This window comes from Lepus europaeus, chromosome 20 (assembly GCF_033115175.1).
Source record: "Lepus europaeus isolate LE1 chromosome 20, mLepTim1.pri, whole genome shotgun sequence".
Lineage (NCBI taxonomy): Eukaryota > Metazoa > Chordata > Mammalia > Lagomorpha > Leporidae > Lepus > Lepus europaeus.
The window spans coordinates 11,252,709-11,386,455 of NC_084846.1; the positions used below are offsets into that span (position 1 = coordinate 11,252,709).

Here is a 133,747-nt window from a genome sequence, read left to right on the forward strand (position 1 = left end):
ACACCACACACACATGCCATACACATCACACACTATACACACACACCATACACACTATACACACCATACACCACACACACACTATACAAACCACACACCATACACACTAAACACACACCATACACACCGTATACCACACATACACTACACACCATACACCACACACACAATACACACACCATACATCACACACATGGTACACACACACCATACACATCATATACCACACATACATTACACACCATATACCACACACCACACATCATAAACATATCACACACACCATATAACATATACCATACACACACCACACACATACATACCATATACCATGCACATACCACACACACACACTACATATACCACACACCAGATGCCACACATACACCACACAGCAGGTACACCTACACATATCTACATGTATCCCATACACACACAACATACACACACCCCACCCATGTACCAGACACATCTATCACACACACAACACATTCACTATACACAGAGCTACCACATATACCCATACCTCCATCACACACATACCACTCCCCCATTATACACACACCACACCCCATATACACACAACATACACATACACACTACACACCATTATAGTACACAAGCACACACGTGTGCACTGCATGGTTCTTCGGGCCTCAGAACCCCTCTTACATATGTCACACTGCATCCTGGGCTGGGGGCCTCCATCCCCTCCCCCTGCCTGGCCAGGGGCTACCTCTGGCAGGCTCTCCGGCTGCCTGGCCTCCACCATGGATGTCGCCCAGGCATCCCACAGGCCCCAGTGGGCTCATCCTGTTGAGTACTTGCCATGAACCTCTTGGAATCCCAATTCTGGGATTCTAGGGCAGTCTCAGAGACTGGTCACTATGGGGTTGGGGCCAATGTCTCCCAGTCACATCCCTGCCTCATTTTGGACCCTGGTTTTCATCTTTCCTGCTAGGGAATGGGGATGGAGGAGGGCTCTGTCCTATCTCAGTTAGAGGGGCCAGCACCTGGTCAGCTACTCTCACTGGTGTATCCTCACTGCTCGGGAGTGGGGGGCCCTGCGTGGCTCCACCAGGACGCATCCTGGCCTCTACCCACTCCTAAGAGGGGCCTCAGCCACCTGCTATCCATTCCCATCTGCTGCATTGACAGCCTCCTCCCTCACTGCCCTCTGCCCTTGTAACACAGCATCAGAATGGGAACCCTAAGGCTCACACCATGGGCGTCCCACCCGGAGGCGTGCTAGTGATGCCTGTCTATCCCTTGGCCTCTCTCACCACCCCCGCCCTACCACCTGGGGCAGCCCTGCCCTCCCATCTTCCACCCCCAACAAGAAACAGCCCTTCAGCTCAGCATCAGCTCCCCGGAGACTCCCCCTACTCCTGGGTACCAGAATCGTCAACTCACTGCAATTGCAATCGATCTGGATGGCAAAGTCTAACCAAAGGCTTCTCGCTCAGTGAAGGCTGACTTGAGAAGTGAGGTGAGGACCTGTGGGGTCACACGGAACCCAAGGCGCCTCACAGAGCACATGACCTGGCAACCATAGCAATGCCCCCATGATGGGGGGGGGGGAATGGCTCTGACCTGGCTGGGTGGGGGCGGGGGAGGGGCTGTGGGGTGGATCTCCCAAGTCGCTCCTGAATCTGGTTCACAGCCCTGAGTTTTGGGTTTTATTTTTTAAGATTTATTTATTTTGAAAGTCAGAGTCACACAGAGAAAGAAGAGGCAGAGAGAAAAAGAGACAGAGACAGAGGGCTTCCAGCCGCTGGTTCACTCCCCAATTGGCCACAATGGCTGGAACTGTGCTAATTTGAAGCCAGGAGCCAGGAGCTTCTTCCAGGTCTCCCATGTGGGTGCAGGGGCCCAAGGATTTGGACCATCTCTACTGCTTTCCCAGATTATAGCAGAGAGCTGGATGGGAAGTGGAGCAGCCAGGTCTCAAACCACACTCAAATGGGATGCCGGCACTTCAGGCCAGGGTGTTAACCTGCTGCACCACAGCGCCAGCCCCAGCTCTGGGTTTTGATAGGAAACTCGAATGGTCCACGGGCACACTCACAGTATGCTGTCTCCTTTCCGGGCCTTTCCAGGGCCTCTGATATACAGTTCTACAAGTTTCCCAAGGGTTGGTGTTTGAGACCCGAGGTTATAATGCCCTGGCATCCCATGCTAGATGGTGGAGTGCTTGGTTTGAGTCTGGGGTCCACTTTTGATTCCACCCTCCTAGGAGTCCAGATCCCCTAAGTGAAGGTGGTTCTGGGCCACACACATCGGGGACCTGGATTGCATTGCCAGCTCCTGACTTCAGCCTGGCCCTGTCCTGGCTGTCACAGGCATCTGTGAAGTGAACTGGCAGATGGGACGTCTCTGTCTCTCTCGCTGCTCTCATATAAACCTGTCTATTTTAAAAGACTTGGTTCCCGTGTGTAGGTCTCTCAGCAGTGCCCCCCTGAAGCTGCCTGCAGCCAGGCGATGTGTCTGTGTCCGGCTCTGCTGCCCAGGGCCTGCAGTGGCTGGAGTCTGCTGTCTGCAGGGCTGGTGACTCTGAGAAGCCTGCATGCAGCTGTACACACCACAGCTGCCCGTGCCCGTCTGCACACTGCACACCATTCACACATGGGCACAAGTGCCGAACACACACAAATCTCCCTGCCCCTGTACGCGTGCCTGCGCACACACCCCTATCCGCCACACCACAGCATGGACCAGGGTGAACCCCGACAGGGCTTGGAGCCTGGCAGAGCTGTCTGTGGCTCGGTGAGGGCCCTGGATTGATGAGATTAGCAGCCACCTGAGGTCCCTGGCTCAGCCAAAGGGCCAGGGGCAGAAGCCGGCAATGGAGGACACACAGTAGTCTCCCCATCTGCAGCAAATCACTGGGGACCTGCAGACCGTGAGGTGGGTGGGGTGTTGGGGGAGGGGGGTTATGGACCCTGTCTCAGGCACCTGCCTGTTTCCTCATCTGTGACATAGGGGCCAATGGGTAGTGATCTAGGCCCCCCGGGAGGCACAGCTGTCAGCCTCGTGTCCTGCCTGTCACCCGACCTTTGGCCCCATGATGGCTGCTCCCTGCCCCAGCCTTGCCCAGTCCCACGGCTCCAGGTCCAGCCAGACCCTGTGCAGGCTGAGACAAAGCTCTGTGTACTGGTGGCCCCTTCTGGTCTCAATGTCTCATTGCTGCCATGACAGAAGCCACTTTTGGTGACCAGGGAGAGGGCCAGGTGTCAGAGGGCCAAGCTCAGCTCCACAGCAGGCTCAAGGGAACCTGGGGGAGGGGGCCACACCTACAGAAGCAGTGGAAGGTGCAAGCACCCCGTTCTGGACAGCACCACCCCCTCCCCACCAGGGCACTCAGATCACAGCCAGCCAGGGAGGCCCCTTCCCTGCAGAGCCAGCAGCTCAGGCTGCCCAGAGCTCCTACAGCAGATGAGCCAAGGGTCCCAGGCACCATCAGCATGAGGCAGGGCACTGGGTCGGAGCCCACCCTGTGCAGGTCCAAGATGCCCCCAACCCCCAAACAGGCCCAATGCAGACAAGCAGCAGGGCTGTTAAAAGGTTTTGCTGCAACCCATGACCAAGCCACTAGGCATCCAGGGGACAAGAGTGCCAGTGGTCAGGCAGCCCAGAGGTGCAGGGGTGGGGGCCGCACCAGAGCACCCCAAGCCCACAGGTGGTGGCAGAGCAGATGCTGGCTGTTCAAGCCTTCAGGCAATCGTCTTCCTTAGGGACATCTGTACTTCCTGGAGATGGTTCAGGACCTGCTCACCATGTAAACACCAGGACACAGCCACGAGGAAGACGGCCAGCAGGTGGGGACCCTGCCCCAGCAGGAAGCAGGAGCAGCAGCTTTAAAATGAGCAGCGCTGTCGCCCACGTCAGGGGTCAACCCATGCAGGTTCGGGCAGCCATGTGGCACTGCTCTGTGATGTCCTCCAGGGGGCGTCTGAAGCTTCTGAGCACCTGCTCAGTTCAGCTCCACACGCACACACACAGGCCTGAGAACCCAATGATGCTCTAACTCCTCTAACTCGCTGATGCCTCCACCGAGGGCGTGGAAGGAGGGGGCATGGTGCCAGCTTGCTGGGTTGCCCCACGGGAGTCCAGCTGTGGGGAGAAGTGGGGAGAAGGTGAGCACACAGCTGCCCGCACTTCACGGATCTTGTCTCTGACAGGAGAGAGCTCTGAGACCAGCTCTTATTGCACAGTCTCTCTGGGCAGCAGCCTGCAGTCTTCCCTCCCTGCGTTCTCAAGGCATGAGGACTTCCTGCTTTGTGGGTGCTGTGGACAGCACAGCCCAGGAGGGCCTCTCCCTCTACCCCTGCACCAGCCTGGCCAACCATTCATTTAACCAACAAGGGTACCTTGTAGGATTTTTTTTAAAGATTTATTTATTTATTTGAAAGTCAGAGTTACACACAGAGAAGGAGAGGCAGAGAGAGAGAGAGATCTTTCATCCATTGGTTCACTCTGCAACAGCCAGAGCTGCACCAATCTGAAGCCAGGAGTCAGGAGCTTCCTCCAGGTCTTCAACGTGGGTGCAGGGGCCCAAGGACTTGGGCCATCTTCCACTGCTTTCCCAGGCTATAGCAGAGAGCTGGATCAGAAGTGGAGCAGCCGAGACTCGAGCCGGCACCCATATGGGATGCTGGCACTACAGGCAGCGGCTTTACCCACTACGCCACAGCACTGACCCCCTTGTAGGTTTGGGCTGGGGGACCTGTGGCACCAGCCTGAGCCCAGGCCTTCCTTATTGCTGCCAGCACTCTGAGCAGTGGCCTCAACCACACATGGTTGAACCTCATGGTTGAACCACATGGATGAACCTCAAACATGTATTCAGCAGATATGAGACACAGAAGGGCACCTGTTCTGTGAGCCCACTGGTACACAGGGCCCAGGACAGCACAAGTCTACATGTAGAGGACGGGGCTTATGAGTGCCAGGAAGTTGTAAGGCTTGCAGGGGTGGAGGTAGGGGGATAAATGCCAATGGACATGGGGCTTCCTTTTAGGGCAGAACTTCTAGAACTTGGAAGAGATGGTGGCTGCACAGCACTGTGAAGGCACCAAATGGCAATGGATGTACAATGGTGGTTGGGGCCGGCACTGTGGCGTAGCGGGTGGAGCCACCACCTGCAGTGCCGGCATCCCATATGGTGCTGGTTCAAGTCCCAGCCATTCCACTTCCGATCCAGCCCTCTGCTATGGCCTGGGAAAGCAATGGAAGATGGCCCAAGTCCTTGAGCTCCTGTACTCACGTGGGGGACCTGGAAGAAGCTCCACGCTCCTGGCTTCAGATCAGCACAGCTCCAGCTATTGCGGCCATCTGAGGAGTGAACCAGTGGATGGAAGACCTCTCTCTCTTTCTCCCTCTCTCTGCCTCTTCCTCTAACTCTGCTTTTCAAATAAATAAATTTTAAAAAAAAAAACAGTGTTTGATTTTATGCCATGTGAAACTATCAAAATGGAATTTTTTTTATTAAGAAAAGGCAGGCATTAGGTCTGATGAGTTCTTTGCTTCCATCTTGAACAGCAGGGTGGGCTGGGGGGGGGATGGGCATAGTCTGTCCAGGGTTGTCAAATGCCCCATGTGGCCACTGGACTGCCAGGCCCTGGAGTAGGGTTCACCAAGTTACAGCATCTCCAAGGGAGATAAGGCCAACAGTTGCCACCTTCCGCTGTCTGGACCACCCATGACCCATCTGACCACATTTGATGGGGCCCCAAGGTGGAGCCCGAGCCGGACAGGAGGATCTGGGCTCAGGCCTGGTTCCATTCTACCAGGCTGTGTACAGGGAACCAGGCGCCCATGTGTTGAGTGCCCAGGACTCACAGCCATGTCACAGGCAGGCTCTGGGGAGGGCACTTCTGTCCTGCCTTCTGAGTCCTGTGGGACCACAGGCCGTGCTCCACTGTCCAGCCTTCTCAGTAGCTGGGGTGCTGGCCTGGGGGAAGCCTGGGGACCAGCCATGGGAGTGAGCAGGTGGCAGGGTCGGGGGCCAGAATTGTGGCTGCAGCTCCCCCAACCCCCTTATCTCCTAGGGGTAAGGGCCCCTTCCCCAGCCCCTGTAACAAACTCCTCTGCTGCTCCCCATGGCCACAGCTGCTTCATGATGTTTCCTTCACAGGCTAAACAGTTTTGTTGCCTTTTCTTCTGGCATCCATTGGGAACCTCTCTGAGGGCCCTTACACAGTCCAGTGCTGCAGCCAGGGTGCTGCCCACTGCCCAGCCCTCCACCCCACCCCAGGGAGCGGGGTGTCTTCTCACTGGCTCCCTGGCACTTCTGGAGTGCTCTCTCATCTCCAGCCACCCAGAACCTGCCTCCCATTGTCCCCATGCCCAGCTTGGCACCGTGTGGTTAAAACAACATGGTCCCAAGGATAATGCAATTAAAAGCATGGGGCTTGTGAACTCTGCCTGAAGAAGGATCCACACCTACACCAGGGCCCACAGGTGAGTGCATGGAAGGAGCAGAGGGCACACCTGGTGCCCTGCACTGTGGCTGAGGCCTCCCAGCCAGGCGCCCTCCAGTGCTGGGCCCACCCCTCCCCAGCACACAGCTCTGCCTGCCCAGGGCACAAGCATCTCCCAACAGCACCACCCGGACATCAGGGTTTACAAGAGGGGCACTGCACCACCAACAGTGAGGACCAGGAGACCCCATGCTCAGCCTGCGGGGGACCTCTGTTATCAAGGGGTAGCTCCCTCTTCACCCCTTTCCCTGTGGGATACGGAGCTGGTCAGCCCCAGGGCCCCTAGGATCAGCACACCAAGAGCTCTGTGAGCTGTGCTGGATGAAAAGTATCCGAGCTTGGAGGCCCGGGTGACAGAGTGGGAGTGGGCAGGGGGTAAGGGAGGCCTCCAGGGCAGGGGCGGCAAACACCCAGAGCCCTTTGCATAAGCCACGCCCCATGGTCAGACCTGACACATTCATGGCATTGTGAGCTTCGGCTGCAAAACCAGGGACCAGACTGGCGTGGACCTCCCGTCATAAGCAACAAGAAAATGCCCGGCACAGGCCCGGGGCAGGTTCTGGTCATGGCCAAGGCCACAAAGGGAACCCAGCAGAGAAGCAGAAAAGAAATTCAGGAACTGCACTCACTCCCGTGTCTCAGTCAAACCCCTCCAGCCTGTCCCCAGCCTGTGAGAAGGCACAAGCTGGCTATGACAAGCCAGGAGCTCCCACTCGGCTCATGACCCGCGTCCCATCCCCGGGGGGGCATCTGGCCAGGCCCTCAGGCTCTGCCTGCGCCCAACAGCAAAGAGCAGAGAGGGCTCTGGTGCAGCCGGACAAAGCCTGGGAAAGGGTCCCGGGGACGCCAAGCCACCCAACAGCCCTCAGGAAAGGGGGCTTCAATGCCTCAAACAGGCGGGAGCCCAGTCCAGTGCCTGGGATGCAGACCCCTGTGTGAGGTTCCGGCCTGCAGAGGAAGCAGGGCGTGGAAACCCAGTGAGGAGGTGAGTGTGGAGGGATGCTCCACGTGTTCCCAAAGGCAAAGGACCCCCAACCATGAGGAGTGGCAAGGCCACAGCCAGCAGAGGCGGCTCAGGGCTCACACGTGCATGTGGAATCCGAGGCCAGGAAAAGGGTGGTGCCGACGGCCGAAGACCTCAGAGCCCAGGCTTTCCCTATTCGATGAGAGCTTTTATAAAAACCCTGTCTTGGGGCTGGCGCTGTGGCATAGCAGGTAAAGCCTCCACCTGCAGTGCCCACATCCCTTATGTGCGCCAGTTCCAATCCCGGCTGCTCCACTTCCAATCCAGCTGTCTATATGTCCTGGGAAAGCAGTAGAAGATGGCCCAAGTCCTTGGACCCTTGCACTCAAGTGTTCCCACCCCAGCCTGAGGCTGAAGGCCCTGGGACACTTCTGGGGACTGGGGTCTCAGAAGAGGCCAGCACGGTGAATGGGGCCCCCTGCACCTTGGCTACACTGCACCAAAGCCTGGCTTTCTACCCAGAGTTTGGACTTGTGCATGTCCAGCCCTCAGGAGAAGTCCTGGATGCCATTTCAAATGTGGGGGTCACAGCTTGGGATGGGGAGGACCTGTGACCCTTTGGGAGGGGAGGGGAGGGGATGCCCCTGGATGCTGGGGCCTGTTGTCCTCAAGTCAACCCTTGCACTTCCCTCCCTGCCTATCTTGCTTGGCGCCTCCCACTGTGATACACCTTAGCCAGGAGTCCTCCTTAGCAAACTGCTGAGCCCGGATATGGGTTCAGCTGCGGAGATCTCCACCCACACGGCTGAGAAAAGGAAGCCAAGGGAAAGATGACACAGCGGTGATCGCACCAATACAAACGGCCTAGAAACATCCCAGCCAAAGGGAAGACAGCATGAGATGGCAAAGCAAGCCTCACTCTTTCATTTGTTTTAAACTTATTTGAGAGGCAGAGTTAGAGAGAGAGAAAGAGGAGTATCTTCCATCTGCTGGTTCACTCCCCAAATGTCCACAGCAGCTGGAGCTGTGCTTATCCAAAGCCAGGAGCTTCCTCCAGGTCTCCCACGTGGGTGCAGGGGCCTAAGCACTTGGGCCATCTTCTACTGCTTTCCCAGGCCATAGCAGAGAGCTGGATCAGAAGAGGAGCAGCCAGGACTCGAACCGGCACCCATATGGGATGCCAGCACTTCAGGCCAGAGCTTTAACCTGATGCACCACAGCACCTGCCCCATCTTTTGCTTTTTAAAAACAGCCTCACAGGCAGGCAATGTTTGACAATGGTTAAGTTGCCACCTCCCATATGGGAGTGCCTGGTCTGAGTCCCGGCTCCTCAGCTTCTGATCCTGCTTCCTGCTAATGCACACCCTGGGAGGCTCAAACGCTTGGGCCTCTGCCTACACAGAGGAGACAGACTGAGCTCCTGGCTCCCGGCTTTGCCCTGGTCCAGCCCTGGCTATTGCAGCCATCTGGGGAATGCACCAGTGGACGGCAGATCTCTGCCTTTCAAATAAAATGGACTAGCAAACGCAAAGCTTCACCGAACCCGTGTGAAGGTGCTGGGTGGCAGGGGGTGTGGTGGGGGTGGGGATTTCTCACCCTTAGCACAGCAGGATGGGGGGCAGGGTATCTAGAACCACGACCCCTCATGACGACCGAAACTCACTGCAGGCATTGCTATGTGTTCCCCAGGCAGCAACAGGACCAAGAAGACACTGCAAAACCCTAGCTCACGGGAATCTGAGATGGCTCCTAGGCATCAAAGCAATGCACGGGGGATCTGGAATGAAAAGACCTTTCCCAGGCCGGCACAGTGGCTCACCAGGCTAATCCTCCGCCTTGTGGCACTGGCACACCGGGTTCTAGTCCCGGTCGGGGTGCCGGATTCTGTCCTGATTGCCCCTCTTCCAGGCCAGCTCTCTGCTGTGGCCTGGGAGTGCAGTCAAGTGCTTGGGCCCTGCACCCCATGGGAGACCAGAAGCACCTGGCTCCTGGCTTTGGATCAGTGCAGTGCACTGGCCACAGTGCACTGGCCACGGTGGCCATTGGAGGGTGAACCAATGGCAAAGGAAGACCTTTCTGTCTCTCTCTGTCTACTCTGCCTGTCCAAAAAAAAAAAAAAAGACCTTTCCCAACAGTCGCCCTGGCAGTGAGTCCCCCTGGGCAAGTGGGCACTGACCGGCCACACAGCCAGCAGGGCCCACAGACCCCCTCCCCCCACTATACAGGTGCACCCCAAATCACAGTGCAGACGCAACCAAGCCACCTGCAGGTTCAACAGAGGGTTGTTCCGGCCTGCCTGGAAATTGCGTGACCCAAAAGGGGCCCCGTTCCCACACCTGGCACTGCTCCCAGGTGATTTTACCAGATGCTTCTGACAGACTGGCCTGGACCCAGTTCCTTCCCACATGCTGTGTATTTACCAGGGTGGCACCTGGGACGCGGAGAACCCACGCCATTTCTTTCTGGGGACATCCTGGCATCGCAGGTGCAGGGCAGGGCAAGTGTCTTGTGTGACTTGTGACTCACCTGGAGCACCCAGCAGGGAGATGACCTTGGGGCACGGGGTCTCCTGGAGGTGGAAGCCCAGAGTGCCCCCCAATCTGTGGACAAATGAGACAGACACGCGTGAAGCTTCTGTGAACACCGGGTGAGCAAGAGGCAGAGGAGGTGCCCTCAACGCTGGCTGCCGAAACCCCTGATGATTTATTTGCCAAGCTGGGTCCAGCCCTTGGCAAGGGACAAAGGGACCGTGCCCGGCTCACTGCTGAGGCCAAGGGAGCCTGGGGGTCCAAGCACACAAACTGCCCGAACCAACCACCCCCTCTTAATATCTCATGGGGTGACTGAGTGCCGAGTCACATGACAGTGCTTACGGAGGCATGAGGCAGAACCCCCAGCCCCAGCCCCCCCCCCCCTGGCAATCCATGTCTCCAGCCAGGCAAGCCCACAGCCACCCAAGGTGCCCTCTGGCTCAGTGCTCTGCTTTTGGGTCATGCCGCGGGGTGAGGTCTCCCAAAGTTCCCAGGGGCTCCAAGACTGAAAACCGCACCTGCTGACACCATTTATAGCCTGGAGCCTGCACACTGCCCTGGCCTGGGACAGCTCTGCTCCCTGTTGCCCCTGCATGAGCACAGGCACCTGTCACAGGGAAGGAGCAGGGTCACTGTTGTGAAATTCCTGTTGGGAGATTTGGAAGACTGTGGCGTGTATGTGTGTACGTGTTTGTGTGTGTGTATGTGTACACTACCAGTTCACCTCATCTATCAGAAATCTCTTTTTTTTTTTTTTGACAGGCAGAGTTAGACAGTGAGAGAGAGACAGAGAAAGGTCTGCCTTCTGTTGGTTAACCTCCCAAATGGCCGCCACGGCTGGCGCGCTGTGCCGACCTGAAGCCAGGAGTCAGATGCTTCGTCCTGGTCTCCCATGTGGGTGCAGGGCCCAAGGACTTGGGCCATCCTCCGCTGCCTTCCCGGGCCACAGCAGAGAGCTGGACTGGAAGAGGAGCAACCAGGACAGAATCTGGCGCCGCAACCAGGACTAGAACCCGGGGTACCGGCACCACAGGCGGAGGATTAGCCTAGTGAGCTGCGGTGCCAGCCCATCTGTCAGAAATCTGATCAGTTTCTCCATCAAATGACACAGGCAGTGTTTCTCAGCTCGTCCATCCCAAAGGTGGAATGCATCTGCCCCCAACAGCCCCCCATCAAGCTTCCCTCACAAGCTCACATCACTCACCTGCACGTCACCTCCAGGGTTAGTGCGGACATTCTGTCCTCCTCTGCAAAGACACGCACACCAGCATTTGCAAGGTGATCTCATGCAGAGGGACACACACACACACACCAGCAGGGTGCTACTTGGGGTCAAGGTGAGGGTCTGGCCATGGCCAGCACAACCAGCTGGCCCCACAGCCAGAGTTCTCTCCAGGTGGTGGTGCCGAAGCAACATAGGGATGGAGTTAGAGAGAGGGTGCCAGCACCAGTGCTGTGTCTCCAGTCAGAGGTTAAAGCCGGATCCCACAGACAGCTCAGGGAAGCACTCAGGCCTGGAGGTTTTAACCTGGGGCAAACAGACACCTGAGATCAGCTCAAGTCCTCTGAGGAGCCGGGTGTGTGTGGGAACAAGTGAATCGGACCCCTCCCAGAACCTGCTGCAGGTGCGCAGGGCTGCGTGTCCTTGGCTCAGCCCCAGCTGTGGGCTCAGGCAGTAGCAAGACCAGCAGATGCCCCAGCTTTGGGGGGGGGGGGGGGGACTTAAAAGCAAGCATGAGTGTGCCCTCGTGGGTCTGGGGTCTCTGTGCAGAATGACGTTTCTGGTAATCATTTACAATGGTCATTGATTTTTTTTAAAGATTTATTTATTCATTTGAAGGCAGAGTTACAAAGAGGCACAGGAGAAGGAGAGGGAGAGGAGGAGGGGGAGGAAAAAGGGGAGGGGGAGGGGAAGGGAGAGGGAGAGGGAGGGGGAGGGGGAGGGGGAGGGGGAGGGGGAGAGGGAGAGGGAGACTTCCATCTACTGGTTCACACAATGGCCAGAGCTGAGCCAGGTGGAAGCCAGGAACCAGGAGCTTCTTCCAGGTTTCCCATGTGTGTGCAGGGGCGCAGGGACTTGGACCATCTTCTGCTGCTTTTCCAAGTGCATTAGCAGGGAGCTGGATCAGAAGTGGAGCAGCTGCATCAGGAACCAGCACCAGTATGGCTGGTTGTACCCATACATCACAATGCCAGCTGCACCCCCAACTTTTAAACAAAAATATTGCCGTTATTTCAATGTCTGTTTTTTATACAAGCTTCATTTAATATTACAGATTTTAGCACTGAATATTAAATTTGACATCATTTATCTCTACCCGAAGTTCACGTTCAGAAATGTGATCAATGAGGCTGATGTGGTATAGTGGCCAAGCCTCTGTCTTCAGTGCTGGCATCCCATATGGGCACTGGTTCATGTCCCAGCTGCTCCACTTCCCATCCAGCTCTCTGAGGATGGCCTGGGAAAGCAGTGGAAGAGGGTCTACGTGGGAGACCTGGATGGAGCTTCTGGCTCCTGGCTTCAGCCTGGCCCAGCCCTGGCTATTGTGACTACCTGGGGAGTGAACCAGAGCATGGAAGATCTGTCTCTCTGTCTCTCCCTCCCTCTCTGTAACTCTTTCAAATAAACAAATAAATATATCTTTAAATAAATTTTAAATAACCCAGAGCAGAAGGCAGAGAGTAAACTGACAGCAGTGGCCATCCCAAGGCCACAGTGGAGTCATCTGTCCTCTGCATGTCATTGTGACCACCACACAAATGCCTAATTTTGTTCATTAAGAGTAATTTGGGGTAGGGAAGCCTTCAGATGGTAGTGTGGAACAGAACCAGGGCAGGGAGCCAAGACCACACGGCAGCCAGGCCAAGAGTTCCCCTGTGGGAACACACATGGAAACACCCTCAGAGCTCCCGTGGGGAGAGATGCAGCCAAATCCTACTGGGCCACATGGGGGACTCGGGCCATCCAGGAGACCCCAGAAGGATTGCTCCTTAGTCCTAAAATCAAGGCTCACTCACCCCAACAAGGCTCAACAGCAGGTGTCATGGGCCACTTGGCTTCCAGAACTCTCATTCTCTGCTGACATGACCATCATGAGTGTGACAGGATGATGGACACCAGACCAGCCCTGTTCAACAGAAACACAGTACAGCCACACACAAAGTACTTTGTCCTCAAAGATTTATTTATTTGAAAGGCAGAGTAACAGAGAGGGAAACTACACATACACTCTTCCATCCACTGGTTCAGCAGCTTCTTTCAGGTCTTCTCCCATGCAAGTGCAGAGGCCCAAGCACTTGAGCCATCTTCCACTGCCTTCCCAGACACATCAGCAGGGAGCTGGGTGGGAGGTGGAGCAGCTGGGACCCAGACAGGCACTCTGTTGGGGGATGTTGGTGTAGGAAGCTGTGGTTTAAACTCACTGCACCAAGACACTGGCCCCCAGGAGTTAACTATTTAAAACAAAAGTTAAAAGTCTGGGGGGGGGGGGGGGAGGGGTTGGCAGTGCTGCTGCATATTAGCCTAAGCATCCGCCTGTGACACCGGCATCCCATATGGGCACTGGTTTGAGTCCTGGCTGCTGCACTTCCAATCTAACTCTGCTATAGCCTGGGAAAGCAGTAGAACATGACCAAAGTTCTTAAGGCCCTACACCCATGTGGGAGACTTAGAAGAAGCTCCTGGCTCCCAGCTTCAGATCGGCCCAGCTCTGGTCATTGTGGCCATTTGGGGAGTGAACCAGTGGATGGAAGACCTCTCTCTCTCTCTCTCTCTCTCTCTCTCTCTCTCTCTCTACCTCTCAAGTAGGCATGGAACAAAAGTCCATTGCTGGAATTGAATTGTCATCCGCAGGGACCCCATCTTGGAAGACCTGCCCCAAAGAGCAAGAGAGGGAGGGCTGCTGGCTCAGAGCATGTGGCCACAGCATGAGCCCTCTGCACAGCAGCGAAACCCTTGCCAGCAAACACCCTGCCCAAGACCGCAGAGCAGCGGGGCACAGGAGGGCTCAGGGACACAGCTGAGGTGCCCCCAGGCCCATCCTAGGAGTGCGACCCACAAGCCTCACTGACCTCAGAGGCGAGCTAGGCACCATGTGGGGGAGCGGGCAGGTCTGGGGGCCACAAGGAGCTGACATGGGGTCACTGGCATCACTGAGGACCTGGGCCCCTTAGTGGGGAAGCAAACGAGGGCCTGGGTGCCCCAGGGTGAGGTCACAGCCCTTGGGTTTCTGCTTGGGCACCATACTGTTCTGCAGGAAGTGCTTTCCTTAGTTTCCCAGTTCTATTTCTCTCCCCCCCCCCCCCCGATCAGGTATTCATGTATTTTATTAGGGACTAAATTAATTCTTCATTGATTTCTGCGATCTTTCTGGACTAAAACAAAGACCTGAGGTGTGAAGATGTTAATTCTTAGCGGTTCCCCAAATAAACCTTCCCCACAGAAAACTACCAGATCCTACAAGAGGGGCCATTTCCATTCTGTCACAGAACACACACACACACACACACACGCACACACACACACAGAGTCCTATCCCAGTACAGTATCTATGAGTTTTTTTCTTTTTTGAAAAATTCATTTATTTACTTGAGAGGTAGAGTTAGAGTTAGAGAGAGAGAGAGAGACCTAGATCTTCCACCCACTGGTCCACTCCCCAAATGGCCTCAATGGCTGGAGGTGAGCCAATCTGAAGCCAGGAGCTTCTTCTGGGCCTCCCACGTGGGTGCAGGGGCCCAAGCACTTTGGCCATCTTCCACTGCCTTCCCAGGCACATTAGCGGGGAGCTGGATTGGAAGTGGAGCAGCTGGAACTCAAACATGCACCCATATGGGAAGTCAGCACTGCAGGTGGAGGCTTAACCTACTATGCCCCAGCACCGGCCCCGTACCCATGACCTTAACATTGCATCTGAGTCTGTGTCATAGGCTGAAATGTGTTCCCCTGAATTCTTTTTTTTTTAATTTTTAAATTTTTTTTCTTTTTATTTTTTTTCTTTCTTTTTTTTATTTAATAAATGTAAATTTACAAAGTGCAACTTTTGCATTGTTGTGGCTTTTTCCCCCATGATCTCCCTCCCACCCACAGCCTTCCCATCTCCCACTCCCTCTCCCATCCTGCTCTTCGTCAAGTTTCATTTTCAATTATCTTATATACAGATCAACTTAGTATATACTAAGCAAAGATTTCAACAGACTGCACCCATACAACCGCACAAGATATAGAGTACTGTTCGACTAGTAGTTTTATTGTTAACTCTCATAGTAAAACACATTAAGGACAGAGATCCTACATGGGGAGCATGTGCACAGTGACTCCTGTTGTTGATTTAATAATTGGCACTCTTATTTATGATGTCAGTAATCACCCGAGGCTCTTGCCATGAGCTGTTGAGGCTATGGAAGCCCCTCGAGTTTACCAACTCTGAACTTAGTCAAGGCCATATCACAGTAGAGGTTCCTTCCTCTCTTCAGAGAAATGTGCCTCCTTCTTTGATGGCCCATTCTTTCTGCTGGGATCTTGTTCACCAAGATCTTTCATTCAGGTTGTTTTTGCCACAGTGTCTTGGTTTTCCATGCCTGTGAGATGCTCATGGGCCTTTTAGCCAGATCCGAATGCCCCAAGGGTTGATTCTGAGGCTGGAGTGCTGTTTAGGGCATTTGCTATTCTAATTTTTTTTTTGACAGGCAGAGTGGACAGTGAGAGAGAGACAGAGAGGCCTTCCTTTGCCATTGGCTCACCCTCCAATGGCCGCCGCGCTGCAGCCGGCACACGGCACTGATCCGAAGGCAGGAGCCAGGTGCTTCTCCTGGTCTCCCATGGGGTGCAGGGCCCAAACACTTGGGCCATCCTCCACTGCACTGCACTCCCGGGCCACTGCAGAGAGCTGGCCTGGAAGAGGGCCAACCGGGATAGAAACCGGCGCCCCGACCAGGACTAGAACCCGGTGTGCTGGCACCGCAAGGCAGAGGATTAGCCTATTGAGCCACGGCGCTGGCCTGCTATTCTATGAGTCTGCTGTGTGTCCTGCTTCCCCTGCAGGATCATTCTCTCCCTTTTAATTCTATCCTTCATTATTTGCAGACACTGGTCTTATTTGTCAAATCTCTTCAACATTTACTCTATCTTTTTGATCAATTATGTACTTAAACTTATCACTTTAACAAGTGAGATGGCGTTGGCACAGGCCTCCTTGATAAGATTGAACTGGAATCCCCTGGTACATTTCTAGCTCTACCATTGGAGGTAAGTCCGAGTGAGCAGGGGCTGACCTGCATATCTCCTCCCTCTCTTATTCCCACTCTTATATTTAACAGAGATCACTTTTCTGTTAATTTTAAACGCCTAAGAATAATTGTGTATTAATTACAGAGTTCAACCCATGGTATTAAGTACAACAAAAAAACAACAAAAAAAATACTAAAAGGAATAAAATAGTAAGTTGTTCCTCAACAGTCAAGACAAGGGCTGATCAAGTCATTGTTTCTCATAGTGTCCATTTCACTTCAACAGGTTTCCTTTTAGGTGTGCAGTTAGTTGTCATCGATCAGGGAGAACATATTATATTTGTCCCTTTGGGACTGGCTTATTTCACTCAGCATGATGTTTACCAGATTCCTCCATTTTGTTGCAAATGACCGGATTTCATTGTTTTTGACTGCTGTATAGTATTCCATAGAGTACATGTCCCATAATTTCTTTATTCAGTCTTCTGTTGATGAGCATTTAGGTTGATTCCATGTCTTAGCTATTGTGAATTGAGCTGCAATAAACATTGAGGTGCAAACAACTTTTTTTTCTAGTTTAATTCCCTTTGGGTAAATTCCAAGGAGTGGAATGGCTGGGTCATGTGGTAGGGCTATATTCAGGTTTCTGAGGAATCTCCAAACTGTCTTCCATAGTGGCTTTACCAGTTTGCATTAACACCAACAGTGGATTAATGTCCCTTTTTCCCCACATTTCCCTAGCATCTGTTGTTAGTTGATTTCTGAATGTGAGCCATTCTAACCAGGGTGAGGTGAAACCTCATTGTGGTTTTGATTTGCATTTCCCTGATGGCTAGTGATCCTGAGCATTTTTTCAAGTGCCTGTTGGCCATTTGGATTTCCTCTATTGAAAAATGTCTGTTAAGCAAGGAAAGCCAAGACACTCTGTCAGAAAAAAAAAAAAACACCTAAATGAAAGGTCTCTGCGAGTGAGATCCCACTGGAAAGAACGGGCCATCAAAGAAGGAGGTACCTTTCTCTGAAGGGAAGAGAGAACTTCCACTTTGACTATGACCTTGTCGGAGTAAGATCGAAGTCGGCGAACTCAAAAGGCTTCCATAGCCTTGGCAACTCAGACTAGAGCCTAGGGAGATTACTGTCATCATAAACAAGAGTGTCAAATTGTTAAGTGAACTACAGGAGTCACTGTGTACTTACTCCTCATGTGGGATCTGCCCTTAATGTGTTGTCCAATGTGAAGTAATGCTATAACTAGTACTGAAACAGTATCTTACACTTTGTGTTTCTGTGTGGGTGCAAACTGATGAAATCTTTACTTAATATATACTAAATCAATCTTCTGTATATAAAGATAATTGAAAATAAATCTTGATGTGAATGGAATGGGAGAGGGAATGGGAGATGGGAGGGGTGCTGAAGGGTTAAAAAGTTTAGCTGCTGGCGGTAGACATCCCTTAAGATAACTGTGTCTCTACCCACCTACAGAATAGCCTTGGGAAACTGCTTTGTGTAACTGCCTTGTGTAAATGCTCTGTGTAACTGTCTCACACGATAACGCTTGCAGATGTCCGAAAAGAGCTGCAATAAGTTCCTGTAACTTAGTGACCACTGTATAAACTTACCCCCTCCCGTTTGTTTGTTGCACGGTATAAAAACCCTAGCCTTCTTTATCTCGGGGCTGCTCTGTTCCTGTGTGTTCAGATAGCCCCAGCATGCTGGAATAAATAAACCCTTTGCTGACTGCATGAGAGTGTCTCTTGGAGTCGTTCCTTGGCAGTAGGCCTTCCTCGAACCCAACAGTGCAAGTGGGAGGGAAGTTATGGAGGGGAAGCCATTGTAATCCATAAACTGTACTTTGGAAATTATATTTACTAAATAAAAGTTAAAACAAAGAAAAATGTCTGTTAAGGTCCTTGGCCCATCTTTTTATTGGGTTGTTTGTTTTGTTGCTGTGGAGTTTCTTGATCATTTTATAGATTCTAGTTGTTAATCCTTTATCAGTTGTGTAGTTTGTGAATAACATCTCCCATTCTGTCGGTTGCCTCTTCACTTTCCTGTTTCCTTTGCTGTAAAGAAACTTTTCAATTTGAGGTAATTCCATTTGTTTATTTTATCTTTGATTACCCGTGCCTCTGAGATCTTCTCCAGGAATTATTTGCCTGTTCTAATGTCTTGAAGGGTTTCCCCTATGCTCTCAATTAATTTCATGGTGTCGTGGTGTATCTTTAGTTCTTTGATCCATGTTGAGTGGATTTTTGTATAAGGTGTAAGGTAGAGGTCTTGCTTCATACTTTGACATGTGGACATCCAGTTTTCCCAGCACCATTTGTTGAAGAGGCTGTCCTTGTTCCAGGGGTTGGTTTTAGGTCCTTTGTCAAATATGAGTTGGCTGTAGATGTTTGGATTGATTTCTGGTGTTTCTATTCTGTTCCATTGGTCTATCCATCTGTTTTTATACCAGTATCAGGCTGTTTGGATTATAACTGCCCTGTAGTATGTCTTGAGGTCTGGAATTGTGATGCCTCTGGCTTTGTTTTTATTGTAAAGGCTTGCTTTAGCTATTCGTGGTCTCCTGTTTCTCCATCTGAATTTCAGCATCATTTCTTCTAGGTCTTTGAAGAATGACTTTGGTATTTTGATTGGTATTGCATTGAACTTGTAAATTGCTTTTGGGAGAATGAAAATTTTGATGATATTGATTATTGATTCTTCCAATCCATGAGCATGGCAGATTTTTCCATTTTTGTGTCTTCTATTTTTCTTTAATGTTTTACAATTTTCATCATAGAAGTCTTTGACATCCTTGGTTAAATTTATCCCAAGGTACTGATTGTTTTGGTGGCTATTGTGAATGGGATTGATCTTAGAAGTTCTTCCTCGGCCACGGCATTGTCTGTGTATACAAAGGCTGTTGATTTCTGAGCACTGACTTTGTATCCTGCTACTTTACCAGACTCTTTTATGAGTTCCAATAGTCTCTTATAGGAATTTATTGGATCCCCTATATATAGGATCATGTCATCTGCAAATAGGGATAGTTTAACTTTCTCCTTTCCCATTTGTATCCTTTTAATTTCTTTTTATTGCCTGATGGCTCTGGCTAAAACTTCTAGGACTATATTGAATAGCAATGGCGAGAATGGGCAACCCTGTCTGGTGCCAGTTTTCAATGGAAATGCCTCCAACATTTCCCCATTCAATATGATGCTGGCCATTGGTTTATCATAAATTGCCTTAATTGTGTTGAGGAATGTTCCTTCTAACCCCAATTTGCTTAGTTTTCATCATGAAAGGGTGTTGTATTTTGTCAAATGCTTTCTCTGCATCTATTGAGATAATCATTTGATTTTTGTTTCTCAATTTGTTAATGTGATGTATCACACTGATTGACTTTCAAATATTGAACCATCCCTGCATACCAGGGATAAATCCCACTTGGTCCGGGTGAATGATCTTTCTCATGTGCAGTTGGATTCGGTTAGCCAGAATTTTGTTGAGTATTTTTGCATCTATGTTCATCAGGGAGATAGGTCTGTAGTTTTCTTTCTCTGTTGTGTCTTTTCTGGGCTTAGGAATTAAGGTGATATTGGCTTCGTAGAAAGAATTTGGGAGGATCCTCTCCCTTTCAACAGTTTTGAATAATTTGAGAAGAACTGGAGTTAGTTGTTCTTTAAATGTCTGGTAGAATTCAGCGGTGAAGCCATCTGGTCTGGGCTCTTCTTTTTCGGTAGTGCATTTATTACTGATTCAATTTCTTTCATGGTTATGGGTCTGTTTAGGTTTTCTATGTCTTCAAGGCTCAGTTTAGGAAGGTTGCATGTGTCCAGGAATCTATCCATTTCTTCCAGGTTCCCCAATTTGTTAGCATACATCTCTTTGTAGTGGTTTCTGATGATTCTTTTTATTTCTGTTGTGTCTGTTGTTACATTTCCATTACTATCTTTGATTTTACAGATTTGGGTCTTCTCTCTCCTTTTTTTTGGTTAGTTGGGCCAATGATGTGTCTATTTTATTTTTTCAAAGAACCAGCTCTTGGTTTTGTTGATCTTTTGTATTTTTTTGTTGTTGTTTCAATTCTGTTTGTTTCTTCTCTAATCTTTAGTATTTCTTTCCTTCTGCTGGGTTTGGGCTTGATTTGTTATTGTTTTTCTAAATCCTTGAGGTGCATGGAGAGATCATTTGGTTCCTTTCCAGTTTCTTGATGTAGGCACCAATTGCTATAAGCTTTCCTCTTAGCGCTGCTTGTGCTGTATCCCACAGGTTTTGAAAGGTTGTGTTGTCATTTTCATTTATTTCTAGAAATATTTTGATTTCTCTTTTGATTTCTTCTATGACCCACTGTTCATTCATAATCATGTTGTCCATTCTCCATGTGTTTACATATGGTGTAGAGATTCTTGGGTTGTTGATTTCGAGTTTCACTGCACTATGGTCTGAGAAGATGCATGGTATAGTTTCATTTGTTTTGAATTTGTTGAGGCTCCCTTTATGGCCTAGCATACGGTAAATCCTAGAGTACGTTCCATGTACTGGGGAGAAATATGTGAACTCTCTGGCTGTGGGGTGGAAGGCTCTGAAGATATCTACTAGGTCTATTTGGTCTATAGCGTCAATTAGCTCTGTTGTTTCCTTGATTTTCTGTCTGGTTGATCTGTCCATTGGTGAGAGTCGGGTGTTGAAGTTCCCTGTTACTATTGTATTTGAATCTATACCTCCCTTTAAGTCCTTTAGTAATTCTTTCAAGTAGCCAGGCACCTTGTAATTAGGTGCATACACATTTATAATAGTAATGTCTTCATGTTGGATAGATTCCTTTAATCATCTTTGTCTCTTTTAATAGCTTTTATTTTAAAGTCTATTTTGTCTGATGTTAGGATGGCCACACCAGCTCTTTTTTAATTTCTGTTAGCTTGGAATATCTTTTTCCATCCTTTCACTTTTCAGTTTGTGTGCATCTTTGCTGATAAGGTGTGTTTCCTGAAGGCAACATATAGATGGATTCTCTTTTTTGATCCAATCAGCTAGTCTTTGTGTCTTGGTAGTAGAGTTAAGGCCATTCACATTCAGTGTGACTACTGTTAAGTACTGTCTTTTTCCAGTCATGTTTCCTGAAACAAGCTGTTTATGTATTTTGAGATCTATTTGTAGCTTATTCTACATTCACTTTTTTTTTGTAGTGAAGTTCTTGTTTTTGTATTTCTGTGTGCAGCACATCTTTGAGCCAGTGTTGTAGGGCTGGACGCAAGGATACAAATTCTTTGTTTCTGTTTGTCATGGAAGATCTTTATTTCCCCTTTATTCATAAACGATAGCTTTGCAGGGTACAGTATTCTAGGTTGGCATTGTTTGTCTTTTAAAACTTGGAATACATCATGCCATTGTCTCCTTGCCTGTAGTGTTTGCTATGGGAAGTCTGAGGTGAGTCTGATTAACTTACCTCTGAATGTAATTTGTTGTTTCTCTCTGGCACATTTTAGGATTTGTTCTTTGTGTTTCACTGAGCTGAGTGTTGCCACAATGTGTCGCAGTGAATTTCTCTTCTGGTCTAACTTGTTGGGGCTCCTATTTGTTGAATTTGGTTGTTATTATTAATTTGCCTCTGTTGGAAGTTTTCTGATATTATTTCCTTGAAAACACCTTCCAATCCATTCTCTTCCCACACCCTCAGGGACTCCTATTATCTGAACATTACAACGTTTGATTGAATCTTGTAGGTTTCCAACTGTATTTTTTAATTTTCTAATTTCTTCTTCCTGTGTTTGAAATTACTATTATTTTTGGAAGTTTGTCTTCGAATTCTGGTATTCGCTCTCCTATTTCATCCATTCAATTTCTGAGGAATTCCAGTGTTTTTTATATGGTCAACTGAGTTTTTCATTTCCAGTATTTCATTCTGGCTTCTCTTTAGGATCTCTAATCCTTGGGTGTGCTTTTCGTTCAGATCTTGAATCAGTTTCTCATTATTTCTAAGTAATCTGATTATTAATTTTCTAAATTCTTTTTCTGGCATGGTTTCAAATTCTTCTTCAGCCTCTATTATGGATGGTTTAGCCTGCTTCATTGGCTTGTTCATAGGTTCTTCTGTATTCTTATTCTGGATTTTTCCTTTGTTCTTCGGCATTTCTGTTTCGCTTAATTTTCAGGTTGATTTCCCTCTGCTATGGGCTGCTGTGGGTCTGTACCAATTTCCAGTGTAAGCAGGCAGCTCTACCTTCTAGAGTTTATTTATTTATTTTTAATTTTTTTTTTTTTGGTAACCTGAGTGGGCTAGTGTCAGGGCTTTGAGGTGCCAAGCTCCGCCCCTTGGGGCCGGTTTCCCTGTTCCTTTGTTTGCCCTAACGTGCCTGGTCCTCACTGGTCAACCACCCCCCCTCCGCTGTGCCCCCTGTGCGAGGAGTGACGAGTAGCTCCAAACCACCTTTCGTCTCTGCCACTGAAGTTTCCTCCTTCGCAGAGTGAAAGCAGAGGCTGCCCTACTTTACGCCTGAATGTAAACAAACAAGATGGCTGCTTTCCACCTGCTGCAGCTCTGATGGGGGGGTGGAGACACCAAGGGATCCTGGTGTGTTCAATCCCTCAGTTCGTTCCCCTGGATCACGCCCTCTTCCTGCAGGCACTATTCATTTTGTTTTGATTTCGATTGCCTCCCCCACTCAGTCGTGTGTATTTCACCTGTCCATCCCAGGGTGGGTTGGGGGTGGCAGCAGCGGTAGTGGCTGTGGTGGCTGCCTTGCCTTACCTCCATTTCCAGTGCTGGTGCATAGACTCGGCGGCTGGGATCCCGAGCCATGGGTGCCCATGCCCTCCTCATAGGTCCACCATGTCCCACTAGTTCCGGAAGAGTTTCCTCTGCAGGTTTTTCCCTAACTTTCTGGAACTACGGAATCTCCACTTTTATTAAACTATCTTTTCCTGGACTATCAGTGTGCTCCCTCCCTATTCCGCCATCTCCCCTGAATTCTTGTGCTGACATCCTGACCCCGCACCCTAGGATTTTAGAAGGTGACTGTAGTTGGATATTCAATGGGGTTGTTTGGATATCTTTACAACCACAGGAGAGTGGGACAAGGACGCATGCACAGAGGGATGGCTATGTGGAGACACAGGGAGAGCATGGTGCCCACAGGAGAGAGGCCTTGGGCAGGAACCAAGCCTGTGTACACCTTGACCTCAAACGCGAGCCTGCAGGCTCCACAGACCTCCAAGCTCTGTTTACACGGCCCAGGCTGTGGGATCTGTGACAGTCGCCCCACTGGATCCACATAGCCACCGAAAAACATGACTCTTACCAAGGAAGACACACACATTCATGCGAAGACTCACATAATACTCGTTCATTTGTGCTCTGTCTCTCCCCTCTAAAAGGCAGCCAGGATCACTGGATCACTTCCCCAAGGTGATGATGACTGAATCGCCTGAATTCCAAGACCAAGCTGCAGAAAACCAACAGATGCCAGCAAATGACCTGTGCACCTGCAGCCAGTGGTGTTCTTCTTGTGCTTTCCCAGAAGGCCCCCTGTCACTCATGGCACTGTGAATGGACGCTGCCCCCAAGGCTCTCCCCAGTGCACACTGCAAGGTCCCTGGCACCTCCACAGGTAGAATACAGCAGCTCTGCCTCACCCGAGTTCAAGTCCCCAGATGCCTGATTCTGCACGCAGAGAAACCCGATGGAGAGGGCAATGATGGCTGAGGGGTGATGTCAGCCTGTCACCTCGGTGCACTCACCCAGCTGTGGCCCTCCATCCCTGTCTTCCCTATGAATTCCTTGCTCCAGGTCTGACGGAGGTAGTGGACACTTTCCGTGTAAATCAGCAGAATCCACCTGACCCTGCTTTATCCCTCCACGAGCCCAAAGGCTGCAGGGAAAGGCTCTGCCTTTTAAATAAATAATTAATAAAAGAAAGTCACCTCTGTCATCATACCAGCAACACTTTAAACATGCTCATGTCCATTACTCAATACCTAGGACACCTGCGTGTCCTAACAGCCAACAGTTGAGCCTCGGCCTCCCGTGGTGCACGTTTGCTCTGCTCAGGCCCCTACTTCACACACTGCTCACGGGATCTGGGCCGAGACACCTTGCTTCCCAACGGAGACCTCCAGTCCTCTTTCTAAGCTAAGTATCCATCAGCCCATGTCCTCTCTTACAGAGGATGCTGTCAATCCGCTCCAGCTAACAGCTAAGGAAATCGGTTTATCTGCTGTGTATGGTGCCTGTGAACATTTTTCAACCACGTGGGCCCACTGTTTTGCTAAAAACACGCCTCGAGGGGGACGCAGAAGTGTTAACAGTATTTCATAAAGGCCACGACAATGCCTGCACCAGGGAACAGAGGCAGTGTCCACGCCCTCTTCCCAGGCCTCCCTTGGTGAGATGGACAGACAGGCCTTTCTTCCCAGAGCACACATGAGTGCCCACGAGAAGTGAGCATGCTAACTCAGGACAAGGGGGGTGCTCTGTGATGTCAGCACTGCCAGCGGCTTTTCAGGAGGGCAACGCCAAGGCCTCTGCTGCCCCAAGGAAGACTGGACCCAGGTCTGTCCATGTCCTGGCCCCACAGGTGGCTGCCCAGGGCCTCTGCCCTTCCCCACAGGTGGAGAGGTGTGTCCAGGAAGCAGGAAGATTCTCAAATTGCCGCTTGGGGGGGCACAGACATCCAAATGCATGACACCTGCTTTATGTCCCTGAGAGTGGATGGAACTCACAAAGGCATGAGAACCACACAGCCAGCCAGCCAGCCCTGCTGGGGCACTCCCGCCCCCCACATCAGCATCTGGCCTGGCTACACTGGTGATGCTGTAGGGAGGACCCCTGACCCAGGGCTTCTTCCAGCAGCCCAAGTGGAAGGTAGCAGCACCAAGTGTCAGCTTCTGGGGGCCCTGCAATCCCATGGAAGCACAGATGAAGGAAGTCCGACAAGAACCAACCAGCCAGGAAGGTCGCATTTCTGTGTGTCATGCTGAAGAGGCCCCCTTCGCAGTCCTTGGAACCTATGGCAGGTAAAGCAATGGTGCGGGTTCCTCCCGGTCCCTTGCCAAAGCAGTGCACACCTTTAAAGAGTTGTGTGTGAGCCTGAACAAGATGTGATAGCTGAGACAGCTGGCCAACAAACTGGGCACCAGCACTCGGCAGCCTGAGGCTGCTACTCTATCAGAAACCCACACACAGCCAATGCCAACCTCTACTCCCCCAGGGAAGAAGACAGGGTACCCATGTCGTGTGGGGGGCTGGGTGTGAGCATGAGGGAAACACCTTCATGGTGGGGGGGGACCCCAGCCTGCACGTGGGTGTAAGCACAGTACGCACAATGCTCAGCTGGGACAGGAAAGGCAGGGTGTTGGTGGACAGGTGGCAAACAATAGAGTCAGTGAGAGAGGGTGGCCCCAGGGTGGTGTGGGAGTGGAAGGTCTTGGTGCGGAGTGACAACCTGGTCTTGAGTGGGTGAAAACACAGCATTGTATGATTTTCCTTCTAGAATGAGTGTGTGTGCGTGCACATGTGTGCAAGTACATGTGTGTGCATGTGTCTGTGCATGCATGTGTGTGTGTGCACAGAATATGAATGAATACCCATAGTCTGCACAGCTCCACCTGCTGCAAGGGCCGAGTTGATCCTGCCTGGAGCCTAGTGTGCCACGGGCTCCACAGGTGCCAGCATCTGCTCCGCCCACAGTGCTGTCAGGCTGCAGCGGTCTCTCCAGGCTTAAACTTCAGCAGCTACGAGGTGTGGACACCAGGACGTCACAAGGCTCATCCCACCATAATACACCACTCCCACCACAGGCTCCTCCCACCACACAAACCATTCCCACCATAGGCTCCTCCCACCACAATCACCACTCCCACCACAGGGCAACAACACAGGGGTGTTGCGGGGCTCCCTGTGACAGAGTTCCCAACCCCAAGAGCTGACCCCAAGGCACAGGGCGCAGCACCCAAGGAAACACTCTAAAGCAGGTGCACCTCGGGACCAGCATCACGGAGCAGTGGGTGAAAGCCACTGCCTGTGATGCTGTCATCCCATTTGGGTGCGGGGTTCGTATCCCTGCCACTCCCCTTCCAGTCCAGCTTGCAAGCTGCCGGCTTTTTGGGAAGTGGCGGACGATGGCTCGGGTGTGTGGGGCCCCTGCCATCCACATAGGAGACCTGAGAGAAGCCCCTGGCTCTCGGCTCTGGCCTGGCCCAGCCTTAGCTGTTGTGGCCATCTGGGGAGTGAAGGCAGATGGAAGATCTCTCTCTCTGTCTCTTCCTCTCTCCCTGTACTCTGATTTCCAAATAAATAAATAATTTTTTTAAAAAAGAAATAAAAAGAAGCAGGCAGGCTGTATCAGCAGGTAAGGGACAGCCTTTCCTGCCAGCAAGACTGTGCAGCTGGTCTAAGTACTGCAGACCCAGTACTGCTCTGTGAAGGACCCAGGGATCTGGGAGCAGGAAGCAAACACACGCTCTGCCTCTCCATCCAGAGCCCTCAACACAGGTGAAGGCCAGAATCCCATCACCAAGGGCCACCGAACCCAGGCCACGGGACAGCACAACAGGGGCAGGAAGCACTGGCACAAACAAACCACTAGCTGCTTCCTACAAGGTGACCCCTCAGCTCAACTGCAAGTGACCCACAGGATCACCCACCACCAGTTACAGACCAAGCCCACCCTTCGTCACCTGCATGCTCACACTGAGTCCCACCTACACAGGTCACACAGGGGCAGCCGCTGACTGGATGCTTATTAAAGAAGGACACCAACAGGGGGAGGAACAGGAACCAGAATTCCCTCAAAACTCTTTTAAAAACCAACTGCTGGAGGCCCACACCGGTGCACAGCACACTAAGCCATCTACAACAATGACAGCATTGCATATTGGAGTGCAGGTTCGAGTCCCGGCTGCTCCGCTTCTGATCCAGCTCTCTGCTATGGCCTGGAAAAGCAACGGAAGATGGGCCAAGTGCTTGGGCCCCTGCACCCACGTGGGAGACCTGCATGGAGCTTCTGGTTCCTGGCTTAGACCTGATTCATACTTGGCTCTTGTGGTCATTTGAGGAAGGAACCAGTAGATGGAAGCTCTCTCTTTCCTCTGCCTTTCAAATAATAAATTAATGTTTAACAACATCAACTGCTAATGATGCAAACAGTGATTCAATCTCAATACTCAGCCACCACAAGGAAACAAATGGTATTGGGAGATTCTGCGTCTGGACAGAGAGGAGACAGGGCTCCATGGAGGATCACCTGCTGCTGACTGTGGGGAGAACACAAAGCCACAGGAGCCACTGCCTGCAGGACCTACTTGGTATCTGCAGCAGCCGTGCCCTTGGCCCCAGGGATGCCCTTTTTCCAGCCTAGTGTGTCCACAGCTGCAGGAAGAAGGCAAGGGAGCAGTGTCTGCCCCGTGGTGAGCAGGGAGCCCCCACGAGAGGCAGCTGTCTAGAGGCGGCCCAGCTGTCATCACCTGTGCTATGAGACAGGCAGAGCCTCGGTCACTGACAGGCACTGGGCATTAGGGGTAGGAGGGGGCATCAGAGCACAAGGGGCTACTGAATACTAAAGCTCAGCTGGGAAGAAGTCTGCCCGGGTGGAGGCAGATGAGCTGTGGGGCCAGCCATGTGGGCTGGCCAGGCCACAGCAGATAAGAGTGGGTGTGGCAGTGGGCAGGAGCCTGCCTCGGCCCTATGCCTACTCTGTCCACGGCGGCCATAAGGGCTGAAGGGTGGTGCCGCCAAGGAGACCAAATCACCCTTTGGAATGCCTCACAGGGTCCAGGGTCTGCTAATGCCATCAGGGGTGACTCCTATGACGTCACCTAGGCAACTCGGTCACCACCCTCTGGAGGGGCAGGGAAGGGACAGTTGGTTCCCTGTGTTGTACTGGGTCCAGCTGAATGTTGCCAGGGCCACACCTGCTGTCTCCCGACACCTGGGTCCAGGACACAGACCTGGAGCTTCCAAGGAACCAGGCTCCTCCCACTGAGACCAGCAGCTGTGAGTGTCTGTCCATGGGATGCCCACCCCTACCCCGTGTCACCTTATGACCTCTCTCCCCTGCTCTCTGGCTCTCCTGGTGGTTTCTACTGGGATGTGCACAGCTTCAGGAGCAAGTTCCCCAGCAGGGGCCCCATCACTGCCTGCTGAGACAAATCCACATCCCACACAACAACACAGCTAGCCGCCACTCCTGCAATCAGAAGACCCAGTGCAGGGTCTACCTCTCCTTCAGAGCCAGGCCACAGAGATGGCAGGGTGGAAAGGGACGGCTGCAGCCTCCTTGGCCACACAGCTAGCAACAACTCAGGGCCAGAGGAAGGGAGTAGCCCAGGTGTGTGGCAGGTGCTGTGCCCCGCCCACACATGACCTGGGCAGCCCTGGCTCCTGGCACGAATAAGGTTGCCATGCAGGATGGCTGAGGAGCACGAGGATGTGCCATCTGCCTTCAGCGAGGCCGCCTTGCAAACAAACCCACAGGGAGACTGACACCCGGGCTGCAACACAGCGGGTCTAGAACTTTCTGCCGAGGTGAGGTGAGATGGGCACAAGCAGCCGCAGAAAGGGAAGAAGCTGGCCAGGGGTGCGAACCCCAGAGCAGAGGGGTCAGCCCCATGATGGTGATCTCGGGTGGAGCATGCCACTCATTCGCTGTTCTTCCAGTTTCTGCTCACACACACCCATCGCGGACTAGAACTCACGGGGCCACCCTGGCTTGCTGCCGTCAGCGGGTCCTTCACTCACTCCCCATCATAAAGCTGCCAGCAGGGCCTCCTCAGCTGACCTGTAGCACAAGGTACCTGCTCCTGCCTGTCACTGTGTTATCACATGTCGGCCTGGAGAGAACAGAACAGAAATCAACCCAATCCGCAATGCCCCACAAACGGCAGAGTTTCATATTCATGTCAAAGAGAGACCCGAAGGGAAATGCAGGAATCGTCTGCAAAACAAATTTGGCTCTCTGAACTTAAAAAAAAAATGTTTAAGAATTGAGAGAGGGGCCAGTGCTGTGGCATAGTAGGTAAAGCCTCCACCTGCAGTGCTGGCACCCCATATGGGCACAGGTTCAAGTTCTGGATGCTCCTCTTCCAATCTCTGCTAATGGCCTGGGAAGGCAGTGGAGGCTGGGCCAAACACTAGGGCCCCTGCACCCACATGGGAGACCCAAATGAAAGGGGAAGAAGAACCAAGAGTCTCCTGGATACAGACACACAGAACTCCAACAATCATCCCAGAAGTCGAAGTCCGTTTACCTTGAATGCTGTGACTGACTTGTGCTCAGGCAGGATCTCGTCTCTCTGTGTCGCACAGTCCATCGGGGGTTTGATTATCACTGAATATCCAGGAGCACTCACATCCATCTCAGGAAAAGCAAAATATCCACGAAAAGGAATCTCTACTGAACACAGATGAACCTGAAACATAGATTTCTTTCTTTTTTAAAATGCATTTTGAAAGTCAGAGTTACAAAAAGAGAGGGAGAGGGAGAGAGAGGGAGGGAAGGAGGGAGGGAGAGAGAGAGATCCTCCATCTGCTGGTTCAACCTCCAGATGGCCAAAGGGTCAGCGCTGGGTCAGCTGGGAGCCATGAGACAGAAGCTTCCTCTGGGTCTCCCATGAGGGTAGCAGGGGCCCAAAGACTTGAGCCATCCTTTGCTCCTTCCCCAGATGCATTAGCAGGGAGCTGGATTGGAAGTGGAACAGCTGGGACATCAGTCAGTGTCCATATGAGATGCTGGCATTGCAGAAGGCGGCTTTACCCACTATACCACAATGCTGGCCTTCAAACCTACATTTCTGAATGACAGAGATGTCCTTAAAATACAAACACTTAACACAATTGATCAAAGTTTGTTTCCTAGAAATAAAAACCAGGTTAATATTGCAATGCAGTAGGTTTGGCTACTGCTTCCAATGCTGGCATCCCATATGGGCAGTGGTTCAAGTCCCAGCTGCTCTACTTCCGATCTGGCTCCCTGTGAATGCACTTGGGAAAGCAGTGGAAGATGGCCCAAGTGTTTGGAGCTCTGCACCCATATGGGAGACCCGGATGAAGCTCCTGGCTCCTGGCTTCAGCCTGGCCCAGCCCGGACGGATATGCCCATTTGGGGAGTGAACCAGCAGATGGAAAATCTGTTTCTGTCTCGCTGTTTGTCACTTGCCTTTCAAATCAATAAGAGAGGAACAGGTATCTTGGCTACAGCAGAAGGTCCACCAAGAGTGTTGTCGCTCTGGCTGTGACACATATGTCCATGGCATCCCTGACACTCCGCGTGGCTTTCCCATGACCAGGTGGACAGAACAGAGGGGTCCAAAGCCCTCCTGCTCTGCTCCATGTCCTTGAGCCCTGTCTACCACAGTCCACGATGTCTGCCTACCCACGGCTGGGATGGGAGCAGGTATCTGCTCCACAGCTCACAGGGGAGTGGGCAGGGCCAACTCCTCAGAAAAGAAAGATGGCACTTCACAGGTCCCCCAGGATTGGATCCTTGGAGACAGCCATGGGTACATCTGGAGCCGCTGGAGGAAATGTTCCAGAAGCTATCAAATAGGTGCACTCCCATTGTCAGCTGATAACTGAAGAGAAAAATAAGTGAAAACTGAAAATTGAATAGAAAAATGGAAACCGAATAGAAAGTTCTTGGTCCGTAGTGTTTACCGTATGCTGCTTCACAGCCCTGTGTCAGAACTGGGGACACCGAGCTCCACCAAGACCCAGTCTTGGCTCCCACAAAACTCAGTGGGGTGGGAAGGGGGCACCGACAGTGTCGGTCTCACAGATCCCTTAAAAAGCAGCACCAGGATGGAGCCGCCACTGCTCCATGCATTTCCAGCACCTACTGTTCTTGTGCCTGACGGGCCCACCCTGTGTGCTGCCTGTGCACTCTCAAAAGAACTCACGCAAATGGGGGAGGGGCGGGCCAGGACCCCTCCAGGCATAAATCCCTGAGAGCCAAACCCAAGGTGGAGAAATGTCTGGAGAGCAGACAATCAGAGACTTGGGGGGGGGGGGGGGGTGCTGAGAATTCCAGAACCTTCCTTCAAAGTGCAGGCACAACCCACAGGGCCGCTGCTCGTCTGGATGCCTGCCCCCAGCATGGCCTCCTGCTCAGACCCCTGTTTCCCACCAGACGCTGCGGGTCACTAGGAGGGGATGGCCTTCGCCATTAAGCACTAACCCGTGCCTCAGTCACAGCAAATCCTGTGCACAATGAATGCCAGGTTCTAAACCAGGGCTGTCAGGTGAGGATTCAAGCCAGGTGGGACCCTGCAGATGGCGCTCATGACACAAGCAGCCCCAGACTTCCTTCTTCCCAGCTTGGGGTCCCTCTGAAGTGACAGCAGAGCCAACATTTGGGCCTTCAGAGCCCCCTTCCCTGACAGGGGCTAGCTGTTACTTTGTTGCTGTGGGTGTTCCCTTATGAGCCTTGCCCTCCTTCAGGTGGCTAGGGTGGATTTAAAAAAAAAAAAAACAGCCCAGGCTGGACCAGCCACATGTGGTTGGCATCTGTGGCATCCACTTTTCACTGGTCTTCTAAATCACTTTTCCCGGGTTAAGAAAAAGGAAAAGCTTCAATAACCACAAGCAGTCACTGGCCAGGCCCTGCCTGCTCTTGGTCCAGGTCAGCTGAAGGTGGGAAGCTCAGGTCCAGGTTACCCCTGTCATGGGCCCTGGGAGAGGGCGTGCTAATTCTCCTTCCCCCTAGGAAGTAGGGAGAGCGCAGCCAACCCCATGCTTCCCAAGGACAGGCTCTGATGCTTGTCGGGGAGCTCTGGGAAGCTGGACACCTGGCCAGGATGTGTCCAGCAGGTTCTCACTGCTGGTCCCCGGGCTGCTTCCACCTCCACTTTTTTTGCAGGAGTAGAGTCATTTGCCTCCTGTCATATGCAGAGCCCCACCCCCAACTTCCACTGGCCTCTGACTCTCTTCCCTGTCACTTCCTCCTTTCTTCACCATCAAGCTGTGAGCTCCAAGTCCCCTCCAGGCCTCTCATCCTCACTGAGAGCAAGACTGGGACCCAGGAGCGTCAGCTCCCAAGCCCCTCCTCCCAAGCAAGGTACAGCTGCTGCAGGACCACGGGGAGAGACAGAAGCAGATTCACAGGACATCTCCCGGAGATGGTGCTGTGGTGCAGCAGGTGCAGTGCTGGCATCCCATAGGGGCACCGGTTCTAGTCCCAGTTGCTCCACTTCCAATCCAGCTCCCTGATAATGCTCCTGGGAAAGCAGCAGAAGATGGCCCAAGTGCTTGGGTCCCTACACCCACATGGGAGAGCCAGATGAAGCTCCTGGCTCCTGGCTTCAGCCTGCCCCAGCCCTGGCTGTTATGGCTATTTTGGGAGTGAACCAGCAGATACAACATCTATCTCGGTAACTCTGTCTTTGAAATAAAATAAATAAATCCAAAAAAAACACAAAAAAACAAAAACAAAAAAACAGAGCTCCTCCAAGTTCCCAGCAAGGCCAGCACATTACCCCCCCCACTTTTTTTATTTTGTCCCCCAGGACTGGGCCAGGAATCCTCACCCAGAACAAGAATCCCTCCCGTGCCCCAGACCCAGGGAACTTCCAGGAACCAAGTGTGTGGTCCCAGCCCCACCAAGTGCCTGGGCCCCGCCCACCTCCCCAGGAGTCCCTGGGGCTCAGAACCTCTGGACCCCACCCACCACTCCAGGAGTCACCTCTGCACCTGTGCCCGGGCCCCGCCCACCACCCAGCTGGGAACCCCCCCGGGCCCCGCCCACTACCCGGGCCTCACCGTGGCTCCTGTGCCCGGGACCCTCCCATCCCCTCAGAAGCCCCTCAGGCCCGGGCTCAGGACCCCCCTCAGGCCCCGGGCCCCGCCCACCACCCCGGGACCACTCCTCACCCCGCCCCGGGCCGGACCCGCGCTCCTAACGTCCCCCGGCGCCTTATACAAGCGCCGCCGCCTCACCCTCGCCCAGGAGCGCCGCCCTGTCTCCTGCTTCTGGCCCACGGCGGCCGCTCTGGTGGGGAGGGGGCGCCGCGCCGGGGGCGGCCCCACCGCCGAGCGCTTCCGGGTCAGAGGGCGCGCGGCGCGACGGGACGCGCTCGGGGCAAATTCGGAGGCGGAGTCCGGGGCGGGAGCAGCGCTGGGCGCGGGGCTTCGGCGGGGTCTCCTCTGCTCGTGGCGGCACCGTGGAGGAGGCCGTGGGCGACCGGAAGCAGGCGTCGCCCTGCGTGGCTGACCCCCCCCTGAAGGGCGCGGCCCCCAGCACCGCCAGGGAGGCCCGGCAGGCCTGGCCCGAGGAGACCCCCCTCCCGCCGCCGCCCCGGTCTGGTTCATCTGAGGACCCTCAGGCCGCCCTGACGGGAGCAGGAAGTTGGGTGTAGGAAGGTCCGGCATTAGGAAGAGCAGGAAACGCGGGGACATCACAGCGTCTCTCAGGGCCTGTCCCCCGGATGTGCCATCTCTCCATCCTCAGCCTGTCTTCCTGCCTTGTGACTTGGAGCCCGGGCAGGACCTGGCTTTTGTTCTGGGCGGTGGGCAGTGGGGTCGCGTAGAGCTGCTCCTTTGCGTTGGCTGCGTTCACCCCCGGTCTCATGGATGTGGAGGAAGAGACCTCCTCTACCAAACAGCTGTTTGGGGGGCACAGTTCTGGGTGCTGCACGCAGTTGCAGTGAGGTCCACAGACGCCTACGAGCCAAATGCACCGGTGTTCAGATCAGAGACATCTGTGCACAACTGCACCACCAATGCACTGGGGGCAGCACAGGGCAGGCACAGAGGTGTGACGTCAGAACCAGCTCGGGACTGCCCTGTGACATAGTGGGCTAAGCCTCGGCCTGCAGTGCCGGCATCCCATATGGGCACTGATTTGAGTCCCAGCTGCTCTACTTCCAATCCAGCTCTCTGTTATGGCCTGGGAAAGCAGAGGAAGATGGCCCAAGTGCTTGAGCCCCTGCACCCATGTGGGAGACCTGGAAGAAGCTCCTAGCTTTGGTTAGGCACAGCTCCAGCCATTGCAGCTCTTTGGGTGTGAACCAGCAGATGGAAGACTCTCTTTCTCTATCCCTTTCTCTCTCTTTCTGCTTTTCAAATAAATAAATAAATCTAAAAAAAAAAAAATCCTCTGTTCATCATTAGATATTGATACGGTTTCATAATTGATAGCTGAGAATAAGCACATCTACTAAGGAACATGATGGAGTAGATTCCAGAAGGCGCCTGTTGTGCACTGGTTGAGGGAGACGCTTGGATCTGAAACAGAAACAGGACCCTAAAGGAGAGAATCAAAGCCAATGACCAATTAGAAAGCACACAGATGTTCCACTATCAGGAAGAGCCATTCATGATACACCAAGGAATGATAGAGATAAAGAAGAAAGACAGTGGCCAGATATTTTCCTAACCTACATTCAGTAAATGACCTCAGTTGCCAGCTGTAGTCTGATTATGAGTAGCAAAACACAACATGTTTTTCAGTAAAACAAAAATCTCCGTATGAACACATCATGTGTAGAGAACTTACTCTTAAGCTAGCCTACCATCCCATGATACAATGGTGAATTCTAACTGTTTCTGTGTTTGGAAAGTCTTTGGGAAAGCAGGAAAGTATGAAAAGGAAAGATTTTTAGATACTGAAGAGAGAAGAAGCCTTAATGAGCAAGTTGCTTAAATTAGACGGGTGGAAATCAGCACCAACTGCAAGGACCAAAATGAAGGAGAAAATCCTACTTTCGCAATTTCATCATGGAATCTGGATTTCTGGCCCAGGCACTTGAGTCCTACAATTATCAGTGCTTCCTTAGCTCCAGAGCAATGGACCCTTGTGTAGTTTCCAGAGCCTTTTGTCTTTATTCCTCAGACTGTAGGTGAAGGGGTTCAGCATGGGGGTGACCACGGTGTACATCACTGAGGCCATGGCAGGTGAGTGTGAGTTGTGGGTAACAGCTGAAGTGAGGTAGACACCTAGACCTGTGCAATAGAATAAGGAGACAACGGACAGGTGAGAGGCACAGGTGGAGAATGTTTTATCCTTCCCCTGAGCAGAGGAGACTGCACGGATGGAGGAGATGATCTTAGAGTAGGAGTACAGGATCCCAGCCAATGAACCAATAGCTAGCAGCACAGGTGTGAAGTATATGACCATGTCATTAAGAAAAGTGTCAGAGCAGGCGAGTTGGGCCACCTGATTCAGTTCACAGAAAAAGTGATGAATTTCCAGGGGTACGCAGAAGGACAGCCGCAGCACCATTAAGATTTGTAACAAGGACACTGATGACCCAGGAGACCAGCTCCAGCTGCACACAGAGCTGAGGGTTCATGATGACCGTGTGGTGCAGGGGCTGACAGATGGCCACAAACCTGTCATAGGCCATCACTGCCAGGATAAAATTGTCCAGCTCTGCCAAAAGCTTAAAGAAGGACATCTGGGTGATGCAGCCTGTGTAGCTGATGGCTTGGCTCTGAGTCTGGATGTTCACCAGCATGCTGGGTCCTCTGAGAATCCCAGGAGAAGAAATCTTGAAGTTTGTGAATCGTTCCCTGATGCCATTGGTTGAGATGACTACCAGGAAAGAGATAATTACATGATTACTGAGGAGCCATTGCTCACATAGGGGAAATCTACCATTTATATGTTGCAGGCAAGCACTGATTTACATACACTGTGCATGGATCTGGTCCCATGTAGGACTCATTTAGTCCATTTGAAATTTCTTATTAGCATCTGTGAGCAGAGTTTTCTCTCCACTTAGATTTTCCCTAAAGTGCATGTACGTATTCTACTATTTTAATAAGTAATGATTTCCTACCGTTGAACTGTATAAGTTGACTTCTGATAATATTTCAAGCACTGGCCAGTCAGAAGTCTAATATCTTAGAAGAATAAATTGTCTACATTCCAGTGATGGAGATGGAATATAAGAGAACAGATAAATGCTGTAAATAAAATGAAAGCAGCTATAAAGGAGAATGGGTCCAGAGTGTTTTTTTTTTTTTCCAGTTGTCTAAGTAAGACTAGAAACTGGGGGTCATTGCCCAGAGATCCATAGCCATGAGGTGGTTTGTGGAAGTATTGATCACGTCAAGGACATGAGGAGCACCAAGGCCCCCTGGTGGCTGTTATTACAGAACAGGAACATTCCACAGGAAGTGAGGATGGCAGTGGTGATGAGCAAGAGGGAGAGTGGTGGGGGAGGGGACACAGGAGGCTGAGGTTGAGGTGCTTCTGAAGCATCAACACAGACTCCATCATCCTCACGGGAGCCTCTTGCACCTCATTCAGTTTTTAACTATTTACTCTAACATAAAGAGAACAGATTTAACAAAGTTCATGGATACAATTCTAAGAATAACATGATATTTCCCTTCCTCCCTCCCCCTCCCCCTCTCCCTCCTCCTCCTCCCCCTTCTCCTCTCTCTCTTTCTCCTTCTTTTTCTATCTCCCCCTCTCTCCCTCCTTCCTTCCCCCACTCTTTTGTTCTTTCACATTTTTGAAATGACATATTTTTACTATTCTATGTATTTCTTTATTTTTCTAAGATTAAAAATTCTGTAAATATTAAAAAATTTAAACAGAGGCTGGCGCTGTGCTCAACAGGCTAATCCTCCACCTAGTGGCGCCGGCACACCGGGTTCTAGTCCCAGTCGGGGCGCCAGATTCTGTCCTGGTTGCCCCTCTTCCAGGCCAGCTCTCTGCTATGGCCCGGGAGTGCAGTGAAGGATGGCCCAAGTGCTTGGGCCCTGCACCCCATGGGAGACCAGGATAAGTACTTGGCTCCTGCCTTTGAATCAGCGCAGTGTGCCAGCCGCGGCAGCCATTGGAGGGTGAACCAACAGCAAAGGAAGACCTTTCTCTCTGTCTCTCTCTCTCTCTCACTATCCACTCTGCCTGTCAAAAAAAAATTTAAACAGATGTAAAAATGTTTGAGGTCCCACGTGATACGTGAGTACCTGCCTATATTGTGTTGTGTCAAATCAGTGTGTGTCTATGGATACATACACCTATCTACTCAAAAATGAGGCACTTCTTCAGGGTCTAAAACATCCAAACTCCTACTTTCTAGCTCTGTTTCAGAGAAATTCATCATGCATTTCCATGATCTATAGTTGCCCTACCATGCAATAGAACCCAGCAATGTCTTACTTCTCCCTAACTGTAACCTAGTGAAAATGGAACAAGATTTCTCCACCCATGGCCCATATTTCCCTTTGCATTCTCTAATAACCACCATTAGACTTTATCATTGTGTTTGAAAAGGCAACCACTTATTTGAACAGGATTCCTTCTAAGTATCATATGTTGATTGAGTTCTTGTCTGAGTAATGTTGACACCTTGGAATAATGATTCCAGGTAACTCAGCTTGAACACTGTTCTCATCTCACAGCAGGTGCATACAAGCACACAAACACAGAGACAAACACAGACACAGACACCGTGGCCTTTTGGGGCCGTGTTTGTACCATGTCCTTCTTATCCCTGGCTGCATGGATAGGGCAACACATGAACATGACACATGCGGGCCAAATCAAGTTCTTTCCCACAAAAAAGTGTAAATTCCACCTAAAGTTCCAGCTTGAAAGCCTCCCATGAACAAATAAATGTGGGACTCATTTGCTAATGAGTACTAAAAGGTGGTTCTTTTTTTAGATTTATTTATTTATTGGAGAGAGAGAGAGGTCTTCCAAATGCTGGTTTACTCCAAGATGTTCGCAAAGGCTGGAGCTGTGTAAAAGGCAGTCTTAAAGTGTGCTGCAATTTTCCAATTTCTGGCAAAAGTGTCATGAAGCTAAGAAAAAGCACTATGTTTTACATCAGGGTTTTGAAATGTTTGCTAATATGGAATGGTCAATGCTATTTTGTTATGAAAGGTTGAGAACAAGAGAGAGGGAGATCTTCCACCCTCTCATGCGATCCCCAATGGCCCTTGACAGTCAAGAGTGGGGAAAGCTGATCAGGACCCACTAACTATCTGATTTTCCCATGTGAGTGCCAGGGACCCAACTATGTGAGCCATCACCTGCTGCCTCCAACAGAGAGCATCAGCAGAACCTGGATTGAAGGCACAGCCTAGACTTGAAAAATGGGACCCCTTGTATGAGTCTCATGCATCCCCTCAGCATTGTAATGACTACACAAATGTCCATCATAGTTTTCTCTTCTTGAAGAGGGAGGGAAATATAAAGTTTTGCAGATGTCAGGAGCCGGCGTTCCCAAGAGATGTTTGAAAGCCATAGGCAACTAACAAGTTCTTCCACCCTAGAGAAAACATCAACTCAAGAAAAATAAATTGATGAGAGATTTGACCTCTAGTAGGCAAAGGAGTTCACAGGGAAAGAATAATGACAGCTAAGTACACACCTGACTTCTTACCTCGTCTCTTGGGGATAGAGAATCAGCAGGGGGAAAAAAATTTTTTTTTCTTCCCAGACCAGTGTCCCTGCAGGGAAATCAGGAGTGCAGAGACTGGAACACCAAGAAGGAGCTGTGCCTAATGAACAGAGACAGGGAGCTGTAAATACCACCCTCCACCATGGTCCATCAAGTGTACAACCTCGACCTGGACAAAACACAGTGGTTGCTTTTGGAGTCTTGATCTGACTCTGAAACCACTGCTGTGCTCCTTCCTGCAGTCTTGTGACTTCTAAAGCTTCCCTCTCCATCATCAGAGATCCAGGGAGGAATCACTTTCCCAGATGGGGGGGTCTTCCTCTGAGAGAACCCATCTAGGTGAGCCTGAGAGCTCACTCATTACTGCAGGAAAGGCTCCGAGAGAGTGGAGGCTGAGAATGTTTCCTGAAGACACCTGATGTCCAAGCAAGTCTATTTCAGATAACCAGGTTGTATTCTTACTCTGCTTGCTTGATAATTATTCACTGTCTTTATCTGTGATGCTGGAAAACAGAAGTGTTCATTGAAACCAGCTCCCCCAGATTTTATTTTTGCAATGAAATGATGATACTAGAAGCACAGATAGAGCAGAGATTGAGGAGTGGCTCCAAGGAAAGTTAACAAGGATCTAAGGAAAGAGAAAAATGGGATGGTGACTCTGGAAGTAAGTGCATTTTGTTATATTTTACCTATATTTATTTTCATTTGTTTGAGAAGCAGTCAATCACATAGAGAAAGAGATACAGAGTGATCTAGCATATTGTGGATCACTCCACATATGCCTGCAACAGTCAGTACTCTGCCTAGAGAAAGCCAGGAGCTGGAAACTCCATCTGGGTCCAGATGTCAGTGGCAAGAACAAACTACATACACAACACCTGCTGCCAACCAAGGTGGAATAGGGAGCAGAGTAAGAGCTCAAATCCAAGCAAGAACCAAATAGAAACCCTACTCAGGGATGCCAACAGGGAGTCTCCAAAATGGAACCAGGTAGACCCATGAACAAAATACATAAATCACTACTTCAACAGGTAAATACAATTCATGCATTTCAATTCTGTGGGCAATGATGGCATGTGAAAAAATAGACATGCTGTTTTTCTCCTTTCTGGTCACAATCTCAGCCAAATGGAACCAGGCAATGAAGCACGACTGTCAAGATTTCTTCTCTTAGGATTCTCAGAGGACATAGCACTGCAGCCACTCATATTTGGGCTCTTCCTCTCCATGTACCTGGTCACTGTGGCTGGGAACTTGCTCATCATCTTGGCCATCCTCTCAGACCCCCACCTCCACACACCCATGTACTTCTTCCTCTCCAACCTGTCCGTGGTGGACGTCTGCTTCACCTCCACCACCGTCCCCAAGATGCTGGTGAACATTCAGACACAGAGCAAAGCCATCAGCTATGCAGGCTGCATCACTCAGATGTTCTTCATATTCTTTTCAGGGCTGGATGACCTCCTCCTGGCCATGATGGCCTATCACAGGTTTGTTGCTATCTGTCACCCCCTGCACTACACAGTCATCATGAACCCCCGGCTCTGTGTGCAGCTGGTCCTGGTGTGCTGGGTCATCAGTGTCCTGCATACCTTGTTACACACCTACTGGTGCTGCGGCTATCCTTCTGCACACACCTGGAAATTCCCCAGTGTTTCTGTGAGCTGAATCAGATGATCCACAGCACCTGCTCTGTCACCTTTTTGAATGATGTGGTCATCTATATTACAGTCGTGCTCCTGGGAGGAGGTCCAATGGCTAGGATCCTTTACTCCTACTCTAAGATTGTCTCCTCCATCTGTGCAATCTCCTCAGCTCAGGGAAAGCATAAAGCATTCTCCACCTGTGCCTCTCACCTCTCCGTCATCTCCTTATTTTATTGCACAGGTCTAGGTGTGTACATTACTTCTCCCATTACCCAAGACTCACACTCAACTGCAACAGCCTCGGTGATGTACACTGTGGTCACCCCCATGCTGAACCCCTTCATCTACAGTCTGAGGAATAAAGACATAAAGAGGGCTCTGAAAAGATTTTTGGGCAGGAAAGCATGGTGGGCAATTGCCTTAGGGCTGAAGGAGTGCCAAGGATAGCAGGAAGCAAAGCCTCAGGAATTCTTACTCTTAGATCTGATTATGAAAATAGAATTTTCTCTCATTGCTTATTTAATGGGGTCTCTATCGTTGAATTCAACTTTCCTATACAACTTAAGCAACTCACTTTTATGCCTTCTGCTCTCTTCAGTATCCTGCATTTTCCCCTTTTCTGTTTTCCTTCTTTCCTGACATTGAAATAGAAAAAGTTAGATATTTCTATTTGCCTCATGGGACAGTAAGAATACCTTATCAATTTTCCTACCTGACATATATTGTACAGAGTAGTATCTTAGTGGAAGTTTAATCTAATGAGTATGTAGTTAACTGAGATCTTTGTGAAATATAGGAACGGAAATAGAAGAGGGAAGAGGAAGAAGAGTGGGAGTGTGGGCAGGAGGGAGGTAGGGTGGGAAAAATCACTGTTCCTGAATCTGTGTATAGAAAATACATGAAATTTGTATACCTCAAATAAAATTAAATTTTAAAAGTCATGCATTTTACTCCTACAGTTACAATACTTGTGCATACTAAGGTTATTTATGAAATTTTTAGTATGCAATTCTGAAACTGTAGGTTTTCTCTTTTATGTGAATCATTTATATTGTTTATTTGCTTTTATTATTATAGAAAGCTTTTATTTAATAAATATAAACTTAATAAGTACATCTTTTCAATTATAGCAGTTCTTCCCTCCATAACCGCCCTCCCCCCTCCAAATCATCCCACCTTCTACTCCCTCTCCCATCCCATTCTTCATTAAGATTCATTTTTAATTATCTTTATAAGATAGATAAACTCTATACTAAGATCAACTCTGTACTCAGATTACAGCAGTTTGCATCCACACAGACACACAAAGTATGAAGTACTGTTTGAAGACTAGTTTTATCATTAATTCTCATAGTACAACACATTAAGGACATAAGTCCTATGTGGGGAGCAAATGCACAGTGACTCCTGTTGTTGATTTAACAATTGACACTCTTATTTATGACATCAGTGATCACCTGAGGCTCTTGTCATGAGCTGCCAAGGCTATGGAAACCTCTTGAGTTCATAAACTCTGACATTATTTAGACAAGGTCATAATCAAAGTGTAAGTTCTCTCCTCCCTTCAGAGAAAGGTACTTCCTTCTTTGATGGTCTGATCTTTCCACCCAGATCTCACTCACAGAAATCTTTCATGTAGGTCATTTTTTGGCACAGTGCCTTGGCTTTCCATGCCTGAATCATTTCTATGTTTATCACTACTTTAATATCTCTTCCACATAATATGTCATTTAATGCATTCGTGTGCTTTATTGCTTACTCCTGGGTTTTATTCTCATATATAGGATCCTGCTTCTTTTTTTTTTTTTTCAAAGATTTACTTATGTATTTATTTGAAAGGCAGAGTTATGGAGAGGCAGAGGGAGAAAGAGAGAGAGAGGTCTTCAATCTGCTGGTTCACTCCCCAAGTGGCTGCAACAGACAGAGCTGGGCCAATCCAAAGCCAGGAGCCAGGAGCTTCTTCTGGATCTCCCACTTGGGCCATCTTCCACTGTTTTCCCAGGCCACATCAGAGAACTGGATCAGAAGTGGATCAGCCAGGGCTCAAACCAGCACACATATAGGATGCCAGCACTGCAGGTGGTGGCTTAACCCACTACTCCACAGTGCTGGCTACTAGGTCTTGTTTCTACATCGGCTCCCTGCCCACAGTGTCTACTACAGAGTCCTCAGAACAGGACCCCAGGGTGATCTACTTCACTCCTTTTTAACATATATGTTTATCTTCTAAATGATACCAACACATGAATGGTGGAGAGAGGTTGGACATTATGTGGTTACAGATGTGAATGAGCCACATTGGGGGATTCCGATGCATAGGGTTTTATGTGCATGCTGTGTATTTTGGTTGTTCTTAGCATTAGTGTCCCCTGTGTGATATTTTACCATCTTTTGCAAGATGCTACCATGGAGGGAACTGAGTTAAAGTGTGCGTGGTCTCCCTGAGTATTTCTTACAAGTGCACGTTAATCTGCAACTATCCACAAGCAAACTTGTCAATGCGGTGGGTTCTTGGTATTATCACTCAAGCCACTGCTGTCATGAGTTTTCCCCACATGAGTGGACCTGGGTTACGCTTCTATCTCGATGGCCAGTCCAGCTTCCTATTCCCAGGGAGGCAGTAGATGATGGCTCAAGCGCTTGGGTCACTGAAACACGTGTGGGAGACAAGATTTGCATCCATGGCTTCTGGTTTTAGCCTTGCCCAGCCAGGTTACTGCAGACATCTTGGGAGTAAAGCAAAGGATGGAAGATTCTCTCTCTCTCTCTCTCTCTCTCCATATGTATACAAACATACAAATATATCCTTGTTTCTCTTCTCTATCTCTCTTTGTCCCTCTACATGTCCCTCTGTAATTCAAGCAAACTGAAAGTAAACATATAAAAACATTTCAAAGTACAAATGAAAAGTGAAAAACACCTCAACAGGATATGCTTTCTTGGGGTGATATTCTTTAAGAATAAAAATCCCGATATGGACCTCATTCATCTTTTTCTCCACAAGATCGTGTGCCATCATCATATATCCTTAATACACTTAATCATTATGAAATATGTAAATAAAAATGAGTATTCTTATTCATATGATGTGGTGTTCTAGACATTATGGAACCTCCACATGTATGGTGTTCTGTGATGAGGCTTGCATTTTTAGATCAGTGTGAGAAAGTTGGACAATAAAATAAGCAGAAATAGGCAACTAAGAAATATTGGAATCTGACACACTATTTTAAAAAAAAGAGTGTATTTATTTACTTGAAAGAGTTACAGAGAGGGAGAGTGAAAGCAAGAGATCTTCTCTCTGCTGGTTGAGTCCCCAAATGGCCACAGCAGCTGGAGCTGGGCTGATCTGAAGCCAGGATCCAGGAGCTTCTTCCAGGTCTCCCACATGGCTGCAGGAGCCCAAGAACCTGGACCATCAAAACGAAGCAGCCAGGACATGATCCAACACCCATATTGGATGCCGGCATTGCAGGCAGTGGCTTTACACAATATGCCCAATACCAGCCCTGTATTTTTTATTTTTAAAGGTAAAACATGTAAAGACACCCCCATGAATAAATGATTCCAGACGAATTGTCAAAGATTTCCAAATAAAATAGGAAGAGGAAAATAATATCTAAAGTTATCATGTCTTAAAGAATGCAAACAAATATATACAAAAACTAGCATGGCACTTTGCATTAAAGTAAATGGTTATCAAACCACACACTTATTTAGCTTGATAGATAAAGAAATGATTACAGGGGTCGGCATTGTGGTGTAGAAGGTTAAGCTGCTGCATGCAGTGCTGGCATCCCATATTTGTGCCGGTTTGAGTCCCAGCTGCTCCACTTCTGATCCAGCTTTCTGCTATGGATGGGAAAGCAGTAGATGGTCCAAGTTCTTGGGCCCCTGCACCCATGTGGGAGATTCAGAAGAAGCTCGTGGCTCCTGGCTTCCGATCAGCCCAGCTCCAATCATTGCAGCCATTTAGTGCAGGAACCAGCAGATGGAAGATTTTCTCTCTCTCTCTCTCTCTCTCTCTCTCTCTCCCTCCATCTGTAACTCTGCCTCTCAAATAATAAATAAAATCTCTTTAAAAAAAAAGAATTTTAAATCTTAGCAAGTATGAATGGGCAAACAGCACTGCTTCATCTCCTGAAATGTGCATCATTTCCTCCTAATACAGTTCCTGTGAGCAAGCCAAGTCTATTTAGCTGCTTTAAACCATAGATGAAGGATGTTTCAAGGTTTAGCACCTTTAACTCATGCCTCAGTTCATGTTTAGTATCTGAGTTTCTTTAGGAATGACAAGGACCATCAGCCTAATATTTTAGTTAACATAATATACCCTTAATATTTCAGATAATAGAGAAGATTTTGGAGACACTCAACAGTCCATTTACTAATGCTTACGATACTCACATTCACCTACTTTTCACCTTCTTATCAATTATCTTTGAATTTCCCATGCAAACTGTATGCAACATTGAACAGTCCTAGCCAGAAGTCAGCTCTTGCCATTTCCCTGTTTACCATCTCAACAGTGAGAAGGCAAGGCAGCCATCTAAGCTACAGTCCACAAGGTAGACTAGAACTTGAGTGTTTCACTGACCAGAAGTCCCGCTGTTTACCACTGAAACAAAACATCAAGCCAGCCTTGTTTAGTGAGTATTTTTCCAAATAACATAAGTTTTGAAACACATTTGGGTTAATTTCATGTGATTTTGGAGCATCCACTTAACTCCAAGTCAATGTGGCATCATGGATGGACACATGTATGGAAACAAACTCACACGCATGCACATAACACAACAACACACATATGCATGTAACACACATGTGCACACACACTGACAGACAGATGCTAAGATGTTATAGCTGTCATTTTATCCATGGACATAACATATATTGACATAATACACCAAAACACACACGTGCACACACATAAACAGATGCTAAGATGTTATAGCTGTCATTTCATCCATGCAGCAGGTGGAACGTTGGGAAGTCCCCTAGTCTGAAGCATACCTGGAAGTAAACTTTGTCTTTGCAAGTGGAAGGAGTCAGTTTTGATGTGATTTACATGGTCACAACCCTTTAAAGAAGGCTGGGTAGGAAATTTGCATCTCAAACAGAAAGAATGCAGGCTTTTCTCTAGGACTTGGAGGGGTGTAAATTAGGGGATTATAGAGGGCTGTATAAATGGATGTCCAGGGGTTGGCATTTTGGCAGAGAGGTTAACCTTAAACTGTCTCTTGGGATGGACACGGTCCATATAGACTTTCTGGGTTCAAGTCCCTTCTTTGTTTCTGAGTAATTGTCCTCCTACTGAACATTCTAGAAGGCATCAGGTGATGGCTAATGTACTTGGATTCCTACTGCTCGGATTGAGTCCTGGGCTCCTGGCTTCAGCCTGCCCCAGGCCCTGTCACTGTAGGCATTTGGAAGAGTAACCAATGGGTGGAAATCTGTCTTTCTCAATCTCTGTCTCTCTGTCTGTCCCTTTCAGCATTTAAATGAACATAAATGAATACATTTTAACATGACACATACACACAATAGAAAACTATTTTGCCGTGTAAAAAGTGAAATGCTTTCATTTTGGACAATATGGATGAACCTGGAGGACATTGTGGTAAGTGAAATAAGCCAGGCAAGCAAAGACAAACACTGCACGATATCACTCATAACCAGAACCCTAAGGTCTGAGCTCATAAAGTGGGCGGTAGAATAGAGTTTGCCAAAGGCCAAGAAGACTGGGTGGGAGGGGAGGATGGTTCCACCATCTCAGCTGGATGAGCGGAGAAAGCCCTGGTGCCTACTGCACAGGAGGAGGACTACAGCTAATAATAACACTCTCTGTGTTTTCAAACAGCTAGAAAAGAGGATTATGAATGTTCTCAACTCAAAGAAATGGAAAATTCTTAAGTGACATGCTAATAACTATAATTGGATCACAACACTACATGTATTTGCACCAATGCATCACACCATCCCACATAAATTGTGTTTCAACTAAAATAAGATAAAACTGTAAATAAACACATCCCTTCAAATCAACAAGCATTCTGTAATGAGGAACTAAATGACAGCTCTTATCGTGCAGTTTGCTATCAAGTTCTTAACAAGCAAAAAATCTCTGATTTTACATTAGCCAATGAATTTTCCTCTTCTTGAGGAGGGAATATAAAAAATTTCTGGAGATTTCAGGAGTGGAGTCCCCAACAAAACTTTTGGTATGAAGATACCATTTTTGTGATAAGTTCTTTGGTCTTCACTCTGGAGAAATCTTTTTTTAAGGTCTACTTATTTGAAAGGTAGAATTACAGAGAGGCAGAGAGAGAGAGAGACAGCAAGAGACCTTCCATCTGCTGGTTCACTCCTCAAATGGTCACAATGGCTGGAGCTGAGTTGATCAGAAGCCAGGATCCCATCATGGGAAGCAGGATACACAGCAGACTCATAGAATGACAGATGTCCTAAACAACACTCTGGCCTCAGAATCAGCCTTTAAGGCATTCGGATCTGGTTGAAGAGCCCATGAGAGTATTGTAGGCATGGAAAGCCAAGACACTCTGTAAAACAAAAAAAAGAAGACCTAAATGAAAGATCTCTGTGAGTGAGATCCCAGTGGAAAGATCGGGCCATCAAAGAAGGAGGTACCTTTCTCTGAAGGGAAGAGAGAACTTCCACTTTGACTATGACCCTGTCAGAATAAGATCAAAGTCAGCGAACTCAAAAGGCCTCCATAGCCTTGGCAACTCATGACTAGAGCCTAGGGAGATTACTGATGCCATAAACAAGAGTGTCAAATTGTTAAGTCAACAACAGGAGTCACTGTGTACTTACTTCTCATGTGGGATCTGTCCTTAATGTGTTGTCCAATGTGAAGTAATGCTATAACTAGTACTGAAACAGTACTTTACACTTAATGTTTCTGTGTGTGTGCAAACTGATGAAATCTTTATTTAATATATACTAAATCGATCTTCTGTATATAAAGATAATTGAAAATGAATCTTGATGTTAATGGAATGGAAAAGGGAACGGGAGATGTGAGGGGTGTGAGTGGGAGGGAAATTATGGGGGGGAAGCCATTGTAATCCATAAACTGTACTTTGGAAATTTTTATCTATTAAATAAATAAATAAATAAAAGCCAGGATCCAAGATCTTCTTCTAGGTCTCCCATGTGGGTGCAAGGGCCCAAGCACTTGGACCATATTCTACTGCTTTCCCAGGAATATTAGTAGGGAGCAGCATCAGAAGTGGAGCATCCAGGAATCAAACCAGTGCCCATATGGTATTCTTACCCTGCAGGCAGTAGCTTTACCAGCTATGCCACAGTGCCGGCCCTGAAACCTTTATGTCAAGAAAATTAAAATAATTTTAATTATTTTAATAATTCCTGAGAGATTTGACTTCTGGAATGAGAGGAGTTCACAGAGAAGGAACCATGAGATCTGGGTTCACCTGACTGCTAACCTGGTCTCTTGGGAGTAGACAGTCAGCAGGAAAATTCTTTCCTGCCAAGCCCAGCATAACCACTGGGAAATCAGGGACTGGAATGTTGGGATAACAAGAGGGAGATATGCCTAATGAGCAGGAACACAGAGCTGTGATATTGCCCTGCTGTTGTCCACCGAGTGTGTTTGCTTTTGGAGTCATCATCTGACTCAGGGATGGATGATTTGCTTCTTTCTACTTCGGTCTCCACCATCAGCCATCCAAAGAAGAATCACACCTCCAAATAGAGAATCCTTGCAGGTACCACAGGAAATGCTCAGAGAAGCGAAACTGAGAACTTCAGCTTCAGTGTCACTTGATGGTCAAATCTGTCTGTTTCCAATAACAAGATCACATTTTCCCTTTGCTTGTTTGAACTCAGTTATTGTATTTACTTGTGATGTTTAGAAACAGAAATGTCCATTGAAACCAGGCAAAAAGACCCAAATGAAAGCCCCATCAGAGCCGTGATTAAGAAGAAGCAAGTGGTTTCAGTAAAAGTAGACCCTGGGTCAAATCACCTTTTGCTTTGAGGAAAAGAAAAAAAAAAAAATTAAGGTGAGGACATGTCTTTTTGTTGTTGCTGTTTTAAGTTTATTTATAGTCATTCTATGGGGAAGACAGAGGAATATGCCCCAAGAGGAAAAGACAGAAGGCATAGAGAGAAATTTCACAATTGCTAGGTCACATCCCAAATGGCTACAAAACTCGAGATAGAGCCAGGTAAAAGACAGAAGCCCAGATTTCCATCTTGGTCTCCCTCATGGGTTGTAGGAATCCAACTTACTGAGACATCAGCTGCTGCCACCTAGTGATGAAATGGGAATGGGGCTGGGATAGGCTCCAAGGTAAGAGTCCAGTCAGCACCCTTACTCAGAGGCACCAGTAGGGAGTTTCCTACATGGGATCAGATCCATGAATAATAAACATCAATCAGTTGTCTGGCTGCTAAATATGTCTTAGCATTTTTCAACTGTGTGAAGAAGGACTCTGTGTACGACACACTGTCTTGTTATTTTTCTCTTAGCTGGTCATCATCTCAAACAAATGGAACCAGGCAATGAGACATGACTGTCAAAATTCCTTCTCCTGGGAATCTCAGAGGACCGAGCACTAAAGCCCCTCATATTTGGGCTCTTCCTCTCCATCTACCTGGTCACTGTGGCTGGGAATCTGCTCATCATCTTGGCCATCCTCTCATACTCCCACCTCCACATGCCCATGCACTTCTTCCTCTCCAACCTGTCCTTAGTGGACAGCTTCACCTCCACCACTGTCCCCAGATGCTGGTGAACATCCAGACGCAGAGCAAAGCCATCAGCTATGCAGGCTGCATCACACAGATGTCCTATGTCTTACTTTTTGTAGAGTTGGACAGCTTGCTTCTGGCTGTGATGGCCTATGACAGGTTGGTGGCCATCTGTCACCCCCTGCACTACACAGTCATCATGAACCCCTGGCTCTGTATGCAGCTTGTCCTGGTGTGCTGGGTCATCAGTGTCCTGCATGCCTTGTTGCAAAGTTTAATGATGCTGTGGCTGTCCTTCTGCACATACCTGGAATTCCCCCACTTCTTCTGTGAACTGAACCAGGTGGCCCAACTTGCCTGTTGTGGTATTTTCCTTAATGACATAGTCATATATATTGCAATTATACTGCTGGCTGTGGGCCCCCTGGCTGGGATCCTGTACTCCTACTCCAAGATCATCTCCTCCATCTGTGTAATCCCCTAAGCTCAGGGGGAAGTATAAAGCATTTTCCACCCATGCCTCTCACCTCTCTGCTGTCTCCTTATTCTATTGCACAGGTCTAGGAGTTTGCCTTAGCTCTGCTGTAACCCATGACTCATGCTCAACTGCAACAGCCTCGGTGATGTACACTGTGGTCACCCCCATGCTGAACCCCTTCATCTACAGTCTGAGGGACACAGATGTAAAGAGGGCTCTGAAAACGCATAAATGAGGCCATAGCTTTGGAGCAGAATAAGTGCTCGTCATTGTAGAGCTCAGTGCCCAAAGTTTCAATTTTGGATTCCTCGATCACATTGCAAACATAGAACCCAGGCCTTCTGTTTGTGTCCTGGAGTTTCATTGCTTCATCTCAACCTCTCTATAGAATTGAAGCAACTCACTTATTAGGCCTTCTACTCTTCAGTATCCAAATACCTTCCCTTCACTATTTTCCCAAAGTCTTTCTAAACATTGGATGAGAATATTTGGAAGTTGCCACTTTCTCATAGGATATAAAGTTATATTGGGAATAAACATTTTCTATGACATGCACTGCATTGGGTCATATTTCTCTTGTTTTTTTTATTTAACTTTAATTAATTTTAAAATATTTGGTATGATTTATACATACACATCTAAGAACATAATGATATTCCCCCCTTCATCCCTCCCTCTCTCCTTCCCGTCTTCTTTCTTACTACCTTTCCTTTATTTTTTTAGTTTTCGAGGTACCATTTTAAATTTACATTACAGTACAAAGGCTTAATACTTCACTGCACAAGATGTTTAACCAGTCAAAAGCAAAAAGCCTATTTCTATTGTTTTACTAAAAAACACATTTATATTTTTTACTATTCTTACAGATAAACTCCATGTGGTAACTAAAGTCATTTACAGCTTTTCTAGCACAGAGAATCCAAGGCCAATGTTTCCTCTTTTATGGATGTTGCTGATGTGTATAACCTACTCTAGCTGCTCCTCCTGGTGAAGTGGAATTTAACATACTTGTGTGTTTCATAACTTTGGATTTTATTCTCATGTTCAGGATCCAGTTCTATTGCAATTCCCTTTCTCCTATGTTCACTGCACAACAGGCCCCAGAGGTCTCTACTCCGCCACCTTTCTTAAGGAGATATTGGCACGCTCTACTACATTTGGAAATTCTATCAATACACAAATGGTTAAGGAAATGAGTGGTTGCTAGGGAACATCGAGCCATCCCCTTCATAGGTGTGGCTGTAATAGGGTCATGCAGGGATCTTGGGTTCATGCCCCTGTTTCATACTTCAGTAGTTTTCATGTTAAAATCCTGGATGTGATTGTTTTATTCTAGTTTCTGAAGAGATGTCCATGGGGACTTTGAGTCAATGTGCAGGGTTTAACTGGTTATTTCTGTGAAAAGGTATGTGAACCTACAAAATCCACAAATACAAGTTTAAGGTGAGAAAGTATCGAGAAAAACATCAAACATATGTAGAAAAGTGTTGAAGTGCATGAATTCCGATCTTCTCTAATTCTCCTTTCTACTGTTCCCCACATAACTGTGTGCTATGTGATGAAATTCAACTCTATGCACTTTCACATAATGTAAAAAGCAAATAAAAATTTGGCTTTATTTCTTTAAATTTTATTTAAGGCACACAAACTTTATGCATTTCATATATACAGACTTAGGAACACAGTGATTCTTCCCATCCCGCCTCCCTCCCACCTGCACTCCTACCCTTCTTTCTCGTCTTTCTTCCATTCCCATTCTTATTTTTTTACAAAGATCTATTTTCAGTTACCTTTATACTCAGAAGATTAACCCTACACTAAGTAGAGAGTTCAACAAATAGCATGAAGAAAATACCAAAACCAACAAGCAAGCAAAAAACATTGTTCCTCAACAGTCAAGAAAAAGGCTGTTCAAAATCATCGCATTGCAAAATGTCAATTTCACTCCTATAGACTGTCTTTTAGGTTCTCTATTAGTTACCACAGATCAGAGACAACATGTGGTATTTGTTTTGGGGGCTGGCTTATTTCACTAAGTATAATGGCTTCCAGTTGCATCCATTTTGTTGTGAACAACAGGATTTCTTTTTTTTTTTTTTTTTTTTTTTGCCACTGTGTAGTATTCCATAGCGTGTATATACCATAATTTCTTTATCAAGTCTTCAGTTGATGGACATCCAGGTTGATTCCATATAAGCCTCTCTTTCTTTTTTTCTTTTTTTCTTTTTTTTTTTTTTTTTTTGGTAAGATTCATTTATTTATTTGAAAGTCAGAGTTACACTGAGAGAGAAGGAGAGACAGAGAGAGAGAGAGGTCTTCCATCCAATGGTTCACTCCCCAATTTGCCACAAGAGCTAGAGCTGCACAGATCCAAAGCCAGGAGCCAGGAGCTTTTTCCAGGTCTCTCACGTGGGTGCAAGGGCCCAAGGTCTTGGGCCATCTTCTACTGCTTTCCCAAGCCATAGCCATAGCACAGAGCTGGATTGGAAGTGAAGCTGCTGGGACTCCAACTGCTTCCCACATGGGATGCTGACGCTTCAGGCCAGGGCGTTAACTATCTGTGCCGCAGCGCCAGCCCCTAGATAACCTTGTCTTTCTACTCTCCGTAAAACTAGAAATTGGCAAAGAAGAGGACCCACGGAATTGCCCTGGGTGCTCTTGTGGGCCCTCACCGCGGGGCCTGAGCTCTGGATCCGCCATCATAAACCGCTCTAAGTCCTCCTCGTGACAGGCCCGGGCTTGCCAGAGACTCGGAGTGGTCGCAGGGGCCAGGCTAAGGCTCTGCGGGACTCCTAGGATTGGTACACCTGCTGGTGACTCCTGGGAACGTATCCAGGCTGGAGTGGTGGGAACCTGCCCTGGGCCCCACGCGTCGTGATCAAGCCCTGCCTGGAGCCCAGCTCAGCCCCTCCAGGTGCCCACCCTGACACCTGAGGGTCCACGAAGACCTCCCTAGGGATACCCAGTCCCCACCGCAGGAAAAGCTGAGGCCTCGCCTCTCAAGGGAGGACAGGTTCATTCCAAAGTCCCACGGAGTTGTGGAGAGGCTAAAGGCGCCGCTGGACAAACCAACCAGCGCCCCCAGGACACCCCCTGACCCAGGATCTCCTGCGTTATTAAGCCCGGCAGACTTCAGGAGCTGCAAGCCCCAGCCATGGCTCCGCCCCCCTCTGCGCCGATTGGCCAGGACGCGTTCTGGGGGCGGAGCGTTCGCCCCACCCCGGCCGGACGCGGGAACCCTGAGGCAGCGGCGGTGGCTGTGGTGGCGGCCGGCAGCGGTGTCCGTGGAGCCATGGCCGGCGCCGCGCGGACCTCGGGGGACCGCGCTGGGGACTCCCGGGGCGTGGGGCGCGCCCTGCTGCTCCCACGGCCTCTTCTACCCTTCCTCGTCCTGGGGTTGGTGGCGGCGCCCGGCACTCGCGCCGCGGGATACGAGGTGAGTCGGCCTGCGGCCCGAAGCGAAAGGCAGCCAGGAGGAAGCTTTGAGGGGGTCCGCGGGTGTGGACGGCCCGATCCGGGGTGCCTCCGAGGGGCGGCGGGTCCCACACGGGATCCGAATGCCTGCGGGGTACCATGGAGGGGGTCCCCGCCTGCCAGGTCCCCGGGCCGCCAGCCTGAACTGTGCAGCCCCGTGAGGGCGGTGTGGGGTCGGCGGGGGGCGCTCAGAGAACCGGGGCTGTGGACGCCGCCTCCCTGAAGTCCACCCTGGCTCCTCCACTTACTGTGCCCAGGTCACTGCCCTCTGTGTGCCCCAGGACGCCCGCAGGTCAGCTGTGTGCGGGGCTGAACGCACCTCAGCCAGGGCTCTGATGATTTTCCCAGGGCAAGAGGGAGAGCCACGCTGGGGGGCTGTGCGGGGTGAGAGCTGTGCGTGTGAGCACCACGACGCGTGTGTCCTGCCTAGGAGGGTCTGGCCTCCTCTGCATACAGTCAGGCTAGGTTGGGGCCCCGCCACCGCACCCCAGTGTCAATCGTGCTGTCAACTGAGCCCGGCCTGTCCCCCCACTCCACCTCTTTGCCCTGGGGGTACTGACACGGGTGTGTGTGTGTGTGTGCGTGTGTTGGGTCCCTGTGTAGACATGCCCCACGGTGCAGCCAGACATGCTGAACGTTCACCTACTGGCCCACACACATGATGACGTGGGCTGGATCAAGACAGTGGACCAGTACTACTATGGGGGTAAGTACTCGGTGGGCATGGCCCCAGACACCTATCGTGGGCCTCAAACCCCTTCTGAGCCCTGGACAGCAGAGTGTGGGCAATGCCTAGCAGTGTCCCCCTTGCTCTCCTGGTCCCTGAGTGCCCGACCCCTGTGTCCAGTTTATAATAGCCTCCAGCACGCTGGCGTGAAGTACATCCTGGTCTCGGTCATTTCTGCCCTGCGGGCAGAGCCCAGCCGCAGGTTCCTCTACGTGGAGATGGCCGCCTTCTCCCGTTGGTGGCACCAGCAGACGAACGCAACCCAGCAAGCCGTGCGGGAGCTGGTGCTCACCAGGGTGAGCCTGCCCAAGGAAGTGAAAAAGAGGAAACCCACTCAGTTTCCTCCTGTAACCCTGGCTTCTGAGAGTCCATCATGCTACTGTGCAGGCTGTCTGCACTGTTGCGATCTGGAAACATCTCTGTGTCCTGCAAAGCCCCACCTCCAGGGGCTCCTCTGGGAAGCTCCCACTCCATATCTGGATACAAGGGCCTGGGAGTGAGCGCTTTTCTCCTCTCATCCCAGCACCACTCTCCCTGGCCTGGCTCCTGCCCTTGACCCCAACATTGCCCCTTCCCGCACAGAGCACCTGGAGTTTGCCAACGGTGGCTGGGTGATGAACGACGAGGCGGCCACCCACTATGGCGCCATCGTGGACCAGATGACGCTGGGGCTGCGCTTCCTGCAGGACACGTTCGGCGACAACGGGCGCCCCCCGTGTGGCCTGGCACATCGACCCCTTTGGGCACTCTCGGGAACAGGCTTCGCTCTTTGCGCAGGTGCTATCTGGACCTACCTTGGATCCACCCCTTTACTCGTTCTGACTCCTTTCATGGCCACTCAAACCCCACCTTTTCCCATCTCCCTCCCAGGCCCTACCCATTGGGCTAGCTGTGATTCCTACCCCATCCCAACCGACCCTGACCTCTTCACTGGTGAGGCTGTGGGGTTACCTGAGAGCCGTCACCCAGAACCCCAAGACACACAGGCCCTGAGCTGCATTGAGTGCTGTGCTGTCAGCGTCTTAAAATCCTTGGTGTCTTACAAACGGAAGTCTGGAAGTTTCCTTGTGCTTTGGGCCCTGTGAATTCTGAAGCCCGCCCTAGGTGAGGCATGGCTGGTTTTGACCCTTGGGCGTGTCTGGCGTGCCCCTCAGGTATCCTCTTCAACAACTACAACCCACCCAAGGATCTGTGCTGGGACGTGCTGTGTGCCGACAAGCCCGTCGTGGACGACCCTGAGAGTCCTGAAGACAACGCCAAGCAAGTCGTCCATTACTTCCTCTACGTGGCCACTGCCCAGGTAACCTGGTGTCCCGAACCTTGAGGACTGGGGTGTACAAGGCACAGAGCCTTTCCCAAGGCCCTGGCATTGTCTAACACCTCATAGCCCTTGGGGGCAGGTGTTGCTCCAGGCACAGTCACCAGGTCCCCATCAGGATTTGCGTGCATTCCTCCTTGAGGCCTGCAGGAGGCAGCATGGCTCTGTGTCTTGGTGTCGTCAATGTATAGTGGTGCAGAACTGTTCACCAGCCAGTGGCTGGTTTTTTGTTTTGTTTTGTTTTTGTTTTTGTTTTTTAAGATTTATATATTCATTTGAAAGTCAGAATTACACAGAGAAGGAGAGGTAGAGAGAGAGAGAGAGGTCTTCCATCTGCTGGTTCACTCCCCAGATGGCCGCAATGGCCAGAGCTGCGCTGATCCAAAGCAAGGAGCCAGGAGATTCTTCCAGGTCTCCCATGTGGGTGCAGTGATCCAAGGACTTGGACCATCTTCTACTTCTTTCCCAGGCCACAGCAGAGAGCTGGATTGGAATCGGAGCAGCCAGGATTTGAACTGGCGTCCATATGGGATGTGGGCATGGCAGGAGATGGCTTTACCTGGTATCCCACAGTGCTAGCCCCTGTTTTTATGTGCATATGCTCTCTTAGGCCACATTGTCACACATTTTGGATCATAGATGAGGGATCTTCAAAGAGTTCACAGAAATGCATATCAAGACAACTATGCATGGATTTTGAATTGTTTTGCATCATTAAATTTGTCGTTTTTCAGAGTGAGAGACAGAGAGAGAGAGAGAGAGAGAGGGATTTTGCATCCACTGGTTTCCTCTCCTAGTGCTTGAAACTGTCAGTGCTGGACCTGGCTAAAGACTGAAGCCCAGGGGCTGGCACTGTGGTGCAGTGAGTTAAGGCCCTGGTCTGCAATGCTGGCATCCCATATGGGCACCGGATTGAGTCTTGGCTACTCCACTTCCAATCCATCTCCCTGCTAATGCAACTGGGAAAGCAGCAGAGGATGGCCCAGGTCCTTGGGCCCCTGAACCCACGTGGGAGACCTGGAAGAAGCTCCTGGCTCTCGGCTTTGGATGGGCTCAGTTTCAACCATTGTGGCCATTTGGGGAGTGAACCAGCGGATGGAAGACCTCTCTCTCTCTCCCCCTCTCTCTGCAACTTTGCCTTTAAAATAAATTTTAAAAAAGACTAGAGCCCAGAACTGCATCCAGACCTCCTGTATTGGTGACAGGAACAGATGTGATTGAATCAGCATTGCCTCCTGCCTTCCAGGGTCCACATGAGCAGGAAGCAGGAACCAGGACTGGAGCTGGGCCTTGTGCCCAGACACTTGGATGTGAGAAGTGTCCTCACGGCTGCACCAAGTGCCCGCCCTGCCTTGGTGTTCTTTGTTTGTTTGTTTGTTTGTTTTTAAATATTTATTTATTTTATTTGAAAGGCTAAGTTAGAGAGAGGCAGAGAGAGAGAAAGAGAGTGGGGCCCTCCATCTGCTGGCTCACTCCCCAGATGGCCGCAATGGCCAGAACTGTGCCAGTCTGATGCCAGGAGCTTCCTCCAGGTCTCCCATGTGGGTGCAGGGGCCCAAGGACTTGGGCCATCTTCCACTGCTTTCCCAGGCCATAGCAGAGAGCTGGATTGGAAATGGAGCAGTCAGGACTCAAACTGGCGCCCACATGGGATGCCAGCACTCTAGGCAGCCACCTCACCCATTAAGCCACAGCGCTGGCCCCACCTCAGTGTTCTTGACCACACATGGGGGTCGGGGATGTGTCTTTAAAAAGTTCATGACAATAAATAAATGGCTGCAATGGCCGGAGCTGCGCCAATCTGAAGCCAGAAGCCAGGAGTTTCTTCTGGGTCTCCCACCCAGATGCAGGGGCCCAAGCCCTTGGGCCATCTTCCATTGCTGTCCCAGGCCATAAGCAGAGAGCTGGATTGGAAGAGGAGCAGCCAGGGCTCGAACCAATGCCCATATGGGATGCTGCTGCTGCAGATGGAGGCTTAGCCTACCTACTATGTTGCTACGCCGGCCCCTTTAATTCCATTTTCTAGAAACATTTTGAAACATTTCTTGTGTATACAGAGACACAGACACAGGGTGGCCAGGACAAGGTGGCCTCAGAACTGCCTTTGCCCTGTAATGCCGGTCCTACCGCACCAACCACATCGTGATGACCATGGGCTCCAACTTCCAGTATGAGAACGCCCACATGTGGTTCAAGAACCTTGACAAGCTCATCTGGCTGGTCAATGCAGAGGTCAGTGTCCCAGCCCTGTGGTGCTCCTGTCCCAGTGTGAACTTGGATGCACGGACTTGGGTCCTGGGCACAGCTACAGGTGCCATCTTAGTGTTCCCTTGCTTCTGCAACAAATAACCATCAGTTCAAAACAGCAGAAGTCCATTGTGCTCCAGTTCTGTAGGTCAGCAGTCAAGCACGGATTTGCACTGGGCTGGCACAGAGGTGTGGGCAGGGCTGGGTGCCTTCCAGAGGCTTTGGGAGAGAATCCGCGTCTTTGCCTTTTTCTAGTCTGGACCCTGCCTTCATTCCCCAGTTTACTTTATTTATATTTTAAAATTTTTCAAATATTTATTTATTTATTTATTTGAAAGTCAGAGTTACACACAGAGAAGGGGAGGCAGAGGGAGAGGTCTTCCATCTGCTGGTTCACTCCCCAGATGGCTGCAACAGCTGGAGCTGTGCTGATCTGAAGCCAGGAGCCTGGAGCTTCTTCCAGGTCTCCCATGTGGATGCAGGGGCCCAAGGCCTTAGGCCATCTTCTACTGCTTTCCCAGGCCACAGCAGAGAGCTCTATCAGAAGTGGAACAGCCGGGACTCGAACCAGTGCCCATATGGGATGCCGGCACTGCAGGTGGTGGCTTTACCTGCTAAGCCACAGCACAGGCCCCTCATTTTTATTTGAAAAAGAGAGACAGAGAGAGGTCTTTCACCCCTTGTTTCATCCCCCTAGGGCTTGGTAAAACTGATAGCCAGAGCTGGAAACTCAGTGTGGGTCTAGTATGTGGGTGGCAGGCACCCATATATAGGACCCATCATCTGCTACTCCGCACAGTGTGCCTTACAGGAAATAAGATCATAAGCAGAGGAGCTGGGACTCAAACCAGGCTCTCCGATAGAGCATGCAGATGTCCCAAGCAGTGTGTTAACTACCAGTGTTCCACCTCCAGTGCTCCAGACCCTTGCGAGTGCATCTGGTCTGTAGCTAATCCAGATTAAGCCACCTATGTAAGCTCAGTTCATCAGCAGCCTGAATTCCATATGCAACCTCGGTTTTCTCCTTTATCATGCTCCCTGGCATAGTCACAAGTTCTGAGGACCAGGAGAGAGCCATCTGGTGGTCATTACTTCTGGCCATGGGTAGGTGTGTTGGGCAGTGTTAGTGGCCTGCTGCTGTGGCCGTGGTCACAGTCCCTGCTTTCCCGCAGCACAGAAACTTGGTCTTCCCTCTCCTGTCTAAGGCTCTGCCACTTACTAACTCTGTGCCTTTGACAATTCTTTTAAAAAATTTACTTAGTTCTTTTTAATGATGTATTTATTTATTTGAAAGTGAGAGTTATAGGGAGACAGGAAGAGAGAGAGAGAGAGAGAGAGAGAGAGAGAGAGAGAGCTCTTCCATCTATTGGTTCACTGCTCAGATGGCCACAACAGCTAGCACTGTGCCAGACCAAAGCTAGGAACCAGGAGCTTCACCCGGGGTCTCCCAAGCACTGCTTTGTCAGGTGCATCATGAGGGAACTGGATCAGAAGTGGAACAGGTGGGAACTGAACAGATCTCCCATGTGGGTGGATGCAACCCACCTAGCTGAGCCATCACTTGCTATCTCCCAGGGGTGCATTAGCAGGAACTGGAATCAGCATAGGTGGGACTTGAACCCCGGGCATTCTGATGTGGGGTGTGGGTGTCCCAGCTGGCATATTAACTCATATACCCAATGTCCACCCCTGAATCCATATTTATTTCAATCTTAGGAACGATAGAGGCTTAGGGAAGAATCTTCCTTGTGCTGGTTCCCTCCTCAAACACATACAATGACCTGCCCTGTACCAGGAAGGGGGAAGTCAGTCCGGGTCTCCCAGGGACCACCCATTCGAGCCGTTACCTGCTACCTCCCAGGCTGTGCAACAGCAGAAAGCTGGACTTGGGAACAGGTGTGGGATTGGATGTGAGGGTCTCATATATGGGGTGTGGACATTACAAGTGGTATCTTAACTGTCCCACCAAATGCCCACTGCGGTTTTTTCCTTGGAACTCTCTCCTAAACACGCTGTCCAACAACTCATTCAAGTACTCACATTGTTCAGTCATCCTGAGATGATTCAAGCTTTAGGGGAGCACGGGCACAGATTCTGTGTAAATTCAATGCAGCTGCTACAAGGTGCTTGTGATGTGTGGAGTTTGGTAGCTTCTGGGGGTCCTGGAACCAATCCCCTGTGGATCCCGAGGGACGACCGTATGAATGGATGTTGGGTTTGCACACCCCTTCATTTATTGAAATGTTTGTTGAGCACCTACTGTGTACCCCTGGGACACAGCTCGGCAGAACATCTTTGTTCCTCATGGACCTCAACTTCCCGTACCCTCACCTCCCTCAGCGGAAGGTGAGCATCCATTCACTCTAAAAACCCTCACGGCAAGGTTTAGTGAAACTCAATGTCCATTCTTCGTCATCTGTGAATCGCTCCAAGGGTGCTAATGGTTGGCTGTGGCCAAAATTCCTTTTCCCACCTGAGCACTGGTGCGCACTCAGAAGGTGGACTCAGCACCGGAGCCGACCGGTTGCGCGTCTGTGGGCGCCGAGTGGGAGGCTGGATGTGCACACCTGTGGGTCCCGGGGACACAGCACTGTCCCCGAGGGCTCACCCACTCCCCTCCCCCCAGCAGCAGGCAAACGGGAGCCGCGTCCACGTGCTCTACTCCACCCCAGCCTGTTACCTCTGGGAGCTGAACAAGGCCAACCTCACCTGGTATTTGGGGGTCTGGGAGGGCTGGGGGGTTGGCGCGCCCCACGCCTCGTGACTCCGCCCTCTCCGTCCGCGCAGGTCGCTGAAGGAGGACGACTTCTTTCCCTATGCCGATGGCCCCCAGCAGTTCTGGACCGGCTACTTCTCCAGCCGGCCGGCCCTCAAGCGCTATGAGCGCGTCAGCTACAACTTCCTGCAGGTGGGCAGCGCCGGCGGGAGGGGGCAGTCAGGAGGCCCCTTAGATCAGGAGCCTGAACTTGTGCACTGCTCCCCAGGTGTGCAAGCAGCTGGAGGCGCTGGCGGGCCCGGCGGCCAACGTGAGGCCCTATGGGTCGGGAGACACCGCTCCCCTAGGTAGGGGTCGGCCGGCGCTGGGGTGGGGACAGGAGAGGGGCTGCAGGTGAGACCCAGCCCTGGGCCGCCCCAGGTCCCTTCTTAGCGCCTCTAAGAGGATGGCTGCCCGCATGGGGCTTTTCTTGTCTTCTGCGGGGTCGGGACTAACAGTCCCCTGGCGACCGCTCTTGACCCTCTGCCGGCAGAGGAGGCCATGGCCATTCTTCAGCCCGACGCTGTCAGCAGCACTTCCCGCCAGCACGTGGCCAAGGACTACAGGAGCTGGCTGGCTGCAGGCTGGAGGCCCAGCCAGGTCCCCGGGGCGGGGCCCCCGACGGGAGGCGGGGCCATGGCTAGAGTGACGTGCAACAGCTGGAAAGGGGTGGAGCCAGGGGCTCGGAGCGGAGAGGCAAGGCGGGGTCAGGGGTTGGAGGAGAAGGTGGTGGGGATGCAGGTTGTGGGGGATCTGGGCCTGGAAGGGAGTGGGTGGAGACAAAGGGTGGGGCAAGGGGCGGGATCATCTTACAGATGGATTAGCGGAGATGGAAAAAGACAGAGTCAGGGCCTTGGAGGGGAGGGGCGTGGCTGGGAAAAAGGCGGGGCCATGGTTTGAAAGGGAAGGAGCAGGGATTTCAGGGGGCGTGGCCTGCACCTGCAAGGAGAGGACGGGGACAAGGATAAGGGGCGTTTGAAGACACTGGTGGTGTGGACTAGGGCTGGTGGGGAGAGTTAAGTCTGGGCCGAGGTAGTGGGCAGGGCCTCGGAGGGGAGGGGACCTGGTGGGGTAGGGGAAGGTCGGGGGCGGGCTTCCGGGTAGACTGCTGGGGTGGGCGTTTAGAGCGAAGCCGCCCCAGGGCGCTGCTCCCCAGGTTCTCCTGAGCAACGCCCTGGCGCGGCTCAGCGGCTCCCAGGAGGCTTTCTCCATCTGCCCGGAGATCAACATCAGAGTCTGCCCGCTCAGCCAGATGTCGGCGCGCGTGAGCCGGGGTGGGGGCGGGGCGGGAGGCAGGTGCCATGGGCGGGGCCCCAGGGGGAGGTGACCCCAGAGGTGGTGGGGCGCACGGAAGAGGAGGCAGGGCTCCCGGTGATGGGGTGCACGGGTTGGTGGTAATTATTTCGGATGACCTTTGTGGAGCGAGATTTATGGATCTCAGCCAAGCCAGGGCAAGACAGAGACCACTGAACCCTCCCACTAGGGGCTGGGCCTGGGGGTGCAGTGGGCGGGTCTGGAGAAGGCCTGCTGTGACCCCGCCCTGCCTGTCCCCCTCCCCCAGTTCCAGGTCACCATTTACAACCCCCTGGCCAGGAAGGTGGGCCGCATGGTGCGGCTGCCGGTCAGTGCAGGCGCTTTCCTCGTGAAGGACCCCAGTGGCCACGCTGTGCCCAACAATGTGAACCCCTTCAGGGACTGTCACCCGTGGACACCCATGGGCACGGCCCTCACCCTCGTGGTCACCTCCTGTCCCTGCAGATCTCTGCCTGCTCTGGCCCTTAGCATCAGCCCCCCTCAGAGCATCTCTCCCACCCGAGTTGCCCCCTTTAATCCCCCCAGGACATTTCCTCCGTGTTTCTGGAGAGCCTTTGCCTCCCAGACAGCCTCCTTCCTTGAGCCTCCTCCTCCCCTGCCGTCCTCCCTCCCTCCATTGCCTCCCCTGTCTCTCTCCTCCCTCCCCAGGGCTCCCTCCCCTCCTTGAGTTTGCTGCCTGCTGTACTGAGTGTGATGCTTTCTGTGCGCACCCACAGCCTCTTGGCTCAGCTTCCCCCTCCCTTCCCCGAGGTGCTGCTGCTTCCCCAACCAGAGGGACAGAAGCCCAGCCCAGAGCTGCTGTTCTCCACCTCGGTGCCGGCCCTGGGCTTCAGCATCTACTCCATAGCCCGAGTCTCTCTCCAGAATCCCAAGGCCCAGAATCCCAAGGCCCGCAGCCCCGAACCCATCCCCAAGAAGTCCAGGACTGGTGTCCTGGTTATCCAAAACGAGGTGAGACTCCCTGTGATGCTTTTTCCTTCTTTGGTGACAAATCTGAGCTTTCCTGGTGAGCTGTGCAGTCTCTGGGTTAGCAGTTCTGGGGTTTGTGGTCTGCCATCACCTCACTCCCCTGATGACCTTGAGTGAGTGACCTTCATCTGAGCCTCAGCGTCCTTTCCCGGAGCTGCTGTGAGGACTCAGGGTGATCATGGGAGACACTGGACAGGAAAGCAGGAAATTCAAAGAGGATGGCATGTAGCAGTTTGCAATTTTTAAAAGAAGATTTATTTATGTATTTGAAAGGCGGAGTTAGAGAGAGGGAGAAAGAGTCAGAGAGAAAGGGAGGTCTTCCTTCTGCTGGTTCACTCCCCAGATGGCCCCAAGGGCCTGAGCTGATCTGAAGCCAGGAGCCAGGAGCTTCTTCTGGGTCTCCCATGTGGGTGCAGGAGCCCAAGCACTTGGGCCATCTTCTACTGCTTTCCCAGGCTATAGCAGAGAGCTGGATCAGAAGTGGAACAGCCAGGACTCAAACTGGTGCCCATATGGGATACCAGCACTGCAGGCGGTGGCTTTACCTGCTATGCCACAAGGCCAGCCCCAGAACTGTGGCTTTTACCATGAAGGAACCATGTGATGGATATGGCTGCATTAAGATTGTCATGAGTTTAAAAAAATCCAAGGCTATTGTAACCCTGTTTCCATAAAAAATGTAGAAAATCCTAATGTATATCGATGTTGGTCTGAAGGTAAATTCCATCCAGGAAGACTTTGTTATAATTCATTCATCAGTGTTATACTGAGATTGTGTTTGGATTCTAACGTAAATGAAAGTGTTGCCGTGGACCCCTAAACATCTGTGGAACCTGCATCACAGTCCCTGTGTCAGCTGCCCGTGCTGGCTTTGGTCTGAAGCACAGGGGGGCCATGATCAGAGCTGGGCTGACCCAGGCCATCGGTGGGGACTGAGTGTGGGACATGAACACAGGAGCTAGGGACCTGGAAAGGATCCACTGTACCAGTCCCAGAGGGCCATGGGGTGATGAAGCTGGACCCGTTAGGATCCTCTAATGGGATCCAGCGTGAGGAGTGGGAGAGTGAGAGGAGGAGGGGGCACTGCAGGGTGCTGTCCTGAGCTCCAGGAAGAACGGAGCTGGCATTGGCTGAGGCCGTGCCCTTTGCTGTGTGTCCTCCGTTTTCTGCACAGTACATCCGGGCGACCTTCAACCCTGAGACAGGCCTCTTGATGCAGATTGAGGACCTGGAGCAGAAACTCGTGCTGCCCGTGAGCCAGGCTTTTTTCTGGTGAGGGGGGATCTGCAGGCTGGGGAGGGGGGCAATGTGGAGCCGGAGCCCCTTATCTAACTCTCACCTGCCCCAACTCCAGGTATAACGCCAGTACAGGTGACGAGAAAAGCGATCAGGCCTCTGGAGCCTACATCTTTAGACCCTACAGATTGAAACCACTGCCCGTGAGCTGCTGGGCTCAGATCCGCGTACTGAAGGTCTGGGGCCAGGAGTGATGAGTGGGCAGTGGGGAAGGGAGGGGGTTGTGCCAGGTGGAAAGGGGAGAGAAGTCCAGTGTCCCTGAGGGAAGAGGGTTACAGGGGCTAATGAGAAGCGGCTGCCTCTCCCAGAGACACACACGTGATGCCAGTGACCCCTGCTGTGGGTGTCGGGATTACTGGCAGCATTGGAAATCAGGTTTGGGGTGTTCACACGTGGGGAGAGCCCAGGACAGGGACCTGCAGAGGTCCCCGAGGTCAGTGTAAGAGGAGTTGATATTGGGAGTGGAGACTGGAGAGTTGGCACTTGCAGAGATGCCTGGTTTTTAGGGAAGGGCAGTATTCCAGGTTCTTGTGCCCATGTGTCGTCATAGGGTAGGAGAAGGACAGGCAATGGCAAGACCCACATCTGTGCGGGCTCGGGAGCCTGAGAGTTGATGTTCTTCCTCTCGAGGTGTGTGCCTTCCTGCCTAGGTCATCATTGTAGTAGGATGTGGTCTTACTGATTGTGACTGATTACCCAAGTTAACTGTGTCTAAGCGAGACAAAGACTCTTTTTAACACCAAGTCAGGCTGGTCTACCAGGCATGTTGGGGTGATTCCCTAGGCACCCAGGCCCCTTCTGTCTTGGTGCACTGCCTTCCTCTACAGTCAGCTACTCGTGGTCCATCCAGCATGGCTGCAGGCTCCAGCTATTCCATCTGCATTTGAACCACCGAGACAGGCCATGGTGTGATCCCCTAGCTACTGATAGCCTCAGGGAAGTTGGGACAACGTACTCTTTTGCAGGGAGCCACATGTGGAGCTAGAACTCTGCTCTGAGGAGGGCAGGGGAGGTTATGTGGGCAGCCAGCACATGGGCCCCACTCGAGACTTCTGTGTCTGAGACTAGGGGGAAGTGTGGGCATCACATCCAGGCAGGTGCAGTGATGGGTGGGAGTCCTGTGCAGTTTTGGGTTGGACCCTGATGGAAGCTTCTGGAGGGTTCACAGCAGGTGGCATTTGCACATCTCCCCTCTGCCCAAGGCTGGGCTGACCCCCGCCCTCTGCCCTGTGTGTCCTCAGACGCCCTTGGTGCAGGAGGTGCACCAGAACTTCTCAGCCTGGTGTTCTCAGGTGGTTCGCCTGTACCACGGACAGCGCCACCTGGAGCTGGAGTGGACTGTGGGGCCCATCCCTGTGGGGTGAGTGTGGGGGCTGGGACTGGGGCTGCGGGTGAGCACTGATTCAGGATGCTTTATTTTATAAATCATTGTTTTTTAAATGGAGTTAGAGAAGAGATTGAATCCTTTAGACAGATTTCTCCAATCTGGGTCACTCCTCAAATGACCACAAAGAACTAGAGCTAGGCCAGGTGCAAGCTGGGAGCTGGTAGCTCAACCTGGTCCCCCGTGTGGGTGGCAGGGCTGTCACTCTCACTGCCTGTCTCTCGGGGTCTGCGTCAACAGAGGCAGGAAGCAGGAGCACAGCTGGGACTCAGGCCCAGGCACTGTGATACAGGGTGGTGGCGTCCCAGCTGGCGTCTTAGCCACTGCCCCCAACACCGCCCCCCAGAATGAGTTTAGATGAGGCTCACGAGCTTGCTGTCCCATTGAGTACAGTGACAAGTGGGGGAAGGAAGTGATCAGTCACTTCAACACGCCGCTGGACACCAAGGGCTACTTCTACACGGACAGCAATGGAGGTGACAGGGACACAGGCACCCATGGGGCAGTGGTGATGTGTGGGGCCCAGGGGTGGGGGCCCTGGCTGATGGTGTGAATGTAGGAGGGAGAGGAAGAAGGGAGAGAGCAGAGTGGGGGAGCTGGTCACCTGGCCTAACCAGATGACCCCCCGCCCCAGGAGGAATTATCGGCCCACCTGGAACTTGAACCAGACAGAGCCTGTGGTGGGGAACTACTATCCAGTCAACACTCGAATTTACATCACGGTACCCTCCCCCATCCCACACATCCCCGGGTACAGAATGGGGAGCACCCCTCACTGGTGGCATCTCCCAGGTGCCTGGGGCTGGGGCTGGCTCCCCACCCCACCCTCATGCTCACCCCTGCCCCCAAGGATGGGAAGAAGCAGCTGATGGTGCAGCAGCCTGGGGGATCGCTCACAGCGGGGCAGCAGCCTGGGGGCGGCTCGCTGGAGCTCATGGTGAGTGGGCATGTGGGGTGCTGCAGCCCAGCTGGGGTCCTCACAGCAGGTCCCACGCCAGCCCCTGCAGCACGTAGAGCAAGGACATCCACAACCCCCTCACGCCCTCTTGGCTGCTGTCCCCCCAGGTGCACCGCAGGCTGCTGCTGGATGATAACCGTGGAGTGGGGGAGCCGCTGCTGGAGGAGGGCTCGGGGTCGTGGGTGCGAGGGCGCCACCTCGTGCTGCTGGACGCGGTGGGCACGGCGGCCCCGGCGGCAGCGCCCCCTACCAGCCTGGAACAGCCAGGATCACCAAGGTGAGGGACGGCACTGTAGGCAGAGACAGAATGCGAATGGAGCCTGTGGAGGGTGGGGCTTGGCTGCAGGTTTTGTTTGGCCTGGTTGGGAGCCACCCCCGGGGACCTCGATTGGACTTGGGAGCACATCCGTTAGGTCGGCCACCTTGGCGGTCCCGCCCAGCACTGGCCTTGTCCCGCCCCGCCTCCACTGGGTAGGGCAGAGTCCCACTCCCACCCCGCCACCGCCTCCCTGTTTCGGCCCCGCCCCACCTTGGTTAAGCCACGCCCCTTATGCATCCCCCTCTTGCCTGGTCCACTCCATTCGTCCTTTTCCTGGTCTTCATCCCAGGCCTCATGCCGTCGGTATGGCCCCTTCGGGCCTCTTACACCAGCAGGTAGAATCTTCCTCCGCCTAGGGACCACCCCGTCCTCTCATTGGCTCAGAACTACAATATCCCGTCCATTCCTCTTCTCTGAGCCCCTCCCACCCTGCCCAAAGCCCCGCCCCTCTCTGAATCAGCCCCGCCCCTCTCTAAATCAGCCCCGCCTCCATCTCCCCGCAGTTCTCAGGGCTGTGCCGGGAGCTCCCGCTCTCCGTGCACCTGCTCACCCTGGCCTGCTGGGGCCTAGAGATGCTGCTGTTGCTCGTGGAGCACCAGTTCGCCAGCAGGGAGGACTCGGGCCGCAACTTGAGCTCCCCTGTGACCTTGGATGCAGAGGTTGGAAACAGACAGGAAATGGGCGCAAGGGAGAGACGAAACGGGGGGTGGGGGGGGTAGGGGAGGAAGCCACCGTGGCTCCCACTGATCAGGTCCTGTTCACTGTTCCCGCAGAACCTGTTCTCCACCTTCACCATCACCCGCCTGCAGGAGACTACACTGGTGGCCAACCAGCCCCGGGCCAGCGCCTCCAGGCTCGAGTGGACACCAGACACTGGTGGGCACCCAGCGTGGGTGGGGTGGGTTCCTGCCTGGGGCTGACAGCTGGGGCGGTGTATGAGGCGTGGGAATGTGGGCCAAAATCCAGTGTAGAACCTGAGGACCCTGGCAGATCCAGACTCAGGTCTTCAAGGTTCAAAGTGGGTTTAGCAAGCGAGCAATAGGTCATGTGGGTTGAGCGTTTGGGCCCGGGAACAAGTTTCAAGAGTCTCTGTGGTTGTCTAGTTCTGGGGTTGCTTTGAGGGTGTGAGGGTGAGGGCCAGGCATTGCAGAGGACTGGGGGGGGGGGGCGTCTAGTGGTGGTATTTAGGCTTGAAGAAAGAGTTTAATGTCAAGGATGAGCCTTGGGGGGACATCTGGAGACCCACAGGTATTCAGGTCCAGGGGAGGGAGTGAAGGAGGGCGGGGAATTCTCACTCGGGTCTCCCCTGCCCCAGCTCTGTACCAAACCCCTCAGTGCCCGCTCTGGACCTGGCCGCCACCACACTGCAGCCCATGGAGATCCACACGTTTGTGGCCTCGGTCCAGTGGAAAGAGGATGGTGGGACCTGCAGGGAAGTCGCCTTGCGAGCCTGAGCTCTCTGCTTCTGGGGCGAGTCTGACTCTCTTCCCCTCTGCTCCCCATGCTGCCACCCAAAATGCCATTAAAATAGTGATGACACTCAGGTCGCCGAAGGACTCTTTGTGGTATCTTTTAGAGGGAGGTAGAATGTATGATCTAGGGGCCGACGCTGTGGCATAGTGGGTAAAGCTGCCGCAAGCAGTGCCAGCATCCCATATGGACCCCGGTTCGAGTCCCGGCTGCTCCACTTCCAATCCATCTCTCTGCTAATGTGCCTGGGAAAGCAATGGAAGATGGCCCAAGTCCTTGGGCCCCTGCACCTGCATGGGAGACCCAGATGGAGCTCCTGGCTCCTGGCTTTGGCCCAGCTCTGGCCGTTGCAGCCTTTGGGGGAGTGGAACAATGGATGGAAGATTTATCTCTGTCACTCTGCCTTTCAAATAAATAAATAAATTTTATGTAAAAAAATTAACTGGGGCCAGCGCTGTGGTGTAGCAGGTAAAACCGCTGCCTGCAGTTCTGGCATCCTATATGGGCACCGGTTTGAGTCTTGGCTGCTTCACTTCCGATCTAGCTCTCTGCTATGGCCTGGAAAAGCAGTCGAAGATGGCCCAAGTTCTTGGGTCCCTGTGCCTGCATGGGTGATTTGGAAGAAGCTCCTGGCTCCTGTATTCAGATTGGCACAGCTATTGCTGCCAATTGGGGAGTGAACCAGTGGATGAAAGACCTCTGTCTCTCTGCCTCTCCTTCTCTCTCTCTCTCTCTCTCTCTGTGTGTGTGTGTGTGTGTGTGTAACACTGACTTTCAAATAAATAAATAAATCTTAAATAAATTCACTTACATATTTGAAAGGCAGAGTGACGGAGATAGAGATAGAGATAGAGATAGAGATAGAGATAGAGATAGAGATAGAGATAGAGATAGAGACAGAGATAGATCTCCCATCTGCTGGTTTTCTCCCCAATAGGCCTCTAAAGTTGTGCTGGTGGTGACCAAAGTCAGGATCCTGGAACTTCATCCAGGTCACCCACATGGATGACAGGGACCCAAGTACTTAGGCCACCAATTGTTGTCTTCCAAGTCACATTAACAGGTAGTGGAACCACCAGAGGATCCTCAAGGATTGGAATTGTTGCTGCTATGTGAGATGTTGGATTGGCAAACAGCTGCCTAACCCACTGGGCCACACTGCTTGTCCCCTCCCCCTTACCCCAGTTGACTTTTTTTTTTTAAGATTTATGTATTTGTTTGAAAGGCACAGTTACAGAGAGGTAGAGGCAGAGAGAAAAAGAGGTCTTCCATCTGTTGGTTCACTCGCCAAATCGCTGCAACAGCCAGAGCTGTACTGATCCGAATGCAGGAGCCAGGAGCTTCCTCCAGGTCTATGACATGGGTGCAGGGGCCCAAGGACTTAGGCCATCTTCTGCTGCTTTCCAAGGCCATAGCAGAGAGCTGGATCACAAGTGGAGCAGCTGGGACTGGAACTGGTGTCCATATGTGATGCTGGATCTGCACATGGTGGCTTTACCTGCTATGCCACAGTGCCAGTCCCAAGATATTTTTCCATTCACTGGTTCATTCCTCAAATGACCAGAATGGTCATGACTGAGCCAGGGGGAAACCAGGAAGAAGGAAAGACATCTGGGTCTCCCACATGAGTGACAGGGGCCCAAGTTCTTGAGCCATCTTCTGCTGCCTTCCCAGGTACCTTAGCATGGAGCTGGATCAGAAGTGGAGTAGCTGGGATTAAAACCTGTGCCTCATTATGGGATGCTGGCATTGCAAGCAGTGGCTTCACCTGCTGTGCCACAATACCAGCTCCAATGTTGTGCCAGTTCTTCTAAATGCCACCCCCATTAAGGGAGACTGGACCTGGCCAGCAAGGGAGGCTCGGGTATGGTGACCAGGGTGCCCACAGCTCCTGATGGGCCTTGGTTATCTTAGGCTCTTGTCTGAAAAGGCTCCAGAGTCCCAAACTGCAGTCAAAGAAAGAGGCCAACAGGGGGAGCCCCAGGGCCAGCTGCCACCCTGCGTGGGGTTCTGATGCTGGGCTATGGGCCAAGACCTCTTTGTAAGTGGGAGGAAGGAAGCCCCCCAGGCTGGGTAGGGAAGCCTGAGGAGGGTGCCCTGGTCCTGCTTTTACTCAGGCCTGGAGCGTGGTTGCTGGATGGCCCTTTCACCGATTTTCCCAAGTCACTGATTTGATTGGAATGTTGGTGAATCCACAACATGAGAGCACACAGCTGCTGTGGGCTGAATGGGATTTGGCTCCTGAGCTCATGCAGTTTTTTTTTTTTTTAAGATTTATTTTATTTGAAAGATAGACAATTATTCTTAGGTGTTTAAATTTTAACTGAAAAGTGATCCCTGTTAAATTTAAGAGTGGAAAAAGAGAGGGAGGAGATGTACAATTTGGGACATGCTCAAGCTGACTTGCCCCAAATGGTGAAGTTAGAAATGTGCCAGGGGATTCCAATACAATCGCATCAAGGTGGCATGTACCAATGCCATCTCACTAGTCCAAGTGATCAATTTCAGTTCACAATTGATGGCTCTGATAGGTCTAAGAGTCAAAGGGATCACACAAACAAGACTAGTGTCTGCTAATACTAACTGATAGAATCAAAAAGGGAGAGAAGGATCCAACATGGGAAGCGGGATACACAGCAGACTCATAGAATGACAGATGTCCTAAACAACACTCTGGCCTCAGAATCAGCCCTTAAGGCATTCGGATCTGGCTGAAGAGCCCATGAGAGTGTTGTAGGCATGGAAAGCCAAGATACCATGGAAAAGAAAAAAAAGAAGAAGACCTAAATGAAAGATCTCTGTTAGTGAGATCCCAGTGGAAAGAACGGGGCCATCAAAGAAGGAGGTACCTTTCTCTGAAGGGAGGAGAGAACTTCCACTTTGACTATGACTCTATCGGAATAAGATCAAAGTCAGCGAACTCTAAAGGCTTCCATAGCCTTGGCAACTCATGACTAGAGCCTAGGGAGATTACTGATGCCATAAACAAGAGTGTCAAATTGTTAAGTCAGCAACAGGAGTCACTGTGTACTTAGATCCCATGTGGGATCTGTCTTTAATGTGTTGTCTAATGTGCAGTGATGCTAAAACTAGTACTGAAACAGTATTATTACACTTTGTGTTTCTGTGTGGGTACAAACTGATGAGATCTTTACTAATTATATACTGAATCAATCTTCTGTATATAAAGATAATTGGAAATGAAAAAAAAACCTGGTGTTAAATTGGAAATGGCATAGAAAATTAATTAATTTTAAAATATATATATATATTATGTAGGATCTCTGTCTTTAATGTGCTGTACACTGTTATTTAATGCTATAACTAGTACTCCAACAGTATTTTTTTCACTTTGTGTTGCTATATGGGGGCAAACTGTTGAAATCGTTACTTAATATATACTCAACTGATCTTCTGTATATAAAGAGAATTGAAAATGAATCTTGATGTGAATGGAAGGGGAGAGGGAGCGGGAAAGGGGAGGGTTGCGGGTGTGAGGGAAGTTATGGGAGGGGGGAAGCCATTGTAACCCATAAGCTGTACTTTGGAAATTTATATTCATTAAATAAAAGTTTAATAAATGAAAAAAAAGATTTATTTTATTTGAAAGACAGAGTGACAGAGAGAAGTAGAGAAAGAGGTCTTCCATCTGCTGGTTCACTCCCCAAAATGGTTGCAACGGCTGTAGCTGAGCTGATCTGAAGCCAGGAGCCAGGAGCTTCTTCCAGGTCTCCCACATGGGTGCAGGGGTCCAAGGACTTGGGCCATCTTCCACTGCTTTCCCAGGCCATAGCAGAGAGCTGAATTGGAAGTGGAGCAGCTGGGACTTGCAGGCAACACTGGCCCCTCATTTAGCTTTTCTAACCCTAAGTCATAGACTTAGGATACTGAAAGGGTGGGAACTTCATTTAGTTATGGTGTTTAGGAAGTGCACCTTGGGGTTGAAGACTGAACTCTTCCACCCCACATGCACCTCCCTGCTAATGCCCCTGGCAAAGCAGTGGCAAGATGGCCCAAGTGCTCAGACCTCTGCCGCCTATGTGGGAAATTCAGCTGGAGTTCCAAGCTCTTGGCTTCCACAGTGCCCCATCCTGGTGGTAAGAGGCTCTCTGGAGAGTCAACCAGCAGACAAATGATTCTTGCTCGCTCGCTCACTCTCTCTCTCTCTCTCTCTCTCTCTCTGTATTTTGAAGAATTTTTTTTTAAAAAAAAACCACAAACTTTAGAAGAAGAAAAAAACAGCAGTGGGAGAGCCTTAGGTCCCTGGGGAGCTCTCCTTGCAATGCTGTTCTTATGAGCGTGTTGGTTCTGGAGGTCTGAGTGGGGCCCAGCGGCTGTCCCTGCTTCCTGGATAAATGTGGGCCACTCTCTCTGCCCGTGCCTCATCCATCCTGTCCTCTGGCCTCAGCCAACAGCTTAATCGATGGAACTCATCCAATCTTGAACGGGGAACATCCCAAGCCATGCACCCAAGCGAGTGTCCTTCTGTCCCGAGTGGCTTGTTGTGGGTTCCTTGGCTAGTGCGGAGCTGATTCGCACAGAAGATAAAAGGCGGCACCCTAGGGGGTGTCCCACCCAAGTTGTATTTGTAGGCTAGCAGAGATGGTTCCTTAGATCTGGTCAACCGCAAATCTCTCTCTCTCTTAAAAAAAAGATTTGTCTTTAATTGAAAGGATGAATTACAGAGAGGCAGAGGCAGAGAGAAAGAGAGAGAGAGGAAGAGAGAGGGAGAGAGAGTCTTCCAACTACTAAGCAATCTGGGATTTGGTTTTCTTACTACAAAAATGAGGCTCTGGCTGCCCTGGTGGGAGCTGAGGCTCTGCGAGGGAACTTTGTTTCCCCAGCGGGCAGAACCGCTCCTCATCAAGCCCAGCTCGGTCCCTCCAGGGTCCCCCCAAAACAGGACACCCTAGAATTCCCCCCGCGCACCCTCCACCCTCTAGGAAAATCCAGAAGATGCAGGAAAAGCTGAGGCCCCTACCCTCAAGGGGGCAGAGTCATTCCCGTGCCCCACGGAGTGCCGAGCGGCTAAGGGCGCCCCTGGGCCATCCAGAGCCCCGAGGGCAGCACCTGTCCCGCGCTTCGCTGGGTTCAGGGACAGCGAGGACTAAGCGCCAGCTTCAGTCCTGGGCGGTGCCAGTGCTAGCCTTGGCCCCGCCCCTCCGGCACCGATTGGCCAGGCCGCGTTCTGGGGGCGGAGCGTTCGCCCCGCCTCCGCCGGACCCGGGAACCCTCCTGAGGCGCCGGCGGCGGGGACAGCGGAGCCATGATTGCCCTCGGTCGTGCTTCGGGGGTCCGCGCCGGCGGCTGGGGGCACGCGGGGCGCGCCGTGCGGGGACCGCCCCCGCCTCTGCCCGTCCTCTTTGTGGTGTTGGTGGCGGCGCCTGGCACTCGCGCTGCGGGGTACGAGGTGAGGGAGCCGGCCGGGGGAAGCCTGAGGAGGGTCCGGGGGTGTGGACGGGTCCGATCCGGGGGTGCCTGGAGGGGCGGCGGGTCCCACACGGGATCCGAATGCGTGCGGGCTGCATGGAGGGGGTCCCCGCCTCCCTGGTCCCCGGGCCGCCGGCCTGAGCTGTGCAGCCCCGTGAGGGCGGTGTGGGGGCGGCGGGGGGCGCTCAGAGAGAACCGGGGCTGTGGACGCCGCCTCCCTGAAGTCCACCCTGGCTCCTCCACTTACTGTGCCCAGGTCACTGCCCTCTGTGTGCCCCAGGACGCCCGCAGGACAGCTGTGTGCGGGGCTGAACGCACCTCAGCCAGGACTCTGATGATTTTCCCAGGGCAAGAGGGAGAGCCACGCTGGGGGGCTGTGCGGGGTGGGAGCTGTGCGTGTGAGCACCACAATGTGTGTGTCCTGCCTGGGAGGGTCTGGCCTCCTCTGCACACAGGCTCAGGTCGAGGCCCCACCACTGCGCCACAATGTCAATCATGCTCTCCACTGAGTCAGGCCCTCCCCCACTCCACTTCCTTGCCCTGGGGGTACTGATCTGTGTGTGTGTGTGTCTGTGTCTGTGTGTGTTGGGGTCCCTGTGCAGACATGCCCCACGGTGCAGCCAGACATGCTGAACGTTCACCTGCTGGCCCACACACATGATGACGTGGGCTGGATCAAGACAGTGGACCAGTACTACTATGGGGGTAAGTACTCGGTGGGTGTGGCCCCAGACACCCATCATGGGCCTCAAATCCCTTCTGAGCCCTGGACAGCAGGGTGGGGGCAATGCCTGGCCTGGGCTCCTGTGTGGAGGAGGGTCCCCCTGGCTCTCCTGGTCCCTGAGTGCCCAACCCCATGTCCACAGCTCAGAATGAGCTCCACCACGGGGCCGTGAAGAACATCCTGGACTCTGTCATTTCTGCCCTGTGGGCAGAGCCCAGCCGCAGGTTCGTCTACGTGGAGATGGCCTTCTTCTCCCGTTGGTGGCACCAGCAGACGAACGCAACCCAGCAAGCCGTGCAGGAGCTGGTGCGCCAGGGTGAGCCTGCCCCAAGGGCGGGGAAATGGAAGCCCAGCTCAGCTTCCTCCTGTAACCCTGGCTTCTGAGATTTCTCTCACTGTTGTGCAGGCTGTACAAGAGCGTGGCTGTTCCTGTCTGCACTGACCCAGTCTGGAAAGCACCTGTGTGTCCTGCAAAGCCCCACCTCCAGGGGCTCCTCTGGGAAGCTCCCACTCCATATCTGGATACAAGGATCTGGGAGTGAACCTTTTTCTACTTCCAGGCCTACCAAGACAAGGAGACCGCTCATCCCAGCACCACTCTCCCTGGCCTGGCTCCCAGCCCTTGACCCCGACCTTGACCTCTCCCACAGGGCGCCTGGAGTTTGCCAACGGTGGCTGGGTGATGAACGACGAGGCGGCCACCCACTATGGCGCCATCGTGGACCAGATGACGCTGGGACTGCACTTCCTGCAGGACACGTTCGGCGATGACGGGCGCCCCCGTGTGGCCTGGCACATCGACCCCTTTGGGCACTCTCGGGAACAGGCTTCGCTCTTTGCACAGGTGCTGTCTGGACCCATCTTGGATCCACTCCTTCACTCACTCTGACTCCTCCCTCAGGCTCTTAAGCCCCGCCTTTTCCCTACTATCTCCCTCGGACCAAGTCTTGGCTCAGTGACACCCAACACCTTGAGCTGGCTGTCAGTCCTGTCAGGTACCAACCCACAATGGCCCCTGTCCTCCCAGCTGTCCTTCTCAGTTTTCCGACCCCACCCCACTTGCTAAGATCCTGGCTCCACCCCAAGCTGAGTGACAGGTGGAGGCCTGGGGTGCTCCATTCCCTGAGTTCTGACCCCTTCCATCCTCAGACTGTGGAAGGCCGTGTTGTTGTAGGGGAGGTAGCAGTGGATTCTGACTTTGGTCCCGCCTCCTCCCTGCTGTCACATGGTCTTCTGATCCTTCCTCAAGCTTGGAAATAAACTTAGTTTGAGCTCCACTGTCCACCTGTGCTCTGCCCACCCCTCCCAAGCCAAGGGGAGCTTGATGGTTGCGGACTAGACACTCATTCCCGGTGCTCCCTCCTACCCCACCACCCCTAGATGGGCTTTGATGGTGTCTTCTTGGGGCGTGTGGATTACCAAGACAGAGAGCTGCGGCAGAAGAAGCAGGAGATGGAGCTGGTGTGGCGGGCCAGCGCTAGCCTGCAGCCCCCGACTGCCGACCTCTTTACTGGTGAGGCTGGGGGTGACCTGAGCAGTCCCCCAGCGCCCCAGGCTCACACAGACCCTGGGCTTGATTGAGTGCACTGCTATCAGCGTCTTCAAATTCTTAGTCCACTATAGAACCAGGGCCTAGAATTTTCCTTTGCCCTGAGCCCTGCAAATTCTGTGGCCTGCTCTGGGGGAGACTGGCCAGTTTGGACCCTAGGGCAGGTCAGGAGGGTGGGGCCCCCTGAGTCTCGTATGGCCCACAGGTTTGCTCCCCAATGTTTACGACCCTCCAAAGCACCTGTGCTGGGACCTGGTGTGTGATCATGACAGCTCTATGGTGGGCGACCCTTTCAGCCCTGAAGACGATGCTGATGTGTTGGTTGATCACTTCCTGGATGTGGCCGCTGACCAGGTAACCGGGTGTCCAGAACCGGAGAGACTCAGGTGTACAATGCTCGGAGCATTTCCCATGGCCCTGACACTGCCCAACACCTACTCACAGCCCCTGGGGGAAGATACTGTTCCCATCACTGTGTCCATGTCCCCATCCGGCTTTGCAGGCGTTCCTCATAGAAGCATGCAGGAGCCAGCCAAGCACTGAGCCTCGGAGTCCTCAGCTGTGTAGTGGGTAAAGGAGAAATGCTGACCAGCCTGTGGCTACTGTGTGTGCCTTTGCCCTCTGGTGCCACACTGCCACCCATACATTCTGGATCACATATGAGGGGTCATTACAAAGCAAAGCTCCTGGAAACACATATTGAAAAACTTGAATAGCTTTCAAAATTTTTTTGCATCAAAATAACTTATCTTTTATACCTTTTTTTAAAAAATTATTTATTTATTTGAAAGGTAGAGTTAGAAAGGCAGAGAGAGAGAGAGAGAGAGAGAGAATCTTCCATCAGCTGGTTCACTCCCCAGATGGTCGCAATGGCCGGAGCTGCACCGATCTGAAGCCAGGAGCCAGGAGCTTCTTCCAGGTCTCCCAAGCAGATGCAGGGGCCCAAGGACTTGGGCCATTTTCTACTGCTTTCCCAGGCCGCAGCAGAGAGCTGGATCGGAAGTGGAGCAGCCAGGACTCGAATTGGTGCCCATGTAGGATGCTGGCACTTCAGGCAGTGCCTTTACCTGCTATGCCACAGTGCCAGCCCTCTTTTATGTCTTTTTTTAAAGATTTATTTATTTATTTGAGAGGCAGAGTTACAGGGAGAAAAGGAGGGAGAGTCAGAGAGATCTTCCATTTGCTGGTTCACTCCCCAAATGTCCAAATGGCTGTAGCTGGGCTGATCAGAAGCTAGGAGCCAGGAGCTTCCTCTGGGTCTCCCATGTGGGGTCAGGGTCCCAAGTACTTGGCCCATCTTCCATTGCTTGTCCAGGCCATCAGCAGGGAGCTGGATTGGAAGTACAGCAGCCGAGACTCAAACCGGCACCCATATGGGATGCCAGCGCTGCAGGCAGAGGCTTAAACTACTATGTGACAGGGCTAGTCCCCTTTTATGTCTTTTTTAAAAGTTAAAAAAGGACCTATTTATTTGTTTGGATGACAGTGAGAGGGAGAGACATTGAGAGAGGAAGAGAGACAGCTTTATTCCATGTGCTGCTTCACTCACCAAGCACCTGCTATCAGCAGTTGCTGGGCTGGGCTGAAGCTGGGAGCCAGGAACTCCAACCTCATGTCCCACCTGGATGGCAGGCACTCAAGTTCTTGAGCCATCGCCTGCTGCCTTCCAGGGAGCTAACTAGCAGCAAGCTGGAATCAAGAGTGCAGCTGGGAATTGAACCCCGGCACCCCCAGGTGGGATGTGGGCATATGAGGAGGCAGCTTAGCCAATGCCCCAAATGCCTGCCCTACCTACGCTGGTATTCTGGACCAGCTGCAAAGCATCATCAGAAACTACACGGGAATGTGGATAATGAAAAAATTATGCATGGATTTCAGTGGCATCAAACTCAATTTATCTTTAAATTCCATTGTCTGCTTTTTGGAGCAAGCTCGTGTGTACCAAACACAGCTAGACACAGGGGTGGCCAGAGACAGCATAACCTGAGACTTCCTTTTGCCCCACAGTGGCAGTCCTACCGCACCAACCACATCGTGATGACCATGGGCGGTGACTTCCATTATGAGAACGCCGACAAGTGGTTCACTAACCTTGACAAGCTCATCCGGCTGGTCAACGCAGAGGTCAGTGTCCCAGCCCTGTGGTGCTCCTGTCCCAGTGTATACTTGGATGCAGGGACTTGGGTCATGGGCACAGCTACAGGTGCCATCTTAGTGTTCTCTTGCTTCTGCAACAAATAACCACAAACCAGGCAGCTCAAAACAGCAGAAATCCGTGGTGCTCCAGTTCTGTAGGTCAGCAGTTGAGCACAGATCGCACTGGGCTGGCACAGAGGTGTGGGCAGGACTGGGCACCCTCCGGAGGCTTTGGGAGAGAACCTATGTCTTTGCCTTTTCCAGCTTCCAGACACTGCCTGCAGTCCTTGGCTCATGGCCCCTACCTCTGTCTTCAAAACCAGCCACATAGCGCCTCTGTCACTTGATCTATAGTCCCATCTCGTTTTTATTCTCTTCTATCTCCCTTTTTAAATGTTTAATGAATTTTTTGAAAGGCAGAAACAGAAAATTGGGCAGAGACAAAGAGATCTTCCAACTACTGGGTCACAGTCCTCCCACCATCCCCCAAATGCCTACAGTGGTCAAGGCTGGCTCACTGACCACTTAATTTCATTTTTTTTTATTATTTTTGACAGGCAGAGTGGACAGTGAGAGAGAGAGACAGAGAGAAAGGTCTTCCTTTTTGCCGTTGGTTCACCCTCCAATGGCCGCCGCGGTAGCGCGCTGCGGCCGGCGCACCGCGCTGATCCGATGGCAGGAGCCAGGTGCTTCTCCTGGTCTCCCATGGGGTGCAGGGCCCAAGCACTTGGGCCATCCTCCACTGCACTCCCTGGCCACAGCAGAGAGCTGGCCTGGAAGAGGGGCAACCGGGACAGGATCGGTGCCCCGACCGGGACTAGAACCCGGTGTGCCGGCGCCGCAAGGCGGAGGATTAGCCTAGTGAGCCGCGGCGCCGGCCCACTTAATTTCATTTTTATATTGTTATTTATTTACTCTTGTTTTTTATCTAAAAGATGGAGAAATAGATTCAGATACATCTGCTGATCCATCCCCCACATGCCTGCAGCATGGAGCTGAGCCAGGAGCTCCTTTCGGGTCTCCCCTATAGTTGGATCCCAACTACTTGAGCTTTCCCATGGTCCCTCCCGGGTGTGCATTAGCAGAAAAGAAGATTGGAAGCTGGAAATAGCTGGAAACTACATGAAGCAGTCCAATATGAGATGCAGGTGTTTGAAGGGGTAGCTTAAGTGCCGTGTCAAAATGCCAGCCCCTTATTTTATTTCAACTTTAAATTCAGTTTTATTTGAAAGGCAGAGGGAGAGACTCCCTAAATGCTTGGGGCATGGCAAGACCAGAGCCAGGAATGGGGTCTCCCACATGGGTGGCAGGGATCCAGTGATGTGAGTGATCATCCGCTGTCCCCTAGGGTGTGCAGAACAGGAAGTCAGATCAGATCTGGGATGCAGAGGAGCCAAGACTTGAACCAGATCCTCTGAGCTGGCACGCAGGTGTCGCAAGCAGCATCTGAACTGCGGCATCCGATGGCCACTCCCCACTTCCGCTCTTCCAGACTCTTGTGATCACACTGGGCTGGTGCCTGATCCAGTAGAGTATACGTATTTTAATAGCAGCTAATTGGCAAACCTAATCCCATGTGCAACCTTAATGCCCCTTTGCCATGGCATCTACCATAGTCACAAGTTCTGGGGACCAGGACATGGTGATTTGGGCTGCTCATTCTCCTGGCCACAGATGTGTTGTGCATTTGTGACTTGCAGTTGTGGCTGGATACACAGCCACTCCTTGCCCTCCACACAGAAATGTACCTGTCCTCTCCCACCTAAACCCTGCCACTTAGTAGCTCTGTGACTTAGAGAGGTTCTTAGGCACTCAGTGTCTTAGCTTTCTCATCTAATAAAATGGGTACAGGTGTTGAGGTGGATTCATTTCTGAGAGGAAGAGCGTGGTGGGGGCAAGAGGCGCGGAGTCACCACACAGACCCCGGGAGACAGGTGAAAGCAGGCCTGAGGCTAGCAGCCTGCAGACTCGTTTATTTCACTTGCTACAGCTGCTTATATAGCCAAGGCAGCCAATCCAGTCAAGAGGCGGTCTATGCCCTAATCAATCACAGCCTGTTGCCAGGCAGTTTCCAAAGCCATCCAATCACACCCTGTTGCCAGTCAGGCTCTGTTGCCAGGCAGTTTCTGAAACCATCCAATTATGTCCTGTTGTCAGTCAGACTCTGTTGCTGTGTGGTTTCCAAAGCCATCCAATCACGACCTGTTGCCAGGCAGTTTCTGTTGCCAGCGGCCATCTTGGCATGGCCTTCTCATTCCACCACATTTCCCCCTTTTCATTTATTTTTGAGCAACAGGAGGCATGATTGTTAGCCATACCATTGTTGACCCCGTTTCCATGTGGTCTCTGTACACAGCTGTGCCTGTCTTAGGTTGTCACCCAGGGAATCTTACCCGTCATTGACTAACCAGTACTCAAAATGGGAGACCACAGGAGTGCTTGCTCAGATGGGGGTAGGAATGAGGAACAGTTGTAATCAGGAATGGCATGACCACACACAGGCTGTGGGCCATTTGAGTGGCTGACCAGAGCTAGTGGGGTATAAAACAGTAGCGGATGTGGCTATGGGCAGTTTCTCAGGGTAGGATGATAGGGCAGGTGCATCCGCTAACAAGGCAGACTCTCAGTCTTGTTCAGCTGGTTCTGGTTGGCTGTCAGTTGCAGGCTTGATGTTTCAGGCTGGTACACAAATGGGCTGTTCTGCATTCTCTGGAAAGACACAAGCATATCCTCAACCCTTGGTTAGCAGAGGGTGTGGTCCCTTCCAATCTCCTGTCAGAGGGTCTTTCCACCTAACCATAGGGGCTGGGGTCTGGGATGGAAAGGATCCCCAGAAGCTGGGCTGATCCCTTGGGAATCAAAAGTAAGAAAATCAACAGTTAAAAGGACCTCAGTCAAAGCAAGCTGTGGGTCTGGGGGCATATGATTGTTTTTCTGTCTTTGTAAGAGATCTTTAATCATCCTATGAGTTCTTTCAATGATTGCCTGTCCCTGTGGGTTGTATGGGATACCTGTGACAGACTGTATGTTCCAGGATTTCAGGAAGGAATTAAATTCCTATGATGTATACACTGGCCCATTATCAGTCTTTATGGTCCAGGGGACACCAAGGACCAGCATGGCTGATTTAACCGCCTTTATCGCATTACTAGTCTTTTCTCCAGATTGGGCTGTTGCAAATACAGCCTTTGAATAAGTATCTACCACCACATGGACAAACTTAAGTTTACCAAAGGAGTTGATGTGGGTGACATCCACTTGCCAGAGCTTATTAGGAGCAAGGCCTCGCGGGTTCACTCCTGCTTGTTGCAGTGGGCCTAACGGGGTGAGGGGTGCACAATTCTTGCAAGAGTGCACTAAGTGTTTGCATTGGCTCATTGTTAGCTCTGAGAAAAGCAATTTTATGTTGCTTGCTGACATATGAAATTTTTGGTGTAGAATATGGGCTTGTATAGGTGTATCAGCAGGGTTTACCTCCTATGTGGCTACTATCCATTTAGAAATGTCTTCATTACGGACTGGGGTGATTGCAGCTTTTGCCTCTTTGGTAGCACTGTCCCAAGCTAATTGTTTGACTAAATTGTCTTGATCGGGGCCAGGCGGTAATCTTTTCTCTACTGCCTCCAAGACTCTGGCAAGGAAATCATGGAACCACTCGCCTGGGCCTTGAACTAGGTTTCTAAAGAGCTGACTATAATTAGGAGGATTTATATTTTTTAAGGCTCTAAGTGCCAAATCTCTGACCTGATCAAAATAGGCAACTATTCCAATGTGGGCCTGTTCATGAGGATATATGTAGGTGCTGCGGTTTGTAAGCATATCAAAGGTTACTGCAATTCCATAGGCAGCATTATTCCTCACCACAGTTTCAGCCTCATGTGGCTGCTAACATGAGTTGAAGGAGTTCATTTGCATTGATGCAGAACAGTGCCTGGCATCCATGTGTTACTGTTGGCTTATGACTAACCTCCTGCTCCTCCTTTAACACCCCAGCTCCCCTGTCTCCCCCTCCAGGAAGCTCACCCAAACCCCAGGCAGAACCCTGGCTCTTTGCTCTGGGATCACACAATGCCTCTGATGCTGCAGTCAATTGTAACTACTGTTCAATGTTGCTCTTCACCTGAGCTCTGAATTCACGGCGGGTGGGGTGGACTCTGGATATAGATGGTGTCTGAAACCTGAGCATGGCTAAGAGCAGGCTGACTGCTGATCGAACACGGGGTGTGCGTCCATACAGGTCACTGCAGTGGGCCCTCTGCATCCACTGCTCCACAGTGGGTTCAGCCTGGGATGGTGGCATCCCATATGGGCATCCGTTGGAGCTCTGGCTGCTCCACTTCCAACCCAGCTCCCTACTAATGCACCTGCAAGAGCAGTGAAAGATGGCCCAAGTACTTGTATCCCTGTCACTCATGGGGGGAGACCTGGATGGACTTCCAGGGTCCTGGCCATTTGGGGAGTGAAGCAGCAGATAGCAGATTTATCTCTGTGTCTCCTTCTCTCTACATAACTCTTTCAAATAAATCACTGAACTTTTTTTTAAAAAACTTATGATTACTTTGGAAATTTTGTTAATTATTTATCTTACTTGTTTGCAATGTAGAGAGCACCTCTGCTCAGTCACTCCCTAATGCAAGCAACCACTGGGGCCGGCACAGGCTGAAGCTAGGAGCCCGGCTCTCAGTAATCCAGGTCTCCCAGGAACCCAAGCCTTTGAGCCCTCGCCTGCCACCTCCCAGGATGTGCAGTGGCAGAAAGCTGGAATGGGAACACAGCTGGGATTTGAACCCAGAAACTCTTACGGGGGATGTGTACATTCCTAGTCACGCCTTAACCATTGCATCAGATGCCTACCTTAGACCTTTTCTGTGGAATTTGGTTTTTCCTGGGGGTCCTGGAACTACTCCCCTGTGGATACGGAGGCAGGACTCTGTGTGTGTGTGTGTAGACATATGTAGGCACACAGAGGCATGGCCCTTCATTCATGCAAACATTGGTTGAGCACCTACTGTATACACCAGGAACACAGTACAGCAGAACAAACATCTTTTCCTCCTGTATACCAATTTCCTCCCCTCACCTCTCTCAGGAGATGGGCGTCCATTCACTACACAAACATGGGCTTTTGGCAATAATCTGATAGGGCTGCAAATATGATTATCCCTGCCTTGTGTGTCACACTTGGTTTTCCCATATGAGTTTTTCTTGCTGAAATTGGTATCCTTGAGATGGTTTAGTAAAATTTCAGATGTATTCTTGCAGTGACCATTCCAGGGGTGGTAATGTTTGACCACTGGTGTGCTCTCAGAAGGTGGACTCAGCACCTGAGCTGACAGGATGTGCGCCTGTGGGCACTGGGTGGGAGGCTGAATGTGCACACCTGTGGGTCCCGGGGACACAGCACTGCCCCCGAGGGCTCACCCACTTCCCTGCCTCCAGAAGCAGGCATCCGGGAGCCGCGTCCACGTGCTCTACTCCACCCCCGCCTGTTACCTCTGGGAGCTGAACAAGGCCAACCTCACCTGGTATTTGGGGGGGCCCAGAGGAGACGGGGGGGGGGGTGGTTGGCGCGCCCTGTGCCTCGTGACCCTGCCCTCTCCGTCCGCACAGGTCGCTGAAGGAGGACGACTTCTTCCCGTACGCCAGTGGCCCCCAGCAATTCTGGACCGGCTACTTCTCCAGCCGGCCGGCCCTCAAGCGCTATGAGCGCGTCAGCTACAACTTCCTGCAGGTGGGCGGCGCCGGCGGGAGGGGGCAGCCAGGAGGCCCCTTAGATCAGGAGCCTGAACTTGTCCACTGCTCCCCAGGTATGCAAGCAGCTGGAGGCGCTGGCGGGCCTGGCGGCCAACATGGGGCCCTATGGGTCAGGAGACAGCGCTCCCCTAGGTAGGGGTCGGCCGGCGCGGGGATGGGGACGGGAGAGGGGCTGCAGGTGGGATCCAGCCCTTGGCGGCCGCCAAGACACTAACCAAGAGGCACCTGCCCTTTCCTGTCCCCGCGGGGTCCGGGCTGAGTCCCACGGAGACCCCTCCCAACCCCCTGTGTGCCCGCAGAGGAGGCTATGGCGGTGCTGCAGCACCACGACGCCATCACGGGCACCTCCCGCCAGCTCGTGGCGGAGGACTATGCGCGACAGCTGGCTGCCGGCTGGGGGCGCTGCGAGGTGCGCGGGGCGGGGCCCGGGCGCTGGTGGATGCTGGAGGAGGCGGGGTCAGAGCTAGGAGGAGGTGGTGGTAGAGACTGGAGACCAGGAGGAACTGGGCATGGGAGACCCTGGGCGAAGATGGAAAGGGGCGGAGCTCGAGACTGGGGACGAGGGTGGATCCGGGTGGGGCGTGGTTGAGAGGTGTGGAACCCAAAGAGATTAGAGAGGAGGAGCTCAGGCTGACCTACAAAGGGAAAGGGGCGGTGCTTCAGAGGGGTGGTGTAGAGATGGGGTCAGGGACTGGTACTCCAGGCAGAGACCCGGGTGTGCATTTAGAGTGAGACCGCCCCGTGGCGCTGCTCCCCAGGTTCTCCTGAGCAACGCCCTGGCGCGGCTCAGCGGCTCCCAGGAGGCTTTCTCCATCTGCCCGGAGCTCAACATCAGCGTCTGCCCGCTCAGCCAGACGTCGGCGCGCGTGAGCGGGGTGGGGGCGGGGCGGGAGGCAGGTGCTGCGGGCAGGGCCCCAGGGGGAGGTGACCCCAGAGGTGGTGGAGCACAGGGAAGAGGAGGCAGGGCTCCCACTGATGGGGTGCACGGGTTGGTGGTAATTATTTCGGATGACTTTTGTCCGTCAAGCAAGATTTATGGGTCTCAGCCAAGCCAGGGCAGGACAGAGACCAGTACCGCTGCCCCAGTTCCACACGCCCTCCCTGTCCCCCTCCCCCAGTTCCAGGTCGCCATTTACAACCCCCTGGCCAGGAAGGTGGACCGCATGGTGCGGCTGCCGGTCAGTGCAGGTGCTTTCCTCGTGAAGGACCCCAGTGGCCACGCTGTGCCCAGCGATGTGAGCCCCTTCAGGGACTGTCACCCGTGGACACCCATGGGCACGGCCCGCCCCCTCGTGGTCACCTCCTGTCCCTGCAGATCTCTGCCCGCTCTGGCCCTTAGCATCAGCCCCCCTCGGAGCATCTCTCCCACCCGAGTGGTCCCCTTTAATCCCCCCAGGACATTTCCTCCGTGTTTCTGGAGAGCCCCTGCCTCCCAGATGGCCTCTTCCCTTGAGCCTCCTCCTCCCCTGCAGTCCTCCCTCCCTCCGTTGCCTCCCCTGTCTCTCTCCTCCCTCCCCAGGGCTCCCTCCCCTCCTTGAGTTTGCTGCCTGCTGTACTGAGTGTGATGCTTTCTGTGCGCACCCACGGCCTCTTGGCTCAGCTTCCCCCTCCCTTCTCCGAGGTGCTGCTGCTTCCCCAACCAGAGGGCCAGAAGCCCAGCCCAGAGCTGCTGTTCTCCGCCTCGGTGCCAGCCTTGGGCTTCAGCATCTACTCCGTAGCCCGAGTCTCTCTCCGGAGATTCAAAACCCACACCCCCCAACCCATTTCTCAGAAGCCTGGGTCAGCTGTCTTAAATATCAAAAATGAGGTGAGGCTCTTTCTGGACCCTTCTCCCCAGGTCTAGTGATGAACCCAAGTGTGCTGGTGAGCAGTGTGGGCTCTGGGTTGGCAGTGCCAGGCTTGCCAGTCTACCCTAATCTCACACTCTGATGGGAAGACCTTGAGTGAGCAATCTTCATGGGAGCCTGCGAGTCCTTTCCCAAGGCTGTTATGGGGACCCAGTGTGGGCACCAGTGACACTGGATGGATATGTCCAAGCTGATGGCAGATGAAGAGCTGCAATTTTACTTATTTAGTTTGAAGTTTGAAGTTTGAAGGTTTATTTATTCATTTTAAATGCAGAAGGAGAGAGAGAAATATCTTCCTTCTGTTAGTTGACTCCCAAAACAGCCCTATCAGTGAGATTGGCCAGGCATCTGGAATACCACCCTGGTCTTCAGTACCAGTAGCAGGAGCACAAGCACTGAACCACCTGGTGCTGCATCCCAGGCTCATTAGCAAGGTCGAGGTTGGAAGCCAAGTACCTGGGGGTTCCGATTACAGATGCTGCTCTGGGAAGCAGCAGCTTAACGTGTTGCACCACACCGCCAGCCCCTGGGGTCTACTCTTGATTGTGGAAGGACTGAAAGCTTCCCCATGCACCAGTAGGAGTCATGTGGGTGCTGGCATCCTGGGCCGAGTGTCAGGTGCCCACCTTGGCTTTGGGCTGATGCAGCTGAGATCTGTGATTGGAGTCAAGGTGTCCCAGGTGCCCTCCTGGAGAAGGTCCATAGCACCAGTCGTGAATGGCCACTGGGTGATGAAGGCAGAGTTGTTAAGGTTCTCTAGTGGGATCAGGTGTGAGGAGTGGGAGAGCGAGAGGAGGAAGTGAGGGCTGCAGGGTGTTGCGCTGAGCTCCAGGAAGAATGGAGCTCCCATTGGCTGAGACCATGGTCATACACTTCTGTCCACCTTTGGCTGCCCAGCATATCCGGGCTACCTTCAACCTCGAGACGGGTTTCTTGATGCAGATTGAGGACCTGGAGCAGAAACTCGTGCTGCCCGTGAACCAGTCTTTTTTCTGGTGAGGGGGATAAGGAGGTGCCAGGGAGGTGGGGAGCAGAGAGCTGAGGTCCCTTACCTGACTCTCACCTACCTTGCCTGCAGGTATAAAGCCAGTAGAGTTGGCCAGAAAATCAGCCCACCCTCTGGCGCCTACATCTTTAAACCACACCAACAAAAACCACTGCCCGTGAGCGACTCAGCTCAGATCCACCTGCTGAAGGTCAGGAAGGAAGAGTGGGCACTGGGGATGGCGGGCAGGAGTGTGTGGAGTTCGGGTGGGTGGTGTGCAGGTGCCAGGGAGACAGGAGGGGAGTCCCATCTCTCCTAGGGTGAGGGCTGAGGCCACATGGGGATACTGGTGGAGGGGCCCAAGGGCAGGTATTCTTTCTGTTCTCTCTCCTGAGGATGCACACACGATGCTGTTCACACCTGCTGTGGATTCAGGATAAGTCTTAGAGTGGGAAAGCAGGGCTGGTGTGTTCCCACTGAAGCCTTGGGTGGGAGAGAGCCCAATGTTGGTCCTCGCAGAGGCCTCCGAGGTCTGTGGCAAGAGGAAGTGTTATTGGGGTGGAGATTTGGAGGTGACACTTGGGTAGATGCTTGAGTGAGACCCATTTAGGGTAGGTGTCTCCCAGGAGTGACCTTTTCCTGGGACTGTCACTGATGTGTCCTCTGAGGGAGGGAAGAGGCCAGATGGTGGCAGGACCCACAGTTGTGCAGGCTCGAGACCCAGAGAGTTGACAGCTGGTCCTCTGGAGGTGAAGGCTCCATGCCCAGGTCACTGTAGTAGGATGCAATTTTGCCTGTTGTGATTGGCTGACCTGAAGCCACTGTGCCTGAAATAAGATAGAATGCTTTTTCTTTCTAACAGAAGATCACGCTGATGTATCTGGGGGAGGTGGGCTGATGTCACAGTCACCCAGATCCCTTCTGTCTCCTGGCACTGCCTGCCTCAACACTCACAGACCACAGTGGCTGTGCAAGCTCCAGCCATTCACCTGTATTTGAGACAGTGGGAAAGGGAGAAGGAGAAGGAGAGGGAAGGGAATGTTGTTTATATGTCTTGATCAATTTCCATGGGGCAGGCTGTCTCACACAGCTACTGACAGCGTCAGGGAAGATGGGACAACATAGATTTTTCTTTTCTTTTTTTTTTTATTTAATGAATATAAATTTCCAAAGTACAGCTTATGGATTACAAAGGCTTCCCCCCAAAAACTTTCCCCCCACCCGCAACCCTCCCTTTTCCCACTCGCTCTCCCCTTCCATTCACATCAAGATTCATTTTCAATTCTCTTTATATACAGAAAATCAGTTTAGTATATATAAAGATTTCAACAGTTTGCCCTCACATAGCAACACAAAATGAAAAAATACTGTTGGAGTACTAGTTATAGCATTAAATAAGAGTGTACAGCACATTAATGACAGAGATCCTGCATGATATTTTTTTAAAAAGATTGATTACTTTTCTATGTAATTTCCAATTTAACACCAAGGTTTGTTTTTTTTTTTTCATTTTCAATTATCTTTATATACAGAAGATCGCTTCAGTATATACTAAGTAAAGATTTCATCAGTTTGCACCCACACAGAAACACAAAGTGTAAAAATACTGTTTCAGTACTAGCTATATCATTACTTCACCTTGGACAACCTATTAAGGACAGATCCCACATGGGACGTAACTACACAGTGACTCTTGATGTTGATTTAACAATTTAACACTCTTGTTTATGGCGTCAGTAATCTCCCTAGGCTCTAGACATGAGTTACCAAGGCTATGGAAGCCTTTAGGGTTCGCCGACTTCGATCTTATTCCGACAGGGTCATAGTCAAAGTGGAAGTTCTCTCCTCCCTTCAGAGAAAGGTACCTCCTACCTTGATGGCCCCGTTCTTTCCACTGGGATCACACTCCCTGAGATCCTTCATTTAGTTGTTGTTGTTGTTCTTCTTCTTCTTCTTCCTTCTTCTTCCTTCTTCTTCTTTCTTCCTTCTTCTTCTTTCTTCCTTCTTCTTCTTTCTTCCTTCTTCTTCTTTCTTCCTTCTTCTTTCTTCCCTCTTCTTTCTTCCTTCTTCTTCTTCTTCTTCTTCTCCTCCTTCTCCTCCTTCTCATTCTCCTTCTCCTTCTTCTTCTTTTTTTTTCCCACAGTGTCTTGGCTTTCCATGCCTAAAATACTCTCATAGGCTCTTCAGCCAGATCCAAATGCCTTAAGGGCTGATTCTGAGGCCAGAGTGCTATTTAGAACATCTGTCATTCTATGAGTCTGCTGTGTCTCCCCCTTCCCACAACATAGATTTTTCCAGAGAGCCACATGCCCAGTTAGGACTGTGCTTTTAAAAAGGGAGGTGGGGTAGTGGTGGGCAGCAAGCACACGGGCCCCACTCAAGACCTCTGTGTCTGAGACTGGGGGGAAGTGTGGGCATCACATCCAGGCAGGTGCAGTGATGGGTGGGAGTCCTGTGCAGTTTTGGGGTTGGACCCTGATGGAAGCTTCTGGAGGGTTCACAGCAGGTGGCATTTGCACATCTCCCCTCTGCCCAAGGCTGGGCTGACCCCCGCCCTCTGCCCTGTGTGTCCTCAGACACCCTTGGTGCAGGAGGTGCACCAGAACTTCTCAGCCTGGTGTTCCCAGGTGGTTCGCCTGTACCACGGACAGCGCCACCTGGAGCTGGAGTGGACTGTGGGGCCCATCCCTGTGGGGTGAGTGCATGGGCAGGGGCTGGGGCTACAGACAAAGGCAGAATGGAGTTTGTTTATTTTAGAAGTATGTAAAATAAAACAAGAAGGGGGCTGGCTTTGTGGCACAGTGAGTTGAGCCACAGTGGGTGATGCCAGTAGCATATATCAGTGGCCTGTTCATTCTCTCACTGCTCCACTTCCGGTCCAGCTCCTTGCTAATGCTTTTGGAGAAGCAGCAGAATATGGTTCAAGTATGTGGGTTCCTGCTACCCATGTGAGAATCCCAGAGTTCCAGATTCCTGGCTTTAGCCTGCCATAGCCCTGGCCACCACATCTGTGTGGAGAGTGAACCATCTGTTGGAAGATCTCTTACTCTTGGGTCTCTCTCTCTCTGTGTCACTGTTCTTTTTTGTCCTTGTCACTGTTCTCTTAAACAAAAATAAAATGAATCTTTACAATATTTATCTATTTGGAAAGAGATAAGCCCAGTGGACGCTGGGACCCAGGAACTCATGACAGTGGCAGAGCCTTCACTGCCTGTCTCTCAGGGTCTGCATGCGCAGGAAGCAGGAGCACAGCTGGGACTCAGGCCCAGGCACTGTGATACAGGGTGGCGGCGTCCCAACTGACATCTTAGCCACTTCCCCCAACACCGCCCCCACAGTGAGTTTAGATGAGGCTCACGAGCTTGCTGTCCCATTGCATACAGTGACAAGTGGGGGAAGGAAGTGATCAGTCGTTTCGACACACCGCTGGACACCAAGGGCTACTTCTACACGGACAGCAATGGCCGGGAGATCCTGAAGAGGAGGTGACGGGAACGCAGGGCACCCGCAGGGCAGTGGTGATGTGTGGGGCCCAGGGGTGGGGGCACTGGCTGATGGTGTGAATGTGGGAGGGAGAGGAAGAAGGGAGAGAGCAGAGTGGGGGAGCCAGTCCCCCAGCCTGACCAGATGACCTCCTTCCCCAGGAGGAATTATCGGCCCACCTGGAACTTGAACCAGACAGAACCAGTGGCGGGGAACTACTATCCAGTCAACACTCGAATTTACATCACGGTACCCTCCCCCACCCCGCACCTCACCGGGTACAGAATGGGGAGCGCTCTTCACTGGCAGCATCTCCCAGGTGCCGGGGGCTGAGGCTGGCTCCCCACCCCACTCTCACACTCACCCCTGCCCCCAGGACGGGAAGAAGCAGCTGACGGTGCTGACAGATCGCTCACAGGGGGGCAGCAGCCTGCAGGATGGCTCTCTGGAGCTCATGGTGAGTGGGCATGGGGGGAGCTGCAGCCAAGCTGGGGTCCTTGCACCGGGTCCCACACCAGCCCCTGCAAGACGTAGCACAAGGACACCCACTACCCCCTCATGCCCTCCTGGCTGCTGTCCCCCCAGGTGCACCGCAGGCTGCTGCTGGATGATAACCGTGGAGTGGGGGAGCCGCTGCTGGAGGAGGGCTCGGGGTCGTGGGTGCGAGGGCGCCACCTCGTGCTGCTGGACGCGGTGGGCACAGCGGCTGCGGGGCACCGGCTGCTGGCAGAGAAGGAGGTCCTGGCCCCGCAGGTGGTGCTGGCCCCGGGTGGCGGTGCCCCCTACCAGCCCGGAACGGCCCGGCGCATGCAGGTGAGGGTGGCACAGTGGGCAAAGATGGGATCAGAATGAAGCCTGCGCCAACAGTGGACTCGGTGCCTCTTTTTCTTGGCTACGCTGGGACCCACCTTGCTTTAACTTAATTCACTCAGAGGAGGTTAAAGTAAGGTCAGCCCCTAAGGTAGCCCCTGCCCAGGACTGGCCCAAGAGCCCATCCACCTTTCCTTGGTGGGCACAGCTTCAGCTCCCGCCCCTTCAGCAATGGCTGCCTGGCCTCGGCCCCGCCCCTCCTCGGGTATTCCGCCTTCCCGCCCCTCACCTCCTCCCTTTCTCCTGTGTCCTGGCTCTCTGGATCTTCTGGCCTGCCCCCCTCAACTCCACAGGGCCTCTGGTCAGTTCAGTTCCATCCCATCTGAACTCAGACCTTCTCCCACAAGAGGGCTGCCCTGTCCTCCCACGGGCTCAGTTCTGAAGGACCCCACCCACTCCTTTCCGCTGAGCCCTGCACCTACAAGCCCCACCCCTCTCTGACTCAGCCGCGGCTCTGTCTCCCTGCAGTTCTCAGGGCTGTGCCGGGAGCTCCCGCCCTCCGTGCACCTGCTCACCCTGGCCCGCTGGGGCCCAGAGACGCTGTTGCTGCGCTTGGAGCACCAGTTCGCCAGCGGGGAGGACTCGGGCCGCAACTTGAGCTCTCCCGTAACCTTGAATTTACAGGTAAGGAGACAGATGGGAAAGGAGAGAAATTGAGAGAGAGAGAGAGAGAGAGGAGAGAGAGAGAGAGAGAGAGGAGCCACCTTGGCTCCCACAGATTGGGTCCCATCCATGGTTCCACAGAGCCTGTTCTCCACCTTCACCATCACCCACCTGCAGGAGACCACGCTGGCAGCCAACCAGCCCTGGGCCAGCGGCTCCCGGCTCAAGTGGACCCCAGACACTGGTGGGCACCTAGCGTGGGAGAGGTGGGCTCCTGCCTGGGGCTGGCAGCTGGGGGCGCTGTATGAGTCGTGGGAATGTGGGCCAGGATCCAGTGTAGAACTTGAGGACCCTGGACAGATCCAGGCTCAGGGCTTCAGGGTCTAAAGTGGGTTCAGCAAACTGGCAATAGGTCCTGAGGAGTTGAACATTCCAGTCCCAGGAACAAGATTCGAGTCTCCGTGGGTGTCTAGTTCTAGAAGAGTGTCCATTTCCTGGGAGTTGCTTTGAGGATGTGAGGCAAGCGCCAGGCATTAAGAGGATTTGAGAGATCCAGGGGTGGGGTTTAGGCCTAAGCAGGTGCTAGATATGGGTAGGTGATCCCCGGGGGAGACTCTTGTGGGTGCACAGTGTGGTTAGCCCTGGGGAGGGAGTGAAGGAGGGGGAGGAAGTCTGCACCCCTCACTCTTGGGCTTCCCCTTCCCCTCCCCAGGGTTCACCCCCACCCCCACGGTGCCCCCTCTGGACCCAGCCTCCATCACGCTGCAGCCCATGGAGATCCGCACGTTTGTGGCCTCGGTCCAGTGGGAAGAGTTCGCCTGGAGCCATGGGGGTGACCTAGTGCAAGCCTGAGCTCTCTGCTCCAGGGCAACACAGAGCCTCTCCCCACCCCTCTCTCTGCTTGTTGCTGCTGCCCCCTCCCTGAACGCCATTAAAGCAGCGCCACTGAGCCTCAGGTCACTGGGGGACTGGTTGAGGCATCTTTTGGAGGGAGATAGAATGCATGATGTGCTTGCTTAAGCAACCGGCCAGAAAACCGGCCCCAGGATTGTGTCTGTTTCCTCTCTGAAGCGGGATTGGTCCTGGCCAGCCCAGGAGGCTTGGGCTGGGTGACCTGAGTTTTCCCAGGGCCCCTCATGGTCCCAGCTCTTGCCTGAAAAGTGTCCCAAGTCCCAAACCCCAGTCAATGAAAGCGGCCAGCAGAGGGCGCATCAGGACCAGCGCCACCCTACATGGAGTTCTGGTGCGGGGTTAATGCCCCAGAACTCTTTCTAAGTCCTAGGAGGTCAGGTGGGAGGATGGACGCAGCCTAGGCTGGACAGGAATGCCTGGGGAGGGTGCCTGCTGCTGGTATCACTCGTGCCTGGAGCGTGGTTTCCGGGTGTTTTTTTTCCCAGGGTTTTGAATGCCAGGGAACACAGCTGCTAAGGGTTGAACGGGTTTGGCTGCTGAGCTCATGTAGAGGTTTCAAGGCACAGGTGGATGGAACTGTTAATGTGGTAACTTAATGATGGTGTTGAGGAAATAGGCCTTGCGGCTGGAGACCCGGCTCTGCCACTTCCCAGGCAGCTCCCTGCTAAGCCACCTGGCAAAGCAGCAGGTGATGGTCCCAGTGCCCGGGGCTCCTGCTCCCAGGTGGGTGAAGCTCCAGGCTCCCAGCTTCAACAGGACCCAGCCGTGGTGGTAGCGGCCATTTGGGTAGTGAAGTAGCGCCTAAAAGACCTCTCCCTTTCTCTTGGCTACTCTGCAGTTGAAAGAAAATTTTCAAGTAAATCTAAAAAAATTAAAAAGCGGGCCTAGTAGGAGGCCTTTGGGTCACCAGGGAATCTCTCCTTGCAGTGCTGTTCTCATGGGTGCACTGGTGCCAGCAGTCTGAGGGGGCCCACAGGGGACCCTCCCTCTGCACATGCCTGGCGGTGCCCATCTGCTGGCCTCAGCAGAGAGCCGAATCAATGGGACCCACCTAATCTTGAACCATGAGCATCCAAAACCATGAGGCAAAACTCCCCTCCTTCCTGGCTAAGTGGCTTGTTGTAGGTCCTTTTGGTAGTGACAAGTTGGTTTACACCAAAGCTAACAAACGACACCATCATAGGGTCTGCCCACTAAATTGCTTATATGTGTGAGGCGTCCAGCATGGTGCCTGGACGGCCCATAGGGAGACCCTGGGTGATCTTTCATCTCCCACTATGGGGTCTGGCCCCATAGTGATGGATCCATCAGCCTCAATGGCTTTGAGGCCTCCCTGTGACAGGCCCAGGCTGGTCAGAGACTCTGAGTGCCCGCCCACAGGGGCCGGGTTAAGGCTCTGCGTGAGTCCTGGCATTGGCGCCACCTGCTGGTGACTCCTGGGAATGCATCCAGATCCCAGTGCAAGGAAGCATTGGCTGGAGCTGGACAGGGAGACTCCCAGAGGGTCCCCATTGTGGGAGGGCATCCTGGGGTTTCCAAGACTGCTGAGGGAGCCAGGGCCTGGCCTGGGTCAGACACGGAAGCCAAGGAGGACAGTGTCAACCCAGTCTCCGCTCAGCCTGGGACCCTGCCCACGGAAGCATCCCTCCAAAACACTTCTTCTTAAAATGTGTTCACCTTTATTTTTAGACGGAGAGGAAGAATTCCAACCACCAAGGGATCCGGGCTTTGGTTTGCTTAGTAGAAAGATAAGGAGGTGGGAGCGGAGGCCCTGCAAGGGCAGCTGTTTTCCCGAGTCCCGATCGCCACAGGGCAGCACCGCTTCCTCATCAAGCCCTGCTCCGAGCCCAGCTTGGTCCCCCCAGGTCCCAGGATGAGGGTCCATGAGGCATAGGATCCACGCATATCCTCCACCCCGTAGGAACACCCCTCACCCTCAGGAAAAGCGAGGCTTCTACTCTCACGGGGATAGTCTTTCTAAGTCGTCTAGGAGTTGCTGAGAGGCTAAAGGCGCCTGTGGCCAGCCCAGAGCCCCGAGGGCAGCACCTGTCCCACGCTTGGCTGGGTTCAGTGACCTGAGGACTCTGGGCAGCCTCAGTCCTGGGCGGCGCCAGTGCTAGCCTTGGCCCCGCCCCTCCGGCGCTGATTGGCCAGGCCGCGTTCTGGGGGCGGAGCGTTCGCCCCGCCCCTGCCTCTGTCCTTCCTCTTTGTGGTGTTGGTGGCGGCGCCCTGCACTGCGCTGCGGGATACGAGGTGAGCAAGCCCGCGGGCAGGAGCAAGAGCAGGCAGGGAAGCCCTGAGGAGGGTCCGCGGGTGTGGACGGGTCCGATCCGGGGGTGCCTGGAGGGGCGACGGGTCCCACACGGGATCCGAATGCGTGCGGGCTGCATGGAGGGGGTCCCCGCCTCCCCGGTCCCCGGGCTGCCGGCCTGAGCTGTGCAGCCCCGTGAGGGCGGTGTGGGGGCGGCGGGGGCCACTCAGAGAGAACCAGGGCTGTGGACGCCACCTCCCTGAAGTCCACCCTGGCTCCTCCACTTACTGTGCCCAGGTCACTGCCCTCTGTGAGCCCCAGGACGCCCGCAGGTCAGCTGTGTGCGGGGCTGAACGCACCTCAGCCAGGACTCTGATGATTTTCCCAGGGAGAGAGGGAGAGCCTCGCTGGGGGGCTATGCGGGGTGGGAGCTGTGCGTGTGAGCGCCACAATGTGTGTCCTGCCTGGGAGGTCCTGGCCTCCTCTGCACACAGTCAGGCTCAGGTCAGGGCCTCCCCACCACACCCCAGTGTCCATCATGCTGTCCACTGAGCTGGGCCCTGCCCCCACTCTTTGCCCTGGGGGTACTGACACGGGTGTTTGTGTGTTGGGGTTCCTGTGCAGACATGCCCCACGGTGCAGCCAGACATGCTGAACGTTCACCTGCTGGCCCACACACATGATGACGTGGGCTGGATCAAGACAGTGGACCAGTACTACTATGGGGGTAAGTACTCGGTGGGTGTGGCCCCAGACACCCATCATGGGCCTCAAATCCCTTCTGAGCCCTGGACAGCAGGGTGGGGGCAATGCCTGGCCTGGGCTCCTGTGCGGAGGAGGGTCCCCCTGGCTCTCCTGGTCCCTGAGTGCCCGACCCCTGTGTCCACAGTTCAGAATGAGCTCCACCACGGGGCCGTGAAGAACATCCTGGACTCGGTCATTTCTGCCCTGCGGGCAGAGCCCAGCCGCAGGTTCGTGTACGTGGAGATGGCCTTCTTCTCCCGTTGGTGGCACCAGCAGACGAACGCAACCCAGCAAGCCGTGCGGGAGCTGGTGTGCCAGGGTGAGCCTGCCCCAAGGACGGGGAAATGGAAGCCCAGCTCAGCTTCCTCCTGTAACCCTGGCTTCTGAGACGGGGAGTGAACACTTTTCTCCTCTCATCCCAGCACCACTCTCCCTTGTCTGGCTCCCAGCCTTTGACCCCAACCTTGCCCCTTCCTGCGCAGGGCGCCTGGAGTTTGCCAACGGTGGCTGGGTGATGAACGATGAGGCAGCCACCCACTATGGCGCCATCGTGGACCAGATGACGCTGGGGCTGCGCTTCCTGCAGGACACGTTCGGCGACGACGGGCGCCCCCGTGTGGCCTGGCACATCGACCCCTTTGGGCACTCTCGGGAACAGGCTTCACTCTTTGCTCAGGTGCTGTCTGGACCCATCTTGGATCCATTGCTTCACTCGCTCTGACTCCTCCCTCAGGCACTCAAGCCCCTAGCCTTTTCCCTGCTATCTCCCTCAGACCAAGTCTTGGCTCAGTGACTCCCAACACCTTGGGCTGGCTGTCAGTCCTGTCAGGTACCAACCCACAATGGTCCCCTGTCCTCCCAGCTGTCCTTTTCAGGTGTCCAGTGTGTGGGACAGGGGGTTTAGATGCTCCTTGTGATACCGACATCCTATGTTGGTGGGTGGGTTCAAGTCCCGGCTGTTCTGCCTCTGAACCAGATTTCCTCTAGCATTCCTAGGAGAGCCGCAGACTATGGCTCACGTATTTGACCACCTGCATCCATGTGAGACCCAGAAGGAGTTCTGGGCTCATAGCTTTGGCCAAGTCTATGCCTGGCCATTATGCTCATTTGGGAAATGAACTGGTGGATAAAAGATGTCTTTCTCTCTGTCACCCTGCCAATAAATAAAAAATGATAGAAATCTTTAAAAATTATTTATGTAATTCCAAATGGAGAGAGACAGAGAGAGTGACAGATAGAAAGAGCTCTCCATTCCACTGGTTCCCTGAGAGAGCCCTGTAGACAGATTTCTTCCATCTGCTGGTTCACTCCCCAGATGTCACAAAGAACTAGAACTAGGCCAGGTGCAAGCTGGGAGCTAGGAATTCAACCTGGTCCCTGTGTGGTTGGCAGGGCTGTCACTGTCCCTGCCTGTCTCTCGGGGTCTGCATCAACAGAGGCAGGAAGCAGGAGCACAGCTGGGACTCAGGCCCAGGCACTCTGATATGAGATGGCGGTGTCTCAACTGGCATCTTAGCCACTGCCCCAAACACCGCCCCCCAGGGTGAGTTTAGATGAGGCTCATGAGCTCGCTGTCCCGTTGGGTAGTGGCAAGTGGGGGAAGGAAGTGATCAGTCGCTCTGACACGCCACTGGACGCCAAGGGCTACTTCTACACGGACAGCAATGGCCGGGAGATCCTGAAGAGGAGGTGACGGGTACGCAGGGCACCCACAGAGCAGTGGTGATGTGTGGGGCCCAGGGGTGGGGGCACTGGCTGATGGTGTGAATGTAGGAGGGAGAGGAAGAAGGGAGAGAGCAGAGTGGGGGAGCCGGTGTCCCAGCCTGACCAGATGACCCCCCGCCCCAAGAGGAATTACCAGACCACCTGGAAATTGACCCAGACGGAGCAGGTGGCGGGGAACTACTATCCAGTCAACACTTGAATTTATATCATGGTACCCTCCCCCACCCTGCACCTCCTCAGGGAAGAGAATGGGGAGCGCCCCTCACTGGCAGCATCTCCCAAGTGCCTGGGACTGCAACTGCCTCCCCACCCCACCGTCACGCTCACCCCTGCCCCAACCCTCACCCAGGAAAGGAAGAAGTAGCTGACGGTGCTGATGGACCGCTCACATGGGGCAGCAGCCTGCAGGACGGCTCCCTGGAGTTCATGGTGAGTGGTGTAGGGGGAGCTCCAGCCATGGTAGAGTCCTCCCACCAAGTCCCCTGGGACTTTGGACAAGGATACTTCTGGACTCTCATCCTCTCCTGGCCACTCTCCCCCGGGTGCATCAAAGGCTGCTGAAAGATGACAGACATGGCCTGGGGGAGCAGCTGCTAGAGTAGAAGTCGGAGTCGTGGATGTGAGGGCACCACCTCCTGCTGCTGGATGTGGTGGGCACAGAGGCCGCAGGGCACCAGCTGCTGGCGGAGAAGGATGTCGCCCCACAGGTGGTGCTGGCACTGGGGGATGGTGCCCGGTACAATCCTAGAGCTGCCGTGTGCACACAGGTGAGGGCCAGTGAGATGAGGAGGTTGCTTGGGTGCCACCCCACTGGACCTTAAAAGCTAGATACAGCCCGAGCTCCCGCCCCTTCACCTCCTGCTTGTCTTTGTCCAGCCCTATCTCTCTTCACCCAGTTCCTATTGCCCACCCCACTCCACCCTTGTTTTACTCATCTGGCCCCACCCCTTCAACCCTGTGGTTCCAGCCTCTGGCCTGTTCGGTTCTGGGCTTGCACCTGTACTGCCCAATTTTGGATTGCTTCATTCCTCTCCTTGGCTCAGTTCTCCAAGATTCTTCCCACTCTTTTCAGCTGTGTCCCACCCCTCCTACCCCAAGCCCCACCCCTCTCTGACTCAGCCCCACCTCCATCTCCCCAAATTTCTCAGGGCTGTGCCTGGAGCACCCACCCTCTGTGCACCTGCTCACCCTGGCCCACTAGGGCCCACACTGCTGCTGCGCTTGGAGCATCAGTTCACCAGCACGGAGGACTTGGGCTACAATTTGAGCTCCCCCTTGACCTTGGATTTACAGGTTAGAAGAGCAGAGGTGGGAAACAGACTAGAAATGGGTGCAAGTGAGAAACGAAGTTGGGGGGGTGGGGAAGCCACCTTGGCTGTTATTGATCAGGTCCCGTCCACGGTTCCCACAGAACCTGTTCTCCACCTTCACCATCACCCGCCTGCAGGAGACCATGCTGGCGACTAACCAGCCCTGGGCCAGCGCCTCCAGGCTCCAGGGGACACCAAACACTGGTGGGCACCTAGCATGGGAGGGGTGGGCTCTTGCCTGGGGCTGGCAGCTGGTGGCAGTATATGAGGCATGGGAATGTGGGCCAGGATCTAATATAGAACCTGAAGACCCTGGGCAGACCCAAGCTAGGGGCTTCAGGGTCAAAGTGCATTTAGGAAGTTGGCAATAGATCATGAGGGGTTGGCCATTGGTTCCGGAAGCAAGATTTGAGGATCTCCGTGGGTGTCTAGTTCTCTGAGGGTATCCATCTGCTTTAGGGTTGCTTTGAAGGTGTGAGGGCAAGGGCCAGGCATTGGAGAAGATTTGTGGGATCCAGGGTGGAATTTTAGACCCCGCAGGTGGCTTAAAGGTCTGGGAGTTAGCCTTGGGGACACATTTGGAGGTGCACAGTGTGTTCAGGCCCAGGGGAGGGAGAGAAGTTGGGGAGAACTCTGCACCCCCTCACTCTTGGCTCTACCCTGTCTCCTCCCCAGGCCCTGTACCCAACCTGACAGTGCACAAACAGGACTCAGCTGCCATCACGCTGCAGCCCATGGAGATCTGCATGTTTGTGGCCTCAGTCCTGTGGAAAGAGGATGCCTGAACACACGGGGAGACCCCTTCCAAGCTTGAGCTCTCTGCTCCCGGGTGACTCAGACTCTCCTCTTCTCCCCTTGCTGCTGATGCTGCCACCACCCATGAAAACCATTAAAATGGTGCTGCTAAGGCTCAGGTCACTGAGGGACTGGTTGTGATATCTTTTGGAGGGAGATAGAGTGCACGGCCTAGAAAGATCACCTAAGCCTAGCTTAGATGTATTTTTAAGGATTTGTCAATTCATTTGAAAGGCAGGGTGACAGAGAATGAGAGAGAGTGAGGGAGAGTGTAAGGGGGAGAGAGAGTGAGGGAGAGTGTAAGGGAGAGAGAGAATGAGGGAGAGTGTAAGGGAGAGAGAGAATGAGGGAGAGTGTAAGGGAGAGAGAGAGGGAGGGAGGGAGGGAGGGACATCATCTATCTGCTGGTTCATTCTTGAAACAGCCTCAATAGTTGAGCTGCTCAAGGTCAAAGCCAGGATCCTGGGATTCCATCCGGGTTTTTCATGTGGGTGTCAGGGACCCAAGACTTGGGCCATCAAATGTTAGCTTCCTAGTCGCAGTAGCAGGGAGTGGGATCAGGAAAGGATCAGCCAGGACTGGAACCCTTAGTCTGGTATGAGATGCTGGCCTGGAAATTGGTGGCTTAACCCACTGTGCTGCCCTGAGTCTCTCAGATGGCCCATTGCCTCAACAGAGCCTGAAGATCTGCTTGCTTGTCAATTGGCTGGACTCACTGGTTTTCTAACCTCTACCTGTAGCTACTCTGTCCCTTTAAAAACCCTTTCTGGGGGCTGGGACTGTGGTGTTAGAAGGTTAAACACTGCCAGCAACAGTGGTATCCTGTATGGGTGCCAGTTTGAGTCCTGGCTGCTCCACTTCTGATCTGGCTCCCTGCTATGGCACTTGGGATAGCAGTGGAAGATGGCCCAAATCCTTGGGCCCCTGCCACCCATGTGGGAAATGCAGAAGAAGCTCTTGGCTTTGGCCTAGCCCAGCCCCAGCCATTGCCACCATTTGGAGAGTGAACCAGCAGATGGAAGATTTCTATCTGTATTTCTGCCTTTCAAATAAATAACTCTTAAAAAACATTTTGCCAGATTGGTGGTGGTGTGGTACACATTTTGGATCACTCCATAAGACTGCTGGCTTCTTGAAATAAACTCTTCTTACCAATTCTTGTCTCTGGCAAATTGGCTATCCAGTGGTGAGCAGCAAGGGCCTGGTGATTTTATTAGGTAGCAATTTCTTTCTTTTTTTTTTTTTCTTTCTTTCTTTTTATTTTTTTTTTTTTTTTATTTTTTGATGGGCAGAGTGGACAATGAGAGAGAAAGAGAGAAAGATCTTCCTTTTCCATTGGTTCACCCCACAATGGCCGCCGCGGCTGGGGCGCTGCAGCCGGTGCACCACGCTGATCCAAAACCAGGAGCCAGGTGCTTCTCCTGGTCTCCCATGCGGGTGCAGGGCCCAAGGACTTGGGCCATCCTCCACTGCACTCCCAGGCCACAGTAGAGAGCTGGCCTGGAAGAGGAGCAACCGGAGAAGACTCCGGCACCCTGACTGGGACTAGAACTCAGGATGCCAGCACCGCAGGTGGAGGATTAGCCTATTGAGCCGTGGCGCCGGCCAAGCAATTTCAGTATTTAAAAGTTATAAATATATTTTTGTGTCCTTTCAAACAATCTATTCTGGTTAATTTTCCATTTGCTGTTGAGAAGATTGTTTATTCTACAGCTGTCTAGATGGAATGTTATGTAAGTCTCTATCACATCCATTTAGGGCATATTTTGCTTTTTTTTTTTTAATTTAAAGATTTTATTTATGTACCTGAGAGGCAGAGTTACAGATGGGGAGAGGGAAAGAGAGTTCTTCCATCTGCTGGTTCACTCCCCAGATGGCTGCAGTGGCTGGAGCTGGGTCAGTCCGAAGCCAGGAACCAGTACCTTCCTCTGGGTCTCCCACGCAGCTGCAGGGGACCAAGCATTTGGGCCATCTTCTGCTTTCCCAGGTCATGGCAGAGAACTGGATCAGAAGTGGAGCAGCCAGGACTCGGCTCGGTGCCTATATGGGATGCTAGCACTGCAGGCAGAGGCTTAGCCCACTGTACCATAGCACCAACTCCTGTTTTGTTGTTGTTTTTTGCCTGGGTTATGTGTCCATTGCTGCACGTGGGGTGTGAAAGACGCTACTATTATGGTTAGAATCTAGCTCTTTTTTTTAATTTCCATTCTTATTGGCTATATATTTGGTCTTCCACCACTGGATTATTTCTTCTTGCTGAGTTAAACCCTTTATATTCTACTCCTAAAGGAAACCAAGATGAGTTCCTTCTATCAGCCACTACTCCCTACATTTTGATCGTCTTCTGAAGCAATGTGGTCTGGGCTGGCCCCGGGTGCCCTCCTTCTGCAAGGTCACGGGGAGCCTGGGATCCCCTGGCCACTTTTGTGATGATTCCAGTTCCAGGAGGAAGAGGCAGGAAGGGGCCACTGGACACAGGAAGAAGCCCCTGTCTGATCTGGAAGGCCAGGAGCAAGCATTACTGAAAACTATCTTCACAGCTGGGCCAGATCCCGACGGGGAGAGGAAGCCCCACCTCAGAATGGCCATGGCCAGAATCTCCCATTTGCTTCCGGACTGCTTTGCCTATCGCTCAGGTCTCAAGCGGAAGGGCCTGGGTTGGTAGCCAATCAAGGATAGGGAGGAGAGGGGCTATGAGAACCACCCAATCAGATGCTGGAGGAGCCTTGCCATTTCTGCTCCACTCCGCCACGTAGAGGACCGCTTCCCCTGTCAGTCAAGCCTCAGCGGGGGCGGGTCCTGACTCGCTGACCAATTAGGGACGGGAGGGCGGGGCTGTGAGCCGCGCAGGGCAGCCGGGTCTCCCGCCTGGGCGCGTGCTGCCGTCGGTTTCTCAGAGCCGCGCGCTGCTCCCGCCTTCTGTGCTGGGTCAACGGCCGCCGCGGCGGGGACTTCGAGGACGGAGCCGCGGGGCCGCCGGGAGGCTGGGAGTGGAGCGTTCCCGTGGGTAGGGACTCCGCGAGGGTGAACGCGGGGCTGTGGCGGGGCCCCAGCTCGGCCCTCAGGGCCTCCCTGGGAGGGTGGGGCTGGGCCACAGCGGAGACCCTCGGGCATCGTTTTCTGTCGCTTCGTGAGGCGACTTCAGCCTGGCCGGGGCCCTTGGACCCGCCTCTTCCTCGGGTTGTGTGGTGACGCGGGCAGGGTCTTGGAGGGAGGGCTCCATAGGGTGGCCTGGGGGCAGTGGCTCCAACCCGGCACACTGACCTCAATATCCCCCTTCTGGGGTGCCCTGACCCCTTTTTTTTTTTTTAATTCAATGTTTGCTAATAGCAGACACGACAGTCTGGTAAGTTACAAAGACATTGATCATGGCTGAGAATTGCGTCCCAGGGTTCCAGGGCTGGGGGCGATATCTACTGGGCTGTTCCTGCTCGGGGGATCCTGAGAGGAGCCGGACGTGCGAGAGAAACAAGCTACAACGCATTCAGCCTCGATTTTTTTTTTCTTCTCCTATTTCTTCCACAAAGCAATCAATAACTGTTTTGAAAAGGTTTCGCTTCAGCTTGTGAAGGTTTTCACAGGTCAGGAAAACAGATTAAGCGAGGAGAATCTGGTGTAAACAGATCTTTGTGTCTCTTTTAAGTGTAAATTTTTATTTATTTGAAAGGCAGAGTTAGAGAAATCTTTCATCCACTGGTTCACTCCCTAAATTGCTGCAATGGCCAAAGCTAGGCCAGTCTTAAGCCAGGAGCTGGGATCTCCATGCAGGTCTCCCACGTGGGTGCAAGGGCCTAAGACTTGGGCCATCTTCCACTGCTTGCCCAGGTGTGTTAGCAAGGAGCTGGACTGGAACTGGAACAGCCAGGATTTGAACCAGTGGTCCTGGCGGTGGCTTTATCCACTATGCCATGGGGCTGGCCCCAAGTGTAGACATCAAAATGTCTTTAATTGCGACTCCCCTTTGGCCACCTTACGTGACTCCATGTCTTGTCCCTAGCCCTCTGTCATTTCCTTGTCTTGAGTTTCACAGCTGCCTGGAGGGTTGACCCAAGATGCCTTCAGCTGCCTTGGCAGTGTGTAGTCAGTGTCAGCACCTTGTCTCCTCCCTCCAAGGTCAGGCTGAGGGATGAGGATGGGGCTGATCACACAGGCAGCTGGATGCCCTGACCCTGAGTGGAGGCTCCTGCTGTAACCTCATCTCAAGACCTAACTCCTTAGAACGTTAGTTTTTTTTTCTAGTAACCAAGGTGTCCATTCCTGGGAGACATTTTGGTGGTCAGTGTCTTGGATGTTGGCAAAGAGGAAAAAAGACAAGTGATTTCTACAGTCTGAGTTCCCCCAGACTTGTGAAGGGAGAAAAAGGATCTCAGAGGACCTGGAAAACCAGAGGTTGGTTGGCAGAACCTGAAAAGAAATGAGCTTTAACTCCTACTAGGGCAACACCCAGGGTCTCATCACACAGTGGACATAGAGTACTTCGGTGGCAGGATGGGGGTCAGGGGACATCCTACAAGGTGTAAACACCTTGACACTGTGTCACTCATATCTGTTGCATGCCAGTCCTTCCCCTTCTCTGAATTTTTCCTTTTCCGTGAAAGGGAAAGATTTTTTTGCCATTAGAGCATGGATGACAAAGCTATCCAAAGAATCAAGAGTGAGGTTGATTTCATGGAAGAAAGTTAAGTATCATGCCATATGTTCCAATTGCTAAAAAGTTTTTCTTTAGCATTTTCTTCCCTAGAGTTTGGATAGTGTGTCTTTCAGCCTGTTTTGTTTGTTTGTTTGGTTGGTTTTTGACAGGCAGAGTTAGATAGTAAGAGAGAGACAGAGAGAAAGGTCTTCTTTTTCTGTTGGTTCACCCCCCAAATGGCTGCAATGGCCGGCGCGCTGCGCCGATCAGAAGCCAGGAGCTTCCTGGTCTCCCCATGCGGGTGCAGGGCCCAAACACTTGGGCCATCCTCCACTGCCTTCCCAGGCCACAGCAGAAAGCTGGACTGGAAGAGGAGCAACTAGGATAGAACCGGCGCCCCAACCGGGACTAGAACCAGGGGTGCCTGCACCGCAGGCAGAGGATTAGCCTAGTGAGCTGCAGCGCCATCCAGCCTGTTCTGTTCTACATGATTTAAGGTAAAATTCCAAACCACACTGAATCTGTTAAAAATGAATAAAAGTTCCAAAAATTAAGAAAGACAAAGTGGATTTATAGGATTTATTTTTTTAAAGATTTACTTACTTATTTATAAATCAGAATTAGAGAGTGATATCTTCCATCTGCAGGTTCACTCTCCAAATGGCCACAATGGCAAGGAGCTTCATCCAGGTCTCCCACTGGGGTGAGGGGCTTAAGCACCTGGGCCATTTTCTGCTGCTGTTCCAGGCATATTTGCAGGGAGCTGGATCAGAAGTGGAGCAGCTGGGACTTGAACTGGTGCCCTTATGGGATGCTGGTGCTGCAGATGATGGCTTAACCCACTGTGCACACAACACTGGCCCCAAGGACTTAGTCTGTATAAGGATATTGAGGATAAGAATATCAGAGAAATAGGGAGAAGTCACTTTTCATTGTGGCTGCAGAACAGCGAATGTCTCCTCAAGATAGTGTGGCAGAGAGCTGGCACATTACAGAGATGACACAAAATGTCATTCCTTCCCCATTCCAGGCAGAGGATCTGTGACAGCGAAGAGCTGTGTTGACTTTGCTGCCCCCTGCTTTTAAGAGTCAGCAGTCAGGAGTCCCATTTGTCATGGTGCTTGTATTGTATTTCCATGAGAAAAGTGGGCTGGTAACACGTGGTAGAACTTCAGACTTTCTAAGATGGAAAGAAGCTCTTGGAAGGAAAGTAGGTGATGACAGGGGTAATAGGTGATGTGGATGTCTGTGGTACTTCTCTGTGGAGGTCAGGGGTACCTGTTAGAGATGATGTCATCCTTGAGCAGTTACACTTCCACATCTCATCCATCGTCACAGATTCAGCAATGGCTCAGGTGTGGATGTGGGTGGTGAGGAGCCTTTTAGACGTTCCAGCCCTCTTGTGATCGGCAGTCAGGATTCTACATAAAGAGAAAGATACAGGTAAGGGCCGTCTTCCTGTTTGGAAAGGCTTCACGTTTTAGTGTGTGTCATATGTGATCTTGGCTTTGAACGTTGGTGTCTGGGAATTGGTCATTCTCAGTCCTTTGAGTCACAAGCATTTGCTGTGGTTCTGCTTCGGCTTCATGTCATTTGAAAGGATTTGAAGCTGCCTCTGACATTTGGTGTTACCATTTTGCTGCTGCACGCACAGTGACAGAATTTGAACCTCAGTAAGACATGGAGGGCCTTCTAGTTTGAGGAGGGGTTATAGTCATCTTCATAGTGCTAGCCATCGTGGGTTCTCCTGTGAGTGAAGTGATGACTATGGAAGTCTATGAATGCCTCTGGAGAGGCCAAAAAAGGACCTTGGGATGTTCAACTTCAGAGCACCAAGGGATAGTGGAGGTAAACACCACACAGAGCTTGTCATTTTGAGTAGTATTCTAATTTATTGGAAATGTGTGTATATTTAACATATTTTTTTTAAAAAGATTTATTTATTTGAAAGGCAGAGTTCCAGAGAGGGAGAATTGCAAGAGAGAGAGAGAGAGAGAGAGAATCTTCCTACTGTTGGTTTTCACTCCTGAAATAGCCGCGACAGCCAGGGCTAGTGCAGATGTAAGCCAGGAGCCAGGAGCTTCTTCAGGTCTACCATGTGGGTGCAGGGACCCAAGGACTAGGGCCATCTTCTGCTGCTTTCCCAGGTGTATTAGCAGGGAGCTGGATTGGAAGTGGTGCAGCTGGGACATGAACTGGCACCCATATGGGATGCTGATATACCAGGTGGCTTTATCTGGTGTGCCACAGGAAATTTTTTTAAGACTGGGAAATTTTAATGTCTTGTAAGAAGAATAACTTGGGGCCAGTGCTGTGGTGTAGCAGGTAAAGCCACTGCCTGCAGTGCTGCCATCGTAAATGGGCGCCAGTTCACGTGCCAGCAGCTCCACTTCCCATCCAGCTCTCTGCTGTGGCCTGGGAAAGCAGTAGAAGATGACCCAACATCAAAGAAGGAGGTACCTTTCTCTGAAGGGAGGAGAGAACTTCCACTTTGATTATGACCCTGTCTAAATAATGTCAGAGTTTGTGGCATTTGATCATTGGGATGGTGGCATATTTTTATTCCTTTTACTTGCTTTAAAAAGCAGAACTAGGTTTTTGCACATTAAAAAAATTAAATATTAAATTCGATCTTCTTCTTTTCTCAGAAAGTGGGCCAAAGATGTAATATTGAATAAATTTTAATGATTAGCTTCTCTTTAGAAAAGCGTAAGGACAGTTTAATCTCGAGAGTTTAAATAGCTGATAAGCAACGCTTCTATCACAACAAGACAACATTGCAACAGAGAAGCAGGGGGAAGATACCAGAGACTACAGACGCAGAGAGGAATTGTCTAGGACATGCACTTGATTCCATATCATAAAATATTACCCTTTGGAGGGCCGTTGAGAGTCCCTTTCTCTATCTCTCTCTTTCTCTCTTTCTCTGTCCATTTCATTTTTAATAAATATTTACTTATTTATTTGAGGGGCAGAGTTACACACCTGAAATGGCCACAATGGCCAGAGCTGAGCAGATCTGAAGCCAGGATCCAGGAGCTTCTTCTGGGTCTCCCATGTGGGTGCAGGGGCCCAAGGACTTGGACCATCTTCTGCTGCTTTCCCAGGCTATAGCAGAGAGCAGGATCGGAAGTGGAGCAGCTGAGACTCGAACAGGTACCCATATGGGATGCTGGCACTGGAGGTGGTGGCTTTACCCACTATGCTACAGCATCCCAAGGAGAGAACGTTTTTACAGCTGGTGAATTCCAAGGCTTTATTTTCGGCTCATAAATCTCCAAGCTGCCCTGGGAAGGCTTTGACAGGCGCCTTCAGGGCTGGTGTGTTTTGCATTTCTCTGAAGGCTGGTGAACAGGAACACTTCCTGGGATGGATATCTGAAGCTAGGTGGGGGGTAGGAGGGGCAGGGCTATGGCCACACCTGTCTCATATCAGTGCTGGTTAGAATCCTGCTTATTCCATACTGCCTTCCACAGTGGCTGCACCAATTTATATTCCCACCAAGAATGGATTAGGGTACCTTTTCCCCCACATCCTCACCAGCATTTATTGTTTGTTGATTTCTGTCTGAAACCCATTCTGACTGGGGTGAGGTGAGACCTCATTGTGGTTTTGATTTGCATTTCCCTGTCAGGTAGTGATCCTGAGCATTGTTTCATGTGTCTGGTGGCCATTTGGATTTTCTCTCTTGAAAAAATGTCTGTTCAAGTCCTTGGCCCATCCAGTCATCCCAGTCCTGGGAATTTACCCAAGCCAAAAGAAATCAGCAGTGCCGGCATCCCATATGGGTGCCAGTTCGAGTCCTGGCTGCTCCACTTCTGACCCAGCTTTCTGCTATGGCCTAGGAAAGCATTAGAAGCTGGCCCAAGTCCCTGGGCCCCTGCACCCACGTTGGAGACTGGAGGAAGCTCCTGGCTCCTGGTTTTGGATCAGCTCAGCTCTGGCCGTTGCAGCCAATTGGGGAGTGAACTGGAGGATGGAAGACCTCTCTCTCTGCCTCTCCTTCTCTCTCTGTGTAACTCCAACTTTCAAATAAATAAATTTTTTTAAAAAGAAAGTTATCTGTACATCCATGTTCATTGCAGCTCAATTCACAATAGCTAAAATATGGAATCAACTCAGATGTCCATCAACTGATGACTGGATAAAGAAATTATGGTATATAAACACTATGGAGTACTGCTCAGCTGTAGAAAAAAATGAAAGCCTGTCTTTTGCAACAAAGTGGATACAACTAGAAACCATTATACTTAGTGAAATGGCCCAGTTCTAAAAGTCAGATATCATATGTTTTTCCTGTTCCAAGGTAACTAATACAGTACCTAAAGGTAATGTATTAGAGTGAAATGGATGTTTTGAGATTTGATGATTGACTGTTGAGAAACAAGTGTTTTTTTCCTTCATACTATTTGTTGAACTCTTACTTATGATCATTAAGCAAACTGAAAACAGATCTTTGTAAATATTAAGAGTGGGAGTGGGAAAGGGAGGAGGAGGAAGGGTTAGAGTATGGGTGGGAGGGAGGGTAGAGGGGGAAGTATCACTGTGTCCCTTAGTCTGTATAAATGAAATACATGAAAATTGTATAATTTAAGTAAAATAATAATTTAAAAAATCCTGGTTACTCTGCCTCTGATCCAGCTCCCTGCTAATGCACCTGGGAGGCAGCAAATGATGGCTTAGTTATTTGGGCCCCTGCCACCCACATGGGAGACCTGGATGGAGTTCCAGGCTCCTACCGTTGGCCTGGCCCAGCGCTGGCTATTATGGGTATTTGGGGAGTGGACCAGCAGATGGAAGATCTCTCTCTCTCTCTCTCTCTCTCTTTTTCTCTCTACCTTTTTAAAAAAGATTTTATTTATTTATTTTAAACATTCCATTTTTCTAAAAGATTTATTTATTTATTTGAAAGAGTTACAGAGAGTGGTAGAGACAGAGAGAGGTCTTCCAACCACTGGTTTACCCCAAAATGGCTGCAACAACCAGAGCTGGGCTGATCTGAAGCCAGGAGCCAGGAGTTTCTTCCGGGTCTCCCATGCAGGTGCAGGGGTCCAAGGACTTGGGCTATCTTCTACTGCTTTCCCAGGCCATAGCAGAGAGCTGGATCAGAAGTGGAGCGGCTGGGATTCGAACCGGCACCTATATGGGATGCTGGCACCACAGACGGAAGCCCTGCTCACTATGTCATAGCGCCAACCCACTCTCTAACTACCTTTCAAATAAATAAATAATTAAATCATTTAAAAAAGGTTGGTGGAGGGGCCAGCATTGTGGTGTAGTGGGTACAGCTGCCACCTGCAGTGTCAGTATCCCATATGGGTGCTGGTTCCTTCCAATCCAGCTCTCCGCTATGGCCTGGAAAAGCAGTAGGAAATAGCCCAAGTCCTTGGGCTGCTGCACCCTTGTGGGAGACCTGGAAGAAGCTCCTGGCTTCAGATCTGCTCTGCTCTGGCCATTGCAGCCATTTGGGGAGTGGATGGAACCAGTGGATGGAAGATCTCTCTGTCTGTCTCTCTCCCTGTACCTCTGCCTTTCAAAAAAAAAAAAAATAGTGATGCTGCATGAAAAAGGCAAGTGGTGGGAGTGCCCTACAGAAACCTCCCAGGGATACACGCACAGTCAGCCAGGACAGACTCCCTTGAGTTGTGTGGTTTGGACTAGAATTGGGCTCATTTCATCTTCCCACTGATGCTGGTGTCACCATGCTCTGCAGCAGAGCCCCTTTAACTTTTATTAGCTTATTTAATAAATATAAATTTCCAAAGTACAGCTTTTGGATTATAGCAGCTTTTTCCCCCCATAACTTCCCTCCCACCCGCAACCGTCTCATCTCCCACTCACTCTCCCATCTCATTCACATCAAGATTCATTTTCAATTATCTTTATATACAGAAGATCAATTTAGTATATACCAAGATTTCAACAGTTTGAACCAACACAGAAACACAAAATATAAAGTACTGTTTGAGTATTTGTTATACCATTAATTGACATAGTACAACACATTAAGGACAGAGATCCTACATGGGGAGTAAGTGCACAGTGACTCCTGTTGTTGATTTAACAATTGACACTCTTATTTATGATGTCAGTAACCACCCGAAGCTCTTGTCATGAGCTGCCAAGGCTATGGAAGCCTCTTGAGTTGGCCAACTCCGATCTTATTTAGACAAGGCCGTAGTCAAAGTGGAAGTTCTCTCCTCCCTTCAGAGAAAGGTACCTCCTTCTTTGATGGCCCATTCTTTCTCCTGGGATCTCACTCGCAGAGATCTTTCATTTAGGTGTTTTGGTTTTGTTTTTTTGTTTTGTTTTGTTTTGTTTTGTTTTTTTGCCACAGTTTCTTGGCTTTCCATGCCTGAAATACTCTCATGGGCTTGTTAGCCGGATCGAATGCCTTAAGGGTTGATTCTGAGGCCAGAGTGCTGTTTAGGAAATCTGCCATACTATGAGTCTGCTGTGTATCCCGTTTCCCATGTTGGATTGTTCTCTCCTTTTTAATTCTATCAGTTATTATTAGCAGACACTAGTCTAGTTTATGTGATCCTTTTGACACTTAATCCTGTCATTATGATCAATTATGAACTGAAACTGATCACTTTGACTAGTGAGATGGCATTGGTACATGCCACCTTGATGGGATTGAATTGGAATCCCCTGGCACGTTTCTAACTACCATTAGGGGTAAGTCCGATTGAGCATGTGCAGTACTGTACATCTCCTGTTGGGCACCAAAAAATATGTTGTGCCCAGATCGTTAGATCCCCGCAGAGACCTCCAGAGAGTCGATCACACCGAACTGCAAAAGCAAGGTTTATTCAGGAGTACAAGCCGTGACAGGGACCCCATCCAAACAACTGGCACAGCAGAGGAAGGAGTGAGGCCCTGGTCTTTGGGAGAGTTTTTAAAGGAAAAAAGGGCTACATCAGCAGGAAAAAAAGAGTTACATACAGCATGGAAGCTCTGGGTACAGGGAGTTACAGCGGGGGCTTACAGCAGGGAAGCTTTGGGCACAGGGAGTTTCTTTGTTTAGCAATATCTACCGTGCTGTCCTTGGTCTACCAAGCTAGCTGTCCCTGGTGAGCTTTGATATTTCTGGAATGCCTGAATGCCTGCTTTTACAAGGACTCGGGTCTGCTATGGGAAACAGAGGCTGCTTTTTTTTTTTATTGTTTTAAAATGGAGTCACTTTGGTTCTTCACTCCCTCTCTTATTCCCACTCATATTTAACAGGGATCACTTTTCAGTGAAATTTGAACACCTAAGAATAATTGTGTGTTAATTAGAGTTCAACCAATGGTATTAAGTAGAACAAAAAAAATTACTAAAAGGGGTAAAGTAGTAAGTTCCTCAACAGTCAGGACAAGGGCTGATCAAGTCATTATTTCGCATAGTGTCCATTTCACTTCAACAGGTTTCCTTTTTGGTGCTTGGTTAGTTGTCACCGATCAGGGAGAACATATGATATTTGTCCCTTCAGGACTGGCTTATTTCACTCAGCATGATATTTTCCAAATTCCTCTATTTTGTTGCAAATGACCGGATTTCATTTTTTTACTGCAGCATAGTATTCTAGAGTACATATCGCATAATTTCTTTATCCAGTCTACTGTTGATGGGCATTTAGGTTGATTTCATGTCTTAGCTATTGTGAATTGAGCTGCAATAAACATTAAGGTGCAGACAACTTTTTTATTTGCCAATTTAATTTCCTTTGGGTAAATTCCAAGGAGTGGGATGGCTGGGTTGTATGGTAAGGTTATATTCAGGTTTCTGAGGAATCTCCAAACTGATTTCCATAGTGGCTTTACCAGTTTGCATTCCCACCAACAGTGGGTTAGTGTCCCTTTTTCCCTACATCGTTGCGTGCATCTGTTGTTGGTAGCTTAATGTATGGAAGCCAATCTAACCAGGGTGAGGTGAAACCTCATTGTGGTTTTGATTTGCATTTCCCTGATTGCTAGTTTCATGTTTCTGTTGGCCATGTGGATTTCCTCTTTTGAAAAATATCTGTTGAGGTCCTTGGCCAATCTCTTTAAGTGAGTTGTTTATTTTGTTGCTGTGGAGTTTCTTGGTCTCTTTGTAGATTCTGGTTATTAATCCTTTATCTGCTGCATAGTTTGCAAATATTTTTTCCCATTCTGTTGGTTGCCTCTTCTCTTTCTCGACTGTTTCTTTTGCAGTACAGAAACTTCTCAATTTGATGTAATCCCAGTTGTTAATTTTGGCTTTGACTGCCTGTGCCTCCAGGGTCTTTTCCAAGAAGTCTTTGCCTATGCCTATATCTTGCAGGGTTTATCCGATGTTCTCTGATAATTTGATGGTGTCGGGTCGTAGATTTAGGTCTTTAATCCATGTTGAGTGGATTTTTGTGTAAGGTGTAAGGTAGGAATCTTGCTTCATGCTTCTACATGTGGAAATTCAGTTTTCCCAGCACCATTTATTGAATAGACTGTCCTTGCTCCAGGAATTGGTTTTAGCTCCTTGATCAAATATAAGTTGGCTGTAGATGTTTAGATTGATTTCTGGTGTTTCTATTCTGTTCCATTGGTCTACCCATCTGTTTCTGTACCAGTACCATGCTGTTTTGATTACAACTGCCCTGTAGTATGTCCTGAAATCTGGTATTGTGATGCCTCCGGCTTTGTTTTTGTTGTACAAGATTGCTTTAGCTATTCGAGGTCTTCTGTGTCTCCATATGAATTTCAGCATCATTTTTTCCAGATCTGAGGAGAATGTCTTTGGTATCGCATTGAATATGTAAATTGCTTTTGGGAGAATGGACATTTTGATGATGTTGATTCTTCCAATCCATGAGCATGGGAGATTTTTCCATTTTTTGGTATTCTCTTCTATTTCTTTCTTTAAGATTTTGTAATTCTCATCGTAGAGATCTTTGACGTCCTTGGTTAAGTTTATTCTAAGATATTTGATTGTTTTTGTGGCTATTGTGAATGGGATTGATCTTAGAAGTTCTTTCTCAGCTGTGGCATTGCCTGTGTATATAAAGGCTGTTGATTTTTGTGCATTGGTTTTATATCCTGCTATTTGTCAAACTCTTCTGTGAGCTCCAGTAGTCTCTTAGTAGAGTTCTTTGGATCCCCTAAGTAAAGATCTGCAAAGAGGGATAATTTGACTTCTTCCTTCCCAATTTGTATCCCTTTAATTTCTTTTTCTTGCCTAATGGTGAAGAAATATTAAAGACAGTAGCCCCCCCCTCCCTATTTTGTAAGTTTTACTTTTTGATTTTACCCTTCATTTTTAGAGCAACCTTTGTTCTGCGTTCTAATTTCTGGCTCAAAGAGGGTCAAGGTCTGCCTCTACTGACCAGACATAATGGAGCCAAGGCAGGAAGAGATAACATCGGAATGTGGGAAATGGCCCACCAAAACCTGTTTACCTCTACAGGCGCCCAGTTGGTGAAACACAGGAGCAGCCTCCTCTCTGATCTTCATGTCTGTTCCTAAAATGTTTAACTTAGGATTTATTCAGCCTTGGGAAATGTATGGTGAGAGCGACCCCCGCCCTACCCTGTTGTAAATCTTGTCTTTGCCTGATGTTATCTGTACTTTGCATATGTATACCTTCTCACCTTGTGCTTATAAAACGCCCTTACCTCCTTTGTGAACCAAATAGATTAGCTTGAAAGACCCAAGTAACTATAAAAAGCTGATGTAAATTGTACTTAGGGTCCCTCGCTCACATTCCTGACGCTGAGACCCCAGCATGCTGGTGAATAAAATACTCTACTTGCTTGTTGCATAAAAGCCTGTCTCTTGGTGTGTTCTCTGCTCCGGCATGGCCATAACAATGGCTCTGGATAAAACTTCCAGTACTATATTGAATAGCAGTGGTGAGAGTGGGCATCCCTGTCTGGTACCAGATCTCAGTGGAAATGCTTCCAACTTTTCCCCATTCAGTAGCATACTGGCCGTGGGTTTTCTTTGATTATATTGAGGAATATTCCTTCTATACCCAATTGTATTTTATCAAATGCTTTCTCTGTGTCTATTGAGATAATCAAATGGTTTTTCTTCTGCAGTTTGTTAATGTGGTGTATCACATTGATTGATTTTCTTTTTTTTTTTAAACTTTTATTTAATGAATATAAATTTCCAAAGTATAGCTTATGGGTTACAATGGCTTCCCCTCCCAAAACTTTCCTCCCACCCACAACCCTCCCCCCTCCCGCTCCCTCTCCCCTTCCTATCTCATCATGATTCATTTTCAATTCTCTTTGTATACAAAAGATCAGTTTAGTATATATTAGGTAACGGTTTCAACAGTTTGCCCCCCATATAGTAACACAAAGTGAAAAGAAAAGAAAAAAAAAATACTGTTGGAGTACTAGTTATAGCATTAAATAAGGGTGTACAGCACATTAAAGACAGAGATCCTACATAATATATATTTTTTTAAATTAATTAATTTTCTATGCCATTTCCAATTTAACACCAGGTTTGTTTTTTTTTTCATTTCCAATTATCTTTATATACAGAAGATCGATTCAGTATGTAATTAGTAAAGATCTCATCAGTTTGTACCCACGCAGAAACACAAAGTGTAAAAATACTGTTTCAGTACTAGTTATAGCATCACTGCACATTAGACAATACATTAAGGACAGATCCCACAGGGGATGTAAGTATACAGTGACTCCTGTTGCTGACTTAACAATTTGACACTCCTGTTCATGGCGTCAGTAATCTCCCTAGGCTCTAGTCATGAGTTGCCAGGGCTATGGAAGCCTTTAGAGTTTGCTGACTTTGATCTTATTCCGATAGGGTCACAGTCAAAGTGGAAGTTCTCTCCTCCCTTCAGAGAAAGGTATCTCCTTCTTTGATGGCCCCGTTCTTTCCACTGGGATCTCACTCACAGAGATCTTTCATTTAGGTCTTCTTCTTTTTTTCTTTTCCATGGTATCTTGGCTTTCCATGCCTACAATACTTTCATGGGCTCTTCAGCCAGATCCGAATGCCTTAAGGGCTGATTCTGAGGCCGGAGTGTTGTTTAGGACATCTGCCATTCTATGAGTCTGCTGTGTATCCCACTTCCCGTGTTGGATCCTTCTCTCCCTTTTTGATTCTATCAGTTAGTATTAGCAGACACTTGTCTTGTTTGTGTGATCCCTTTGATTTTTAGACCTGTCTAAGCCATCGAATGTGAACTGAAATTGATCACTTGGACTAGCGAGGTGGCATTGATACATGCCACCTTGATGGGATTGTATTGGAATCCCCTGGCACATTTCTAACTCCTTCATTTGGGGCAAGACTGATTGTGCATGTCCCAAACTGTGCATCTCCTCCCTCTCTTTTTCCACTCTTAAATTTAGCAGGGATCACTTTTCAGTTAAAATTTAAACACCTAAGAATAATTGTGTGTTATTTACAGAGTTTAACCACTAGTACTAGAACAACTACTACAACAACAAATACTAAAAAGGATAAAGTATTACATTGTACATCTAGAGTCAGGACAAAAGCTGATCAGGTCATTGTTTCTTATAGCGTCCATTTCACTTCAGCAGGTTTCCCCTTTGGTGCTCAGTTAGTTGTCGCCGATCAGGGAAAACAAATGATATTTGTCTCTTTGGGACTGGCTTAATTCACTCAGCATGATGTTTTCCAGATCCCTCCATCTTGTTTCAAATGACTGGGTTTCATTGTTCCTTACTGCTGTATAGTATTCTATGGAGTACATGTCCCATAATTTCTTTATCCAGTCTGCTGTTGATGGGCATTTGGGTTGGTTCCAGGTCTTAGCTATTGTGAATTGAGCTGCAATAAACATTAATGTGCAGATGGCTTTTTTATTAGCCAAATTAATTTCCTTTGGGTAAATTCCAAGGAGTGGGATGGCTGGGTTGTATGGTAGGGTTATATTCAAGTTTCTGGGGAATCTCCAGACTGACTTCCACAGTGGCTTAACCAGTTTGCATTCCCACCAACAGTGGGTTAGTGTCCCTTTTTCCCCACATCCTCTCCAGCATCTATTGTTGGTAGATTTCTGGATGTGAGCCATTCTCACCGGGGTGAGGTGAAACCTCATTGTGGTTTTGATTTGCATTTCTCTGATTGCTAGTGATCTTGAACATTTTTTCATGTGTCTGTTGGCCATTTGGATTTCCTCTTTCGAAAAATGTCTATTGAGGTCCTTGGCCCATCTCTTCAGTGGGTTGTTTGTTCTGTTGTTGTGGATTTTCTTGATTTCTTTGTAGATTCTGGTTATCAACCCTTTATCTGTAGTATAGTTTGCAAATATTTTCTCCCATTCTGTCGGTTGCCTCTTCACTTTCCTGACTGTTTCTTTTGCAGTACAGAAACTTCTCAATTTGATGCAATCCCAAATGTTAATTTTGGTTTTGACTGCCTGTGCTCCTGGGGTCTTTTCCAAGAAGTCTTTGCCTGTACCTATATCTTGCAGGGTTTCTCCAATGCTCTCTAATAATTTGATGGTTTCGGGCCGTAGATTTAAGTCTTTAATCCACGTTGAGTGAATTTTTGTGTAAGGTGAAAGGTATGGGTCTTGCTTCAAGCTTCTGCACATGGAAATCCAATTTTCCCAGCACCATTTATTGAATAGACTGTCCTTATTCCAGGGATTAGTTTTGGATCTTTGATCAAATATAAGTTGGCTGTAGATGTTTGGATTGTTTTCTGGTGTTTCTATTCTGTTCCATTGGTCTATCCATCTGTTTCTGTACCAGTACCATGCTGTTTTGATAACAACTGCCCTGTAGTATGCCCTGAAATCTGGGATTGTGATGCCTCCGGCTTTGTTTTTGTTGTACAGGATTGCTTTGGCTATTCGAGGTCTTCTGTGTCTCCATATGAATTTCAGCATCATTTTTTCCAGATCTGAGAAGAAGGTCTTTGGTATCTTGATTGGTATTGCATTGAATGTATAAATTGCTTTTGGGAGAATAGACATTTTGATGATATTGATTCTTCCTATCCATGAGCATGGAAGATTTCTCCATTTTTTTGTATCCTCCTCTATTTCTTTCTTTAAGGTTTTGTAGTTTTCATCATAGAGATCTTTAACGTCCTTGGTTAAGTTTATTCCAAGGTATTTGATTGTTTTTGTAGCTATTGTGAATGGGATTGATTTTAGAAGTTCTTCCTCAGCCGTGGCATTGCCTGTGTATACAAAAGCTGTTGATTTTTGTGGATTGATTTTATATCCTGCTACTTTGCCAAACTCTTCGATGAGTTCCAATAGTCTCTTAGTAGAGTTCTTTGGGTCCCCTAAATAAAGAATCATATCATCTGCAAAGAGGGATAATTTGAGTTCTTCCTTCCCGATTTGTATCCCTTTAATTTCTTTTTCTTGCCTAATAGCTCTGGCTAAAACTTCCAGAACTATATTGAATAGCAGTGGTGAGAGTGGGCATCCCTGTCTGGTACCAGATCTCAGCGGAAATGCTTCCAACTTTTCCCCATTCAATAGGATGTTGGCCGTGGGTTTTTCATATATTGCTTTGATTGTATTGAGGAATGTTCCTTCCATACCCAGTTTGCTTAGAATTTTCATCATGAAAGGGTGTTGTATTTTATCAAATGCTTTCTCTGCGTCTATTGAGAGAATCATATGGTTTTTCTTCTGCAGCCTGTTAATGTAGTGTATTACATTGATTGTTTTGCGGACGTTGAACCATCCTTGCATACCAGGGATAAATCCCACTTGGTCTGGGTGGATGATCTTTCTGATGTGTTGTTGCATTCTGTTGGCCAGTATTTTATTGAGGATTTTTGCATCTATGTTCATCAGGGATATTGGTCTGTAATTTTCTTTCAATGCTGCATCTTTTCCCGGCTTAGGAATTAAGGTGATGCTGGCTTCATAGAAAGAATTTGGGAGGATTCCCTCTTTTTCGATTGCTCTGAATAGTTTGAGAAGAATTGGAGTTAGTTCTTCTCTAAATGTCTGGTAGAACTCAGCAGTGAATCCATCTGGCCCTGGCTTTTCTTTGTTGGGAGGGCCTTTATTACTGTTTCAATTTCTGTGTCAGTTATGGGTCTGTTTAGGTTTCCTATGTCTTCCTGGCTCAATTTAGGTAGTTTGTATGTGTCCAAGAATCTGTCCATTTCTGATAGATTTCCCTGTTTGCTGGCATACAGGTCCTTGTAGTAATTTCTGATGATTCTTTTTATTTCTGTGGTGTCTGTTGTTATGTTTCCTTTTTCATCTCTGATCCTATTGATTTGGGTCTTTTCTCTTCTTTTTTTGGTTAGTTGGGCCAATGGGGTGTCAATTTTGTTTATTTTTTCAAAAAACCAGCTCCTCGTTTGGCTGATTTTTTGTAATGTTTTTTTGGATTCAATCCTGTTGATTTCTTCTCTGATTTTAATTATTTCCCTTCTTCTATTGGGTTTGGGTTTGGTTTGCTGCAGATTTTCTAGATCCTTGAAATGACTTGAGAGCTCATCTATTTGGTGCCTATCCAATTTCTTGATGTAGGCACCTATTGATATAAATTTTCCTCTTAACACTGCTTTTGTTGTATCCCATAGGTTTTGGTATGTTGTGCTGTTATCCTCATTTACTTCCAGAAAATTTTTGATTTCTCTTTTAATTTCTTCTATGACCCATTGTTCATTCAGGAGCATGTTGTTCAATCTCCATGTGTTTGCACGTGCTCTGGGGATTCCTGAGTTGCTAATTTCCAATTTCATTCCTTTGTGGTCTGAGAAGTTGCATGGTATGATTCTAATTCTTTTGAATTTGCTGAGACTTGCTTTATGGCCTAGTATGTGGTCAATCCTAGAGAAGGTTCCATATACTGCTGAGAAGAATGTAAAGTCCTTAGATGTAGGATAAAATGTTCTGTAGATATCTGTTAGATCCATTTGGGCTATAGTTTCATTTAAATCTGCTGTCTCCTTGTTGATCTTCTGTCCTGTTGATCTGTCTATCTCTGAGAGTGGAGTATTGAAGTCCCCCAGTACTATTGTATTGGGGTCTAAGTCTCCCTTTAAGTCCCTTAACAAGTCTTTTAAATAAGCTGGTGCCCTGTGATTAGGTGCATATACATTGATAATTGTTATATCTTCCTGTTGAATGGATCCCTTAATCATTAAATAGTGTCCCTCTTTGTCTCTCCTGACAGTTTTTGTGGTAAAGTTTATGTTGTCCGATATTAAGATGGCTACGCCCGCTCTTTTTTCATTTCTGTTGGCATGGTATATCTTTTTCCAGCCTTTCACTTTCAGTCTGTATGGATCGTTGTTGGAAAGATGAGTTTCTTGTAAGCAGCAAAAGGATGGGTTTTGTTCCTTAACCCAATCAGCCAATCGGTGTCTTTTAACTGGACAGTTCAAGCCATTAACATTCAATGTGACTATTGAGAAGGAGTAACTTTGCCCTGCCATTTGCCAAAGATATTTTCTAATATCTGGTTTGAGATTCCTGTGATCTTTTGCTGTGAGGTTTTGTTCCTTTACCTTCCTTCATATTGGCTACCGTGTTTCTGTGTTTCTGTATGTAATACTTCTTTAAGCATCTTTTGCAGGGCTGGAAGAGTGGTGACAAATTCTTTTAATTTCTGTTTGCTGTGAAAGGTCTTTATTTCACCTTCATTCACAAATGAGAGCTTTGCAGGATAGAATATTCTGGGCTGGCAGTTTTTCTCTCTTAGTACCTGGACTATATCTCGCCATTCTCTCCTGGCTTGTAGGGTTTCTGATGAGAAGTCAGCTGTAAGTCTAATTGGAGATCCTCTGAGAGTAATCTGGCGTTTCTCTCTTGCACATTTTAGGATCTTTTCTTTGTGTTTCACTGTGGTGAATTTGATTATGACGTGTCGTGGTGAGGATCTCTTTTGGTCATGTTTATTTGGGGTTCTATGAGCTTCCTGTACTAGGATGCCTCTGTCCTTCTCCAAACCTGGGAAATTTTCTGCTAGTATCTCACTAAAAAGGCCTTCTAATCCTTTCTCCCTTTCCATGCCTTCAGGTACTCCTAGAACCCGAATGTTGGGTTTTTTAATAGTATCCTGTAGATTCCTGACAGTATTTTTTAGATTTCTGATTTCTTCTTCTTTTCTTTGATTTGACTGTTTCCTTTCCTGTTCTCTGTCTTCTAATTCCGATATTCTCTCTTCTGCTTCACCCATTCTGTTTTTAAGGCTCTCTAATGTGTTTGCCATTTGATCTATTGAGTTCTTCATTTCATTGAGGTTTTTTGTCACTATCTCAGTTTCGTGTTCTACTAGTTGTTTCATTTCTTTTTGATTTCTCCTTAATATTTCATTTTCACGGGAGAGATTTTCTATCTTGTCCATTAAGGATTTCTGTAATTCAAGAATTTGTTTTTGAGAACTTCTTAATGTTCTTATCAATTTTTTGAAATCTGCTTCTTGCATTTCCTCTAACTCTTCATCTTCATAATCTTGCTTAGGCGTGTCTTTCTCGTTTGGGGGCGTCATAGTGTCTTCCTTGCTCTTGTTGCCTCGGCTTCTATGTTTGTTGTTTGGCATGTTTGAGATAATTTATGGTTTTTTTTGTTTGTTTGTTTGTTTGTTTTGACTCAGTTGGGAGTGGAGTTGAGGGTAGTTGAAATCTGGCCTCTGTAAGTATTCGTTTGATCTACCTCTGGGACCACACAAAGAGTTTATTCAGCCCTCAATGTGTTCTCCAGTTTTGCTAAAGTTACTGAGTTTGGCTGCGCTTTAGATATGTAAAATCGCGGTGCTCTTTGTTTTGCTTGGTGAGTGAAGGGAGAGGCCTCTGTTCCCCCCCCCCCCCCAATGTCTTGGGTTTCTGAGGTCTTACCCTCCTCCGTTGGTTCCCGCGCTGGCGAGATTCTGTGGCCCGGCTCCCGCCGCCGGGGCCACTGGCGAGATTCTGCAGCCCGGCTCCCGCCGCCTGGCTCCGCTTCCGCCGCCCGGCTCCGCTTCCGCCGCCCGGCTCCCGCCGCCCGGCTCCGCTTCCGCCGCCCGGCTCCCACATTGATTTTCGAACATTGAACCATCCCTGCATACCAGGGATAAATCCCACTTGGTCTGGGTGGGTGCTCTTTCTCATGTGTTGTTGCATTCTGTTGGCCAGAATTTTATTGAGGATTTTTGCGTATATGTTCATCAGGGATATTGGTCTGTAATTCTCTTTCTCTGCTGCATCTTTTTCAGGTTTAGGAATTAAGGTGATGCTGGCTTCATAGAAAGATTTTGGGAGGATTACCTCTTTTTCAATTATTCTGAATAGTTTGAGAATTGGAGTTAGTTCTTCTTTAAATGTATGGTAAAATTCAGCAGTGAATCTATCTGATCCTGGGCTTTTCTTTGTTGGGAGGGCCTTTATTACTGAATCAATTTCTGACTCGGTTATGGGTCTGTTTAGGTTTTCTGTGTCTTCCTGGTTCAATTTAGGTAGGTTGTATGTGTCTAAGAACCTATCTATTTCTGATAGATTTCCCAGTTTGCTGGCATACAACACTTTGTAGTAATTTTTTTTTGATGCTAGCTTTTTATATCTTTTATTTACTAAATACAAATTTCCAAAGTACAGCTTTTGGATTACAGTGGCTTTCCCCCCATAACTTCCCTCCCACCCGCAACCCTCCCATATCCTGCTCCCTCTCCCATGCCATTCACATCAAGATTCATTTTCAGTTATCATTATATACAGAAGATCAATTTATTATATATTAAGTAAAGATTGCAACAATTCGCACCCACACAGAAACACAAAGTGTTAAGTACTGTTTGAGTACTGGTTATAGCATTAATTTACATTGTATAACACATTAAGGACAGAGTTCCTACATGGGAAGTAATTTCTGATGACTCTTTTTATTTCTGTGGTGTCTGTTGTTGCATTCCCTTTTTCATCTCTGATTTTATTGATTTGGGTCTTTTCTTTTTTTAGTTAGTTGGGCCAATGGTGTATCAATTTTGTTTATTTTTTCAAAAACCAGCTCTTCTTTTGGCTTATCTTTTGTAATTTTTTTTGTTATTCAATTCTGTTGATTTCTTCTCTAATTTTAATTATTTCTCTTTTCCTACTAGTTTTGGGTCTGGTTTGCTGCAATTTTTTTCTAGATCCTTGAGATGCATTGATAGCTCATTTATCTTGTGCCTTTCCAATTTATTGATGTAAGCACCTGTTGCTTTAAACTTTCCTCTTAACACTGCTTTTGCTGTATCCCATAAGTTTTGATATGTTGTGTTGTTATGCTCATTTACTTCCAGAGAGTTTTTGATTTGTCTTTTGATTTCTTCTATGACCCAGTGTTCATTCAGGAGCATGTTGTTCAGTCTCTATATGTTTGCATATGGTCTAGGGGTTCCTGAGTTGCTAATTTCCAGCTTCATTCTACTGTGGTCTGATAAGATGCATGGTATGATTTTAATTCTTTTGAATTTGCTGAGACTTGCTTTATGGCCTAGTATGTGGTCAATCCTAGAGTAGGTTCCATGTCCTGCTGAGAAGAATGTGTATTCTCTAAATGTAGGATAAAATGTTCTGTAGATATCTGTTAGATCCATTTGGGCCATAGTGTCGATTAAATCTGCTGTTTCCTTGTTGATCTTCTGTCCAGTTGATCTATTTCTGAAAGTGGAGTATTAAAGTCCCCCAATACTATTGTATTGGAGTCTAAGTCTCCATTTAAGTTCCTTAACATATCTTTTAAATAAACCGGTGCCCTGAAATTAGGTGCACATACATTTATAATAGTTACATCTTCCTGTTGAATTGATCCCTTAATCATTGTATAGTGCCCTTCTTTGTCTCTTTTAACAGTTTTTGTGTTAAAGTTTATTTTGCCTGATATTAAGATGGCTATGCCAGCTCTTTTTTGGTTTCTGTTGGCATGGAATATCTTTTTCCAAACTTTCACTTTCAGTCTGCATGCATCTTTGTTGGAAAGATGTGTTTCTTGTAAGCAACAAATAGATGGGTTTTGTTTTTTAATCCATTCAGCCAGTCTGTGTCTTTTATCTGGAGAGTTGAGGCCTTTTACATTCATGTGACTATTGATAAGTAGTGACTTTGCCCTGCCATTTTTCCAAAGATATTTCTAATAGAAGTTTTGAACTTCCTGTGATCTTTTACTGGGAGATTTTCTTCCTTTACCTTCTTTTGTATTGGTGGCTGTGTTTCTGTGTGTACACATCTTTAAGCATCTTTTGCAGGGCTGGACGAGTAGTGACAAATTCTTTCAATTTCTGTTTGCTATGAAAGATCTTTATTTCACCTTCATTCACAAATGAGAGCTTTACAAGATATAATATTCTGGGATATCAATAAGAGAGGTGTATTTTAGGGAATCTACTGAAATAACTGAATCTTGCAGCCCAGTGTATAGGAGAAATAAATAGAAGCATGATGTTAGAAAATCAACTCAAAATTTTTTCTTAAAATCAGAAGAATAGAAGTTCAGGAAGACCTCTGGGAGAAACATGTTAAATACTACTTATAGGAAAACTCAGAGAACTCTTGTGTATAAAATACCAGATGTCAGGCCATACATAAGATTCTATATGGTAAATGCACATCAAGTATTAGAATTTTTAATAACAGGTCTCAAATAAGCTTACTTAGGAAAATAGATAATAGGACCTATAAGGATAATATAAGTATAATAAATGTAGCAGGTCTAGGAGGAATAATAATAATACCAATATATGCAACTAACATTAATTTTAAATTATAATAGTGATCTAATATGATGTAAATTGTTTACCTCTGAGCAAGTAAAAAATATTCTGAGGAGATGGACATAATTCCAAAATTGCTCAAGGAGTTCATTCCATTATAAATGTTAAAGGAAGTAAATGTAAGACTAACATCAATCAAAATAACTCCTACAAAATTGCTACAGGCATTAAAGTTTACATTTACTCAACAAAGTCCCTTGAAGGGAGGACACAGAAAATAACTAAAAAAATATTTGAGTTACAAAAAGATGGCATAATTGAAAAAGGGAGGAGTCACCTACATAATCGTCCATAAGGCCAATTATCAAGCCAAATGGACAATATAGATTGACTGCAGACCACAGAAGTTTAAATCAAGTCAGTCCAAAACTGCCTGGAGCCTTGCCAGAGGTGGAGGAGGTTATTCATAAAAATACTAGTGGTAGTAGTAAATTTTTCACAATGATTGATATATCAGTTATGTTCTTTGCCATGCCTTTAAATAAAGAATACACCACATTTACATGGGAATGTGTGCAATTCCATTTTAACAGGCTGCCTCAAAGTTATTTAAATTTAAACACTCATGTTGTGGCTCATTTAATATTGGGTTTTCACGGATGATTTAAAATATAGATCAACCATCATTTCATCTACAGATGATATTATAATAATACATGGACTTAGGAGCAACAGACTGTTTTTGAGCAACTAAAGGATTCTATAATAACTTTTTTTTTTTTTGACAGGCAGAGTGGACAGTGAGAGAGAGACAGAGAGAAAAGTCTTCCTTTGCTGTCGGTTCACCCTTCAATGGCCACCGCAGCCGGCGCGCTGCGGCCAGTGCACTGCACTGATCCGAAGTCAGGAGCCAGGTGCTTCTCCTGGTCTCCCATGGGGTGCAGGACCCAAGCACTTGGGCCATCCTCCACTGCACTCCCGGGGCACAGAAGAGAGCTGGCCTGGAAGAGGGGCAGCCGGGACAGAATCCGGCGCCCTGACCGGGACTAGAACCCAGTGTGCCGGCGCCGCAAGGTGGAGGATTAGCCTTTTGAGCCAGCCTATATAATAACTTTTCAAAAATTAAATTATCCAGCTAAGGCCTGCACTGCAGCTCAATAGGCTAATCCTCCGCCTTGCGGTGCCGGCACACCAGGTTCTAGTCCCAGTCAGCGCGCCGAATTCTGTCCCAGTTGCCCCTCTTCCAGGCCAGCTCTCTGCTGTGGCCCGGGAGTGCAGTGGAGGATGGCCCAAGTGCTTGGGCCCTGCACCCCATGGGAGACCAGGAGAAGTACCTGGTTCCTGCCTTCGGATTGGCACAGTGCGCTGGCAGCGGCGACCATTGGAGGGTGAACCAACGGCAAAAGGAAGACCTTTCTCTCTGTCTCTCTCTCACACTATCCACTCTGCCCATCAAAAAAAAAATTATCCAGCTAGGGGAGATGATTTGAGACTAGACCTAGTACTATCAGGTGATACTGTCACATGGGTATTACATTATGACTAAGAAACAGAGTGACAAATTATTTAAGTCTTGTGGTTTCTGGACCAAAAAATTCCTATATTCTTCTGTTAAAGACACAAACTTTGAAAAAGGAACATTATATATATATATATATATATATATATATATATATATATATATATATAAAATGCATTGAAAATTACCAGAATCTCTTACAGGCAACACTAAAATAGCTGTCAAAACTGCTGTGCCTCTTCTATGTCGGACCACAATAACACCAGAAGAAGTGGTGGGGATCTCGATGGACCAACGGTTGTTGACCTGTGAGTGGTGTATCTCAGAAGGGATATGGCCATCAGGGACAACCTGGGTTCCTTACAGAGGAAACCCATAAGGCAGAGGCTTGCCGAAAAACATTCTGAGGGAGGAGCAAATCCATACCCCTAAAGGGAAATGGGGCTCAGCCTGGTCTCTAGTCTTGCAGAATTGTTGGTTTTCAGACGGATCAGCCACAATTGCTATAGGTGCTACGGAATGGACAGCCCTCTCTGTAAGGACATCAGTCTGTCACCCTGAGAGAGCAGGGAAGACTGAATCGGCACAATACGCAGAACTGGTAGCTGCAGTGTTGGCAGTGAGGCATTCTGTAAAAAAATGAAAGACAGTTGGATTATTTACTGATGCACGAGCATTGTGCCAGTGTAATCAGGCCACGAAAATGGAGAAAGATTATAAAATAAATGGTAAAGATATTTGGTCCAATGATTACTGGCTAGACCTAGACTTGCTGAGAGGTCTTATAAGAGTGTATGTTACCCATGTCTCAGCACACCAAAATGGCAGTACTCCAGAGGAGATACAGTAAGTGGACAAACATATTAATTCAAATTAAGTCATACAGTGTTCCATCAGTATAGACAGACCAAAAAAGGGAAAGAAACTGCCTTCTACATTTATTTATTTATTTTTAAACATATGTTTTCTTTTTATTTGAAAGAGTTACACACAGAGAGAGAGAGAGAGGTATTCCATCCGATGGGTCACTCCACAATTGGCCGCAATGGCTGGAGCTGCGCCGATCTGAAGCCAGGAACCAGGAGCTTCTTCTGGGTCTCCCATGTGGGTGCAGGGGCTCAAGGCCTTGGGCCATCTTCCATTGCTTTCCCAGGCCATAGCAGAGAGCTGGGTTGTAAGTAGAGCAGCTGGGTCTTGAATCGGCACCCATATGGGATGCTGGCGCTTCAGGCTAGAGCGTTAACCCACTGCACCACAGCTATTTAAACACTGCACCAAATATTGACAATTCTCCAAATACCACTAGAATCCCTAAATTACTTTATAAGGTGATAGCAAAAGATCACACTAATAATCTATCTCCACAAGGATTCTTAGGAGATGGACACGGGAACATTTATTGGACAGTTAATAGGCATGGGAAAGCAGAGTTAGCCAAAATGACCCATCTCTAATTTTATTTCTTTTCCTAAAATTGTTAGATTATTAGTTATGATTTATATAACTAGCAGTGCACCCTGCCCTTAAAGAACATTTCTCTTCTTTCTTACCAGAGAGGAAACATTTGCTTTTTATTTATTTATTTATTTTTATTTTTTAGACAGGCAGAGTGGACAGTGAGAGAGAGAGACAGAGAGAAAGATCTTCCTTTTGCCATTGGTTCACCCTCCAATGGCTGCTGCAGCCGGGGCACTGCACTGATCCGAAGCCAGGAGCCAGGTGCTTCTCCTGGTCTCCAATGTGGGTGCAGGGCCCAAGGACTTGGGCCATCCTCCACTGCACTCCCGGGCCACAGCAGAGAGCTGGCCTGGAAGAGGGGCAACCGGGACAGAATCTGGCACCCCAACCGGGACTAGAACCTGGTGTGCTGGCACCACAGGCAGAGGATTAGCCTAGTGAGCTGTGGCGCTGGCCAAAACATTTGCTTTTACATTTAGACACTTACATTAGCTGAAGATCTACAAGGCACTACAAGATTTACTTTTAGTGCTAGAAAATTACAACCTAAAAATACTCCACCAGTCAGATCCACTTAAACCTAAGTTTAATGATCACTTAAACTAAAGTTGGAGTAAGTTTTATACTTTTGGAAACAGCATGAGCTCAAGATGACTTAGTGCACTTGTGTGCTGGGTGTGCTTAGTGGAACACACAGTGTCGTGCAGTGCCAGGATACTTGGGTGGCTCTCCTAAGAAAGCCTGGGTGATAGCTTTCTTACCTGTGGCAGATAATACACTGAACAGGATGGCAATTTTACAACCTAGAGTTATAGAACAAATATCTCAATCTCTTAAGCAAAAAGAAACAAGTGCCTTACTAAAATACGACAATATTAGCCTGGTTTAAACCTTCACAGCAATATTATAAGTGGGAAATATGAAAAAGCAATAGTAACAGAGCTAGACTGAATAGCTAGCTATCATCGTAGTGCTATTGAACAGATTTATAGTGAAGAATCTACCTACCATGATAAGTAATATGTACATCGAGGGAAGTGTAGCCAGAGTTTCTATGTCAGATTGGCTTGTTCCCTTTCTGTCCTTTCCATAATTATAGACTCTGAGCCCCTTCAGGTATTACTTTCTGTACCCACAACTCTGATATCGATATTGATCCTGATATATGTCATGCTGATCTTAATGGGTAATAATTACACCTTCTGTCCAGACAGAAACTGTAAACAAAATGTCAATGTCACGATCTCACATGCTTGTAGAATAATTAACAATTATACTTTGTGTCTAGTGGAAACCTTCCTCTGGAACGACTGTATGGGAGTAGAACACTTGAGTACTGGACCTGATTTCCTGAGACCAGCCACTAGACATCTTCCACAGGAAGCAGTGGAATAAATCCTTCCATGTAGTCATTACCTTGCACCAAATCTTAATCACAATATTTGTGTGAGTCTTGCTAAGATACTCTACTGTGAATTTGGATGTTTGACAGATTTTGTGTATAAAAGACACAGAACTCACAATCATACACAACATTGCCTGAGATATACTTACCTTTCCCACATCCTTCTGTGTTTCCATTGCTTTCTGAGATATTATCGTGTATAATCTACTTCTTCTGATTCTTCTTTCTTGCTTTCCTTATTACTATTGCTGCTAAGCCACTTGTAATTCATTATGCAATCCCTAGAGCAAATCTTGAGTAGGGGAAAGTGATAAAGGAAATAAAGATGCACTTCTGTGTCCTCCTGAAAATCCTGGTGTACCATATGACATAAATACACCAACTTCCTCTCCAACAGACATCCAAATTCCAGGACTGGCAAAGCATATTCCAGAATATATAGAATATATATGTAATATATAATATATATGAGAGATATAGATATAAATACACACACATTACACTGTGCTGTGAACTTTGGCAGGCCTTATTGCTTGTGTTCAAGATGACTGTCCTCATTACAGGGACAAGCTCTGGACCTGACACAACTGGTGATTGAGCCCTGCAGGAAGAGCCAGAAGCCCTCAACTGGTACTGTGACATGTAACAAGTAGTTTCACAATCTGAAACTGTTGAGAGTTGGTGGCAAATCACCAGACACGGAAGACTTACCATAGATTATGTTGACTGAAGATATTCTTCCATTGAGACACTTACGCTACCTGTGTAACTATCTTCAGGTTATTATTCTAAATGCATCATCACTTTCCCATGAAGAATTTTTGATGGTGTCCTGTGTTCCAGCAGCTGTGACTTGGGAGCAACACATCATGACAGCTCATCTTGGGCAGGTGGCATCATGGAAAACAAAGTATGGAAAACAGAGGCATGAGGCTGTTGGATTGAGCATTGGAACTCATCCAACCAGCTTTGCCATCCCAGATCAAGAGCCACCATGAGACAGAGAAAGAAATCCTGATGACAAAATATATTGTGCAAGACATTGAGCAGCCACTCGCTGTTTGTGGGATGGACATGGACAATTTCATGGTCTCATGGAACTGCCTAGAATGGGTGGCAGATTGCCGGATGCATATGGCTCATTTATAAGAGACTATGTAGACTGTGGCATTGTTCGTCATGACGAGTTGATGACTCCTTTGGGCAAGATAAGCAGAGACATTGTGTCATGCCATATTAGGCACGTTGGTGCTTAGAATTGGTGGCAGATTGCTGGATGCATATGTCTTGTTTATGAGAGACTATGTCGACTGCTTCTATGTCACCACAAGGAGTTGGAGACTCCTTTGGGCAAGATAGGCAGAGACATTGTATCATTGCCAAATTGGGCACCTTGGTGCTTAGAATAGGTGGCAGATTACCGGATGCATGTGTCTTGTTTATAAGAGACTATGTCGACCACTTTTGTGTCACCACAACAAGTTGGAGACTTCTTTGGGCAAGACAGGCAGAGACATGTGTCATGCCAAATTAGGCACATTGGTGTCTACACCTCAGCTTGCAGTTTTGCAGTGGTGTGATTGGTATCATGACCAGAACATGGTAATGATAATCAGTGCTTCAATTGTTCATATCATTGTGATAACCAAGCTGAAATCATGGAACTCAATGATACTCTAAGATAATGTATCTTTTTAAAAGATTTATTTATTTATTTATTTGAAATTCATAGTTACACAGAGAGAGGAGAGGCTGAGAAAGTGAGAGAGTCTTCCATCCGATGGTTCACTCCCCAATTGGCTACAACGGCCAGAGCTGTGCCAATCTGAAGCCAGGAGCCAGGAGCTTCTTCCAGCTCTCCCATGTGGGTGCAGGGGCCCAAGAACTTGGGCCATCTTCTACTGCTTGCCCAGGCCAGAGCAGAGAGGTGGATTAGAAGACAAACAGCTGGAACTAGAACTGGTGCCCATATGGGATGCCGGCTATTCAGACCAGAGTGTTAACCTGCTGCGCCACAGCACTGGCCCCTAAGATAATATATCTTGCAGTTTGACCCAGCACTTTATAGAGGGGAGCCACATATTCCTCATCATACCTGGACAGTATACTACTCCTCATGAGAGTATCATGGCTGCCTGCAGACTCCTTGTGAAGCCTAAGATTGACAAAAAGAGGACCAATAAGCTCATCCTGCACCAGTCAGACTAATAAGCTGGAGGTATTGCTGATACACAACAAATTTTACCATGCTGAGATTGCTCAGTGTTTCCTCCACAAACCACAAAGCCATCATGGAAAGAGCAGCCCAGCTGGCCATCAGAGTCACCTATCCCAATGCCAGGCTGAACAGTGAAGAAAATTGATAACTCCTGTGCACATTTCATTTGTGTTTAATAAAGCCATTAAAACTGCAAAAAAATAAAACCTGCTGAAAGTAGCTGTTTGGTCCAGAAAGCTGAAAATTAAAAATGACCTGAACTTCATCTGTCACCAGCTGAATATGAAACAGTCTGTGGCTGAGTCCATGAACTACTTGGGTGCAGATAGAAACAGGAAGATTTCAAGATTCTACAAGGTGCTGTGTGCATCTCCTTCCAAAAATCGGGGAGGAAAAAAAAAACTAAGAGGAAGTCCATGATTTTTTAAAGGTTATTTGTTTGAAGGGCAGAGTGACAGAGAAAAGATGTGTTTTCACATGCAGTAAGAGAAGCACCATATAAAAATGCAAAGCTGCTGTTAGCAGCAGCTGTGACCTCTTCATAACGAACCAGTTCATTGCATGCCGAATAGACATTGTTGGTGAAGTTTCTCCTGGTGTAGAAGACGGCAGGTGCATCTGGGTGTGAGCAGTGACTCCATTGACCTGGCCACACTTCTTCATGATATAGACGTCCTTTCCCAGCTGCTTCTTGTCAGTGTGGTCCTGCCATTCCTTACAGTATTTGGTGAAGGCCTTCTGAGGTTCTTGCCAGTCCTTAACAGAAGCACCTTTTTTACTCATAGTGAATATGCTCAGCAAAGATGGTCTTGAAGGTCCCGAGGCCTTGAGGGGTTTCCACATCATCCCCAATGATTACAGACACCACGGGTTGTATGTCTACGGTGCCTCCAGCACCCACAACTTCCTTCTTGTGCACCTTGGATTCTGGATGAAAGTCCAGGTGAATGTGGGTACTGTAGTCCAGACACTCAGTAAACTGAGAGGCACAAACAAGAGCTTAATTCCCAGGAAATCCTGGTTGTAGGCTAGAGATGCTGGATGTGAGCCACCTGTCCCTACACTGCCTGTACCAACTGAGTTTTCTCTGCAGAACAGCCCTTGGGACTCACAGGGCAGCTCTTGCACCACAGCTGAGGAGAGTGAAGAAATGCACTTTCATGCAACATCTCTCTTTGCCACGTGTCACTGAGAAGCCCAGCCCTCCTGAAACGGTAGAGGTATTTACACTGCACAGAGATCTGCAGGAGCTCCTTGAAGACATTCATCCATGCTGCACTGGTGTCTCAGCTACCACCTGACTCTGCTGGGTTTCATGGACTTGTCTTCTCCAAATCTTAGAAGCTTGGTGTCTTCTGCTGCTGAAATGCTTCAGCCTATCTTCCACCACAGACCCTGAGTGTGAAGGATCAAATTGCAACTGAGCCAGGTAGGGATTCCTTCATTGATTTTGTAATCTATAGATTATTGCTTTCCTCTGGCTGGGCTATATACAGCTTTCCTTTCTAATCTCTAGCATATGCTTCTCATTTGAACTTACCTCGTTTATATCCTTCCAGAGTCACCATCCTGTTTTTCTCTTCCCTCAGATCATTGTTATACTTTTCTGGAGCCACTTCTTAATCTCTGCTCTATCTGTGCTTCCAGTACCATCATTTTGTTGCCAACAATGAGTTCTGGATGGCTGGTTTCAATGAACACTTCTGTTTTCCAGCATCACAGATAAAGACAGTGAATAATTATCAAGCAAGCAGAGTAAGAATACAACCTGTTTATCTGAAGTAGACTTGCTTGGACATCAGGTGACTTCATGGAAACATTCTCAGCTTCCACTCTCGGGAGCCTTTACTGCAGTAGTGAGTGGGCTCTCAGGCTCACCTAGATGGGTTCTCTCAGAGGAAGACCCCCCATCTGGGAAAGTGATTCTTCCCTGGATCTCTGATGATGGAGAGGGAAGCTTTAGAAGTCACAAGACAGCAGGAAGGAGCACAGCAGTGGTTCTAGAGTCAGATCAAGACTCCGAAAGCAACCACTGTGTTTTGTCCAGGTCGAGGTTGTACACTTGATGAACCACAGCAGAGGGTGGTATTTACAGCTCCCTGTCTCTGTTCATTAGGCACAGCTCCTTCTTGGTGTTCCAGCCTCTGCACTCCTGATTTCCCTGCAGGAACACTGCTGTAGGCAGAAAAAAAAACCAAACATTTTATTCCCTGCTGATTCTCTATCCCCAAAAGACCAGGTAAGAAGTCAGGTGTGTACTTAGCTGTCATTATTCTTTCTCTGTGAACTCCTCTGCCTCCTAGAGGTCAAATCTCCCACCAGTTTATTTTTCTAGAGTTAATTTTTTCTCCAGGGTGGAAGAACTTACCTTGTTAGTTGCCTACAGCTTTCAAACATCTCTTGGGAATGCAGCTCCTGACATCTACAAAACTTCTTCACATTTCCCTCCCTTTTCAAGAAGAGAAAACTATGGCAGACATTTGAAGCTATTAACATGCCTTTTGGATGCCCAAGACTCATACAAGGGGTCATTTTTTTCAAGTCTAGGCTGCGCTTTCAATCCAGGTTCTACTGATGCTCTCTGTGGGAGGCAGGTGATGGCTCACATAGCTGGGTCCCTGGCACTCACATGGGAAAACCAGATAGTTAGTGGGTCCTGATCCACTTTCCCACTCCTGGCTGTCACAGGCCATTGGGGATTGTACCAGGGGATCGAAAAACTCCCTCTCTCTTGTTCTCAACCTTTCATAACAAATTAGCATTGACCAGCCCATATTAGCAAACATTTCAAAACCCTTTTCAAAAGAAAAAAAAAAGAGAAACTATTTCTCTGATGTAAAACATCATGGTATTTCTTAGCTTTATCACACTTTTGCCAGAAAATGGAAAATTACAGCACACTTTAAGAACTGCCGTTTATGCAGCTCTAGCCTTTGAGACCATCTAGGGATTGAACCAGCATTTGGAAGATCTCTTTCTGCCTCTGCCTCTGCCTCTGACTTTCTAACAAATAAATAAATTTTTTTTAAAGGGAAATAGTTTATTGGGAAAAACCCAGCAGGCTGGAGGGAAGGGGCAAAGAAGGAAAAGAGAGAAAAGGAGAGTGTGAGAGAGAGAGGAGAGGAGCTAGTGAGGAGAGAAGAGAGAGAGCGAAGAAGACAGATGAGAGGGGGAGAGGAGAGGAGAGCAGAGAGTGCAGAGAAGAGAGAGCGGGAGAGAAGCCGAGAGAGAGAGAAATCTTAAAAAAAAAAAAGAACTGCCTTTTGGTTCTCATTAGCAAATGTTTGTCAGTTAGAAGAGATGAGCTGATGTATGGGTTTTTTTGTTTTGTTTTTAGTGAACACATTGTGTAGGGGGCCATTCAATGTCTAGATGCACATATAAATTGTGCTGTGATCAAAGCAAACCCATCACCTTAAACACTGGTCATTTGTTTGAGTTGGGAATATTCAGAATCCTCTCTGCTAGCTATTTGGAGTACAGAGAGCGCTATTGTTAACTGTGGTCACCCTACTGGGTGGTAGACACCAGAAGGGTCTCTTCTCATCCAACTGAAATGTTGAATGTACTAACCAACCTCTGCCATCACACCCTGCCACCTGATCGACCTGATCTTTGCTTAACTTCCGTGAAATCAACTTGATAAGATTCTGCTCACAAGTGTCATCATGTGGTAATTCTCTGTGCTTGGCTAATTCACTTATTCTAATGATCTCTGAGTTCGTCTGTGTTTTTCCAAAATGAGAGCATTGCATTCTGCTTTTTGGCTTAATACCATTTACCGCACTGATGTGTCATATATAAAAGCTTATCTGTTGATGTGTATTTGAAAGGTAGTGAGACAAAGTGAGACAGCAAAAGACAGATCTTCCATTCATTGGTTTACACCAAAATTATCACACAGGTGAGTCTGGGCCAGGATACAGGCAGGAGCCCAAAACTCAAGCCAGGTGTCCCATGTGGACAGTGGAGACCCAAAAACATGGGCCACCACCTGCTGCTCCTAAGATGTGCATTAGCAGGAATTTGAATCTGAAGAACAGTGGGGATTGAACCCCATACAGTATGAAATGAATGTGGGCCTCCTAAGCAGTATCTCCACTGCTGGGACAATACACACCCCTTAACATCCATTTATGTCATCATCTTTGTTTTCCATTAAAAA

The 133,747-nt window shown here is 49.8% G+C and overlaps 2 protein-coding genes, 1 long non-coding RNA gene and 3 pseudogenes across 3 annotated transcripts; 4 read left to right on the forward strand and 2 right to left on the reverse strand.

Annotated features, from left to right (window-relative positions):
* Positions 1–11,934: 11,934 nt before the first annotated feature.
* On the reverse strand, positions 11,935–29,592 carry LOC133750103 (uncharacterized). The gene is made up of 3 exons (XR_009864644.1): positions 29,436–29,592; positions 12,996–13,105; positions 11,935–12,097 (listed from the first exon to the last, which is right to left on the reverse strand). It is a non-coding gene; the product is annotated as an uncharacterized LOC133750103 (long non-coding RNA).
* A 3,502-nt stretch (positions 29,593–33,094) lies between these two features.
* LOC133749303 (olfactory receptor 1571-like) lies at positions 33,095–35,636 on the reverse strand (annotated as a pseudogene).
* A 4,032-nt stretch (positions 35,637–39,668) lies between these two features.
* Positions 39,669–40,633, forward strand: LOC133749304 (olfactory receptor 7A17-like; annotated as a pseudogene).
* Positions 40,634–48,723: 8,090 nt separating this feature from the next.
* On the forward strand, positions 48,724–49,638 carry LOC133749305 (olfactory receptor 7A17-like; annotated as a pseudogene).
* A 3,003-nt stretch (positions 49,639–52,641) lies between these two features.
* On the forward strand, positions 52,642–67,784 carry LOC133749306 (lysosomal alpha-mannosidase-like). The gene is given in 26 exon segments (XM_062178499.1): positions 52,642–52,839; positions 53,481–53,583; positions 53,725–53,900; positions 54,189–54,314; positions 54,316–54,447; positions 54,450–54,537; positions 54,759–54,905; positions 57,039–57,154; positions 59,796–59,881; positions 59,957–60,077; positions 60,154–60,232; positions 60,418–60,524; positions 61,081–61,188; positions 61,486–61,602; positions 61,989–62,084; positions 62,127–62,189; positions 63,382–63,479; positions 63,562–63,679; positions 64,745–64,863; positions 65,522–65,609; positions 65,738–65,824; positions 65,953–66,035; positions 66,038–66,122; positions 66,668–66,823; positions 66,938–67,040; positions 67,480–67,784. Coding segments are annotated over 26 exon segments (3,051 nt in total). The 5' UTR covers positions 52,642–52,695.
* A 5,116-nt stretch (positions 67,785–72,900) lies between these two features.
* LOC133749308 (lysosomal alpha-mannosidase-like) lies at positions 72,901–91,867 on the forward strand. Its single transcript, XM_062178500.1, has 24 exons — positions 72,901–73,044; positions 73,667–73,769; positions 73,931–74,104; positions 74,439–74,632; positions 75,169–75,301; positions 75,543–75,691; positions 77,345–77,461; positions 82,913–82,998; positions 83,084–83,204; positions 83,281–83,359; positions 83,527–83,636; positions 83,986–84,093; positions 84,346–84,462; positions 84,849–85,034; positions 85,972–86,069; positions 86,153–86,270; positions 88,636–88,754; positions 89,443–89,544; positions 89,704–89,791; positions 89,919–89,999; positions 90,128–90,355; positions 90,881–91,036; positions 91,157–91,259; positions 91,728–91,867. Exons 1-24 carry the CDS (start codon positions 72,901–72,903, stop codon positions 91,865–91,867), a joined length of 3,054 nt encoding a protein of 1,017 aa, XP_062034484.1.
* The last annotated feature ends 41,880 nt before the right edge of the window (positions 91,868–133,747 follow it).

Coding starts and splice junctions, on each gene's coding strand:
- LOC133749308 (XM_062178500.1), top strand. CDS start 72,901: ATGATTGCCCTCGGTCGTGCTTCGGGGGTCCGCGCCGGCGGCTGGGGG. Junction 74,633..75,168: donor AGGCTTCGCTCTTTGCACAG/GTGCTGTCTGGA, acceptor CACCACCCCTAG/ATGGGCTTTGATGGTGTCTT. Junction 75,692..77,344: donor TGGATGTGGCCGCTGACCAG/GTAACCGGGTGT, acceptor TTTGCCCCACAG/TGGCAGTCCTACCGCACCAA.